Source organism: Lepidochelys olivacea (assembly GCF_965140295.1).
Source record: "Lepidochelys olivacea isolate rLepOli2 genome assembly, chromosome: 10".
NCBI lineage: Eukaryota > Metazoa > Chordata > Testudines > Cheloniidae > Lepidochelys > Lepidochelys olivacea.
Genome location: NC_140420.1, coordinates 33,122,543 through 33,236,537, shown reverse-complemented (window position 1 = coordinate 33,236,537; position 113,995 = coordinate 33,122,543). Strand labels below are relative to the sequence as shown.

Here is a 113,995-nt window from a genome sequence, read left to right as displayed (position 1 = left end):
CAATTTATTTGAGCATGAGCTTTCGTGAGCTACAGCTCACTTCATCGGATGCATCATGCTCAAATAAATTGGTTAGTCTCTAAGGTGCCACAAGTACTCCTTTTCTTCATGTTAAATAAGGTTGGTCCCAAGACTCATCCCTAAGGAACTCCACTAGTAACCTCCCTCTAGCCTGAGAGTTCACCTTTCAGCATGATCTCTTGTAGTCTCCTCCTTAACCAGTTCCTTATACACCTTTCCGGTCTCATATTAAACCCCATCTTCTCCAATTTAACAATGTCTCATGTGGAACTGTATCAAATGCCTTACTGACATCCAGGTAGATTAGATCTGCTGCCTTTCCTTTGGCTAAAAAAATCAGTTACCTTCTCAAAGAAAGGTATTAGTAACTTTGTTACAACCTCGTGAATATAACAGTTGAAACAATTGTAGAAAAATCTACAATTATTTTCTATCATTTAGGTTATGTCTACACTGTCGCTACAGCCCTGCCGCTAAAAGATGTGCAGTGTAGCCACTCTTTGTCGGCAGGCAAGAGCTCTCCCACCCACAAAATAAATCCACCCCCAACGAGCGGTGGTAGCCTTGTCAGAGGGAGAGCATCTCCCGCCAACAAAGCGCTGTCCACACTGGCACTTTTCATCGGTAAAACTTTTGTCATTTGGAGATATGTGCTTTTTTTCACACCCCTGAACCACAAAACTTTTACCAACGAAAGTGCAGTGTAGACAAAGCCTTAGGCTACTTACTTTTTACAGATTTCAGAGTGGCAGCCATGTTAGTCTGTATCCGCACAAAGAAAAGGAGTACTTGTGGCACTTTAGAGACTAACCAATTTATTTGAGCACAAGCTTTCGTGAGCTACAGCTCACGTTGAGCTGTAGCTCACGAAAGCTTATGCTCAAATAAATTGGTTAGTCTCTAAGGTGCCACAAGTCATCCTTTTCTTTTTACTTTTTACAGTTCACCAAGCTTGGAACAGATCATTTAACTTTAGGAAAAAACTTATCTTAATCACCTGTTAATCACTCTGTTTATAAACAATATTCTGAGTCCCTGCTTCAGGGTATGTCTACACTACGAAATTAGGTCGAATTTATAGAAGTCGGTTTTTTTGAAATCGGTTTTATATATTCGAGTGTGTGTGTCCCCACAGAAAATGCTCTAAGTGCATTAAGTGCATTAACTCGGCGGAGCGCTTCCACAGTACCGAGGCAAGCGTCGACTTCCGGAGCGTTGCACTGTGGGTAGCTATCCCACAGTTCCCGCAGTCTCCGCTGCCCATTGGAATTCTGGGTTGATATCCCAATGCCTGATGGGGCTAAAACATTGTCGCGGGTGGTTCTGGGTACATATCGTCAGGACCCCGTTCCCACCCTCCCTCCCCCCGTGAAAGCAAGGGCAGACAATCATTTCGCGCCTTTTTTGTCTGCTGCCAGCCAAAGATGTAAAGGATAGATGGAGTGGGTCAGAACAAGAAATAGACCAGATTTGTTTTGTACTCATTTTCCTCCTCCCCTCTCTAGATCACACTGCAGTCAGTCACAGAGAAGGCGCAGTGAGGTTAATCTAGCCATGTATCAATCAGAGGCCAGGCTAACCTCCTTGTTCCAATAACAACGATAACTTTGGTGCACCATTTCTTATTGGAACCCTCCGTGCAGTCCTGCCTGAAATACTCCTTGATGTACAGGCACACCCTTTGTTGATTTTAGCCAACCCTGTAAGCCGTGTCGTCAGTCGCCCCTCCCTCCGTCAGAGCAACGGCAGACAATCGTTCCGCGCCTTCTTTCTGTGCGGACGCCATACCAAGGCAAGCATGGAGGCCGCTGAGCTCATTTTGGCAATTAGGAGCACATCAACCACCACACGCATTATCCAGCAGTATATGCAGCACCAGAACATGGCAACGCGATACCGGGCGAGGAGGCGACGTCAGCGCGGTCCCGTGAGTGATCAGGACATGGACACAGATTTCTCTGAAAGCATGGGCCCTGCCAATGCATGCATCATGGTGCTAATGGGGCAGGTTCATGCTGTGGAACGCCGATTCTGCGCTCGGGAAACAAGCACAGACTGGTGGGACCGCATAGTGTTGCAGTTTTGGGATGATTCCCAGTGGCTCCGAAACTTTCGCATGCATAAGGGCACTTTCATGGAACTTTGTGACTTGCTTTCCCCTGCCCTGAAGCGCATGAATACCAGGATGAGAGCAGCCCTCACAGTTGAGAAGCGAGTGGCGATAGCCCTGTAGAAGCTTGCAACGCCAGACAGCTACCGGTCAGTTGGGAATCAATTTGGAGTGGGCAAATCTACTGTGGGGGCTGCTGTGATGCAAGTAGCTCACGCAATCAAAGATCTGCTGATATCAAGGATAGTGACCCTGGGAAATGTGCAGGTCATAGTGGATGGCTTTGCTGCAATGGGATTCCCTAACTGTGGTGGGGCCATAGACGGAACCCATATCCCTATCTTGGCACCAGAGCACCAAGCCGGCGAGTACATAAACCGCAAGGGGTACTTTTCGATAGTGCTGCAAGCTCTGGTGGATCACAAGGGACGTTTCACCAACATCAACGTGGGATGGCCGGGAAAGGTGCATGACGCTTGCATCTTCAGGAACTCTGGTCTGTTTCAAAAGCTGCAGGAAGGGACTTTCTTCCCAGACCAGAAAATAACTGTTGGGGATGTTGAAATGCCTATATGTATCCTTGGGGACCCAGCCTACCCCTTAATGCCATGGCTCATGAAGCCGTACACAGGCAGCCTGGACAGTGGTCAGGAGCTGTTCAACTACAGGCTGAGCAAGTGCAGAATGGTGGTAGAATGTGCATTTGGACGTTTAAAGGCGTGCTGGCGCAGTTTACTGACTCGCTTAGACCTCAGCGAAACCAATATTCCCACTGTTATTACTGCTTGCTGTGTGCTCCACAATATCTGTGAGAGTAAGGGGGAGACGTTTATGGCGGGGTGGGAGATTGAGGCAAATCGCCTGGTTGCTGGTTACGCGCAGCCAGACACCAGGGTGGTTAGAAGAGCTCAGGAGGGCGCGGTACGCATCAGAGAAGCTTTGAAAACCAGTTTCATGACTGGCCAGGCTACAGTGTGAAAGTTCTGTTTGTTTCTCCTTGATGAAACCCCCCGCCCCTTGGTTCACTCTACTTCCCTATAAGCTAACCACCCTCCCCTCCTCCCTTTAATCACCACTTGCAGAGGCAATAAAGTCATTGCTGCTTCACAGTCATGCATTCGTTATTCATTCATCACACAAATAGGGAGATGACTACCAAGGTATCCCAGGAGGGGTGGTGGAGGAGGGAAGGAAAATGCCACACAGCACTTTAAGCACAGCACTTTAAAAGTTTACAACTTTAAAATTTATTGAATGACAGCCTTCTTTTTTTTGGGCAATCCTCTGTGGTGGAGTGGCTGGTTGGCCGGAGGCCCCCCCACCGCGTTCTTGGGCGTCTGGGTGTGGAGGCTATGGAACTTGGGGAGGAGGGCGGTTGGTTACAGAGGGGCAGCAAGCAGCAGTGGCAGTCTGTGCTCCAGCTGCCTTTGCTGCAGCTCAACCATACACTTGAGCATTCTGGTTTGGTCCTGCAGCAGCCTCAGCATTGAATCCTGCCTCCTCTCATCACGCTGCCGCCACATTTGAGCTTCAGCCCTGTCTTCAGCCCGCCACTTACTCTCTTCAGCCCGCCACTTACTCTCTTCAGCCCTCCACCTCTCCTCCCGGTCATTTTGTGCTTTCCTGCACTCTGACATTATTTGCCTCCACGCATTCGTCTGTGCTCTGTCAGTGTGGGAGGACAGCATTAGCTCGGAGAACATTTCATCTCGAGTGCGTTTTTTTTTCTTTCTAAGCTTCACTAGCCTCTGGGAAGGAGAAGATCCTGTGATCATTGAAACACATCCAGCTGGTGGAGAAAAAAAAAGGGACAGCGGTATTTAAAAAGACACATTTTATAAAACAGTCGCTACACTCTTTCAGGGTAAACCTTGCTGTTAACATTACATACATAGCACATGTGCTTTCGTTACAAGGTCGCATTTTGCCTCCTCCCACCGCGTGACTACCCCCTCAACCTTCCCCCCTCCCTGTGGCTAACAGCGGGGAACATTTCTGTTCAGCCACAGGCAAACAGCCCAGCAGGAATGGGCTATACTGAGTGTCCCTGAAGAAAAGCACCCTATTTCAACCAGGTGACCATGAATTATATCTCACTCTCCTGAGGATAACACAGAGAGAGAAAGAACGGATTTTGGTTGAATGCCAGCAAACATACACTGCAATGCTTTGTTCTACAATGATTCCCGAGTATGTGTTACTGGCCTGGAGTGATAAAGTGTCCTACCATGAAGGACGAAATAAGGCTGCCCTCCCCAGAAACCTTTTGCAAAGGCTTTAGGACTAAATCTAGGAGAACCGCAAATGCCAGGGCAAAGTAATCCTTTCACATGCTTGCTTTTAAACCATGTATAGCATTTTAAAAGGTACACTCACCAGAGGTCCCTTCTCCGCCTGCTGGGTCCAGGAGGCAGCCTTGGGTGGGTTCGGGGGGTACTGGCTCCAGGTCTAGGGTGAGAAACAGTTCCTGGCTGTCGGGAAAACCGGTTTCTCCGCTTGCTTGCTGTGAGCTATCTACAACCTCCTCCTCCTCATCTTCTTCGTCCCCAAAACCTGCTTCCGTATTGCCTCCATCTCCATTGAAGGAGTCAAACAACACGGCTGGGGTAGTGGTGGCTGAACCCCCTAAAATGGCATGCAGCTCATCATAGAAGCGGCATGTTTGGGGCTCTGACCCAGAGCGGCTGTTCGCCTCTCTGGTTTTCTGGTAGGCTTGCCTCAGCTCCTTCAGTTTCACGCGGCACTGCTTCGGGTCCCTGTTATGGCCTCTGTCCTTCATGCCCTGGGAGATTTTCACAAAGGTTTTGGCATTTCGAAAACTGGAACGGAGTTCTGATAGCACGGATTCCTCTCCCCAAACAGCGATCAGATCCCGTACCTCCCGTTCGGTCCATGCTGGAGCTCTTTTGCGATTCTGGGACTCCATCATGGTCACCTGTGCTGATGAGCTCTGCATGGTCACCTGCAGCTTGCCACGCTGGCCAAACAGGAAATGAGATTCAAAAGTTCGCGGTTCTTTTCCTGTCTACCTGGCCAGTGCATCTGAGTTGAGAGTGCTGTCCAGAGCGGTCAGAATGGAGCACTCTGGGATAGCTCCCGGAGGCCAATACCATCGAATTGTGTCCACAGTACCCCAAATTCGAGCTGGGAACGTCGATTTAAGCGCTAATCCACTTGTCAGGGGTGGAGTAAGGAAATCGATTTTAAGAGCCCTTTAAGTCGAAATAAAGGGCTTCACTGTGTGGACGGGTGCAGGTTTAAATCGATTTAACGTTGCTAAATTCGACCTAAAGTCCTAGTGTAGACCAGGGCTCAGAAGCACAAGCTGGGAGCAGCTCGTCGCCTTCTCTGCAGAACTCATTACATTGTACATTAGGCTGCCTGCCCCTGAGGCTTGCAGTTTGGGGGGACAATGCCTCCCATGTGCCCCCCCAAATGCTGCCTATACTATTAACTTGGCGGTGAGGTCCGAAGAATGCTAAAATTTTATTATTTTTAGAAAAGATGCATCTGTAAATTAAACAATTGTCAAAACTCTGACAATCTTTTTTTATTATGCTGCTTCATAAGCTGCACTGATTTGCAATGAGCCTTCCTGCTCTGAGTGAGAATTAGTGAGGCTCTGATGCAATCAAATTCCAGATGAACCCAGAGAATTGTTTACAGATGTCAGTCATATGTACAGGGGGCAATTAACCCCGATACCTGTTTGTAACATTACATCATTGTACAGCCAACACAATTTGAAAATGTTTCAGAGTTGTAGCCGTGTTAGTCTGTATCAGCAAAAAGAATGAGGAGTCCTTGTGGCACCTTAGAGACTAACAAATTTATTTGGGCTTAGGCTCAGAAGTTTGAGCGCAAATAAATTTGTTAGTCTCTCAGGTGCCACAAGAACGCCTCGTTCTTTTTAGAGTTTGAAAAGTAGATCATCTACATCTATCATCTTGTCATCTGAAAGTCCCTGGTCCATACCAGTGTTCCTCTTGTTCTAATGCTGTGGCAGCATGGCACAACGTTTTCAATAGAGAACTACTTTTAGTGGGGAACAAATACCATGATCTACCCAAGAAACAGCAATGCGGCCTTTCTGTTCCTGGTGTACACATACGGATGTGTAGCATTCTGCATTTCCCCATCTGATAGGCAGTCTTGGCAGAATTTGTTTTTGTTTTTTTAAAATAATTTTTACTGAAGTTGTTTCTTTTTAAGCATTTTTCTATTTTTATCAATTTAAATTTTCACAGTTGTGCAAAATTATGTTAAGCATTTTAAAAACTTTTATCTATTTAAATATTCCCAGTTGTGGGAAATTATGGGGGAGAGTCAGACAACAGTGGGGGGGGGTCTGACTAATTATTTAATGACAGTAAATGTTGAGATTCAAAGAGTTAAAGCTTTATTACCATTAAAACACAAATGATCAACATCATATGCAAAATATATACAGTACCGATCCTTAACTCAAACTCTAAGTTCTCGAGCAGCATTTTTCTTATTTTGCCTATCTGTAAATATTGTTTATCAATGGAAATATTTTTGGTGGGTTTGTGTGTACATGATTAAATTGACATTTACCAACAAAAATCTAATCCATCCAAGTCTACTCATAGGTTATGTATAGAAGGGCTTTTCTGTTGCACGATCTTGAGTGGCTCTCTAAACTTAAAAAGAAAAGGAGTACTTGTGGCACCTTAGAGATTAACAAATTTATATGAGCATAAGCTTTCGTGAGCTACATGCATCCAATGAAGTGAGCTGTAGCTCAAAAAGCTTATGCTCAAATAAATTTGTTCGTCTCTAAGGTGCCACAAGTCCTCCTTTTCTTTTTGCGAATACAGACTAACACGGCTGCTGCTCTGAAACCTCTCTAAACTTAGATTGTCCTTGTTATACAAATTGTCTTTGTTATGCAAAGCTTGGGAAGGCTGAGAAGAGCCACACGGGAGTTCGGATGCTTAGCATCTGTGTACTGTTCCCTTTCATCTGCTTTTGGATTAGCTGTGTCTTGTACATTGTGTTGCGCTGCATTGTGCTGTGACCTTGGTTGCTGTTGTCCTCAAAACCAGCACCAAACCAGTTTCCCTTGCTTGGGTGTCACATGCCTTCCTGAACAAATACAGTTGCATGGCCCAGTGTGTTGGCCCCATTGCAGACGTGACAGTACAGACAGGTTAAATAGTTAAGCAGCTGTGAGGATATGTATGCTGTGGCTTTAAATCTGTAACAGGAAGCTAGGCAAGGGAGCAGGGCTGGGTAAGATTCTAAGTAGAAATTCAGCAGGGAAGCAGAGAGAGAGAATGGCTTTAGGGATAATACTGTTTTCCTTGTTCTAATAAAGTTCCTTGTTCAGCGTTGGGAGAAATCAACTCTCTCTCTGATTGGTTACCACTGTCACATGCCAGTTCCTTGTTCAGTGTTGGAAGAAAGGACTCTCTCTCTCTCTCTCTCCTTTACCACTGTCACATGATGAGGGTTGCTGCTGCAGCTGCCTGTTTTCTTCCCAGGAGCCTAGACTGAGCAACTGCTGCTTCCCTCCTCTCCTCTCTACACTATCTGCCTTATTTAAAGAACCTTCTGTTACTAGCCATGCTGGGGACTGTCTCTGACTGTAACTAGCCTCCTAGGGGAAGCTCCGGACTCTGCAAACACTAACTCCTGAGATGGAAATTCCAGGTAATTGAGAGAACTTGGGGAAAGTGATTCTGTAAAAATGCTTCACCTCCCCCATCTCTGCTCCATGTGTGTCTGTGAGTCACAGATCTGCTGCTTTATTGGCACACACAGGCTCTTAGCTGATCCCGATATTGGAGCGAGCATGTATGCAGAAATGGAACAATAACCAACTCTCCCAGCTGGAGGGGGAGGAGAGAGAAAGGAAGGAGATTGAAGGGGATAGGAAAAATAAAAAAAGAGCTGACGAGGTCCAAGAATAGTGCTGCCCAGACCCGTTACTGCCTCATCCCTGGGCAGATTTAGTCTAACAGGAGTGAGACTAAAAGGCAGTGCCCTGTATGCCTAATAATGATGCTGCTCCGGGGACACTCCCCACAGTGTAGCTGTTTATTCTTCTCTTTGACAGTGTTTAGTTCAGGCTCTGTTAAAGGGACATGATACACATGTCTGTGCATTTAGTGCTGGTGGAAGGTGCTGGGTCTGCACCATAGTAAAGGCACCAAGCAATTCCCAGCGGCAAAGTGTAGATTTTTGTACCCAAGCTGGTAAAGCAGAGCTCAGAAGTTTGACTCCGCCACTGCCTGAAAGTTAATGGACCTGTGCCATGAGCTCAAGCAGTAGAGGCTCATGCCCTTAGCTTAAGAGGTCTTGGGCTTGATCTCCCAGCTGTGGTGTTGTTACGAGCAGCAGCCTCATAAATCCTGTTGTGGGGGACAAAGACCCACATGGGGTTACTATGGGTCACACATGGACACACAGTGGGCACAGGATGGAGCTATGAAGTGTGTTTTCTGTAGGCTGCTTCCTTCTGAGTCGTTATTGACAGGGAGAGAGCAGCAGTCTGTATGGGGCGAGGGAAGTGGGTCTGGAGTGTGGGCACCCTGGGTATAAAGGCCCAGCTGGGAGTGATGAGTCTAAGCCAGGATTCATGGGAGCTATTATTGTTCCAGGGTGCATAAGGTAAGGGAATCTGGGCCAAACCTGGGAGCCCCTTCCCTGCCCAGTGGGGTTGAAGCAGGCAGGGAGCTGGGGATACTTGTTCCAGCTGCCAGCATTTGAGGAAGTGGTCATGTCTTTCTCCTAGGCAGAAAGGGGCCCTGAGGGTGACTCTGCGGGGACACTGCAGGAGAGTGATGGGTTTCCTCATGAGTGTTAGGAGCTTTGTGGTCTCTGAAGCTCCCAAGGTTGCTTCTCTGGCCCCTGGCCCTGGCTGGTGGAAATATCCTATGCATTCTACTTCAAGCAACCCATAAATGCTCAAGTAATTTCTGGGCTGGGAGGGGTGTCAGCCCCTCTGTGGGGGGCTGGGGTAGTTGGGCTCAGAGGAATTCCCACTGCTGCCCCATTCTAGGCAGATGTTCTCCGTATTCTTGCTGTGCTCTGGTAAATACTGTGTTCACCAGGGAACTCCCTTTTGCTCCTTAGTGCTCTCCTACCATCCTTCCCTTTTCCCTTATTTTGCTCTTTCCCCTCTCTCATGCTGCTGTCTCTCTCCCTCTCCCTTTTCTTTCCTTCTCTTTCCATCCTCCCTTCCTTCCCTGACCCAAGCTCTCTCCCCCCTCCATTCTTTACTATCATCCTCAGCCCTGGCCAAGATTTTCTCCACCTCTTCCCCAGCCCAGTCTCTCACTCAGCCTCCCAAAATCACCACTCTCCACTCACACCCCCCCATGACGGTCACACACACACCCCTCCCCGCAACTCCTATACCAGGCACCCTGTCACTACAGACCAAACCACTCACACACTCGTCATCTGAGCACTCTGCCCTACATCTCCCACACAACATTCACCTCCCCATTCACACCCCCAAGTCACACTCCAGCCCAATTCCCTTCCTGCCCAGCAGCAGCTTCCATTGAGGTTGTTCCCAGCCCTCCCCACCACATGGAAGAACTGGAGTAGCCGAGAGAGTCTTCCCTGACCCCCATGTGGGGAGCAGGAGCTGGCCTCTCTCCCCCTCCCCATGTTGAAGGGGAACTCTGAGTCCCAGATCATTGTCTTTCTCCCTGTGGTGGGGTAAGGGTGGAGGCAGTCCTTCTAGACAGATAAGTGGGAGCAGGCAGTGCTAGTAGAGAGCAATCACTGCTCCTGCACTGCTGCAGCCCCAGCCAAGGGGCCACCTGTTGGGGCCCATTCCAACCATGCTTTCTGCCCTGATGGCCCCAATGCCTTTGTCACCTCCCATACCGTCCCTCTGGGAAGGAGGTTGAGAGACATTGCACTGCTGCTGATCTCCCTCTGCTCAGGGCTTCCAAGGGGGACAGAACTAGGACATTGTCCTGCCTGGGGTCCCTCCGCCCCAAGGGCTGGTTCTGGTCTCTAATAGGCCTGGTTAGAGATGTGCAAGTGGCTTGTTTTTCTTTTTGTCAAGTCCCTCAGTGTGTGGAGATCCCTGAATTTTGTATACGGCACAACACACTTCCCAGGAGGTATTTCCTTTCTGTGCAGGTGAAATGTTCCCTCAGCAAAGAGAGGGGCTGGGTTTTAAACCCCAGAGGGATCTGTGTAGCAAATCTTTGGTGAAGAGGTGACAAGCCCTGATCTTGCCCATTTCTCCTCCCCTGAGCAGGATTTCCCATTCCCAAACAAGACATGATCTCCAGCCGGGAATGAGAGGAAGAGCTGCGGGTCCCCACTCTCCAGAGCTAGGATGAAAAGGAGATGCTGAGTGGCACCTGCGCAGGTGAGGAATAAACTAAACCGTTTGGGAACTGTCAGTGAATGAGGTGAAAATCTGGGTTTGCCGAAGTGCTGCCATGAGCTCCCAGCATCCCAGGTGAACAGGAATAGCAAACGGGCGATTCAGAGGGTGTAGCTGTGGAGTCTGTGCTTGTGTGTAGAGGGACTAGATGAATGGTGCATTAAGTCTGCCTATTTCTGTTCTCTGCAAGGGTTGTGTGGCTGGGCCTTGAGGCCATGAATAGGCCAGATGAGACTGGGATGCTTGTGCCTCAGTGAGAGCTATGTGGCTTGGACTTTTGGGTCTGTGATCAGCCTCAGTGGTTGAAGTCTCTGTGGGGTGAATATGTCACTGGTACTGAGAGCTGGCCAGTGAGGCTTAGGTGATAAGTCAGATGCCCAGGGGAGAAGGAGGGGGAGGATGGGGTGGGACTTTTGAACTGATGAACTGGAGCAGCAAACAGGGGTGTTTTGGAGGCACAAAACTAAAATAGTTAGGCAGCCTTCAGTTAGTTGTGGCCCCTTCTCCACAGGGCCTTCTTTAGGGTGTCCAAACAGAACAAAACCTGCTATAGCGAAACAAAGATGGAAACTGCAACCAATGGTCTCCCCATGTAGACCTCAGGGTGGGACTCCAGCTCAGACCCAGCTGTTCCCCCATCTCCCAGGTGGCCCTTTATATGTCCCTTGCTCCCGCTAAGCAGCAGGGTTAATTGGCTGCTGCATTAACCTGTTAGGGTCTGGGCTAGGGAGTGCCTTTTTACCCTGTCATGCACTCCTGCAAGTGTGGCAAAGGGCACGCTCTGTGAAAACGTCACCTGCCCCTTATGGGGAAAAAAATTGGTGTTTCCATGTGCTGTGGTGCACCAAGAAGCAAATGGCTGCAGGGCGTGAGTCTGGGGTTGTCATCTTTCATAGCCTGCAGCTATTTAAGGGGGGCCTGGTCCGTGACCAGGGTGAAGGGTGCTTCCAGGAGGTAGTATCATAATGTCTTCACTGCCCACTTCGCTGCAAGACTTTCCTTTCCTATATTGGAATAGTTCTTCTTCTGTGGGAGAAGCTTCCTACTGAGATTTAGGATGGGGTGTTCTCCATCCTCCGTCACCTGCAATACAACCATCCCAAGTCCCACCTCAGAGGCATCACTTTGTAGTATGACTCCTTTTGTAAAGTCTGGACTCAGCAGGTCCAGTTTACTACACAAGATGCGCTTGGCTGCGCCAAATGTACCTGCACAAGCCGGTGTCCGTTGGACATTTTGAGGGGCTTGTCCTTTAGGGGTCTGGGAGGGGCGCTGTTAGGGGAAAACCTGGAGCCAAAGCATCTGTGATACCCTGATAACCCCAGGAATGTCTTCGCCTGCCTTTTGGTGGGCAGGGATTGGGAACTCTAGCGGGACTTTCACTTAGCTGGCCAAGGGTCAGATTCACCCATTCTCCAAGGTCTAAGTGTTAAATTTTGGTACTACTCACCTTGCACTTAGGCCTGCTTCCCTTAGAAACTTCAGCAATCCTCCGGAGATGCTCTCCCCATGGACTAGAATAGATTACAGCATTGTTGAGCTAGGCAGCAGCGTACTGCCGAGAGGGCCATAATGCCCTGTCCATTAGTCACTGGAAGGTGGCAGGCACCCCACAGAATCTAAATGGGAGGGTTCAGAACTGACATAGGCCAAAAGGGGTAGCAAATTTTCTACGGATTCTGGTGCCAGAGGAATTTGCCAGTAGCTTTAGTATGGTCGAATGTGGTCATGAACTGGGCCCTATCCAGCAACTCATCTACATCAGCATGGGATTTGAGCTGAACTTTGACATGGCATTAGAACATAAGAATGTAGGAACAGCCATACTGGTCAGACCAATGGTCCATCTAGCTCAATATCCTGTCTTCTGACTGTGGCCAATGCCAGGTGCTTCAGAGGGAATGAACACAACAGACAATCATCAAGTGATCCATCCCCTGTCACCCATTCCCAGCTACTGGCAAAGAGGCTAGGGACACCATTCCGTCTTGGCTAATAGCCTATCCTCCATGAATTTATCTAGTTCTTTTTTGAACCTTGTTATAGTCTTGGCCTTCTCAACATCCTCTGGCAAGGAGTTCCACAGGTTGACTCTGCATTGGGTGAAGAAATACTTCTTTTTGTTTGTGTTAAACCTGCTGCCTATTAATTTCATTTGGTGACTCCTAGTTCTTGTGTTATGAGAAGGAGTAAATAACACTTCCTTATTTACTTTCTCCAAACCAGTCATGATTTTATAGACCTCTATCATATCCCCCTTAGTCGTCTCTTTTCCCAGCTGAAAAGTCCAGTCTTCTTAATATTTGCTCAAACAGAAGCTGTTCAATACCCCTAATAATTTTTGTTGCCCTTTTCTGAACCTTTTCCAATTCCAATATATCTTTTTTGAGATGGGACTACCACATCTGCACGCAGTTTTCAAGATGTGGCCATACCATAGATTTATATGGAGGTAATATGATATTCTCTGTCTTATTATCTATCCCTTCCCTAATGATTCCCAGCATTCTGTTCGCTTTTTTGATTGCTGCTGTACATTGAGTGAACGTTTTCAGAGAACCATCCACAATGACTCCAAGATCTCTTGAGTGGTAACACATAATTTAGACCTCATCATTATATATTAACTGTTCTAACATCAACACAAAACATGAACGCTATTGTCTGACTTGGGAACTAGAACAATTGGGCTGCACCATTCACTTTGCAACTCCTCGACTACCCCTCGTTCTAACCTATTTTCTATCTCCCTCTTGAAAATCTCCCATGTTCATTCAGGGATTTAGAAGCCTCTCTTCTATGCACTGATTCCTGGGATAATTTGTATGTGGTGCTCTAGGAGGTGAATGTTCACAGGCCTGGTGGTGAAGACATCATTAAAGTTCTGGACTAGCTTTCAGGTTTACTCTCTCTGCTAGCTGCAGGTTAGTCTCCCAGAGTTAGACTTTAAGGTCAGAAGGGACCATTATGATCATCTAGTCTGACCTCCTGCACAACGCAGGCCACAGAATCTCACCCACCCACTCCTGTAATAAACCCCTAACCAATGTCTGAGCTGTTGAAGTCCTCAAACCATGGTTTAAAGACTTCAAGGTGCAGAGAATCCTCCAGCAAGTGACCTGTGACCCACGCTGCAGAGGTAGGTGAAAAACCCCCAGGGCCTCTGCCAATCTGCGCTGGAGGAAAATTCCTTCCCGACCCCAAATATGGCGATCAGCTAAATCCTGAGTATGTGGGCAAGACTCACCAGCCAGATGCCCAAGAAAGAATTCTCTGTAGTAACTCGGATCACACCTCATCTAACATCCCATCATAGGCCATTGAGCATATTTACTGCTAATTGTCAAAGATCAATTAATTGCCAAATTTAGGCTATCCCATCATACCATCCCCTCCATAAACTTATCAAGCTTAGTCTTGAAGCCAGATATGTCTTTTGCCCCCACTGCTTCCCTTGGAAGGCTGTTCCAGAACTTCACTCCTCTGATGGTTAGAAACCTTCGCCTAATTTCAAGTCTAAACTTCCTGATGGCCAGTTTATATCCATTTGTTCTTGTGTCCACATTGGTACTGAGCTTAACTAATTCCTCTCCCTCCCTGGTATTTATCCCTCTGATATATTTATAGAGAGCAATCATATCTCCCCTCAGCCTTCTTTTGGTTAGGCTAAACAAGCCAAGCTCCTTGAGTCTCCTTGCAAAAGACAGGTTTTCCATTCCTCAGATCATCCTAGTAGCCCTTCTCTCTACCTGTTCCAGTTTGAATTCATCCTTCTTAAACATGAGAGACCAGAACTGCACACAGTATTCCAGATGAGGTCTCACCAGTGCCTTGTATAACAGTACTAACACCTCCTTATCTCTACTGAAAATACCTCACCTGATGCATCCCAAGACCGCATTAGCTTTTTTCACGGCCATATCACATTGGCGGCTCATAGTCATCCTGTGATCAACCAATACTCCGAGGTCCTTCTCCTCCTCTGTTACTTCCAACTGATGAGTCCCCAGCTTATAACAAAAATTCTTGTTATTAATCCCTAAATGCATGACCTTGTATTTTTCACAGTTACATTTCATCCTATTGCTATTACTCCAGTTTACGAGGTCATCCAGATCTTCCTGTATGATATCCCGGTCCTTCTCTGTATTGGCAATACCTCCCAGCTTTGTGTCATCCACAGACTTTATTAGCACACTCCCACTTTTTGTGCCAAGGTCAGTAATAAAAAGATTAATTAAGATTGGTCCCAAAACTGATCCCTGAGGAACTCCACTGGTAACCTCCCTCCAGCCTGACAGTTCACCTTTCACCCATCGTAGTCTCCCCTTTAACCAGTTCTAGTTTAACCAGTCCACCTTTCAATTTTCATATTGATCCCCATCTTTTCCAGTTTAACTAATAATTCTCCATGTGGAACCGTATCAAATGCCTTACTGAAATCGAGGTAAATTAGATTCACTGCATTTCCTTTGCCTAAAAAATCTGTTACCTTCTCAAAGACGGAGATCAGGTTGGTTTGGCATGATCTACCTTTTGTAAAACCACGTTGTATTTTGTCCCAATTACCACTGACCTCAATGTCCTTAACTACTTTCTCCTTCAAAACTTTTTCCAAGACCTTGCATACTACAGATGTCAAACTAACAGGCCTGTAGTTGCCAGAATCACGTTTTTTCCCTTTCTTAAAAATAGGAACTACGTTAGCAATTCTCCACTCATACGGTACAACCCCTGAGTTTACAGATTCATTAAAAATTCTTGCTGATGGGCTTGCAATTTCATGTGCCAGTTCCTTTAATATTCTTGGATGAAGATTATCTGGGGCCCCCCGATTTAGTCCCACTAAGCTGTTCGAGTTTGGCTTCTACCTTGGATGTGGTAAAATCTACCTCTATATCCTCAGTCCCATTTGTCATCCTACAGTTATCCCTAAGCTCCTCATTAAAGACTGAGGCAAAGTATTTGTTTAGATATTGGGCTATGCCTAGATTATCCTTAACCTCCACTCCATCCTCAGTGTTTAGCAGTCCCACTTCTTTCTATGTTTTCTTCTTAATTATATGGCTATAGAACCTTTTACTATTGGTTTTAATTCCCTTTGCAAGGTCCAACTCTACATGGCTTTTGGCCTTTCTCACTGTATTCCTACATGTTCTGACCTCAATAAAGTAGCTTTCCTTGCTGATCTCTCCCATCTTCCATTCCTTGTAGACTTTCTCCCTTTTCTTAATCACCTCTCTGAGATGCTTGTTCATCCAGCTTGGTCTACAACTCCTGCCTATGAATTTTTTTCCCCTTTCTTGGGATGCAGGGTTCTGATAGTTTCTGCAACTTTGACTTGAAGTAATTCCAGGCCTCCTCTGCCTTTAGATCCACAAGTTCTTCAGTCCAATCCACTTCCCTAACTAATTTCCTTAATTTTTTAAAGTTAGCCCTTTTGAAATAAAAAATCCTAATCACAGATCTATTTTTGTTTACCCTTCCATTTAGTTTGAACTGAATTATCTCATGATCACTCGAACCAAGGTCGTCCCCTACAACCATTTCTTAGAATTTCATAGATTTCATAGAATATCAGGGTTGGAAGGGACCTCGGGAGGTCATCTAGTCCAACCCCCTGCTCAAAGCAGGACCAATCCCCAATTTTTGCCCCAGATCCCTAAATGGCCCCCTCAAGGATTGAACTCACAACCCTGGGTTTAGCAGGCCAATGCTCAAACCACTGAGCTATCCCTCCTTCTATAAGGTCTTCACTACTCACCAAAGCCAAATCTAAAATGGCATCCCCTCTTGTTGGTTCAGCAACTACTTGGTGAAGGAATCCATCAGCTATCGCATCCAGGAAAATCTGAGCCCTTTTATTATTACTAGCACTCGTCCTCCAGTCTATATCTGGGAAGTTAAAGTCTCCCGTGATCACGCAGTTTTCCATTAGTATTTACTTCATTAAAAACATTAAAGCGGTCTCTATCCATATCCAAATCGGATCCCGGCGGTCGATAGCACACCCCAGGCGCTATCCCAGGGGAGACTCTAGTAGCTTTCTTCCCCAATGTGATTTTTGCTCAGACAGACTCTGTCTTATCCATTCCATCACTTCTTATTTCTTTACATTCTATCTCATCATTGATATACAATGCTAGTCCCCCACCTTTTGCCTTTATTTCTGTCTTTCCTAAACAGCACATACCCTTCAATACCTGTAGACCAGTCATGACGACTATTCCACCATGTTTCTGTTACCCCTAGAATATCTGGATTCACTTCCTGTACCAGTAGCTCTAGTTCCTCCATTTTGTTACCTAGGCTCCTCGCATTAGTGTACAAACATCTTAATTTTTGCTGTTTGGCTTCGCTCACATTCTGTACCCGATTAGGCACAGACATTCTACCGCCAGTATCACCTATTAGACTGGTATCTACACTACCCTTCCTCCTTATGTCCATTCCTCTACTCACGGCTGTATCCTTTCTTACTTCGTTTTCTTCCCTTTCAATGCTAAAATCCGGCGTGGAGATTACCTGGACATCTCCCAGCCATCTCCCCCAAATTCCTAGTTTAAAGCTCTCTTGATCAGTTGTGCCAGCCTCCATCCTAGAAGTCCATTTCCCTCCCTACTCAGGTGAAGTCCATCCCAAGAAAACAATCCTCTGTCCATGAATACCTCCCAGTGGCCATACATCCCAAAGCCCTCCTTATAGCACCACTGCCTGAGCCATCTGCTGATCATCATAATCTTGTCACATCTTTTCTTGCCATTCTCTAAGAACAGGCAGAATCCCACTGAAGATCACCTGAGCCTCGATTTCCTTAAGCGTTTTCCCCAGCCTGGCATAGTCTCCCTTGATATATTACAGCTAGATTCTCGCTGGATCATTTGTTCCCACATGAAGGACAATCTGTGGATTCTTTTCCACTCCCGTTAGGATCCTCTTCAGCCTCAGGTCCACATCCCATATCTTAGCACCCGGCAGAACACCCTTCTGTTCTCTGGATCAGCTTTAAAGGCCTGTCTATTTTTCTCAGTAAGGAGTCTCCAATCATGTAGATCTGCCTTTTCCTGGTCATGGTGCGATTCTCGGGTCTATCCCCTGTTCCCTCTGGCTGCAAGTCCTCTCGATTCCTATTCTCCCTTGCAATCCTCTGCAACCCATCCTGTATCCTCCCGGGGCTCATATTTGGTGGTGTTATCTCCATTGACTCTTCCCCTCTTCCTATAGAACTAGCTGCTCTTCTCTTCTTCCTTGTCTTCCCACCTTCAGTGACCACCTGCTGTGCCCCTTCTTCATTTTTCAACTCTGCAAACCTGTTCCTGAGCTCTATTTCTCCTTCACTAGCCCGTCTTTTCCTCTGCCTGGTTCTCTTAGTCACGTGCTTCCACTGTCCACTTTTCCTCACCCAGCAGTCTCCCCTCAGAGTTCTTTGATCCTACTTCCATCTGCAAGTCTGAGCTTTTCCCTTCAGCCTGCTCATGTCTTTGCTCCATCATCCACTTGAAACCCCTTCTAAACTCAACCAGAGTTTCCACCTGCATCTCCAATCCTCGGATCTTTTCTTCCATCAGCTCTATCAGGCAGCACTTCATGCAGACAAAACTCTTACCAGGTACCCTCTTCAGGATCATGTACATGCCGCAGCTTCCACATCCAGTCATCTTCATTGTGTCTTCCACTGCTTGGGTCACTACCACTGCTGCCTCTGTATCTGTCATAGCCTTCTCACCTAAGTCCTGTTAGTCCGGGAAATACAAACCAAAACAAAACAAACCCCCAACAAGCACCACAATACTCCCAGAACACCACACACTCCCTTCACTAGCCTGTCTGTTCCTCTGCCTGGTTCTCCTAGTCTTCCCCTCAAACTCCCACTCAAACTCCCCTGCAGACCCCTGCCTCTGGTACCTGAGGGCCCAAGTCTAATTCTTGTTGAACAGGGTGGATAAACATGGCCTCACAGTTCTTTCAGGGCTTTAGTACATTCACTCAGTAGATCTACTAACCAAATCTCACAAGCTAACTCCCCTACTCAGCGCACTGTCTTACAGGGCCTCTGCCCTTTAGCTAGTAGTTTGCTCTCAGAGCTAGGTAGTAATAACATCATTCTCTGTTGATACACCATCAGCGCCACATTTCTATTATAATATAGCTCCTGTGAGTTTTGCAAAGCCTGAAAATTCTGCCGGACAAAGGCGGCCCTATCAAGTCCATCCATTCCTGCAGATTTGGGACATACTGCACAACATTCTCAGCTTTGGTCCCAACAAGCTTCCTACACAAGGTCCAGAATTCCACAGGGCTCCCTTCCATGCACCATCTTAAAAGGAGAGAACCCCATGGAAGACTGAGGCACTTCCCTGATGGCAAACAGTAGATACAGCCGGAGTTTGTTCTAGTTGTGGGATTTGGCTCTTATGAACTTGAGCAGCATTTCTTGGAGGATCCGATTAAAACATTCCACCAACTCATATGTTTGGGGGTGGTAGGCCGATGTTCTTATGGACTTTATTTCAAGTAGAAAGCAAACTTCTCATGATAACCTTGACATGAAGGTGCTGTCTTGATTGGTTAATATCACCCTGGGAATACCTACCCAAGAGATGATTTTAGCAACTCATTGGTGACTAATTAGGCTGACATTGATTGCAAAAGAATGGCTTTGGGGTACCGGATGGTGTAATCTACAATGACTAAAATATAGCAGCACCCACTAATCCTCAGGTCAGGGGGGTTCAGCTAAATCTACCCCAATGCGCTCAAATGGAGCATCTATCAAGGGGAAAGAGGAACCAAGGGGGTCCTTTGGGTAGATTTGGAACTCATTAGCTGGCATTTGGAACAGGAGTTGCAATAGTTCTTGATCTTTTGGTATTCCCCAGGCCAGAAGAAATAAGAAATAAGCCCATATCCATTCCTGGTTTTTTTCCATCCCCTAAGTGGCCAGACCATGGTATTTCATGGCCCAGCCTGTGTACTTTGTTCCTAAAGGCCCTGGAGACCAAATGTATCCCCATTTGGGGCTGTTTGGCCACCTGAATCAGGAAATATCCCTCTATCTCGAAGTGAGAATATTTTGCATCCCGTATCGCATCCACAGGGCTCTGTTCCCCCGTGGCTAATGGTCCGTACAGCTGGTTAACACCCTATGATTTTTCTGCTCTTACACAAAGTCACTGGAACAGGCAAGAGACTGATCATCCAGCAGTGGGAGGTGCTGGAAGAAGCAACACTTGTGTGGACTTCTTAGGGGTGTTCAAACTGCACTGGGTGATTGTGTCCTTGCACGATTATTTCACTGGTTCTAGCTTGGGGGACTGTAGGGCCCCTAGGACCTTGGATTTCTGCAGTTGTTGATGCCAGGGAATTTGACCCTGCAGAGGTATTTCCAGGCAGGTCAGAGTCGTATTAGTTGGCAGCAGATTTTTTTTGGCCCATCTCCCTGGGCCCTAACATGTCACTAGAGCTTGTTCCAGGCAAGGTGACGCTCTTCACTTGTTTTCTGGGTCAGATTCGTAGGGCCTCAGAGCTCAGGGTCAGCAAAGGGAAGATCTTTCCCAGCAGTACATCCACTCTGTCCCTCTTCCCCAGGCAAGTTAGCATCTGAGCATGACTGGTTTGCCTCTTGTAGCAGGCCAGTTACCAGGCCCCAGTAGCAGCCCAGCACCACTGGGTATGACCGTTCTTTTGCCATGGTCACCACCAACTCTGTAGACCTCCTATTTACAGACAGCTTAAGCCCAGTAATGGGGGAGGGTGGGAAATCTCTATGGGTACACCCTATAAAAAACATTCCCTCAATCAGTGGGAAATTCGGGCCCAGCAGCTGCTCACGTATGAATGTCTGGAGTCAGCCAGTCCCTGGAAACTCCACCCCTTTGACTATATCGGGGACAACAAGAGCACTGGGATTCCCAAGGAGTGCTGAGGGCTTGGGGAAGCAGGCTATGGCATAGTCACGTCCACATTGATGCAAGAGTGGTGGCTATGGCCTTCCTGCTCACAGGTGAAGCTCATCCGGCCCCTTCCTGCCCCTAGGGGTGGGCAAACTATGGCCTGAGGGCTGCACCCAGCCCTCCAGACATTTTAATCCGGCCCTCAAGATCCCACTGGGGAGCAGGGTCCAGGGCTTGTCCTGCTCCAGTGCTCCAACCAGGGAGTGGGGTCTGGGGCTTGCCCCGCTCTGGTGCTTCAGCCGGGGAGCAGGATCAGGGGCTTGCCCCACTCCGTGCAGCTCCTGGAAGAAGCAGCATGTCCTCCCTCCAGCTCCTATGCATAGGGGCAGCCAGGGGGCTCCACACGCTGCCCCCACCCCTAGCGCTGCCCCTGCAGCTCCCATTGGCCAGGAACCATAGCCAATGGGAGCTGCAGGGGCAGCACCTGTGGAAGGGGCAGTGCGCATCGCTGCCTGGCCACGCCTCCCCATAGGAGCAGGAGAGGGGACATGTCGCTGCTTCTGGGAGCTGTTTGAGGTAAGCCCTGCCCAGAACCTGCACTCCTGACGCCCCACGCCCCAACCCCTTGCCCCAGCCCTGATCCCCCTCCCTCCCTCTGAACCCCTCGGTTCCACCCTCCTGCACCCCCAACCCCTCATCTCCAGCCCCACCCCAGAGTCCGCACCCCCAGCCAGAGCCCTCACCTCCTCCCGCACCCCAACCCCCAATTTCATGAGCATTCATGGCCCGCCATACAATTTCCATACCCAGATGTGGCCCTTGGGCCAAAAAGTTTGCCCACCCTGTACTAGCCTCTGCTAGTAAGATTTCTGCATCTCCCATCAGCCTCCCTTCCAATCTGTTCACAGCAAGACAAAACCAAAAATGTCACTGTTTTTGTGCCAGGGCAAGTCTGAGTCCAGACTTAGTCAGGGATGTGTTTCTGCTTCCTTGGGGATTGGAGCCTCTCTATGCATTCCCTCCAGTCCTACTGCTACACAGTTTCTTCAAGAAGCTGAGGAAGGCACATGCCAGGCTGATACCTATAGTCCCAGCATGCTTGAGACACCACTGGTTGTCAGACCTCCAGATTCTCTCGATACAGCCTCCAATGGCACTACCATTGTTCAGGCCTTACTATCACTGAACCATGACCAAAGTTCTCCACCCCAACCCTCACGATCACCACCTCACAGCAAGGGAGTTGAGTGGTTGAACCCAGGGGAAAGAGCCTGCTCTCAAGGAGTTCAAAACATTCTTATCAGTAGCAGAAAGGTTTCCACCAGGACAACTAATCTTGCAAACTGGAAGAGATTTTCCATCTGGCCACTAGATACTCTCTCTCCCCATCTAAAATGCAGGAATATCCACTGCAATTTGAAGGAGTTGGGCATCTTCATGAGCTCAATAAAAGTTCATTTATCATCCAACTCAGCAATCCACTCTCCCATTTAAGAACATTTGGTTTTCTCACATTCCATGGTCGGGAGATTTCTGAAGGAACTAATGAGGATTTATCCTCCCATTCATGAACCCATCCCTCCCTTGGATCTTGTCATGGTATTTTTGCCACTGGTCTCCCCCTCTTTTTCTCTTATGTCTAAAAAGACAGCCTTCTTGGTAGTGACCATGTCAGGGTGGAAGAGCTACAGTATCTGATGGTGGGGCCTCCATACATGGTGTTTGGATAAAGATAAAATTTCTTTAAGACTTTACCTCCAAATTCCTAAGTAAAGTGGTATCTGACTTTCACCTTCTGATATTCTTTCCAAAGCCTCATAGCCATAAAGATGAAGAGAGACTCCACACATTAGATGTGCTATGAGCTCTCTCTTTCTATATTGACAGTACCAAACAAATTAGATCCTCACTGAGACTGATGTGCAGAAAGGATGGGAGATCAGCGTCTTCTGCACAGAGAATTTCAAACTGGATAGCTTTCTGCATCAGGACTTAGACTCAGACTTTAAGACCAGAAGGGCCATCATGATCATCTAGTCTGACCTTCTGCACGTCACAGACTGCAGAACCTCATGCCCCACTCTTGTAATAGCCCATAACCTCTGGCTGAGTTACTGAAGTCCTCAAGATACAGAGACTCTGCCATTTACTTTAGTTCAAACCAACAAGTGACCCAGGCCCCACACTGCAAACAAAGGCAAAAATCCTCAGGTCTCTGCCAATCTGACCTGGGGGGAGAAATTCCTTTTCAACCCCAAATATGGTGATTAGTTAAACCCTGAGCATGTGGGCAAGACCCACCAGCCAGATATTTGGTAAAGAATTCACTGTAGTAACTCAAAACCCTCCCCATCTAGTGTCCCATCTCCACTGGTTTGAAATATTTACTAATTGCAGTTGCAGATTGGCCATATGCCATTGTAGGCAACCTCCTCATACCATCCCCTGCATAAATGTATCAAGCTCAGTCTTGAAACAAATTGGGTTTTTTTGGTCCCCACTACTTCCTTTGGAAGGCTGTTCCAGAACTTCATTCCTCTGAGGGTTAGATACATTTGTCTAATATCAAGCCTAAACTTGTTGATGGCCAAAAACATCTGCTCAATGTATAGCAGAAGTAAAAAAGTGCATAGAATGTTAGGAACCATTAGAGAGACACGGTGGGTAAGGTGATATATTTCACTGGATTTCAAAGGACAGAATCAACTTGATTATTTTTATTGACTAATATAAATAAATCAGTCTCTGTCAGGGCTCCCTTTAAATAGTCTGCTGTGATTTTTTAAAATGTCCTGTAAAATTTGTTGCTGGCAAGTTTTTGCTCTATTGTTTGTTTAGAAGGCTATTTTCGGTGGGTCTGAGAGCAGCAACAGCAGCAATTAGGGGTCACCTGTAATGATGGTAGGTATCTCATGTTCATACGGAAATATGATTTTCAAGTTGTATCCCTTTCAGTGCCCCTTCCTAAGATGTCCTTTCTCTCCAATGACTCATCTCTGGATTCTCATTTCAATGCACCAGGTGATATGATTATGAGTGAAAATGAGGAGCATGCCCACCAGGAAGGTCCTGAGTTCATGGAACCATGTGGCACATTATCTGGACTATCTCAAAAGAATATTTCCCAGAGTCCTGAGCAGACCAAAGCCTGTGAGGGTCAGCACAAATCAGAAAGGCATCAGACAACTGCTCCAGAGAAGAGGCAAGGTAAATCAACTGCATGTGAAATAGGTTTCAGGAAACTGCCAGACATTGACCAGCTGGGAAACCCCACTATGGGGAGATCAACAGTATGTGGTGACTGTGGGAAAAGCTTCAGGGTGAGCTCAAACTTCAGACAGCATCAGAGAATCCACACTGGAGAGAAACCCTTTGGATGTGCCGAGTGTGGGGAAAGCTTCCGGCAGCGGTCACACCTTATTCAGCATCAGACAAAGCACACGGGGGAGAGACCTTATGAATGTACCGAGTGTGGGAAAAGTTTCACTGTGAGCTCAAACCTTATTCGGCATCAGATAATCCACACTGGAGAGAAACCCTATAAATGTGCCGAATGCAGGAAGAGCTTTAGTGGGAACTCACAGCTTATCCAGCACCAGAGAATCCACACAGGTGAGAAACCCTATGAATGCGGTGACTGTGGGAAGAGCTTCAGTGTGAGCTCAGCCCTTACTCGTCATCAGCGAACCCACACTGGAGAGAAACCTTATGAATGCACCATGTGTGGGAAAAGCTTCAGTCAGAGCTCAGACCTTATGAAACATCAGAGAATTCACACAGGAGAGAGGCCCTACGAATGCACTGACTGTGGAAAGAGCTTCTGTGTGAGCTCTCATCTTATTCAGCATCAGAGAATCCACACAGGAGAGCGACCCTATGAGTGTGCCAATTGTGGAAAAAGCTTCAGTCAGAGCTCAGACCTTATGAAACATCAGAGGATCCATACAGGAGAGAGACCGTATGAATGTGCTGAGTGTGGAAAGAGCTTTAGTTGGAGCTCAGCACTTATCAAACATAGCAGAATCCACACAGGGGAGAGACCCTATGAATGCGAAGGGTGTGGGAAAAGCTTCAGTCAGAGCTCGCACCTTGTTCAGCATCAGAGAATCCACATGGGAGGGAATCCCTGAGAATGGGCTAAGGGTGGGGAAGGCTTCGTGTCAGATATCCTTCCCAACGGATAGAAGCCAAATGTGTTTCTTTGGGCCTGTAGGGCTCTGACCTGTTCATAGAGAATGAAAAGTGGATTGTTGAGGATGGAGTGTAGGTGGTTGAGTTAGACAAAGAGGAATGGTTAGTGCAGGGAGATGAGTCGTTTAGAGGAATGTGTGGTGGGAGCCAGAGGAGGAACCAGGAAATGCTGGAGGGGATGGATCATTTGGGAGGGAGGGAGACCTGTTAGTGTAATTAGGCAGAAGTCACTTTCATGGGGTATTAATAAATACATTTAGGAGAAAAGGTAAACTTGCCCATTTCTCTGTGCACGGGGTGGGCTTCAGACAAGTTATAGAAGGAATTTCACAGTCAAGTGGAGGCTTTATAGGGACTGCACGGCTTATTGCTGTGGGATGGAATGACACCTACTCCTGGCTCCTGTAGGGAGGGTCTTCTGCAGGTCAGAGTGGGGTGCAAAGATTCTTTCCCAGCTCTGCCACTTACTTGTTTTACAACCTCAGGTAACTCACTCCACTTCTCTGTGCCTTTGTTTCCCCATTTGTAAAACTGGGATAAGAATCACCCACCTCACATACTATTTAAAGTAGACTCACAGAGTCATAAGAATTGGGGCCACATTAAATTCTGCACAGAGAGGAATAGAATGGTCCCTGCCCAGAAGAATTTATATAGTCTAAGAAACTAGATTATTTTTCTAGGATTCTCTTCTCTTCGTTTATAGGTGTTGGGGGGTTTTGAGACCTTTTTCATTTGTTATTTTAAAAACTTAGTTTGACCTCAGTCTTGTTACTTAGGTTTTCATATTTGGCGTACAGCAAAGCTACGCTAAGGACTCAAGCATAGGGAGTGACTGTAGAATGTACCACACATTTAAAGTTACACATCAAACCTCTTTTATATACAATTACACATTACATTACATTTACTATATGTTGCGTTACATGTTTTGAGATTGGCTTGGTTACTTTGTAGGAACCAATCCCTGTACAGCAGGGGTGGGCAAACTTTTTGGCCCGAGGGCCACATCTGGGTATAGAAATTGTATGGCGGGCCATGAATGCTCATGAAATTGGGGTTGGGATTTGGGAGGGGGTGAGGGCTCCAGGGTGGGGCCAGCAATGAAGAGTTCAAGATGAGGGAAGGAGCTCTGGGCTGGGGCAGAGGGGTTTGGAGGGTGAGAGGGGGATCAGGGCTGGGGCAGGGGGTGGTGCACGAGGGCTCTGGCTGGAGTGCAGGCTCTGGGGTGGGGCTCAGGATAAGGGGTTTGGGATGCAGGAGGGTGCTCCAGACTCAGATCAAGGGTTTTGGAGGGTGGTATGGGAATCAGGGCTGGGACAGGGAGGTTGGGGCCTGGGGAGGCGGCTCAGAGATGCAGGCTTGGGACATCGCTTACCTCAAGCAGCTCCCTGAAGCAGCAGCGTGTCCCTCTCTGGCTCCTATGCTGAAGCGCAGCCAGGAGGTTTTACTGCGCACTGCCCTGTCCACAGGCGCTGCCCCTGCAGCTTCCATTGGCCATGGTTTCTGGCCAATGGGAGCTGTGGGGGCAGCGCTAGGGGTGGGGGCAGCATGCAGAACAGAGCCCCCTGGCTGCCCCTACGCATAGGAGCTGGAGAGATGACATGCCGTGGCCCCTGACCCTGCTCCCTGGCTGGAGTGGGGCAAGCCCCCGACCTTGCTCCCCAGCGGGAGCTCGAGGGCTGGATTAAAATGGCTGGTGGGACAGATGCGGCCCATGGGCCGTAGTTTGCCCACCCCTGCTGATCAGCATGCTTTGTGCATGCACTGTCTGTGTATGATTTACTCTTTACCTCATCTTACGTTTCAGGTTTATTTTATTCATTGTTATTTTGTCCATTGTAAATAGTTCTTTGAGTGTTCCTCCTTATTTCAGTTAGTATAGACATTTTGTTTCCAGCCTGCTAATCCACTTACCTCCTTAATCCTGTCTCCCAAGAAATGAGGCCTCACCCATGTCCAATTACTCATGTCAAGCCAGGTGTACATTCCTCTGCTTTTGTTTGTGTTTTATATATATTTTATTTTTTTGTATTTTGGGGAGGGGGGTTGTGCTTTCAAAAAAAAAGTTTATTAATTAGCAATATATTTTAAGATTATAGTAGTTGTAATTATTTGAATTATTATTAATATTAGTCTTAAAGTATAAACCAGGGAGTGCAAGCTTACTTTTTATATATAGCCTACCAGGGTGTAATTTTATATTATAAATTACTTGTTTTTCTTTCAAAGTATATTTTTGTAATGTTAACTTTTTGCTTTTATTTTAATTACACTTTAAAAAACTGGTAGGGGACATAATGTTTTTATTTATTACTACAGGAAATTTAGGTGTGAAGTAGCACATAAGTTAATGAATATAACATTTTGGGGGGGTTATATTGGAAGTGGTTTTCTTTAGCTATTACACAGGACTTTCCATTTTTAGTATAGATAGGTTTATTTTACTAATGTTTTAACATTTTTAACTGTACTGTGCATTTTGGAGGTAGATTTCTTTTTTAAAGTGAACCCACATGCTAGCAGTTTTGTGTGTGTGACATTACACTTGCATGTGTAAGTGTTTTTAGGGTCAAACAGCAGTACAATTTGGGGTGGAGGTTAGACTTTGCATTGTTTGAGGAGGGAAAACAAACTTTTTTTTTACACTGTACGGATTGCAATGCTTTTACATTTAATTTTATGATATTGGACTCTTGTTGTTTGTTTTTATTTTGCACTAACTTGTTACTTTTGTACAAAATTTTTAATTTTTTTGTGGTGATAAAAGAGGGCAAGTTTTTTGTTTTTTGTTTTGCTTTATATTACTTACGGCTGTTTTTACTTTGTATAGCATCTATTTTTTAAATACTACAAGTGTTGTTATTAGAACATATTGACTTAATTTTATATTTTTAAAGTAATTATAACATTATTGAATGGTTCCCATGGGTGTTCCCCCTTATTTTAGCTAGTATAGACATTCTGTTTCCAGCCTGCTAATTCATTACCTCCCTAATCCTGTCTCCCAAAAAACAAGGCCTCACTAATGTCCAATTACCCATGTTAAGCCAGGCCTACTGTAAGGTAGGTCTCAGCTTCCTTATTACTAAGATTTTTCTTGGAGCTTTGAGATTGGGACTAGACTTCTTTTCCTTTTTCTCTAGGCTGAGGTGAACTTTCTGAAAATGTGGGCTTTAGAGAGCATCAGAGTTTAATTCTAGTTTCATAAAACAGTCTTTATCCTTTATTAAAATTCCTAATAAAAACTTGTTTTAAAAACTCCTTTGTGTCCTCCAGTTTCCTGGAAATGTTTTCAGTATCTGAGATGTTTGTGACAAATTCCCAAGGAGACAAATTTCCCCCTTACTCACTTATCTCTCCACAATCAGGAATAAGGGATATGTGTGCACTAAACAGCTTGCTGAGACCCTGGCTACTTGAAGGAAATTTCCACCAATGTAATGAAGGTACACGGATGCTAACCCCTGAGGCAGACAAGCTGCATGGCACAAAGTGAGGCTTTGATTGGGTTGTTCAGTTTGGTAACACTAATGTAGGGATACATGTATGACTTTCCTTAATGTAGATAGGGCATTAGAGCTAGAATGGCTGCTTCCCAAGAGCCTGGACATATGAACTCTTCCAGCTGGGGCACAACTTGTCTCCTCCCTGGCAGCAGTATCTGCTCCTGTCTCCCCTCTGTTGATTCCATTTCTCTTTAGGAATTTAATTAACTGGTTTTATTTAAACAGAACAGCCAGAGCTCCTTTCAGAGGTTCTGGCCAGACTCCCTCCCAGGCTTCTGGTATTAATCAGCTGACCACCTCCTTTCCCAATTTTCTGGTACTTTTTGGAATACTCAGTTCCCTGGTGTGTTTCCCTGTTACTCCACTGGCCCATCTTCTGTGTCAAAGTTGCATCTTAGAGGTTCTGGCTATATAGATGGGACCACTGAATTTCAACAGCTGGTCTCTGATTGCATATCAGTCTACTTGTCTTTGTGCAGGACAGCAAACAACTAACATCACTGGACAAAATATCTGACTCTTGTTTACAATCTAAAATTATTAGTTAAATCATCTTAGTCTGGTATTTTAGAATAGACTCATATATGTCATCTAAATAGGAGAGAAACAAAACCATTCTGACGAGGGAATTTCTCCAGGATCTCTTGAAGAGAAAGTGAGATTTCATTCCTGAACTAGATAAATGGGGTTGGAAGGACTGATGATGACAGAAAAATAATCCAAAGGAGCCTAGACAGAATGGACATTTGAGCAGGAAATTACAAAATGGGAATGAATTTCAGGGGAAATTTGAAATCTTAATGATGAATTGGAAGCACAGATAGTGGGAGGATGAAAACCAGAAAGCAGCAATGGGAGAAAGGGAGAGGATGGAGGGGGCAGCAATCTTGCTATATTTGTGTTATGATACAAGGATCATGTACACAAAGGCCTCATAGCATGAAACAAGGAAGGGAAACGAGGTACCCCTTTCTTCACCCTCATCAAGAGACAGGGAGGGGGCAGACAATAGCAATGGGAGAGCTGGGGGTTGGGGAAGGAACTCACCGCAGGAGGAATGGCCTTTCTTCTTCTTCCTGAAATCAGTGCATGAGGGGAGGAGTTCCTTAGGCAGTCAGAGGTGGAAATTGTGGGGTAAGCAGGGTCTCTCCAGATGCTTAGCAGAGGGCCTATCTTTAACTGCTTGCCTTAATGGCATAGGAGGAGGAATGTTGCCCTGAATAAAGCACCATAGTCCTTGACATCCCCAGCACACATTATTTGCAGTGAGTGAGGAGAGGGATGGTCTGGAGGAGGTAAATGTAGCTTGAACCCATGCGGAAAGCCAGTGCCCAAGCTGGTACATTAATAAAATCACCTAGTGGTGAAGCAAGATGTGTGTGTGCTTCTCTGTGCTCATCTGACTCCAGCATGTTATCTTACCAGCAGAGTCCGTAAAATGGGGTTAAGGCCTGGAGCAGGGCTAGAGGAAACAATGTGATGGGTCTGACCTTCCTGGAATGAAATGTCTCCCCAAACAATCTTGTCTGCAATGGTGTTGTAGCCATGTTGGTCCCAGAATATTAGCGAGACAGGGAGGGTGAGGTAGTATCTTTTATTGAACCATCTTCTGTTGGTGAGAGAGACAAGCTTTTGAGCCCCACACAGTTCTTCTTCAGGATCTGAAGTTGGTCCAATAACAGATAATACCTCACCTATCTTGGCTCCCCAGACAATAACAGTTTGGCAGCAGTAGCCTACAATAGTTAAGGTTGAAGTCTGATTTTTTGAACCCTCTTTACCCAAGATTTCCAAAAAAAGAACTGTATCCCCTGAAAATTTCATGTGCAGTATCTCATCTCTGAGCAGAGTTTGCTAGGCAGTTTGGTAAAATTCAGAAAAGGAGTTTTAAATAGTGGAGGTTCTCACAGGGTCCCTGTTCACTCTATAACTCCCCCCTCACTTGCTCTGGCTCAGCCTGACTCCAGACCAGATGCCTGGGAGAGAGGAGATAGATCCCCCCTCAAGGGTGTCAGTTGAAAGGAAAGAGAGGGGGGCAGAGAGAGCCAGAGGGGAAGGGAGCATCCAGCCCCCCTCACAGAGTGACTATTTTTTCAATTTTCCCAATCCTAAATTGGAAAACTCTGTCAAGTTAGGTTCCCACAGGGCCTACTGCAGCATTGTGAAGGGAATGACTGCCCTAGGGACAGCTCGGCTGGCTACCTCAGCCGCCATAGCCTACAGCCTGATTCCTGAAAGTTACTTCAGCCAGAAGGAAAAGCAGAAAGCTTATATCTAAGAGTGTTTTCCCGAGATTCAGACTATCTCTTGGAGCTGAAAAACTATTTTTGAGATCCAGACTGCTTTGCAGATCATCGGATCCCTCAGACAAGACAGACATAGGACCACAGTGCCTGCAACATCTATAAGTGCAGCACTGACAGGTACCTGGAGCTAGGAGGGGTCAGTACAATGGGAGTAAGGGCTGGAGCAGGGTTGGAGGATAGAATGTATTCAGTCTGATGCTCCCATTGTCCTTCCTAATAAGAAATATGTCACAACTACATTACAGTATCAAAATTATTCAAGGCTTTATGTCACAGCTTATTTTATATGCTTCTCTGTAACATTTTAGTTATCTGTACTAAAACATCCCTATCTAAAGCTTCTTTGCTCTTTTCTGAGTGCTGTATTCCTCGATTTGTAAATGTTGTGAATCCTGCAAATCTTGGTAATTGTATTTTTCCCCTCTCACTGAAATAATGTTTCATTTGGAATGTAAAAAGAAAAGGAGTACTTGTGGCACCTTAGAGACTAACCAATTTATTTGAGCATAAGCTTTCGTGAGCTACAGCTCACTTTATCGGATGAAGCTCACGAAAGCTTATGCTCAAATAAATTGGTTAGTCTCTAAGGTGCCACAAGTACTCCTTTTCTTTTTGCGAATACAGACTAACACGGCTGTTAGTCTGAAACCTGTCATTTGGAATGTGTCATTGAATATATAAATACCTGCTTTTCCCCAGTCTTCAAAGTCCCTTTTACTCTACAAACATAGATAGTCTCCTTTCTATATGTCGGTAATAGAGACTATTGAAAGGGCTTTAATTTCTTTGCAAGAGAATCCCATTTTTATAGTTAACGTAATAGTTTAAATATGGATATTAGCCTATATATTTTTCCCTGCTCAGTGACCACCCAGTGGTTCTCCTTTGTATGCTCCTTAGCTGCTCTTATGGGCTGGCTTGTTAGTTACAAATGATGTAAGTGTCACAAAAGGAAGTTAGGGGGTGTTTGTTCGATAATCGTTCCGATCCCCTTCTTCGTCACTGGGATCAATGTCCCTCTCTGTGATTTGTTAACACTGTCACATGACACTCCCTTGCTTAGCAGGGGAGAAACTGTGATTCCTTAGCAATGTCACATGATAAGGGCTAGCTACTGCTGCTGCCTGGTTTCTTCGCAGAGCCCCCAGCTGGTCCAGGCCGTCCGCTCTCCGCTCCTCGGCTGTGCGCCCGGGAGGAAGGCTTCAATTACTAGCCTAGCCAAGCTGGGGACTGTCTCAGGCTGTAACTAGCTCCCTAGGACTCTCCAAACGCCAACTCCTGAGCCGGAGACTCAAGGTAACTGAGAGATCTCGGGTAAAGTGCGTCAGTAAAAACACCCCCTCCCCCCCGCAGCTGCCCCATCTCCGCTTCCTATGTGTTTGCGAGTCCCAGACCGGCTGGCTTTATTGACATCCCCTTAGCGCCCATAGGCGCTGACCCAGTTATAGGACAGCAAGTACACCCGGAAATGGAGCAATAACCAAGTCCCCCAGCTGGAGAGGGAAGGGGTTAGAAGGAAAGAGAGGGGAAGGAAAAATAAGAAAAGGGGTGATAAACTCCAAGAGAAGTGCTGCCCAGAGCTGTCATTGTATCATCGAGAAGAGTTAATCTAAAAGGAGGCAGAGTAAAAGGCAGTGCCCTATCTCTGTTTAGTAACTATGCTGATGAAAGATTATGCTGCCCTCCCAGACCAGGGAAACCACCCACAGTGAAGCCAGTTATTCTGCTCTCTCCCAGTGTTTTGTTCAGGCTCTGTTAAAAGGAGGTTACACAAATGTCTTGGTTCATTTAGTCCTGTGGAAGACGCAGGGTCTGCACAGTAGCAGAGGGACAAGCAAGTGGTTCAAAAGAGCCTGTTCAAAAGAGCCTGAGGGGACTTCAGCTTCAAAATGGACTGAAACCCTTTATAAAATCTCCCCGGTTGCCCTGATCTGAACAACATCCATGTGTTACTCTGTCCATAGGCGCTGACTCTGTGGGTGCTCCGGGGCTCTGCAACCAGCGGCAGCTCGCCACCCTTCCCCCACCGCCACAGCTTGCCTTCGCCTTTGCCGCCTCCTCCTTCTCCCTGAGCGCGCCAGGTGCCCACTTCTTCCCCCCCCCCCAGCGCTTGCCGCAGCAAAACAGCTGGGGGGAGGCGGAAAGCAGCGCGCTCAAGGGAGGAGGCAGGGCCAGGGTGTGGATTTAGGGAGGGATCCAATAGGGGCAGGGAGGGGGTGGAGTTGGGGCAGGGACTTTGGGGGAAGGGGTTGGAATGGGGGCGGGGAGGGGGGCACGAGCACCCACTGGCGCCATGAGAAGTTGGCTCCTGTGACTCTGCCCGATTTCCCCTGGAGAGCCAGGGGAAGTGAAATGACTGCAGGGGAGCTGGCTTGGGGAACTGTTAATGGAGATATCAGGAAAAGGGTGAGGAAGCAATAAATTCAAGAAGGCAGGAGTGAGACATTATCCAGTGTTGCCAACTCTCATAACTGGTGTTTCTCTTAAAGCTCCAGCTTTGTGATTATGTGCGAATCTGTTGTCATTTAAAACATGACCTCTAAAGGCTCAAAAACCAGAAGGCAAATAAATTTGTTTTTAAAAATTACATGATATTTGAACACTTAGGTTAGCAATGCTTTAATTAAGGGGTAGAGGCAGCTTTTCAGGACAGGTGAGTGGGAGCGGGCAGTGCCAGCATAGAACAGGTGACCACTACACCGGGGTGGGCAAACTTTTGGCCTGAGCCACACTGGGTTTCCAAAACTGTATGGAGGGCTAGGGAGGGAAGGCTGTGCCTCTCCAAACAGCCTGGCCCCCACCCCCTGTTTTCCCCCTCCCACTTCCCACCCCCTGACTTCCCCCCTCACAACCCCTGACTCATCCAACGCTCCCTGTCCCCTGACTGCCCCAACCCCTATCCACACCCCTGCCCCCTGACAGGCCCCCCGGGCCTCCCATGCCTATCCAACCATTCCCTGTCCCCTGACCTCCACCCCATCCAACCGCACCCTGCTCCCTGTCCCCTGACTGCCCCCCGGGACCTCCTGCCCCCTTACCATGCCACTCAGAGCAGCAGGAGTGGCAGCCGTGCTGCCCAGCCCAGCCATGCCGCTGCGCTGCCCAGCAGGAGCTCGCAGCCCAGAGCACTGGCGTCACGGCGAGGTGATGCTGCAAGGGAGGGGCCGGGGGCTAGTCTCCCTGGCTGGGAGCTCAAGGGCCAGGCAGGATGTGGCCTGTGGACCATAGTTTGCTCATCTCTGCACTACACACAGCAAATGTCTTGTGCCTGTGGGGAAAGATTGTCACCTCCTATTTCTTCCCTTTGGGAAGGAGTGTCAGAGAGGCCACATCTCCTTCTGCCCAGGGCTTCCAGCGGGGAGAGAACTGACATTAACCTGTCTGGTTACTCACACACATAGAATCGCTGTCCCCTCCACTCCCCAGGCTTGTTGTGTTTTCTGATGGGCTCTGGTCTCTGCCAGTAAGATCTTTGCAAGTTGCTTAGTATTGTTCTCCTCCTAAATCCCCCAATTTATGAAGAGCCAACTCTCCTACTGGGGACACAACACACATCCTAGCACACATCTGACTTTAGCACAGGTATTTCCCTTCCATGCAACTAAAACGTCCCTCAGTAAAGAGAGTCCTGATCTTGCCCATTTCTCCTCCCTTGATCAGGATTTCCAGTTATCAAACCGGAGATGATCTGCCACATGGAACAAAAGGGAGAGCTGTTGATCCCCTCTTTCCAGGGCTATGAGGAAACAGTGAGACTAAATTGCACCTGCACAGGTGAGACATTAGATAAACTAGGGAATAGTCAAAAAGAAAAGGAGTACTTGTGGCACCTTAGAGACTAACAAATTTATTTGAGCATAAGCTTTCGTGAGCTACAGCTCACTTCATCGGATGCATGTGAGCATAATGAAAATCTGGAATTCCCTCAGACCTGTTGTGAGTTCTCACCACTTTGTCTTGTCTAACTCAGACCACTGTTGTAACCAGTCTTTTTTGAGTCTTTAAACATGTCCCTCATGCGTGTGAGATCAGAATCTTTCACCAGTCCATTGGGGCTGCCCCTGCATATCCTTGTGTCATCCATCTGAGTTCATAAAGAGCCGAGTGGCTACAACTGTTCCTGACTTCCCCCTTACTGCCCTTGGCAGCAAGATGGAACTCAGTGGTGTCCGCCTTCTACTGTGCATCATTTTTTCTCTCTAACTCTTAATAATTGGTGAGTTTGGGTTAGTCAACCAGTCATCTTTTTGTTAATTAAAAAAAGGTTTCTTTGTTATCTCCTTGTGTCTTTGTCACTATCACCTTGAATAGGGAATTCAAAGCCTTTGGGCTTTAAGCCTTGTCCATCTTGTAGTGGACTTATTCCCCTGGCTGACAGCCACTGCTGTTGCTTATTTTTTTTGTGTGAGAACCATGTGCCTGATAGGTGTTTGATCTGCTAGCCCTTCTCATCAAGAGCCTGTCAGTCGAGAGATACTCATCTGAAGCTGTTACTCCTGGAACAGTCAAGGAGAGGAACATCTCATCCAGAAGAATGCACCTCTGACACTAAAAGAGGACCCGCGGCCTTGAAATCATATCCAGCCAGTGCTCCAGTGAGTGGAAACCCAACACCTAAGACCAGTATCAGTACTAGTGTTAGGTAATCCCTGGATTCCTAATCCACACCTGGCACCATTGGGAGTGTCAAAGACCAACCCTGCCTCCTCCACACTATGGCAAGGCAGGTCAGCGCATCAGTCAGAAGACTCCTGGCACCTATCTGCCTCCCCATAAAAGGAAAAATCTAAGAGGCCTAAGAAGAATCATATCCCTTCTGCCTCCTCAGGAGCCAAACATTAAGCCATCTCCTACCGCGGGGCTAATGTGGCATGAATGCCTGCATGCTCAGTATCAAGCAAAGTCAAATCAACCCAGTGCCAGAGTCCAAAACCAGGCAGTTTTACTAGACACTGAAGCCCTTAGTACCAGAACAAGCACTGGTGGTTGAATCAATTGTGGTGCCAGCAGACAGCCTGTTGGCTTCAGTCACCATATCACTGGTAGCTTCTGTCATCATCAAGATCACTACTTACAGCATATTCCTTCTCCTCTCTTGACCATGCTTTTTCTCCCTCCTCTAGGTAGAAACCATCCCCAGTTTCTTCTCCCTGTGCAACTGGGTCAGATGATGGGTCACCTTCTCACCATATAACTCCTCATCCTAGGGCCCCATCTCACCCTTCACATTCTGCTTGGCCTTCACCTTGGTCTACTCAACCCTATCAGCCTTTTCCTTTTAATATTCCCTCTTGGCAACACTTTAGAGATTGAAGCCCTCCCTCCAAAGCTTGCCCCTCTCATTCATCTATGCAATGGTGAAGATCTAGCGCTGCTGCTGCTGCTTTTGACTTCTCATACTGAGATGTCCCTACCTAGACCTTCTTCAATAGCTAGGGAAGAGGTGGAAGAATACTTGATCAGCAGTTTCTAGATCCAGCCTCTCCAATGGACCTCTCATCTTCCTCTCCTGAGGCAGCAGTATCTTCAGCACGATTACTGGCCTCAGATGACTTTAAAGCCTTTCAGGATCTGCTATTCAGAATCACTGAGACACTGGAAATTGAGACTTCAGTGGTTCAACAGACAGGCCCACAGATTATTTGATACCCACTGTCTAGAAATGCCCATTAACAAAGGCATATTGAAACCAGACAAAGCCCTCTGGCAAACCCCAACTAGACAACCCAAACTGCTGAATATGCAGAGCAGGCTGGATTGAGTTAAATCATAGAAGATTAGGGTTGGAAGAGACCTCAGGAGGTTATCCAGTCCAACCCCTTGCTCACAGCAGGACCAACCCCAACTAAATCATCCCAGCCAGGGCTTTTCAAAGTCATTTAAATCTCTGATTTAAATCATGGTTTAAATTAGCAAGCAGGAAATCTTGATTTAAATAGTTAATTTTAATCTTGTTTTGCATTTGTACTTTTTAGTTACTTTCCTAAAGAAATGTTAAGTCTCATGGTTGGTATAACTATTAAAAATATAGTGCTTTTCAACCAAATATAGCCTTTACACGAAATTTGGTACTTTTTACTAACCAGGAGTATACACTATATCTATAGGCATTTATTTAAACAAAAAATAAAATGTAGCCATGGTAGGACAAGTAGCTGGAGGGAGCCACCTGGCATGCTTGTCTGTCCAAGACCATAAACATGTATTCAGGGTGGCTAGCCCATCCTGCTGCTGGGGCTGCATTCTGTTTTTAGCATGCTAACTTAGATGAGAACTAGCATGAATATGTCTCCACAAGCTGGGAACTACACCCCCAGGCTTGAAGTGTAGACATACCCTGTGGGGTCACATGTAACAAGTGCAGGTGTCATATGTTCATATGTAAATAAGATTTTCAAGATGAGTCCTTGTTCTAAGGTTTCGTTTCTCTCCTGTGACTTATCTCTGGATTCTCATTTTATTGACTAGGTGATGGGATTGTGAGTGAGAATGAGGAGGAGAATCCACACCAGGAAGGTCCTGAGTCAATGGAACCACAGGACAAGTTATCACGAATGCTCCAAAGGAATATTTCCCAGAGTCCTGAACAGGGCAAAGCCTGTGGCGGTCAACGCAGATCGGAACGGCATCTGCAAACTCTTCCAGGGAAGAGACAAAGTAAATCAACTGCATGTGAAAGAGCTTTCAGGAAACTGCCAGACATTGTCCAACAGGGAAATTCCATGAGGAGGAAATCAATAATGTGTGATGACTGTGGGAAAAGCTTCAGGGTGAGTTCAAACCTCAGACAGCACCAGAGAATCCACACTGGAGAGAAACCCTTTGGATGTGCCGAGTGTGGGGAAAATTTCCGACAACGATCACACCTTATTCAGCATCAAAGAATTCACACAGGGGAGAGACCCTATGAATGTTCTGAATGTGGGAAAAGCTTCAGTATGAGTTCAAAACTCATTCGGCATCAGATAATCCACACTGGAGAAAAACCCTATAAATGTGCCGAATGTGGCAAGAGCTTTAGTGGGAACTGGCAGCTAATCCAGCATCAGAGAATCCACACAGGAGAGAGACCCTACGAATGTGGTGACTGTGGGAAGACTTTCAGTGTGAGCTCAGCCCTTACTCGTCATCAGAGAACCCACACTGGAGAGAAGCCTTATGAATGTGCCGAGTGCAGGAAAACCTTCAGTCAGAGCTCAGAGCTTATGAAACATCAAAGAGTCCACACAGGCGAGAAGCCCTATGAGTGTGCTGAGTGTGGGAAGAGCTTCAGTGTGAGCTCTGCCCTCATTCAGCATCAGAGATTCCACATGGGGGAAAGACCTTATGAATGTGCTGAGTGTGGGAAAAGCTTCACAGTGAGCTCACACCTCATTCAGCACCGGCGATTCCACACGAGGGAAAGGCCCTATGAATGTGCTGACTGTGGGAAAAGCTTCCTTTGGAGATCAGCCCTTCTTCGACATCGGAGAATCCACACAGGAGAGAGACCCTATGAATGCACTGAATGTGGGGAAAGCTTCCGTCAGAGTGCGCATCTTATCCAGCATCGCCGAATCCACACTGGGGAGAAACCCTATGAATGTGCCAACTGTGGGAAAGGCTTCACTGTGAGCTCTGCCCTTATTCGACATCAGAGAATCCACATTGTGGGGGAGCCCTAAGAGCTGTCTGAAAATGGAGAAAACTTCATATCTGATATCCTTCCAGGGTCTCCCAGTGGATGGAAGCCAGTTGTGTTTCCACTTTGGGGCCACAGGGCTCTTCCCTTTTCATAGTGAATGAAAAATGCCTTGCTGAGGATGGAGTGTAGGTGGTTGAGTTAGACAAAGAGGCAGTGTTGGTGCTGGAAGAAGAGTCATGTAGGGCCCTAGGGTGTAGGGAGAAATGCATGGTAGGAGCCAGAGGAGGGACCAGGAGGTGCTGGGGGGGGTCATTTGGGTGATGGAAGGGGGAAGTATGTACTGTAATTAAGGGGAAGTCATTTTAGTCATTTTTAATAAATATATTTAAGAGGAATGAAAAAATGAGCACAGGGAGGGCACCAGACAATTTATAGTGGGAAATAAGTGGAGCATCTTCTAGCAGATTGAGCAGAAGGTGGAAAGTCAACACACTTGGGTCCTATTCCCAATTCTGTCACAGACTTGTTTGGTAATTCTGGGCAGCTCACTTCCTCACTGTGCCTTTGTTCTCCCCCCTCCACCCCCATCTGTAAAACGGAGACTATAATAATAATGATAATCACTCTCACAGGAGGATTTTATTATTTAATGTCTATATTAAAGTAGTGACCTGAGGCCTCATCAGGAATTGGGGCTATATTGTACTAGGTGGTGCACAATGAGGTTTGCACAGTTCCTGCCTGGAAGAGTTTACAATGTAAGAAACCAGCTTCCTTCTCTGGGATTCTGTAGCCCTTGTTACTGACAAGAATTTTTCTTGAAGTTATGAACTTTGAGGATTCTTTTTGTGAGTGCAGGGAGCATGGTTGTGTGTTTTTATTTGTGTGTGTGTTTTGAAATATGGATTTCACAGGGTATCTGAGTTTAATTTTAGTTTAAAAAAACATTATCTTTATTGTTTTTTTAAAGTTCTAATAAAAAGTTGTTTAAAATGATCCGTGTTTCCTGCTGTGTCAAGAGTCCCTACATCCTCTTTCCTTGATACTCAGCTAGCCCATTTTCTATCTCAAAGACTCCCTTGGAGGTTCTGGCTCTATAGATGGGGCTTATAGTTGCATCTCAATAGCTGGGCTCTGATTACATTCACCCACTTGTCTTTGTACAGGTCAGCAAACAACTGGGATTATTGGAGAAAACGTGTGACACGTGTTAAAATCTAAAATTATTAGACAAATCATTTTAGTTTGATGTTTTATACTAGCCTCACCCACTTAGTCTGAACAGGAGCAAAAGGCATTGCCACCTTCTTTTACCCCCCAAAATGCATTCAACCCCCTCCCTCACCTCCCTCTCATAAATATCAAAACAAAAACCTGAAACCAATCAACTTAAAATGTGTTAATTTAAAAAAAAACACTCTAAGCTGATTTTTTATACTGAAAAGGGAGTAGTGACAGACTCCATAAAGGCCATTAGGACTAATGCTATTGATTTCACATGGAAGGTGCTCAGATACTAGCATGATGGGTGGCAGTATAAACCCTTATGGGTGTGTCTAAATAGGAGGGGTTTAGTCCGCATTAACTCAAGTTAGTCCAGTGTGAAAATGTCTGCGTATACACAACACAGTTCGTCACAGCGCATGAATGCCACATTTATCACAAGCTCTGGAATTCTCTTTCAAAGTGTATTGTTTGATGCAAATCAAGTTAGGTCCCTTGTTTGTCTGCACTGTTTTGGCAGTCTTCCAACTTCTATCCCACACTGCTTTGTGGGTGTCCATTATTGACCTGTCTGTTTACCTGTGTGCCCTCCACTGCTCTGGGGTCAAGTTGATCAGATGTTCCTTCCTGCATTTAAAAACTGGCACAGGCCCAGAAGTTGCCCACTTGCTCCTGGATTTGGCTGTAGCAGTGTTGCTGTAATGCTATTTCAGAAACTTTGGAACATGCAATTTCTGTTATAAACTGGGGACGCATTACTTGGAAGTAACAGATGAGGACCTGGCACATGAAATTGCAAGTCCATTAGCAAGAATTTTTAATCAATCTGTAAACTCAGGGGTTGTATCGTATGAGTGGAGAATTGCTAACATAGTTCCTATTTTTAAGAAAGGTTAAAAAAGCAATCCGGGTAACTACAGGCCTGTTAGTTTGACATCTGTATGCAAGGTCTTGGAAAAAATTTTGAAGGAGAAAGTAGTTAAGCACATTGAGGTCAGTGGTAATTGGGACAAAATACAACATGGCTTTACAAAAGGTAGATCATGCCAAACCAACCTGATCTCCTTCTTTGAGAAGGTAACATTTTTTTAGACAAAAGGAAAGCAGTGGCTCTAATTTACCTCAATTTCAGTAAGGCATTTGATACCGTTCCACATGAAGAATTATTAGTTAAATTGGAAAAGATGGGGATCAATATGAAAATTGAAAGGTGGATAAGGCACTGGTTAAAGGGGAGACTACAGCGGGTCACACTGAAAGGTGAACTGTCAGACTGGAAGGAGGTTACTAGTGGAGTAACCTCTTTTTATTACTGACCTTGGCACAAAAAGTGGGAGTGTGCTAATAAAGTTTGTGGATGACACAAAGCTGAGAGGTATTGCCAATATAGAGAAGGACCGGGATATCATACAGGAAGATCTGGATGACCTCGTAAACTGAAGTAATAGCAATAGGATGAAATTTAATAGTGAAAAGTGCAAGGTCATGCATTTAGGGATTAATAACAAGAATTTCTGTTATAAGCTGGGGACGCATTACTTAGAAGTGACAGAGGAGGAGGAGAAGGACCTTGGAGTATTGGTTGATCACAGGATGACTATGAGCCGCCAATGTGATATGGCCGTGAAAAAAGCTAATGTGGTCTTGGGATGCATCAGGTGAGGTATTTCCAGTCGAGATAAGGAGGTGTTAGTACCGTTATACAAGGCACTGGTGAGACCTCATCTGGAATATTGTGTGTGCAGTTCTGGTCTCTCATGTTTAAGAAGGATGAATTCAAAATCAAACAGGTACAGAGAAGGGCTACTAGGATGATCCAAAGAATGGAAAACCTGTTTTATGAAAGGAGAATCAATAAGCTTGGCTTGTTTAGCGTAACTAAAAGAAGGCTGAGGGGAGATATGATTGCTCCCTATAAATATATCAGAGGGATAAATACCATGGAGGGAGAAGAATTATTTAAGCTCAGTACCAATGTGGACACAAGAACAAATGGATATAACCTGGCCATCAGGAAGTTTAGACTTGAAATTAGTCGAAGGTTTCTAACCATCAAAGGAGTGAAGTTCTGGGAAGCAGTAGGGGCAAAAGATATATCTGGCTTCGAGATTAAACTTGATAAATTTATGGAGGAGATGACATGATGGGATAGCCTAATTTTGGCAATTAATTGATATTCAACCACTAGCGGTAGATATGCCCAATGGCCTCTGATGGGATGTTAGATGTGGTGTGATCTGAGTTATTACAGAGAATTTTTTCATGGGTGTCTGGCTGGTGAGTCTTGCCCACATGCTCAGGGTTTAGCTGATCGCCATATTTGGGGTCGGGAAGGAATTTTCCCCCAGGGCAGATTGGCAGCAGCCCTGGGGGTTTTTCACCTTCCTCTGCAGCGTGGGGCACAGGTCACTTGCTGGAGGATTCTCTGCACCCTGAAGTCTTTAAACCACGGTTTGAGGACTTCAGTAACTCAGACATAAGTTAGGGGTTTGTTACAGGAGTTGGTGGGTGAGATTCCTTGGCCTGCGTTTTGCAGGAGGTCAGACTAGATGATCATAATGGTCCCTTCTGATCTTAAAGTCTATGATTCTATTATTCTATGCCTTTTGGAGTGTTGAGACCTCATAGCCATCTGGGGAGAAGTGTTGGTGCAACTATCTTATGTGGCAAGTCACTGTAATAAAGATCTTTTTGTGGATGTGGCTAAGGAGATGTCTGCAAGGGGTTACAACTGGGTGCCTACCAATGCTGAGCAAACAGCTCAGGGGTATTTACACTAAAACCAGGGTGTGACTTTCTATACCTTGGGGGAGCATCCTGGAACCCCCATATTCCTCATTTTTGTATTATTGTGATCTTACATCTAAAGCATGCCTTGAAAAGTATCGGAGAAAGGTTATGATCTGCTGAAAGTCTTTTCTCTATCTATATATGTGTATCATTAATGCATATGAAGTTATGAGAATTGTGTTGTATGATGGTCACTAAAACGTGCTGTAAATTAGGGACTCAGCCAGACATTAGCTCCCCAGAGGCAATCGTAAGGAAAGTAGCCAGCACCGAGGTGGGGGTGTCAATCAACCCTTCAATAACCATTGTCCAGCAAAGGAGCTACGATGCAATGACTCACCTGCATGAGGCCACACTAGGGGAATTGCTCAGCCTTGCCTGGAGACTCAGCAGTGCCCATCAGACATGCCTGGACTTGTATTTTCCACCACATGGACTGAGAGTATAAAACAGACACAGTGACCACGTGCTTGGCCTTTTCTCCTGCCCCCGCCTATGCTGCAAACAACAAAGACACCGAGAAGAAGGCTGAAAACTCCAACAAAGGAGACTGGCCCAGATTTAAGGGACAAATCTGTATATTAAGGACTGCAATATCCAATGGGGCGAGAAAAACTGCTTAATCTAGATGTTGCCCAGTCTAATAGAGTTGAGAGTTTAGACTGCGTGCTTATATTTTATTTCTTTTGGTAACTAACTCTGACCTTTTTGCTTATCACTTAATATCACTTAAAATCTATCTTTTGTAATCAATACACTTCTTTAATTGTTTATCTTTACCAGTGAGTTTGTCTTGAAATGTGTGGTAAATCCACTCAGGTTTTACAAAGGCTGATGTATATCCACTTTCCATTGATGAAGTGGTGAACCGATTAATAAATCTGCATTGCTCGTCTTCAGCAGTGCAAGATGATATATATCTAAGGTACAGTGCTGGGGGGATTTGGTTCTGGTGCCTTTCTCTGTGTGATTCATGAGTGGCTCTGGGAGCATTCATGCAATATAGCTGAGTGTGGGGTTCTACATGCTGCTGTGCTGCGTGATCACAGCACCTGGAGGGGTTTGCTGCTGGTCATTAGCAAGGCATTGTGAGAGACAGCCAAGGCTGGAGAGAGTTCAGGGGGCACAGCAGTCCCACAGTCCCAGGCTGCATCCTGGGGATCCCGTCACACAGGGATGGCAGGAAATAGTGTGGATGTGGACATATAGTGTGTCCATTTTGGGGGAGCTGGACAAGATTTTATGCAATTACATCACTACTGAACCCAAGGAGGTTGTAGACCGTGTGACCCAAAAGCCCCTCAATCCCCCAAGGATGAGCAGAAAGTCATTGGAGGAGGGACACAATGAAGATAAGGTGAAGAGATCTCCCTGGAAACCCAGGATTTCCTCAGATCAGGACCCTCAGGGCAGCCCTGTAGGCTGTGAGGCCAATTCCCAGTCAGAAACCCAGGCCGGGACTCTGGAGGCAGATCCTATAGAGGGAACCTCGGCAAGTAAGTGTCTATCTTCATCATATATTACTATACTATACTGCTGTGGTACCTTCTGTTCTGTTCCACAGCCACAGCCATTTTTCACAGATGTGAAGTAGAAGCCTTTCTGAGTCTCTAGCCCTCACCTCCCTCCCTCAGCCAACTCTCGCGCACGCCCGCTCCCTCCTGCGTATACATTTTCATAATGGTGGCTCTTCTTGCTGAACAGTTGGCTTCTGTCACATCCTAGAGTCCTGATCATCAAATGATTGCAAGACCATGCAACGGAGGGCACATACCGATTTACCTATTTTCCTTTCCCTTCCTGCCTTTGTCTGCCCAGTGAACCACCCCCACCCCACTCCCCAACCCTGTTTGTCTGCTCAAAATGTCAGCCAGCAGCATAGGGCAGCCACAACCTCTACCCCACCTCCCCTCTTCTCCCACAGCATAGTCTAACAATGAAAACATGCAATTCTGGGAAATTCAACTGTTTATTGAGACAGTGGTTACAGGGAAAGAAGTTCATTTATTATTCTCCGTTTACGTGAAGTAGACATGGGCATTGCATATCCATACAGGTACTAAGACTACAACTCCCTATAGCAACGCTTTTAATGGCTTTTCACACACTTGCATAAAGAAAGCCTGGGAACAGTGAATGCTTCAGTCAGTAAGTGCAAAACCCTCTCTATTTTTCTCTTCACTTTCACCATGTCTGCAGGAGAGATAAAGCAGAATCTGAGACTGAGAAATTGCTCAGTTTTGGTCTGAAAATTATGAGGGATAGCTGCATGAACATTCTTCCCAGTATAACTCGCAATTTCCTTCCACTCCTGCAGCACTTTGGGTAGAGGACTGTAATGGGGTGTACAGACGGGAAAGGAGAGTCTCTCCTGTTTATGAGCAAGCAGCTTGATCACAACCCATTATGATATGGGGCATTGCAGGTTGGTACACTCCCACTGCAGCTCTGGAGCTATTTCAACACATATTTCAAAAAAGATCACCTTTGTCATCCTGAAATTCTCTTGTCACTGTTGTTCATCCTAGGTCTGCAGTGCAATTCTTTCCCACCAATCAATGTTGTTTTCCCAAGTCCAGAAACAGCATTGTACCACGTGAAACCGCCCCAGGAACCACGCTTGTAGTAGTAGTTGCTTGGTGTTACCCTCCCCACCCCCCTTCATCATCCTTGTCCTACTTCCTCCACCACCACTGAAGCGGTCGCTGCTGTTTCTGGAGGAGCTGCTGCCACATCATCTGCTTGGTGGGCTAGCCGTAGATGGGTCAATAGTCCCAGGGGATCTGTCAGGGGGCGAGAAGCGGGCGGGGGGGGGGGGAAGGGGGATAGGAGGTGGAGGCTGGGCCTCGCCTGGCTTTTTTGGGGAGACACAGCCTCCCCTAACCAGCCCTCCATACAATTTTGGAAACCCGATGTGGCCCTCAGGCCAAAAAGTTTGCCCGCCCCTGCGCTATATGCATCCCATAATGTGCAGTGAGGAAAAATCCCAGTATGCACACAGCTCAGCGCAAAGCAAAGGATCATGGGATATCCCCTAAGACTCATGCTGTATGCTTATTACGCAGCAGACCCCCACCGTGTGCATGCCATAATGTAAACTGAAGTGGGTACACCCGTTCTGTAGGCATGCTATTAGTGTTGCTTCCTTATTGTGTGTTACCTAAAGCTTGCCAAATAGCTGCTGATTAAATCCCCTGTGTAGACAAACCCTAAAATAGAAACAGAACTGTCCTGTCCAGGAAATGGGAAATTTCTCTAAGATCTCTTTGGGAGCCGTGGTGACATAAGAATGGCCATACTGGGTCTTCCAATAGTGACCAATGCCAGGTGCTTCAGAGGGAATTAACAGAACAGGTCATCATCAAGTGATCCATTCCCCTGTCACCCATTCCCAGCTTCTGGAAAACAAAGGCTAGGGACACCATCCCTAATAGCCATTGATGGACCTATTCTCCATGAATTTATCTAGTTCTTTTTTGAATTGTTATAACTTGGCCTTCACAACATCCTCTGGCAAAGAGTTCCATAGGTTGACTGTGCGATGTGTGAAGAAATACTTCCTTTTGTTTGTTTTAAACGTGCTGCCTATTAATTTCATTTGGTGACCGCTAGTTCTTGTGTTGTGAGAAGGAATAAATAACACTTCCTTATTTACTTTCTCCAAACCAGTCATTATTCTATAGGTGACAGAGGATTAATCCAAAGGGGCCTAGGGAGACTGGAAATATGGTCAGAAGATTACAAAACAGGAATGCATTTCGGGGGAAATGTAAAATTTTAATGGTGAATCAGAAAAACAGCTATTCAGTGGGAGGTGAAATGTGCAGAAGAAGCAATGGGCAAAAGAGACCTAGAGTTGGGAATGAGCAGCAAACGTGCTATATTTATAATGAGATATAGGGTCAGCATATGCAAAAGGCATATAGCATGAAGGGGAAACCAGCTACTCCTTTCTCTGTGTTCCCTTCTGAAGTTTTGAGGAGAAGGGATGTGATGGGAGATTCAAGTGAGGATCACTGCTGGGACAGTGTTTCTTCTTCCTGAAAAGGTGTTTGTGTAGGTGGCAGGGGGGGCGTGCCTGGTGCACCTTTCCCTGCAAGGAGGTTAGAGGTGCAATTACGAGTAAGGAGAGAAAGGGCTCGCCATATACTTTGTACCAAGGCTGTGTTTGCGATGCTTCTTTTGATGGGATAGGAGACGGGTGTTGATCTGAATGTAGCATTGTGGTCCTTAGAGTTCCTATGCCAGATTAGTTGTGGTGGTGTGGAGAGGGTGGTCTGGAGGAAGTGGATGTAGTATGTATCACCAGGAGAACCAGTGAGCAAGCTGACATGTTAATGAAGTCAACTAGCAGTGAAGCAAGAAAGTAGGTCTCAGGAAGTGGGGGCTATCACTGTGCTCATCTGACACTAGTGTGTTATCTCCCCTAAAATGGCTGAAAGCACCAGAATGGGGGTGCCAGATCCTTCATTTCCCCTGTCCTCCCCAACTCTTTTTTTTTTCTTTTGGTAGCAGCAACAGGAATGAGAATTTGTCATTCCCTGTCCTGCTACAGGGAGGTCCCATCCCTCTGTCCTGAGCAGGAACATAGAGGTATCTGCTTACAGCTAGGAGGGGGTCAGTAAAATGGGGGAAAGTGCTGGCACAGGGTTAGAGGGTAGAATGTATTGGCTGTAGTGTTCCCTCTGACAAGAAATGTCGCCCCAAACAGTCTGACAGCAGTAGTCTTTCCATAGTCAACGTTGAATCCTGATTTTTAAACCCTCTTCACCACAACTTCCCCCTCACAAAAAATGGGATCCCATTGAAATGTCACACGCCCTATCTCATCCCGGAGCAGAGTTTGCTGTGAAGTTTGGTAAAAGTCAGAAATGGTGTTTCAAATAGCAGAGGTTCTCACAACGTCCCTGTTTACCCTGCAACAACCCCTTGGCTTTCTCAGGCTCATCTGAACTCCAGCCCATCCAACTTGAGTTGTTTGGAAGGCCTTTGAGGGAAAGGGGCCTCAGGCTGTGTTTCTGGGGTGCGTGGGATGGATTGCAGCATTACAACACTATAGGGAACTAGATATACATGTCTACAGCCTGACACCTACTGGCTTTGCTGAGCCATGGGGATGGGGGTGGGCTTTATGGATTTGTTGGAGGGAAATGCTACAGCACCTGAAGAGTAAACAAGCCAGTGGGATGAGCCATCTGACCCCTGCGGGAATGTCTCATCATGGAAAGATTGTCCTTGTCAGAATTTTACCTCAGTTTTTTTTAACTTAAGCCTCCAATCTCTCCTGTGCTCTCACCTCTGAGAATCCCTATGGCTAATTTCTGATTTTTATGTCAGAAAAAAAAGCACTGAATTATGTGAAATTCTCTAGAATTTATCCATGGACAGCCCCACAGGGAAATGGAACTTTCCACCTGTCTCTCACAATAGCATGTTCTGGCTGCTCAGGCAGTGGCTGAATCAGAGCAGGGGGGTAGCTGGGGTGGAACGTTTCTCTTGCTTTAAAGCAATTGAATTAATGCAAGCACCAATTTCTCCCTTTGATCCCAAATAGAAAGTGGCCTACCCTCCTTTCCTAGTATTGACTGTATAGTCGGAGCATAGAAACGGGATAGGCAGATATACAATGGAAAAACTGATATTCACAAGTGACAACGGCCTGTTTGAATGTAACTCAGGAATAAAAAAGTACACCAAATAGACACTACAGTGGTGGGGACACATAAAATCCTGGATTAATAAGAGGAGGTTGTTCTTGGGGCTGGAGGTGCATACTTAATTGCTGGAGTAGGGGGAAGGCTGAGCTGGGATGCAGAATTAATTAAGTAGAATATGAGTTTGGGGAGAAGCTGTGAATTCTCCGTGCCATCAGACAGTGTTTTAGACAACCTTTTATGATTTGATCTCAGCTGAGTCTTGTAGTGAGAGCTCCTGCAACAGGGGCCCAAATCCCCTTGTTCTATACCAGTGATAACTCAGACTGTGGCTCGCGAGCGGAAATTGGTTCTGTAATGTGTCTCCTTTGGCTCTTTGCAGCACATGATATTAAAACAGTGTGTGATTTAATTACAGTAGAACCTCTGCATTATGTACACCAGAGTTACAAACTGACCGGTCAACCACACACCTCCTTTGGAACCAGAAATACGCAGTCAGGCAGCAGAGATGAAATAAAAAAGCGAATACTGTACAGCACAGTACTGTGTTAAATGTAAACTACTAAAAAATAAATTGAAAGTCTAAAGAAAGAGTTGACAAAGTAAGGAGACTGTTTCTGTGCTTGTTTCATTTAAATTGAGATGGTTAAATCATCATTTTTATTCTGCATAGTAAAGTTTCAAAGCTGTAGTAAGTCAATGTTCAGTTGTAAACTTTTGAAAGAACCACCATAACATTTTGTTCAGAGTTACAAACATTTCAGAGCTACAAACAACCTCCATTCCCAAGGTATTTGTCCCTCTGAGGTTCTACAGTATTAACGAATCAAGTGCCCATCAAGTGCCCATCAGTATTAACGAATCAAGTGTCCATCAAAAAAGGAAAGAAGGAGAATCTGGGGAACTACAAACCGGTCAGCCTCACCTCAGTCCCTGGAAAAATCATGGAGCAGGTCCTCAAGGAATCCATTTTGAAGCACTTGGAGGAGAGGAAGGTGATCGGGAACAGTCAACATGGATTCATCAAGGGCAAGTCATGCCTGACCAACCTGATTGCCTTCTATGATGGGATAACTGGCTCTGTGGATATGGGGAAAGCGGTGGATGTGATATATCTTGACTTTAGCAAAGCTTTTGATACGGTCTCCCACAGTATTCTTGCCAGCAAGTTAAAAAAGTATGGACTGGATGAATGGACTATAAGGTGGATAGAAAGCTGGCTAGATTGTTGTGCTCAAAGGGTAGTGATCAATGGCTCGATGTCTACTTGGCAGCCAGTATCAAGTGGAATACACTAGGGGTCGGTCCTAGGGCCGGTTTTGTTCAACATCTTTATTAATGATCTGGATGATGGGATGGATTTCATCCTCAGCAAGTTCACAGATGACACTAAGCTGGGGGGAGAGATAGATATGCTGGACGGTAGGGGTAGGGTCCAGAGTGACCTAGACAAATTGGAGGATTGGGCCAAAAGAAATCTGATGAGGTTCAACAAGCACAAGTGCAGAGTCCTGCACTTAGGATGGAAGACTCCCATGCACCACTACAGGCTAGGGACCGACTGTCTAAGCGACAGTTCTGCAGAAAAGGACCTGGGGATTACAGTGGAGAAGCTGGATATGAGTCAGCAGTGTGCCCTTGTTGCCAAGAAGGCTAATGGCATATTGGGCTGTATTAGTAGGAGCATTGCCAGCAGATCGAGGGAAGTGATTATTCCCCTCTATTCCGCACTGGTGAGGCCACACCTGGAGTATTGCGTCCAGTTTTGGGCCCCCCACTACAGAAAGGATGTGGGACAAATTGGAGAGAGTCCAGTGTAGGGCAATGAAAATGATCAGGGGTCTGGGGCACATGACTTATGAGGAGAGGCTGAGGGAACTGGGCTTGTTTAGTTTGCAGAAGAGAAGAGTGAGGGGGGGATTTGATAGCAGCCTTCAACTATCTGAAGGGGGGTTCCAAAGAGGATGGAGCTAGGCTGTTCTCAGTGGTGGCAGATGACAGAACAAGGAGCAATGGTCTCAAGTTGAAGTGTGGGAGATCTAGGTGGAATAGGTGGAATAGGAAACACTATTTCACTAGGAGGGTGGTGAAGCACTGGAATGGGTTACCTAGGGAGGTGGTGGAATCTCCATCCTTAGAGGTTTTTAAGACCCAGCTTGACAAAGCCTTGGCTGGGATGATTTAGTTGGTGTTGGTCCTGCTTTGAGCAGGGGGTTGGACTAGATGACCTCCTGAGGTCTCTTCCAACCCTAATCTTCTATGATTCTATGCTCAAAGTTATTAACCAATCAGAATGCTTTTACTGTTATTAACCAATTAAGTTGTCAGCTTGCACTGTTATTAACTTAGTTGTTGTGAATATAATATATAAACTAAATATTTCCGGGGGCATACTGTTTTAAATATGAATAGTACTGTAACCCTGCTTCCCGTCAGAGTTGGCAGCAACAAGGGACGGGTTCAGTATTTAGGGGTTCCTTTTCAATAACACAATGCAAAACGGGCTCGAGCCCCCACCCAATGACCTTGGATAATTACGTACCACCCCCCTGGGTGCTTCTAAGAGGCAATACTTCCCCTCTTGCAAGCACAGAGTCTGAGTGTAGCAAAAGCCTTTTAATAAAGTAGGGAAACAATGCAGCATTAGGTTCGGGAAACGCAATAAACAGGATTCATAACACAAACCATGAGCAAAAGACCCACCGCCAAGTAAGTTGGGCAGTGTCCTTTTCCCCTCAGGGTCTTAAGTCCAGCAACCCAAAAGTTCCCCCACTCACAGTTGCTGTCCTTGGTCAGTGCAGCCCTAGAGTTCAGAAGTTCATTGGTAGAGTTCACCTCCCAGCCTGGGTGGAGGTATGGAGGCACCTTACACTCTCCGCTGCTCGGGCCCTCGACAGCTGATTGCCACATCTGTCTGTGGGATGCTGCTCCCGTCCTCTCCGCCAGCCGTCCCGCTAGCCGCGCCTCTCCACCAGCCGCCCAGCTGGCCATGCCTCTCCGCCAGCCATCCTGCTAGCTGCGCCTCTCCACCAGCTGCTCAGTTGGCTGTGTGTCTCCACTAGCCATCCAGCTGCCCATGCCTCTCCGCCAGCCATCCCGCTAGCTGTGCCCCTCCGCCAGGCGCCCAGCTGGCCATGCCTCTCTGCCAGCTGTCCTGCTAGCCGCGCCTCTCCACGAGCCACCCAGCTGGCTGCACTTCTCCACTAGCCGTCCTGCTATCAGCTCACCAATATGTCTTCAGGCCCCCGCTACTTAACACAGCTCTCTGTGATTTAAACTCTCAGTGATTTCAGCTGTTAGTAGGGGAGCCTCACTGCTGGTGCACCTGGATAGTCTTCTTGCATCAGAACCACTAGCCCAGAGTAGGTCTAATGCTTAGACCTAGGTATCAGTGATTTCAGCTCTGCAGCATGTAACAAGACTCTTACTTGAGTCTAAATTAGCTCTATTCTTACACAGTGGAGAGAGGAAGGATCAAGGTGGTGTTTAGAACCCTTAAAAGGGGCCCATACTACCAGGTACAAATACCTATCCCCAACCTCTCTCAATTCACTGGGCTTTGGAACCCATGCCCCTTGCCTAGTGAGTGCTGCTTAGTTGAGGGTGAGTCCCTTAGTCATAAAATGCCAAGTACAGTTCTACTGTCCTTGATTCACGTAACCGGGATAACAACCCTTTATTACTCCTGCCCCAATAAGGGTGCTAGGCAGGTTGGGTGTGCCCATGCAAAAGAAATCAGCCCCTGAAGTCCTTTTCCATAGCTCACCACCAGATGTCAAGGGAGACTCATTCTGACTGCTTACATTACTATAGTAAATGAAACAATGAATTCACACTACCGAGTACCATTCTATACATTTGGGAGAATGGGCAGCTCTGAAATTGTTGCACGCACTGGGGTGGGCAGGAGGAATTCAAACATCAAAAGATAACCAAAAACATGATATAATATTTTTTTAAGTCTCTTGATTTTTTGGGGTCTGACTCATGATTCTGAACTATTGAGGGTGTTAATACTGTGGTTACTCCCACTGCCCTGCTATGTTGGGCTCACTGCACAGCCAATGTTGTCTACTCAGTGAATGAAATAGTGGCTTCTGGTGACTAACAGGGTATCTGCTGGCACTTGAAAAATTTTGACTGTAGCTGATCATGTCACTAAGCTACATTTAGAAATGCCCCAAAATAGGAGTGCTTGGGATAATATAACAGGTACTGGCATAATAAAATCATAGGACTGGAAGGGACCTCGAGAGGTCATCTAGTCCAGTTCCCTGCACTCACGGCAGGACTAAGTATTATCTAGACCATTCTTGACAGATGTTAGTCTAACCTACTATTAAAAATCTCCAATGATGGGGATTCCACAACCTCCCTAGGCAATTTATTCCAGTGTTTAACTACCCTGACAGTTAGGAAGTTTCTCCTAATGTCCACCCAAACCTCCCTTGCTGCATTTAAGCCCATTGCTTCTTGTCCTATCCTCAGAGGTTAAGAAGAACAATTATTCTCCCTCCTCCTTGTAACAACCTTTTATGTATTTGAAAACTGTTATTATGTCCCCTCTCAGTCGTCTCTTTTCCAGACTAAACAAACCCAATTTTTTCAATCTTCCTTCACAGGTCATGTTGTCTAGACCTTTAATCATTTTTGTTGCTCTTCTCTGGGCTTTCTCCAATTTGTCCACATCTTTCCTGAAATGTGGCACCCAGAACTGGACACAATACTCCAGTTGAGGCCTAATCAGCATGGAGTAGAGCAGAAGAATTACTTCTCATTTCTTGCTTACAACACTCCTGTTAATACACCCCAGAATGATGTTTGCTTTTTTTGCAACAGTGTTACATTGTTGACTCATATTTAGCTTGTCTTCCACTGTGACCCCCAGATCCCTTTCTGCAGTACTCCTTCCTAGGCAGTCATTTCCCATTTACTGAAGTATTACCTTAAATCTTGTCTGTCTCTACCATTGCGTCGCTGGAGAGCTTTACCGAGAATGCTCCCCAGCTTCCTAAGACAGATTTAAAGAACAGAACCTATATTTAACAAATTACAACAGAAAAGATCCATCTGAGAAAGCAGTTTCAGCACTCATCCAGATCTGGTCATCATCTGGTTTTGAGAGGTGGGTTTTTGTTTGGTGGATTCGTCTACATCAGCAGTTGGCAACCTTTCAGAAGTGATGTGCTGAGTCTTCATTTATTCGCTCAGATTTAAGGTTTTGTGTGCCAGTAATAAGAATCCATGTGATCCATGCTGAACTGCGCCCCCTCTTGGCCCTGTCTGCACCCCTCACTGCCCCAGGCTGGGGCCAGAGGGCCATAGCTGGGGGAAGCTGCAGAGCCCCAGGCCGGCAGCCAGGACCCCAGGCCAGCAGCAAAGCTCCCCAGACAAGTGGCTGTGACCCAGGGCCAGCAGAGGGCTGAGCAAGGCCAGCGAATGGAACCCCGACTAGCAGGGGGCTGGTGGCTGGTATCCCAGGCCAGCAGCTGAGCCCCCTGGACTGGTGGCCGAGACTGGGGCCTGGCAGCGGGCTGAGGGGGCGCGTGGCCAGAACCCCAGCTGGCAGTGGGCCAGCGGCCGGTACCCCAGGCCGGCAGCAAAGCCCCTGGGACCAGTGCCGTGACCCAGGGCCGGCAGCGGGCTGAGTGGGGCTAGCAGATGGAACCCTGGCTGGTAGAGGACCGGTGGACAGTACCCCAGGCCAGCAGTGGAGCCCCCGGGACCGGTGGCCAGGACCCGGGCAGTGTGAGTGCCACTAAAAATCAGCTCGTGTGCCGCCTTTGGCACGTGTGCAATAGGTTGCCTACCCCTAGTCTAGATTATCCAACCGCAAAGGTGTAGCCTTCTCTTCAGTTAGTTCAGGATTTATTCACAACAGCATTTGCTCCTGTCACTAAAATTGTGATGGAAGTGCCATTGCTATCAGGGTCACACAGTAATTCAGCTGGGTTTGGAATGAGCTGAAGATGCTGCCATTTCTTTTGTGCTTAGTACCTTGATCCCTGTAGGATCTTAGAGTACACATCTTATGTCCACTAACAACAGCTGGTGATGTCAATATTTTTCCTTATTCCTTTTTTTCAGAACTGATCTCCTGGTTTAAGCTTGGACGAGCTTTGTTCTGCATTCTAAACATCCCTCCGTTTCTGGGTCTGGTTCTATCTTGTGTTATCTCTGCTATTTTAGATATGTACAAGTGGCATATTAAAGTCCCCATGTGAGGGTTCCCTCCCCACTCTGAACTCTGGGGTACAGATGTGGGGACCCGCATGAAAGACCCCCTAAGCTTATTTCTATCATCTTAGGTTAAAAACTTCCCCAAGGCACAAATTCTTCCTTGTCCTTGGACTGTATTGCTGTCACCACCAAGTGAGTTAGACAAAGATTTAGGAAAAGGACCACTTGGAGTTCCTGTTTCCCCAAAATATCCCCCCAAACCCCTTCACCGCCTGTCCTAGGGAGGCTTGAGAATAATATACCAACCAAATAGGTAAACAAGGTGAGCACAGACCAGACCCTTGAGTTTTTAGGATGCTAAAAACCAATTAGGTTCTTAAAAGCAGAACTTTATTATAAAGAAAAAAGTAAAAGCAGCGCCTTTGTAAAATCAGGATGGAAGGTAATTTTACAGGGTAATAAGATTTAAAACACAGAGCATTCTCCTCTTGGCAAAACTTCAAAGTTACAAAAAACAGGAATAAACCTCTTGCTTAGCATAGGGAAAATTCACAAGCTGAAACAAAAGACAATCTAACGCATTTCCTTGCTTTTACTTACAATTTTTGTAATCTTAATTCAGGTAGGCTTTTAGGAGAGGGTTTTTTTCCCCCCTGCCTCGTCCCTTTTTCTGTCCCGAGAGAGCACACAAAGAGAGCACAAACAAAACCTCCCCCACAGATTTGAAAGGATCTTCTTTCCTTATTGGTCCTTTTGGTTAGGTGCCAACCAGGTTATTTGAGCTTCTTAACCCCTTACAGGTAAAGGAGGGATTTTATGCTACAGGTGGCACAACATATTTCTAAGCACATCTGATTTTCCCAAGAGCTAGTTCCCTTACATGCACATGAAATGTCCCCCCAATATATAGGAGAGACAAGGTGGTTGAAGTAATACTTTTTATTGGAACAACTTCTGTTGGTGAAAGAGACAAGCTTTCAAGCTTCACAGACCCCTTCCTCAGGTCTGAGAACCTCCCAATATATAAAAAGAAAAGGAGGACTTGTGGCACCTTAGAGACTAACCAATTTATTAGAGCATCTAATGCTCTAATAAATTGGTTAGTCTCTAAGGTGATGCTCTAATAAATTGGTTAGTCTCTAAGGTGCCACAAGTCCTCCTTTTCTTTTTGCGAATACAGACTAACACGGCTGCTACTCTGAAACCTCCCAATATATAGACAGGAGTTGGGTTTAAAATTTGTTAGTCTCTAAGATGCCACAAGTACTCCTTTTCTTTTTACAGAACTCATTGATTCTGTGGCCAGTGCACTCCTTTGTCACTGTTTTGTTGAATGAACCCATCAAACCTAGCGGTTTCTCATTTCCATACAATAAAATCGTTCTCTTTGTTGGCACTAGTTTAGTCTTGTTCAGAGCAGAGAGTTGTTATGCTTTTGCCTATTATTTAACATTTAAAGAACAACAAAATGAGCCAGTGGTTGCATCTAGACAAATCCCTTGTTCAGCTCCGGGAAAAAGGGATTCTGTGAGTTGCTGCTATTGTCACATGACAATTCCTGGTTCCTTAGCATTACCACTGTCACGTGACAAGGGCTAGTGCTCCCGCTGCTGAGACTGCTGCTGCTGCCTTATTTTTTACCAGGAGCCCTAGCACGGTAGCTGCGGTTCACTTTCTTCTCTTCCTGTTTTGCATGGTAAGATTTTTCTGTTCCAAGCAAGGTGGGGGATAGTTTCAGACTGTAACTAGCTTCTTTCGGAGCGAAGACTCCAGGTAACCGAGAGAACTTGGGGAACGTGATTGTAAATCTGTGCCTTCCAGGGGTGGCAGGTTTATATAATTTTTGGTGGTGCCCAAAACCCGCCCCTGCCCAAACTCCACCCCCCACCTGCCTAAGGCTCTGGGAGGGAGTTTGGATGGGGGAGGAGGTCTGGGGTGCAGGCCCTATGCTGGGGCAGGGGATTGGGGTGCAGGGTGCAGACTCTGGGAGAGGGTGCAGAGGGAGGGGTGGTGGGGGGTGAGGGCTGTGGGGTATGGCTGCAGATGAGGAGTTTGGGGTGTGGGAGGGGCTCAGGGTGAGAGTAGGGGTGTAGGGGGTGAGGGCTCTGTCTGGGGCTGGGGGGTTGGGGTGTTAGAGAGGCTCAGGGCTGGGGCAGAGGGTTGGAGTGCAGGGGGATGAGGGCTCTGACTGGGACTGGAGATAAGGTGTCTGGGGTGCTGGAGGGGCTCAGGGCTCGGGCAGAGGGTTAGGGTGTGGGGGGATGAGGGTGCTGGCTGGGACTGGAGATGAGGGGTTTGTGGTGTTGGAGAGGCTCAGGGCTAAGTCAGGGGGTTGGAGTGCAGGGGGATGAGGGCTCTGGCTAGGACTGGGGATAAGGTGTTTGGGGTGGTGGAGGGGCTCAGGGCTAGGGTAGAGGGTTGAGGGTGTGTGTGGGGGGGTTAAAGCTCTGGCTGGGGGTGTGGGCTCTGGGGTGGGGCAGGGCTGGGGATGAGTTTAGGGTGCATGCAGGCTGCTCTGGGACAGGGCCCAGAGAGGAGGACTCCCCCAGCCCTTTCCCTGCTGGCAGCAGTGAACTCTGGGGGAGGAGCCCCCCTTTCCCGCCCCCTCAGCAGCACATTCATCCCCACCACTGTCACTGCATGTGCTCCTAGGGCCTCTCTCAGGTCCAGGAATCTCCCTCGCCTCCCCCATGGTGGGTGTGGGGGGGTGCTGCGTGCGCCTCCTCCCCTGCTGTTGCCCCTGATTGTAGCCTCACTGGAAGTGAGCAATGGGGCTGCCTCCTTGCTCAGCATGGGGCAGGAGCAATGACTGCGGGCGGGGGGGCCCCTGTGCTGGTGAAGGGTCCCGCCGGAAAAGGGAAGGGTCTGAGGTGGAAGGGCAGGCTCACAGTCAGTCTTCCCTGGCAGTCGAGAGGGGATGGGGGGCAGTAGGACCCTGCAGCAGCAGTTGCTGCAGGGAGGCAGCATGGAGCTGCACAGCAGAGGCAGGGACACTCTGCTCCGGTGGGTGGGGGCAGCAAGGGGAGGCCAGGGGACACTCGTAGGAGGCGAGGCGTGAGGTGGTGGCAGGTGGGCGGGGTCGGGGGACACCCAGCCCCAAATATTGGTGGAGCTGGGCCTCTGGGCTCTGAATATTGCTGATGCCAAGGCACCACGGGCCAATATAACTTGCCGCCTATGGCCCCTTCCACCCCCCATGTCTGCTCCATGTGTGACTGTACCGCTCAGATCTGCTGACTTTACTGACACTCACACACAGGTTCTTGGTCCTGTTAGCACATGCAGGAGCCAATCCAGGTAGGGGAGCGCCTATGCACCCGGAAATGGAAGTCACCAAATCTCCTAGCAGAGTGGGAGGAGATAGAAAGGAAGAGGGACTGAAAGAGACAGGAAAAATAATGAGAGGTGATGAGCTCCCAGTGCTACCCAGTCCTGTTACTGCATCATCACTGTGCAAATTGAGAGGAACAAGAATAAAAAGGCAGTGCCCTATCTCTGTCTAGTAACCATACAGCAGAGGAAATGCTCTGCTCTTAGGGACATTGTCAGGGAAGCTCCCCAAAGTGTAGCGTTTTATTCTGCTCCTCTACAGAAATTTGTTCAGTCTGTTAAAGGGAGGTTACACAAATGTCTTAGTTCATTTAGTTCTGGGGAAGATGCTGGGTCTGGACTGTAGTAAAGGGACCAAGTGGTTTTCAATATCAGAGTTTAGAATATCTGTGCCCAAGGAAAGCCTGAGGAGAATTTAGCTTTAAAATGGACCAAAACCCTTTATCACCCTGACACGTTGTAGAATAGCTTCCTGTTTGTCACTCCAGATTACCTGTTATATTAATTTAGATGGAATATACGGGCTAAGATAACCCAGTCACTAAACAGTAAGAAGATCTGAAGTTTGGTATACAGAGACCTCAGCCTGGTTAGTACCATGGCAAATGCACCATTTTAACCTTTTATTAAAGATATAGAAAAGGAAAAACAGTTAAAGTGTTGAAATGTAAAGTATTAAGTAAGGCTTTCATTTTAACAACATTTCTTCTTCCCTTTCTCTCTAGCTGGAGAGAGTTTTAAAGGCAAAACCCCCTTGTTTGACAATCTCTTAGATAGTATCAAAGATGGTAATAACTATCCTTTGGGGAAAAGACAGGAAGTTAGTTGAGGTGGGCTGGAGCTATTGTGTTAAAGACCCATCCCATTTCATCTCAGGTGGTATTTTGGATTCAGCTAGAGCTGGTAGGGAGGGTGATGTCATTTGTATCCCTCTTGCTACGGGAGGAAGCACAGGCAGGAATGTCTGTGAGGGGAGGGCTCCTGCCTCATACTGAGAATGAGGGGTGATCAGCAGGTTATCTCAAGTGCTTATATACGAATGCACAAAGCCTTGGAAACAAGCAGGGAGAACTGGAGTTCCTGGTGATGTCAAGGAATTATGACGTGATTGGAATAACAGAAACTTGGTGGGATAACTCACATGACTGGAGTACTGTCATGGATGGTTATAAACTGTTCAGGCAGGGCAGAAAAGGTGGGGAAGTAGCACTGTATGTAAGGGAGCAGTATGACTGCTCAGAGCTCCAGTACGAAACTGCAGAAAAACCTGAGTCTCTCTGGATTAAGTTTAAAAGTGTGAGCAACAAGAGTGATGTAGTGATGGGAGTCTGCTATAGACCACCGGACTAGGGGGATGAGGTGGATGAGGCTTTCTTCCAGCAGCTCGCAGAAACTATGAGATCGCACGCCCTGATTCTCATGGGTGACTTTAATTTTCCTGATATCTGCTGGGAGAGCAATACAGCGGTGCATAGACAATCCAGGAAGTTTTTGGAAAGCGTAAGGGACAATTTCCTGGCGCAAGTGCTAGAGGAGCCAACTGTGGGGGAGCTTTTCTTGACCTGCTGCTCACAAACCGGGAAGAATGAGGCAGTGACCATGAGTTGGTTGAGTTCAGGATCCTGACACAGGGAAGAAAGGTAAGCAGCAGGGTACGGACCCTGGACTTCAGGAAAGCAGACTTCGACTCCCTCAGGGAACGGATGGGTAGGATCCCCTGGGAGACTAACATGAAGGGGAAAGGAGTCCAGGAGAGCTGGCTGTATTTCAAGGAATCCCTGTTGAGGTTACAGGGACAAACCATCCCGATGTGTCGAAAGAATAGTAAATATGGCAGGCGACCAGCTTGGCTTAACGGTGAAATCCTAGCGGATTTTAAACATAAAAAAGAAGCTTACAAGAAGTGGAAGGTTGGACATATGACCAGGGAAGAGTATAAAAATATTGCTCGGGCATGTAGGAATGAAATCAGGAGGGCCAAATCGCACCTGGAGCTGCAGCTAGCGAGAGATGTTAAGAGTAACAAGAAGGGTTTCTTCAGGTATGTTGGCAACAAGAAGAAAGCCAAGGAAAGTGTGGGCCCCTTAATGAATGAGGGAGGCAACCTAGTGACAGAGGATGTGGAAAAAGCTAATGTACTCAATGCTTTTTTTGCCTCTGTCTTCACTAACAAGGTCAGCTCCCAGACTACTGCGCTGGGCATCACAACATGGGGAATAGATGGCCAGCCCTCTGTGGAGAAAGAGGTGGTTAGGGACTATTTAGAAAAGCTGAACGTGCACAAGTCCATGGGGCCGGATGAGTTGCATCCGAGAGTGCTAAAGGAACTGGCGGCTGTGATTGCAGAGCCATTGGCCATTATCTGTGAAAACTCGTGGCGAACGGGGGAAGTCCCGGATGACTGGAAAAAGGCTAATGTAGTGCCAATCTTTAAAAAAGGGAAGAAGGAGGATCCTGGGAACTACAGGCCAGTCAGCCTCACTTCAGTCCCCGGAAAAATCATGGAGCAGATCCTCAAAGAATCAATCCTGAAGCACTTACATGAGAGGAAAGTGATCAGGAACAGTCAGCATGGATTCACCAAGGGAAGGTCATGCCTGACTAATCTAATCACCTTCTGTGATGAGATTACTGGTTCTGTGGATGAAGGGAAAGCAGTGGATGTATTGTTTCTTGACTTTAGCAAAGCTTTTGACACGGTCTCCCACAGTATTCTTGTCAGCAAGTTAAAGAAGTACGGGCTGGATGAATGCACTATAAAGTGGGTAGAAAGTTGGCTAGATTTTCGGGCTCAACGGGTAGTGATCAATGGCTCCATGTCTAGTTGGCAGCCGGTGTCAAGTGGAGTACCCCAGGGGTCGGTCCTCAGGCCGGTTTTGTTCAATATCTTCATAAATGATCTGGAGGATGGTGTGGATTGCACGCTCAGCAAATTTGCGGATGATACTAAACTGGGAGGAGTGGTAGATACGCTGGAGGGCAGGGATAGGATACAGAGGGACCTAGACAAATTGGAGGATTGGGCCAAAAGAAATCTGATGAGGTTCAATAAGGATAAGTGCAGGGTCCTGCACTTAGGACGGAAGAACCCAATGCACAGCTACAGACTAGGGACCGAATGGCTAGGCAGCAGTTCTGCGGAAAAGGACCTAGGGGTGACAGTGGACGAGAAGCTGGATATGAGTCAGCAGTGTGCCCTTGTTGCCAAGAAGGCCAGTGGCATTTTGGGATGTATAAGTAGGGGCATAGCGAGCAGATCGAGGGACGTGATCGTCCCCCTCTATTCGACATTGGTGAGGCCTCATCTGGAGTACTGTGTCCAGTTTTGGGCCCCACACTACAAGAAGAATGTGGATAAATTGGAAAGAGTCCAGCGAAGGGCAACAAAAATGATTAGGGGTCTGGAACCCATGACTTATGAGGAGAGGCTGAGGGAACTGGGATTATTTAGTCTGCAGAAGAGAAGAATGAGGGGGGATTTGATAGGTGCTTTCAACTACCTGAGAGGTGGTTCCAAAGAGGTTGGTTCTAGACTATTCTCAGTGGTAGAAGAGGGCAGGACAAGGAGTAATGGTCTCAAGTTGCAGTGGGGGAGGTTTAGGTTGGATATTAGGAAAAACTTTTTCACTAGGAGGGTGGTGAAACACTGGAATGTGTTGCCTAGGGAGGTGGTGGAATCTCCTTCCTTAGAAGTTTTTAAGGTCAGGCTTGACAAAGCCCTGGCTGGGATGATTTAATTGGGTATGGGTCCTGCTTTTGAGCAGGGGGTTGAACTAGATGACCTCCTGAGGTCCCTTCCAACCCTGATATTCTATGATTCTGTGCTAGCCTGGTCTAGTCAGGAAATCTCTTGGGATGACAAAAACTCAGCATCCCAAGAGGTGGTGGGGGGTAGCAGCTGTGATGGTGAAGTTTGCTTCAGTAGTGTCTCTCTGTTCTTCTATCTATTCTAGTCCTCCCAAAGTCTCTTTCTTTCAGGACCAAAAAAAGGGAGTGATGCATGCCAGTGACGCTTGAGGAAGCAGCTATGTGTTTAACCTAGGCAGAGAGGGACCTTTAAGGTGGGAGGGGCCCTCTGCAAAGACTTTGAGCAGGAGAATGACCAGATTCTGCTATCAGTGGTGAAGGATTTATTTGTCCATGTTTAGTAGGAGCTTTGTGGTCTCTGGTGTGCCCAGGGTGACTTTAGCTCTGCGTTCTTCTCTGGTTCCTGGAAGGTAGAAACAGTCTACGCAATATCTTTCAAGCAGCCCAAAAATAACTGAATAATTTGTGTTTGTCTCTTCTTTGGAGTTTTTCTTTCTTTTTTCCCTTTCATTCATTCATTCATTCATTCATTCATTCATTCATTCATTCATTCATTCATTCATTCATTCATGTATGTATGTATGTTTATCTATCTATCTATCTATCTATCTATCTATCTATCTATCTATCTATCTATCTTCCTTCCTTCCCACTCTCATTTTATGCTCTATCCCTCTCCCTGCTTATTTCCTTCTCTCTCAGTCCCCCTTGCCTTTCCTGAATCATGCTTTCTCCTCCCTTTCCCCATCTTCTCTCTTAATATTTTACCCCACTCTTCATCCTTTAATACTCTCTTCACCTCCCCACCAACAGTTTCCTCACCTTCCTCACTCAGCCCAGTTTCTCATTCAGATGTCCCAAAATTGCCACTCTTAGGTCATGACCCCCCCCATTCCAGTCTACCCCACACAAATCATACATCATCCACGCTGTCACATACAGACCTAGCCACTTACACACCAGTCATCCTGCCATTCTACCCCTCAGGCCCATATCTCTCACACATTAGTCACCTTACTATTCAGACCCCCAGTCACACGCCAACCTACTTTCTTCTTTGGCTAGTGGAATGTCTCCCACAGAGACCCTGAGGTCGTTCCCAGCAGTCCCATCCACATGGAAGTGGCAGAGATAGTTTTCCCTGGTCTCCATGGAAGAGTAGAGTAAGAGTGGGGAGAACAGGAGTTGGCCTCTTTCCTTCAGGTCAGGGAAAGTTTGAGCCCCTTACTGAATGGGGGAGGCAACCTAGTGACAGAGGATGTGGAAAAAGCTAATGTACTCAATGCTTTTTTTGCCTCTGTCTTCACAAACAAGGTCAGCTCTCAGACTACTGCACTGGGCAGCACAGTATGGGGAGGAGGTGACCAGCCCTCTGTGGAGAAAGAAGTGGTTCAGGACTATTTAGAAAAGCTAGATGAGCACAAGTCCATGGGGCCAGATGCACTGCATCCAATGGTGCTAAAGGAGTTGGCGGATGTGATTGCAGAGCCATTGGTCATTATCTTTGAAAACTCATGACAATTGGGGGAGGTCCCGGATGACTGGAAAAAGGCTAATGTAGCACCCATCTTTAAAAAAGGGAAGAAGGAGGGTCCGGGGAACTACAGGCCAGTCAGCCTCAGCTCAGTCCCTAGAAAAATCATGGAGCAGGTCTTCAAGGAATCAATTTTGAAGCACTTTGAGGAGAGGAACGTGATCAGGAAAGTCAGCATGGATTCACGAAGGGCAAGTCATGCCTGGCTAACCTAATTGCCTTCTATGATGAGAACTGGCTCTGTGGATGAGGGGAAAGTAGTGGACCTGTTATTCCTTGACTTTAACAAAGCTTTTGATATGGTCTCTCACAGTATTCTTTCCAGCATGTGAAAGAAGTATGGGCTGGATGAATGGACTGTAAGGTGGATAGAAAGCTGGCTAGATCATCAGGCTCAGCAGGTAGTGATCAATGGTTCCGTGTCTAGTTGGCAGCCGGTATCAAGCGGAGTGCCCCAAGGGTTGGTCCTGGGGCCGGTTTTGTTCAATATCTTCATTAATGATCTGTAGAATCACCTGGATTGCACCCTCAGCAAGTTTGCAGATGACACTAAACTGGGAGGAGTGGTAGATATGCTGGAGGGTAGGAATAGGATACAGAGGGCCCTAGACAAATTGGAGGATTGGGCCAAAAGAAATCTGATGAGGTTCAACAAGGACAAGTGCAGAGTCCTGCACTTAGGATGGAAGAATCCCATGCACAGCTACAGACTAGGGACTGAGTGGCTAGGCAGCAGTTCTGCAGAAAATGACCTAGGGGATACAGTGGACGAAAAGCTGGATATGAGTCAACAGTGTGCTCTTGTCGCCAAGAAGGCTAATGGCATTTTGGGCTGTATAGGTAGGAGCATTGCCAGCAGATTGAGGGACATGATCATTCCTCTCTATTCGGCATTGGTGAGGCCTCCTCTGGAGTACTGGGTCCAATTTTGGGCCCCACACTACAAGGAGGATTTGGAAAGAGTCCAGTGGAGGGCAACAAAAATTATTAGGAGGCTGGAGCACATGACATATGAGGAGAGGCTGAGGGAACTGCGATTATTTAGTCTGCAGAAGAGAAGAATGAGGGGGGATTTGATAGCTGCTTTCAACTACCTGAAAGGGGGTTCCAAAGGGGATGGAGCTAGGCTGTTCTCAGTGCTAGCAGATGACAGAACAAGGAGTCATGGTCTCAAGTTGCAGTGGGGGGAGGTTTAGGTTGGATATTAGGAAAAACTTTTTCACTAGGAGGGTGGTGAAGCACTGGAATGCGTTACCTAGGGAGGTGGTGGAATCTCCTTCCTTAGAGGTTTTTAAGGTCAGGCTTGACAAGCCCTGGCTGGGATGATTTAGTTGGGGATCGGTCCTGCTTTGAGCAGGGGGGTGGACTAGATGACCTCCTGAGGTCCCTTCCAACCCTGATATTCTGTGATTCTATGGACAAGTGAGTGGGAGCAGGCAGTGCTAGCATAGAACAGGACATTGTTCCTTCTCTTCAGCAGCCCTGTGGTCTAGATAGGGGGTCACCACCATCAGCAAATGCCTGGTGGCATGCTCCCTGTTATGTATTCACTCCTGATAGCTCCAAAAGCTTGTGGGAAGAGACTGTATTCCCCTATCTCCTCCATTTGGGAAGGAGGATCAGAGATACCACACCACTGCCAATCTCCCTCTTCCCAGGGCTTCCAAGGGGGAAAAAACTGTGACATTAACCTGTCACTGGTCAGTCACACACATAGAATGGCTGTTCCTCCACTCTTGGGGCTGGTTCTGTTCTCTAGCAGGCCCTGGTCTCTAACCGGCTGGGTTAGAGATGTGCAAATGGCACAGTAATACTCTGCCATAGTCCCCCATGGTGTGGAGATCTCTGAATCTCCTACAAGTGGCACAACACACTTAACAGCACATCTAACTTTCCCAGGAGCTATTTCCTTTCCATGAAGATGAAATGTCCCCCCAGCAAAGAGAGGGCCAGGGTTTTTTGTAGCAAGATGTGACAAACCTTGATCTTGCTCATTTTTCCTACCCTGAGCAGAATTTCCAGTTAAAAAACCAGATATAATCTCCCTCATAGAACGAGAGGAAGAGCCGTGGGTTCCTGATCTTCTGGACTACGAGGAAAAGGAGATGCTGAGTGGCACCTGTGCAGGTGAGGAATAAGCTCAACTGTCTGGAGAACTGTCAGTGAGCAGAATAAAACTCTGGAATTCCTCCAGAAATGCTGTGAGCTGGCACCATTTTGTCCCATTATTGTAACCAATACTCATCATGTTCTCAAGACAGATATCTCTGAGGACTTCCCAGCCATACTGATTAATTTCAGGTGGGCGTCTGTGACCTCACTTGTTGTTCTGCTGAGAGTTCAGATGGAATGTGGAGGGAGAATAGGGCCTCTCCCCCTCTTTGGGGGAAGAATCTGCTCTCAGTTTATGATTTAGTCCTGTTTGAAACCTGGAACGCTTCTAGTCCTGAAACCATATTTCAAGCTAGACTGTGAGCACTCTGGGACAGGGACTCTACTTATTAGTTGTTTGTACAGTGTCTAGGGAGTGGGTCCCTGATTGGGTCTCCCAGGAGCTGTGGTCAACTTGATTTCTTTTAATTGACTAAATTTTAAAAAAATCAATTCTTCCTTTAAACAATATAACTTAATTTATAACATTTCCTCTAAAATTCGTTACTGGTGCTTTTCTGCTGTGCTGTTTATTCAGAAGGTTCTTTTCACCATTCTTTTACTATCTTATGGGTAACCTGTAAAAAAAACAGTAGGTACAATGTGTTCATATGGAAATATGATATTCCCTTTCCCAAGGTTTCCTTTTTCTCCAGTCACTCTTCTCTAGATTCTCATTTTATTCTAACAGGTGATGGGATTGTGAATGAGAATGAGGAGGAGAATCCACACCAGGACAGTCATGAGTCAATGGAACCACATGGCACGTTATCAGGAGCATCCCAAAGGAATATTTCCCAGTGTCCTGAGCAGGATAAAGCTTGTGAGGGTCAGCACAGATCAGAAAGGCACCAAAGAACTCCTCCAGGAAAGAGACGAGGTAAATCAACTGCATGTGAAATAGGTTTTAGGAAACTGCCAGACATTATCCACCTAGGAAATCCCAAAATGGGGAAATCAGTAATATGTGATGACTGTGGGAAAAGCTTCCGGCTGAGATCAAACCTCAGACAGCATCAAAGGATTCACACTGGAGAGAAACCCTTTGGATGTGCTGAGTGTGGGGAAAGCTTCCGGCAGCGCTCACATCTTATTCAGCATAAGACAAAGCACACGGGGGAGAGACCCTATGAATGTACCGAGTGTGGGAAAAGCTTCAGTATGAGCTCAAAACTCATTCGGCATCAGATAATCCACACAGGAGAAAAACCCTATAAATGTGGTGAGTGTGGCAAGAGCTTCATTGGGAACTCACAGCTTATCCTGCACCAGAGAGTCCACACGGGTGAGAGACCCTACAAATGTGGTGACTGTGGGAAGAGCTTCAGTGTGAGCTCAGCCCTTACTCAACATCAGAGAACCCATACTGGAGAGAAACCTTATGAATGCGCTGAGTGTGGGGAAAGCTTCCGGCAGCGCTCGCACCTCATTCAGCATCAGAGAATTCATACGGGTGAGAGACCCTATGAGTGTTCCGAGTGTGGGAAGAGCTTCAGTGTGAGCTCTGCCCTCATTCAGCATCAGAGATTTCACACGGGGGAAAGACCTTATGAGTGTGCTGAGTGTGGGAAAAGCTTCACAGTGAGCTCACACCTGATACAGCACCGGAGAGTTCATACAGGGGAAAAGCCCTATGAATGTGCTGACTGTGGGAAAGGCTTCCTTTGGAGATCAGCCCTTCTCCGACATCAGAGAATCCACACAGGACAGAAACCCTATGAGTGTACTGAGTGTGGTGAAAGCTTCCGTCAGAGCGCGCATCTTATTCAGCATCAGAGAATCCACACTGGGGAGAGACCCTATGAATGTGTCGACTGTGGAAAGGGCTTCACTGTGAGCTCTGCCCTCATTCGACATCAGAGAATCCACATGGGAGGGAAACCCTAAAAATGGGCTGAAAGCTTCATGTCAGATATCCCTCCAGAGTCTCCCAATGGATAGTAGCCAGGCATGTTTCTTGCTTTGAGTCCATAAGGCTCTTCTCTTTTCACAGAGAATGAAAAATGCCTTGCTGAGGATGGTCAAGTTAAACAAAGAGGAAATGTTGGTGTAGAGAGATGAGTCATATAGGGGCCTGAGGTGTGGAGAGGAATGTATGGTGGGAGCCAGAGCCAGAGACCAGGAGGTGCTGTGGGCAGCAGGAGGATGGAACATTTGGAGATAAAAGGGAAGCTGGTGGTATAATTGGAGAGAAGTCATGTTGTGAAGGTTATCAATAAACATACATTTAAGAGAAAAGATAAAATTGCCCTTTCCCCTATGCCCAGGATGGGCTTTAGACAATTTATAGTGAGATTTTCACAGTCAAATGGGGCTTTTGGTGTATTTCAGGACTCATTGCTATGTAATATCAAGATGAGTGGGATAGGAGTAGGGCTGTTTTATTTCTGGCTCTGCTAGGGATTGTTTTCTAGTGGTTTAGAGAAGGAGGTGGAGAGTCAGGGCTCTTGGGTTCTACTTCCAACTCTGTCATTGATTTTTTTTTTCTGTGACCTTAGCTCACTTCACCTTGCTGTACCTAAGTTTTCCTGTCTGTAAAACTGAGATAATATTAATCACCTACATCACAGGGAGATTGTACTAGTTAATATCTATATTACAGTAGTGCCCATAGGCCCCAATGACAGTCATGGCCTCATTGTATTAGGTGCTGCACGAACAGGATTACATGGTTCCTGTCTGGAAGAGTTTACAGTTTAAAAAAACAGCTTATTTTTTGGGATTCTCTTGTACCTGTTACTAACTTGGAATATTAACAGAGTTATGGGATTAAGGATTCTTTTAGTTTTTCCTCTGAGTGTGGTTACTGCTGCATCTGGAAATGCTACAGCCTATGAGTTTAATTCTCGTTTCAAAAAACATCATCTTCATTATTTTTTAAATTGCTTAAAAATCCATGTCTCCTCCAGTTGCCTGGAAATTTTCTCACTGTCAAGAAGTATGTCAAAAAGATCCCAAAATAGGGTTAGCATAAATCACTATATCCAGCCCATTTACAAATGCTTGTGAACACCAGGAATCGGGTACGTGGAAACACAAGGGATCATTCAGGTTCTGGCTGTATTAAAGAAATTGCATCAATATAATAACTGTAGATGTGCTGCACAGCACAAATTGGGGCTGTCATCAGAGCAGCTCAGTCTGGTAACATAGACATAGTGACACCGGTGCAAATTTCCTTATTGTATACAGGGTCTTAGAACTGGCATGGCTCCTTCCTGAGAGACTGGTTATGTGGACACTTCAGCTGGAGACAGCGTACCCTGTCTTCTTCTTTCTGGAGTGTCTTCAGCACTATTCTTCTCTCTGTGGCTTCCATTTATCTTTAAGAATTTAGCAAATTTTCTTTGTTTAAATGGAACAGCCAGAGCTTGTTTTCAGATGTTCTGGCCAGACTCCATCTCAGGCTTTTGGCTCCCATCAGATGTCCGGATTTTGTCTTGTAGTACATTTTGGAATCCCTCAATTTCCTGTTCTGTCCCTTTCTCTGGATTAACCCCCCTCCCCCCAAAGCATACTCCACTGGCCTATTTTCTCTCAAAGGCCCCCCCTTGGAGGTTCTGGGTCCATAAAACTCAAGCACCAATGACAGACCACTTGTGATCATCTGAATATTGTCTGCTAATTGAAGTTATAAGATTCCACTGTATGGTGTTATTAACACGTTCCAAACTGAGGCTGGCAAACAGGTCTGTCTCAAACAAAGGAATGTGTGCTCTGCTTAATTTGTATTTATATCTGTGTAGAGGTGTATGTACATTGTTTGTGAACTTCAAGTTGAACATGTAGTTAACAGTTCACTCCCCATCCAGGGTATGTGACTTGGCCAGAGAGCCAAACCACAGAAGACCCAGAGAGGGAGTCAGGAGAAAGCGCTGGCTTGCACTGGCCCTCGCAGAGCCAAGGAAGTGGCCACAAAGGTGGGTATGAGTGACAAGGATCCCTTGCAGCATCACACCCTGACTTCCTCTCTGGGTTTCCTTTGGGTTGGCCCTCTATGCAAATCACATTATGGTAATGATAGCTCTAGCATGCGTGGGCCGGGTCCTCTTTGGTAGAGCTGTCTTACAATGGTTGTTTCAATAGACTCCGAGCACCCATCTCTGGAATGGGAGGTCACTGCTTGTGAGTCACCAGAAGGGAATACATGTAGATGACATATCTTGAACAACCACAGTTGCTGTAGAGTAAGTTACCATTCTTTTCTCTTTGCCCTGGGCAGCCCTAATTTGCCATGTGGCCCCAAATCAGGGAGCTACAAATGGTTCCATGGTCCCCTCTTTTCATTCTGTCCAAGTGCAATTCAGGTAGAGTGAAGAATCTAGGTCCAAGTGTCTAGCTTATCTACTACAGCTACCCATTGCCCAAAAGTGCACCATAAATTCTGTCCTGATCCACTTACTGGCATAGTGATTTTCAGGCCTTTTTGACCATGCATGTGGAACACTTAAAAAAAATTACCTTTGAACAGAAATGGTATTTCAACCTTAATTCTGCTGCAGCTGTGAAGCTGCTCCATAACCTACAAACTGTATCCAGTGCTACTCTCCAACCAAACCATCTATGCAGATGAAGTGGTATCTAACCTGTAACACAGACATACCCAGGCAGGTATATTACCCCTGTGTCTCGCCATCTTCTTAATATTTCACCAAAGCGGGTTATGTCTGGTCTCTGCCAAAAGCTAAGAACTAGCTGATTGTTATGGTTATTGTGAGATGTTTGTACAGGAAAATAGTTTTAGAGTTATGTAACATGCAGAATATGATGTTCCAAAACTGTTGGAAGTGAAACTTGTCATCTGAGGCAGGGAGTCTGAGTGTTGACTCCGTCAACATTGAAAACAATTGACGTGGAGCCAGCCCGAGTCCCGTGTTTGCTGTCTGGTTCAGATGTAGGCTTGCGCATTTACAAAGACAAAAGAGCCGCAAGAAAAGTCTCTGACTAGGGAACCCCCTGCTGTAAGAGACAATAGTCTGTAACTGTGTAAGAGAAGAGGAAAGGGCACAAGATGGTATCCATCATAGAGGTGATATTCAGCCAGTGAGAGTGTCTCATGAAAAGTGAATCCCAGCTCTTTGGACTACACAAGTGCTGTAAGGACTGACCATTGGGTGAGAAATACCTTATTAGACAGGAAAATAACTTAATAGGTATAGGCTGTAGGTTCATAGAACAATAGGGTTAGAAGGAACTTCAAGGGTCATCTAGTCTAATCCCCTGCCAAGATGCAGGATTTGTTGTGTCTATACCATCCAAGACAGATGGCTGTCCAGCCTCCTTTTGAAAACCTCCAGTGAAGAAGCTTCCACAATCTCCCTAGGCAGGAAGTTTTATATTTTTTTAACCTGTAACCTTATGTTTCCAAATCCTTTAACTTGCCTTAGTTGAATCCTTACTCAACCTTTGTTAAATAAACGTCAGTTTGGTTTTACTGTAGCTATGTCTGAGTGCCTTGTGCCAATGAAAATGCTGAACTGAAGTGAAGCCACTAAACTGGAGTGCATGGCTTCCTCGGAGTCAGCAGATGTCCAGAAGACAATGGACAGGGCACTCAAGTATAGCAAGGTGGAGTGTGCTAATTGGTAGTCTCCAGAGGGAGAGAGTGGGGGCCGCAGAGCAGTTGTGTTTCCAGCACCCAGTGGTTAGGGAGAGTTTCCCCTGGTGGGCACAGACAAGGCTCCCTCCTGCTGTGAATGGGTGGTAGTGATTTACCCCAAAAGTGTCACATACACCTAATATGTCTCTTCACCTCTACCCAGCTCCTAGTCTTGGGGAGGTGTTTTATTTTTATTTTTTTATTTCAGTTTATAACAATAGTTTGAAAGCCATCTATGATGCAAATTATCATACTAGGAAATCACCTGTAAACTAATGGGTTAAATCTCTGCATGCTGGAAGCAAAGCTCCAAATGAGGCAGTCAGAGCCGACTGAGTGGATATTATAGCAACTGGCTTGTCTTGCCTCCTGGGTTGCACTGGCTTATTACTGGGCACTAGCCTCCTGGAGGTCTGAGTTGCCATGCTTGGAGACTCTGGCTGTCCTGCGAGTCATTACTTCCTGGAAGGACCTGGCCCTCTACAGCACATTTGTTTCTTGAGATGCACTATCATAATTGCTGCAAGAGTATAGAGCTGTCTGGCTGAAGAACTACTGCTGCACTGTAAAAGCCACAGAAACATTTTAGAGACTCATAAGTCACAAAGATTTGTGTATGGCAGATTCAATTTCAGGCATTAAATGCCTTGTAAAAAGAAGTAAATTGAAAATACAGGTCTGTAGTTGACATAAATGATTTCTTATAAACAAGCAGTAATCATAATTCATCCATTCACTGTAAACTCAATCCTGTCAGTAAAGCAGGAGTCAAAACTAAATGCATCAGGGATCTTGGTAGGATTTATCAAATGAAGATCTCAATCCCTTTTGTTTCAATGGCTTTGAATTCCCAGATTTTTGGTCATCTGTTATAAATTTCAACTTTGCCAGTATTCCAAGCCTATTTCTGAATTATTGATTGATTTTCAGTTTTGGTGGAAGCGGGTGCTATTCCTGTACACAGATGCTCAGATTTCCTCCCAATAAATGCTGCCATATTGTCAATGACAGACAGTATATAAGTATTGCCTTCAGAGGGGAAAGTAAGCCGGTCCGGTCTGGTGTACCGGCAAGAGCTGGTACACAGCCAACCGTACCAGCAGGCGGCAGCTTCCCCAGGTGGGCAATTTAAAAGGGCCCTGGGCTCCTGGCAGCAGCCGGAGCCCCTGGCCCTTTAAATTGCTGCCAGAGCCCTGGGGCTCCCACCCGCTTCCGCAGCTACAGCTACCATGGAGCTCCAGTGGTGATTTAAAGGTCCCCTTTGAGTTCTGCCGCGCCTGCCCACATCATGAATAAAATACCATATGAATGGGGGTGACTTTCTCCTATATGGAATGTGCTATAAGCTAGGAAACCATGAGTTCTAGTCCTAGCTGTTCTGTTAATATATCTGCATATTTCACAACTGTTTTGAGGATAGGCAACTATTATGTAACTTTAGGTTTCAGAGTAACAGCCGTGTTAGTCTGTATTCGCAAAAAGAAAAGGAGTACTTGTGGCACCTTAGAGACTAACCAGTTTCCACGGTATGCATCTGATGAAGTGAGCTGTAGCTCACGCTCAAATAAATTGGTTAGTCTCTAAGGTGCCACAAGTACTCCTTTTCTTATTATGTAACTGTTTCATTGTGATGATAACTGAGAGCTTGCACAACGTCACTTCAGGCAGAGCTGGGAATAAAAAACAGGTCTCTGTTATGACAGACCCAAATATTTCCACCTTGCCACACTGCCTCTCAGAATGAGCATGCCAAAACTGTGCTTGGCTATCTCTAACCATTAGACTGTAGTTTTCATATATTAATAAATCAAGGCCTGAAGGGGCATTATGATCATCTAAGTCTGACTTCTTGTATAACACAGGCCAAAGAACCTCACCTAGTAATCTTTGCATCAAACTTATAATTTGTGTTTGAACTAGAGCTGACGTTTTAGAAAGAATCCACCATGTCCCTAGGTATGTTATGCCAATAGCTAATTAACCTCTTTGTTAAAAATGTGCACCCTATTTCTAATCTGAATTTGTCTAGTTTCAGCTTCAGGATGGATCTCATTCAGCCTTTTTCTGACAGATTGTGTGGTGTATTGAAAATTGTCTTAAAATTATAACCTATCACTTTAAATTCTCAGGGATTTTCCTGGTTCTGCTTCCAGGTTAGTAGTGGCTGTGACGTTGCACTCCATATGTTTATGGAAATATGCTTATGAATGTGAATATACTGTAACTGGAGTATGCTTTATGCAAAAGGTCTCTTTTAAGGTATCATTACAAAGCTTATAATTTACTGAATGTGTTCATCCTATTTGTATGAATGTATCATTCTTGTGTCTGAAGCTAGAAATATGAAGTACTACTCTAAAGTCCTGTTGTAATTATGCAAAATGTGGTCCATTAATGGTGGTTTAGAATCTTGATGGCTCCCATTAACCAGGACAATTGGTTGTAAATGGCTCCGTTTATTTGTAAGACTTCCTGTGTTCATGTGAGTCAGGCTGGAAAGAATGGAGGCTTGGGGTCTCACAGGACATGTGCCCATGTCACTTGGTATTGGAATCCATCTTAAACCTGGTACTTTTCCATTTAGAAGGAGGGGTGGGGACCCAGAGAGACAAAATATTCCCTCCTTGTGCCAAAGCCATAAAAGGAGGTGGACCAGAACAAAGCGGGCTGCCAGTCATGAGAAATCCCCTAGTTACCACCTGAGATGGAACTAACAAGAACTGTACCAGGGGAAAGGATTGGGCCCAGACTAGGAAGGAATCTAGTCTGTGAAAGAAGCTTATTGGAACATCTCTGAGGGTGAGATTTACCTGTATTCAGTTTCTTAAATGTATTAGGCTTAGACTTGTGTGTTTTGTTTTATTTTTCTTGGTAACTTACTTTGTTCTGTCTGTTATTCCTTGAAACCACTTAAATTCTTTTTATACTTAATAAAATCACTTTTGTTTATTATTAAACCCAGAATAAGTGATTAATAGCTGGGGGAGCAAACAGCTGTGCGTATCTCTCTCTCTGTGTTATAGAGGGCGGACAATTCATGAGTTTCCCCTATATAAGCTTTATACAGAGTAAAACGGATTTATTTGGGGTTTGGATCCCACTGGGAATTGGGTGTCTGGGTAGAGGAGATAGGTAACCTGCTGAGTGGTTTTCAGTTAAAGCCTGCAGCTTTGGGGACGTGGTTCAGATCTGGGTCTGTGTTGCAGCAGACTAGCGTGTCTGGCTCAACAAGGCAGGGTTCTGGAGTCCCAAGCCATCAGGGAAAATGGGCTTGGAGGTAATTTCAGCACATCAGGTGGCAGTCCCAAGGGGGTCTCTGTGACCAAACCCATCACAGTGGCCCTCTAGGGAAGTATGCTATCTGGGTCTTTCAGCAGTGCGTCTGCAAAGAGCCAACCTAGAACAGGGTTTCTCAAACTTCATTGTACCTTGACACCCTTCTGACAACAAAAATTACTACATGACTCCAGGAAGGGAGACCAAAACCTGAGCCTTGCCACCCCAGGTCGGGGAGCCAAAGACGAAGCCCAGCAAGTCCAATGCCAGCCATGGCAACCCCATTAAAATGGGGTCATGACCCACTTTGGGGTCCCAACCCACAGTTTGAGAACTGCTGACCTAGAGCAAGGCGGTGGGAGTTGGGCCTCTTTGCCTTAGGGAGCAACCTGGTTTTAGTTCTGGTGTGTGAAAGTTCTGGATCTTAAGAAATAAAGTAGTGTTATGTTGCAACCTTCCAGAAGGATAAAAACATAAAATACTTCAGCTTCTCTATTTGTATATTGTGAACATAACAGATTAAAGAGCCATCTACTATCAGAAATCTCTTTCCCATGTAAGTATTTATAGACTGTGATTCAGTCAGCTCTTAACCCTGTCTTGGATAAACTAAATAGATTTATCTTCTTTAGTTTCTCACTATATGGCACGTTTTCCAGAGCTCAGATAACTCTTGTATACTTTTTCAACATCCTTTTTGAAATGTGAAAGGCCCCGCAACACCGCCCAACCTGACTTTTAACGGCCCAGTCAGTGGTGCTGACTGGAGCCGCCAGGGTTCCTTTTCGACCGAGCGTTCCGGTCAAAAACCAGACACCTGGTCACCTTAGTGCCTGCCCTGCTCTTTGAGAGTCTGCCCTGAGGTTGGTTCTCTCAGTCATGAGCCACTCCAGAGAGCATGACAATGAACTGGAGGAAAAGGCTTCAAGAGCAGCCTGTATTTCCATAGACACACCTACTTTCCCTAGGGGATCAGCAGACAGTCCTGCTTTTCCAAAGTGATCAATTTTGGCTGTTTTCAGTTAAAATTCACTTTAGTTTTCGATGTGGGATAATGAAATGTTGTTATCCTTACTGTATGACTAAAGAGCACCAGAACTGAACTTAACATGCCCTAATTAAGGGTTGACAGGCATCCGTTTTTTGACCAGAACACCTGGTCGAAAAGGGACCCTGGCGGCTCCAGTCAGCACCGCTGACTGGCCCATTAAAAGTCCGGTCAGCAGTGCAGTGGGGCTCAGGCAGGCCCTCTGCCTACCCTGGCTCTGTGCAGCTCCCAGAAGCAGCTGGCATGTCTGGCCCCTAGGTGCAGGGGCGATTAGGGAAGCTCTGCAGGCTGCCTCTGCCCCCAGCACTGGCTCTGCAGCTCCCATTGGCTGGGAACTGTGGCCAATGGGAGCTGCGGGGTTGGCACCTGTGGGTGCGGTCACCGGACAGAGCTGTTGGGGCACCTCTGCCTAGGGGCCAGACATGCCAGCTGCTTCTGGGAGCAGCACGGAGCCTGCCTTAGTCCTGCTGCACCGCCAGCTGGGAGCTGCCTGAGGTAAGTGCTGCCCTGCTGAAGTCCGTACCCTTTGCCCCAGGTCAGAACCCCCTCCCACACCCTAACTCCCACCTGCACCCTGCACCACCTCCCGCACTCCAACTCCCTGCCCCATCCTGGAGCCCCTTCCTGCACCCCAAACCCCTCATCCCTAGTCCCATCCCAGAGCCCACATCCCCAGCCAGAGCCTGTACCCCCTCCCACACTGCAACCTCCTGCCCCAGCGCTGAGCCCACTTCCACACTCCAAATCCCTTAGCCCCAGCCCAAAGCCCACTCCTACATCCCAAACTCCTCATCCCCAGCCACAACCCAGAGCCTGCACCCTCAGCTCACACTGAGACAAATGTAGCCTTAAAGACTTTTATTGAGATAAATGGAATAGTAATCAAATGGTAAAATAATCAGCGTTACAAAGACAATAATATTGTTTGAGATACATGTGATATTATATAGTATAAAGCTTTTGATTAATATACTCACACCCTTCCTTGATAACCTGGTGGTAAGAGACAAAAGACCAGCCTCGCCTCTGGCATGCCAAGAGAGTTCAGGTCCAGGTTCCTCAATTCTTGAGTGGGAGGTGCAGAGTTTAGGAGAAGCTAAAGAGCTAAGAGCTATAAAGAAGCTAACTTATTTTTACTTAACTCACTGACTTAAAATTTACAATTAAGACCTAACAGCTAATAGACAAAAGGATAATAAACAAAGAACTAAGAACAAAGAAGCCTCCTTGGCATGGTGGGTCACCCCTCTTACAGAGCTTGAACCTTCTATGTCCAAACTTAGTTTCTTCACCCACACAAATGTTGGGGTACACTTACTCCATAGGCTGGTCTGTTTGTAGATATTGATGACATAGGCATACATATTAATGCCATTAGCTCATTCTCACATCCGTTGTTTCTGGCCTAATTGGTTCTTTCGATTCTTTCCAAGTTCTTTGTGGTGTATCTCTTAAGTTTAAAGAGGGCATGAATTTAGGAAGTCCGCTTATACCAATCTGCTTCAACGCATCCTTTATCTATCTATGTTATAGGCTGCAGCCATATATGGACCTTAGGCTTTAGTTCATTGCCACCTATCTAGGTGAAAGGTCCCACACATATGTACACTAACTTTGCCTTAGCTCAACGTACAAGATGTGGCCTGTAGATCCCTTGCATTACAGCAAGGGTTCTCAAACTGGGGGTCGGGACCCTTCAGGGGGTTGTGAGCTGTCAGCCTCCACCCCAAACCCTGCTTTGCATCCAGCATTTATAATGGTATTAAATATATAAAAAAGTGTTTTTAATTTTTAAGGGGGGGTCACACTCAGAGGCTTGCTATGTGAAAGGGGTCACCCGTACAAAGGTTTGAGAATCACTGCATTACAACCAAAAATGCTCTAATATACACCTATAAATCTATTATAACAAAACAAATAAACCCATAAGAAAAGAGATATATATAGTAACCCCCCACTTAACATAGTCCCGGTTGTTTCATTGTTACGTTGCTGATCAGTTAGAGGAAATGCTTGTTTAAAGTTGTGCAATGCTCCCTTATAACGTTGTTTGGGCAGCCACCTGCTTTGTCCACTGCTTGCAGGAAGAGCAGCTCATTAGAGCTAGCTGGTGGGGGCTTGGCACGAGATAAGGGCAGCCCCCTTATTAGCTCCCCTAAGTTCCCTGTGTGGCAGCTGCCCAGCAGGCTATCAATTGCTGGGCAGTTCAGCTGTCATTCCTCGCATTGCCCTGTGCTGCTCTTGCCCTCTGCCTTGGAGCTGCTCCCAGGAGCCTCTTGCTTGCTGTGCAGGGGTGGAGGAAAAAGGGGTGCTAATGTTAGGTGTCCCTCTTCCTCCACTCCTGCCCCCCCCGCTCCTGTACCCCATCTCCATAGAACGGTGTGGGGGACGACACACGACAGGGCTCAGGACTGTGGGAGCTTACTGGCAGCAGCTGCTGTCTAAACTTGCTGATCTACTTAAAAAGGCAGTGTACTTAGAGTGGGATCAGCGTACGTAAAAGGGCAATGCGTCTCTCTCTCTCACACCTACCGTGTCTCTGTCTCTCTCTCCGCCATGCTGTGTGTCCTCCCTCCATTCATGCTGCCTTGTAGAGTGTGAGGCTACATTAACAGCAATGTGTTAACCCTTGAGGGCTCAGCCGAGTGCTAGTTCATCATTTAGCAATAAGGCATTCCCTGGGAAATATCCCACCCTCTTCCACCCTCTGACTCCACCACCTTAACCACGCTTCACAATCATCATTACTGTGTACAGTATTAAATTGTTTGTTTAAAACTCATACTGTGTATATAATAAAATATAGTCTTTTGTCTGGTGAAAAAAAATTCCCTGGAACCTAACCGTCCCCCGCTGCCCCGTTTACATTAATTCTTATGGAGAAATTGGATTTGCTTACATCATTTTGCTTAAAGTAGCATTTTTCAGGAACATAACTACAATGTTAAGCAAGGAGTTACTGTATAGGCAAGCAAGCAGGCCAGCCCTATAGGCCATATCAGAGAGGATGGGGATGTGGAATCCTCTGCCCTTAGTGAATTCCTATGTGGTGTGTGGCTGCTGTTTAAAGAGTCCTAGATATCTTTTGATCTTTTTTCTCCAGTGTTTAAAGACAGAGTTGATTGGACTCAATTTGTAGTCCTTGTTTCTGCTTACCAATCACTGGTGCTGAAATCAGTGATTTAGGGGGATGAAGCTTAAACTAGTGTTGTGATGAAAGGCAATATAGAGAGGGAAGCAGCGTGAGGTTCCCCATTACCCAGAGAAATCAATAAGAGCTGACCTCATTGGGGGTGAGTGAACCATGGGCTTGGGGAGGCTGGCCCCCAGCCTGGCCCACCCCTCCCGTCCCGTTGTGCACCTGAAGCCCAGAGGTTCCCCACCACCCACCTGGTGGCTGCCAGCCCCCTCCTCCCAGCCTCGGGTCACCCGAGTGCCTCCAGCCCCAGAGTGCCCGGTGGGCAGCGGGTGGTTCCCCCCCAGCCCCGGAGCGCCAAGTGGGCAGGTGGTGCAGTCTCCCCTCCTCCCAGCCCTGGAGCACTGGGCGGCATGGCCCCAGCCATCCCAAGAAGTCCCAGCCACCCTAGCTCCATGCCTAGCCCCAGCAGGCTTCCCAGAAGAGAAGCAGCCTGCCTGGGCTGGGGTCAACTAGTAGCAGGAGGGGGCCTTGGCACAGCCTTCCCCAGCCTATTATACATGCTGCCCATGGCTGAAATCATTAAGAAGTAGGTTATGTGATAGAACCTCAGAACACAATGAGCAGTGGAGGAATTGCCTGACCACTATCCCGCTTCAGGGGTTGGAGGTGAACCCATATGAATTCACCCTTGGATTCTGGGAATTTGCTGAACTTGCAACCACTGAGAGTTGGGGTACAGTGGAAGGAAAAGGGGAGTATTGTGTTAAAGGGATATTCATCTGTTGGACATTCACACTGCAAGGTGGAAAAGTGAGGCAAAGGACACTGCCCAAGATACTGTGGGGTGGATGTTTACTTATTGTTTGCGTGCTTTTGAATTGTTGTGGTGTTTTCCCAAATTAATGCTGAGTTCCCTCTTCCTTTTAATAAAAGTTTTTTTTTTGTTATACGCAGACTGTGTTTGCAAGAGGTGAAGTATTGCCTCTTAGAGGCACCCAAGGGTGGTGTTTAGTTTTCCCACATTCTGGGTGGGTGCTTGAGCTGTTTTGTAACATTAGGAGGAACCCCTAAATATTGAACCCAGTCTTCGTTGATGCCAGCATTAGCTGGTAGAAGAGTTGTGACCGGGACCGGGTTACTTAATTAGGGCAAACTGCAAAGAATGGGGCAGACAATCCCTAAAGCTAGTGCTCATTTCAGTACTTAGATCCACCAAGCTAGCCTCAAAACAGCTTCTATAATACCTTACTGGTTACCCAGAAGCCAAAACACAGTTCCCTCAAAGCAATCCAGCCTCAGGCCTCCACCCAGATACCCAAGTGAAATATGTTGAAGATTACTGAAAATCTTATTAATCAGATAAGAAAGTTGTACCAATCCCAAAGGATTGGACACATTACCTGCTAGGTTAATGAATATTTCAGATCTTACCCAAATACATGCTTACAGCCAATTCTTATTAACTAAACTAAAATTTATTAAAAAAGAAAAGAGAGTATTGGTTAAAAGATCAGTATACACACAGACATGAGTACAGTTCTCAGATCAGCTGCATGGTAGAGATGGTGAGCTTTGCAGTTGCAAAGAGTTCTTTCAGAATTATTGCATAGGTTGTAGTCCAATGTTCATATCTAGGGTGATCCAGATGGGACTGGAGATTTCAGTCTTATGACTCAAGCTTCCCCTGCATAAAGTATCAAGCAGATCTGAGATAAAAAGGATCAGGACCCAAGACATCTTTATACAGTTCCAGGCCTTCTCTTGACAACTCAGGAGTCCTTAGGCAAACCATAGGTAATCATGGAGACTTTGAAGTAGACCTATTTCCTAAGCATCACTGGTAGAATCTATCACGACCCTTGTAATTGTTAATTACCCTCACTGTTAAAAATGTATGCCTTATTTTTCAATCTGAATGTGTCTAGCTTCAACCCAAACCATGCCGCTTGCTGTTTGAATAGTGGCAGGGAGGCAGAACATCACTCCATGTGTTCCCATTACACACCGATTGTCAGTGCCTCCAGACTCAGCTGGAAAATGAGAACTGGCCTCTTGCTTCTGGTTCCTTATAAACACCAGGAGAAATAGATTTGCCCTGCCGAACGCACTGTTTGAGTAATTCCTCCTCTGAGTCTCCTTGGCCAGCTGGACTCTGCACTTGGGGAAGGAACAGGGACGGTGCTGCATTCTGGGGTTGTCTGCCATTTGGTGGCATTTACAGGGAAACTAAGTTAGGAATCAGTGTTTCTTCTCAGGCTCAGGTTAGGTGCCCCAGTTAGTCTATGCAGCCAGAATTTATATAGTGCAGCTCAGATCAGAGCAACAGCTTGTCCATGAGAGAGGGACATGTAACCTGGATACAGAACAAAGGATGGCTGGTGTCACTGAGTAACTGAGCATCAGGGAGAGTAAAACGGCAAATGCTTGTCTGTATCTAATTCAGGTGTTTGCAACCTTCACCATAGTGGGCACCACCCCTTAATAAAGAGTGTCTTGTGGGCCTTTACCCCCAGTCACAATTGCCCACCTCCCATGCATGATTGTCTGCCCCACTCCTTTCACTCATCCCCCTATATTTGCTAGCAAACAGACTGATTTCCTTATCGTACAAAATCATATATAATCTCCATGGCAACTGACACAATTTCTTACAAATCACCTTCAGTATTTGTTTATTTTTAGTTTTCTTTAATGGAATATAAGAGCTGAAAAAAAAGAACCAGCAGCATGTGACCAGCCAATTCTGTGTGGGTGCCCTGCAAGGACCACAGTTGGTGAACTACTGTTTTAATATGTTTAAAATCAGCGGGGGAGGGGAAAGGATTTTCCCTGGGAGGCTGACGAGGAGCTTGAGAGAGGAAGTATTCTTCTAGGGGGGCAGAGAAGCATGGGGCCAAGGAATACACTAAGGGCAGAGGATTCCAGAAATATCCAAAACACAAACCTAGTAATAATGGGGGATTTTAACTACCCTGAAATCTGCTGGAAATGTAATATGGGAAAACACAAAATTTCCAGTAAGTTCTTGGAACATATTGTGGACAATGTTTTGTTCCAGAAAGTGGAGGAAGTAACCAGGGGGACAGTCATTTTAGATTTGATTCTGATGAACAAGGAGAAATTGGTAGCGAATCTGAAGGTGGAAGGCAATTTGAGTGAAAGTGACTCTGAAGTGATAGATTTCATGATTCTAAGGAAAGGAAGGAGTGAGAGCAGCAGAATAAGAATGCTGGATTTCAAAAAAGCTTACTTTAGCAAACTCACTCAAAGAACTGGTAGATAAAGTCCCATGGGGAGGAAATCTAAGGGAAAAAGGAGTGCAGGACAGCTAGTTGGTTCTCAAGGAGGCAACATTAAAGGCATAACTGCAAACTATCTTGCTGCAAAGGAAAGACAGGAAGACTATTAAGAGGCCAATATGGTTCCATCAGGAGCTCTTTAATGACCTGAAAATCAAAGGGAATCTACAAAAAATGGAAACATGGACAAATTGCTAAGGAGGTATACAAAAGAACAGCACGAGCCTGTAGGAACAAAATCAGAAAGGCTAAGGCACAAAATGAGTTAACTTAGCAAGGGCCATAAAAGGCAATAAGAAGTTCTTTAATTAGGAGCAAGAGAAAGACAAAGGAAAGTGTAGGTTCCTCTACTTAAAAGGGAAGGTGCGCTACAATGAATGACATCAAGAAAGCTGAGGTGTTTAATGCCTATCTTGCTTCAGTCTTCACTAAAATGGTTAATGGTGACCAGACAATACAATTAATATTAACAAGAGGAAGGCCCATGAGCCAAAATAGGGAAAAAAAACAGGATAAAGAATATTTAGATAAGTTAGATGTACTTAAGGCAGCAGGTCCTGATGACATTCATCCTAGGGTACTTAAGGAACCAGCTGAAGCAATCTCAGAATTGTTTGAGAACTCCTGGAAGCAGACATGCCAAACCCGCAAAACAAACAAACAAACAAACAAAAAAACCACACAGAAATTGGGCTTGTTTTTGGCTTAATTGGCTTGTGAGTTGCTTGTTGGCTAGTTTTTGGCTTGTAGCTTCTTTTTTTTTTATCAACTTCCAGCAAGCAGGGACTCGGGGCAAGTAGGAGGAAGGGGGGGAGAGAGTCAGGGGTGCCAGGCCCACCACGGTCCCAGACATAGAGTGTTGTGGTTCTTAGGGATTGGCTTGTTTTGGCCTTGTTTTGAAATGGGATTTTCTTGATTTTTGGCTTATTGTGAAAGTTGGGGTGCTTATTTACCATGTGAAAGTTGGCAACTGTGCCTGGAGGACATGTGAGGTCCCAGAAGAGATAGTATCTATCTTCAAAAAGGGGGAAAAAGAGAACCCAGGGAATTATAAAGTAGTCAGCATAACTTTGATACCTGGAAAGATACTGGAAAAAATTATTAAACAATCAATTTGTAAGCACCTGGAAAATAATAGGCTTATAAGGACTAGTCATCATGGATTTGTGAGAACAAATCATTCCAAACCAACATAATTTCCTTCTTTGACAGGGTTACTGGCCTAGTGGATGAGGAAAAGCAGTATACGTCGTATATCTTCATTTTAGTAAGGCTTTTGGCACAATCCACCATGACATTCTCATAAGCAAACTAGGGAAATGTGGTCTAGATGAAATTCCTATAAGGTGGGTGCACAATGTGTTGAAAGGCCATACCCAAAAAGTAGTTATCAATGGCTCACTGTTCAATTGGGAGAGTGCAAAAAGAAAAGGAGTACTTGTGGCACCTTAGAGACTAACCAATTTATTTGAGCATGAGCTTTCGTGAGCTATGAAGTGAGCTGTAGCTCACGAAAGCTCATGCTCAAATAAATTGGTTAGTCTCTAAGGTGCCACAAGTAATCCTTTTCTTTTTGCGAATACAGACTAACACGGCTGTTACTCTGAAAATTGGGAGAGTGTATCTAGTGGGATCCCTCTGGGGTCAGTCCTGTGTCTGGTACTATTCAATATTTTCATTAATGACTTGGATAACGAAGTGGCAAGTAAACTTATAAAATTTGCAGGTGACACCAAGCTGGGATGGGCTGCAAGCACTTTGAAGGGGAGGATTAGAATTCAGAATGAACTTGACAAATTGGAGAAGTGGTCTGAAATCAACAAGTTGAAATTCAATCAAGACAAATGCAAAGTACTTCACGAAGGAAGGACAAATCCAATGCACAACTACAAAATGGGGAATAACTGGCTGGGTGGTAGTACTGCTGAAAAGGATCTGGGGGGCATAGTGGATTGCAAATTGAGAATGAGTCAACAGTGTGATGTAGTTACATTGCTAAGGTTGAGATGATTTTATCACAGTTATTTTTAGTAAATGTCAGAGACAGGTCTGGGGCAATAAATAAAAATCATGGAAGCCCAGGACCTGCCTGTGATTTTTACTACGAACTAGGGGGGGGGTGGACCGAAAAGGGCAGAGACTTTATTCTAGGCTATGTATATAGTACCTACTGCAGTGAAGCCCCAGCCCTGACAGGGAACTCTGGGCACTCATTAATGATGGACAATCAGGGACAACTTGTTGGCTGGGGCAAGGGAGCACGTGGGAGTGCAGAGTGCCATCCACGAGCTGCAAAGCCAGGGAGGAGGGCACGTGGACGCTCCCGATCCACGGGCTATGGCGGGGGCAAATGAGGGGCGGGGCCTCTGCACAGGGGTGGGGACTGTTACGTCACGGCTCCAGTCACGTCAGCCTGGGCTGAATTACAGAGAAACTCGCCGGTGCCCCGCCTTCTCGTGAATAATTAATCAGCCCGACAGTCCTTTGTCCCACCTTTTCCGGCAGGCCGAGGCGGCTGCGGCGCTGAGAGGAGCTGGGCTGGAGCTGGCTGCGGGTGAGTGCCGCTCGGAGCGTCTCTCGGCCGGGTGGGCGCCGCGGGGCGAGGCTGGTGCGCTGCCCGCCGGTCGTGCGGCCCCGGCCCCGGCCCCAGCCCCAGCCCCAACGTGCGCCCCGCCAAGTGGGCGGGCCGGCGGTGCGGCAGCGGCTCGGGGTCCCTGACAGGTGGTGGCGGGGCGAGCAGTGTTCAGACCGCCCGCCACGGAGCCGTGTCCGCGGGTGGCTGCCGCTCGCTGCCCGGAGCCGCCTCTGGCTGGGGCGGGATCGAGGGCGGGCGGGCGGGCGGTCGCCCCTCGGAGCCCGGCTGGGACAGGCGGGGGCGCGGGGCGCTGGCTCCGCGGAGCAGCGCCCTTGGCAACGGGCGTGCAGCCTGGAGAGCGCGCGGTGGCAGGCGGAGCGGCCTGGGCCCGTTGCTGGGGGCGGGAACCGCCTCGCCTCAGCCCCAGGAGGGCAGGTGGAGCCAGTGACGGGCTTGCCGAGACGTGCCGGTGTGAGATCATCCCGCCTGTCTGTCCCGGGGGGTCCCCGGGCACGTGCCTGGGGCCGCACAGCGCTGTCTGCCTGCGCTCTACCGCCCTCCGTCCTCTTGCCACTGCCCAGGGGCGGGCGCCTCTCCTGCCTCCCGGGGCGAGGCGCAGCTTTTCCTGCCCGTGCCTCAATGGAAAGGGCGGTGCCATTCCTCGGAGGAAACGCTTCTCTTGCACCCCTCTTTTAGGATGCTTCAGCTTCTATGTCCATCACCTGTCACACTGGCTGCCCAGCTGTTGGTCTCTGGGGGTAGAGTGTTTTTTTTCCTCTTCCTCCTCTGTTTTTTGGTCACTGACTCTATATGATGACAGGTTTCAGAGTAACAGCCGTGTTAGTCTGTATTCACAAAAAGAAAAGGAGGACTTGTGGCACCTTAGAGACTAACCAATTTATTAGAGCATAAGCTTTCGTGAGCTACAGCTCACTTCCTCAGATCTATATGATGAGTCTCCCTGGGTCACTGGCTGTCAAAAAGTGCCCCCCTCCTTATCATTATTGCTTAAATCATTTCCATAAAACACACAATAGGGCATATGCATACTCTGAAATTAAAAACAGAAAATATTTAATTTTACTTGTGTCACTAAAAGTCTGGGACTAATCTCACTGTTACATGTTTGGATCTGGGTGCAAGAGGAGCTGATATACTCTTTGCTGCTGCTGTGTGTAATAAAGTTTTGATGCCATTCAGTTTCCTGGGAACTACAGCATTAATGTAAAAGTTGAAGGGGGGAGGGCAATCTCTGACTTTGACTTTTTCTTCAGTAAAATGAAATGGCTAGTGTGTACGTTTCTATGTGCATGTCACATCTTAACTTAAAAGTCCAAACACCCAACACCTTTGGACCTCACAATTTAGCACTGAGTTAAATGGATTTTATTGAATATTAAGCTTGCGTTACTACATGACATACTGGTTTTGGACTGCAAAACTAACAAGTTAGGGGAGGATGGAGATTTTTTTAAAATGTAAATATGGAAAATACCAAGTCCTTGTACTGTCATTTCTCTTCATGTCCATGGGGGTGAAGGAAGGTGATACTGTTTTGCTCTCTTCCAGCTGAGCTCATTAAGGCTTTGAAAGCAGGGTTGCATGTTTGTGGCTTTTCCCCTCCCAAACCTTCACTGGAGCACTTGTACTGAGGTTCATGTCTGTTTTATAAAGTCAGGCTAAAATCTCTTCAGGGTAATGGGAGAGCATTGCTTGCTCTGAATGAGCAAACATTTGACAAGTACAATGCATGGAAGAGAGGGTGCACTTATAGAAGCATAGAATTGTAAGACTGGAAGGGACCTCAAGAGGTCATCTAGTCCTGTCCCCTGCACTCATGGCAGGACTAAGTATTATCTAGACCATCCCTGATAGGTGTTTGTCGAATCTGCTCTTAAAAATCTTCAACGATTGAGACTTCACAACCTCCCTAGGCAATTTAATCCAGTGCTTAACCACCCTGACAACGGGTTTTTCCTAAGGTCCAACCTAAACAGCCCTTGCTACAGTTTAAGCCCAAAGCTTCTTGTCCTATCCTCAGAGGTCAAGGAGAACAATATTTCTCCCTCCTTCTTGTAGCAACCTTTTATGTACTTGAATACTGTGATCATGTCCCTCCATAGCCTTCTCTTCTCTAGAGTAAACAAAACCAATTTTTTCAGTCTCCGCTCAGAGGTTATTGTAGCAGAGTGTAGCAGGGCCCCCTTGACTTCTGCCAGGTACATAAAATCACGCTCAGACCCTCGGTTTAGTAACCACTGAGGCACTTTGTTCTCAGGCTTGTTCCCACCACCGTTTCACCATGTGCAAGTAACCTTTCACTGTCTATGGGGGGAGAGCTACCCCCTAGCTTCCATTCCCTCCATTTTTCCTTTCTCCTGCTCTCTCCGAGCTTTCTTCTCTGAAGGCTTTTATGCAGTCCCCGGCTAATTAGGTAGCAGCTGTCTCTGTCTCCCCAGTTAGGGCCAGGTTATCTCCAGCCTGCTCTAATTTGTTCCCCTAACAAGGAGTGGGTATGACAGAGGGCTGGATCTGCAACCCTTTGCCCAGCACCCTGTCGCAGTCATGTTTTCTAGACCTTCAGTCATTTTTGTTGCTCTTCTCTGCTTTCTCCAATTTGTCCACATCTTTCTTGAAATGTGGTGCCTGGGATTGGACACAGTGCTCCAGCTGAGGCCTAATCAGCGCAGAGTAGAGCATAAGAATTATTTCTTCTGTCTTGCTTACAACACTCCTGCTAATACATCCCAGAATGTTTGCGTTTTTTGGGGTGGTTTTTTTTTTTTGCGCAACAGTGTTACTCCGTTCACTCGATTTAGCTTGTGATCCCCAGATCCCTTTCTGCAGCACTCCTTCCTGGGCAGTTGTTTCCCATGTTGTATGTAGACAATGGATTGTTCCTTCCTAAATGGAGTACTTTGCATTTGTTCTTATTAAATTTCATCCCATTTCCCCAGTTTGTCCAAATCATTTTGAATTTTAATCCTGTCCGCCAAAGCACTTGCAACCTCTCCCAGCTTGGTATTGTCCACAAACTTTATAAATGTACTCTCCATGCCATTATCTAAATCATTGATGAAGTTATTGAACAGAACCAGACCCAGAACTGATCCCTGTGGGACCCCCATTCAGTATGCCCTTCCAGCTTCCTTTAAAAGCAAATCACTTTTAAAAAAAAAAAAAAGCCCACACCACCTTCTTTAAGTCATCAATAAGCGGACAGATCCCTTCTGTTGCCTTGACATCAGTACTAGATGACACCTTCTTTAAATTCTAAGCGCCTGGCTGAGATCTGCAGCTGGCTGAAGCTAATTCTTGGAAAGACTGAGCTGAAGCTAATGGATAGAAGAAAATATTTTGAAGAACTCTCCACTTCATAACATCACCTTCTTTTGAGGGTGTTTACCCTCTGATTGTTAATCTACAGCTGACAAGAACTCTACCCACTCCTGTTGGAATCAACTCAGTCACATGTCCAGGTCTGATATCATAGAGAAAATTGACAATTTCATTGCAATCTAAAAAATAAAACATGAAGACTTGACATAGGATGCAACAATGAGGCTTCTCAACAACGCAAGCAGCCAAGAGCATAAAAATCTTTGCTGTTCTCTGTATTTGGTTCCCTGTTAACTTAGATTTGACTCAGCATTTTTCAGTTCTCCTCTTAAGTCCGCCATGAGATTGATCCATATCTGTACGGGGACCACTTTCTGCTGCAAAATCAGGAACTCCCATGATAGCCAAGTTGCACTGGAACTGTCAGTTTCAAGAATTGAACTCTTGTATGTAGAAGGCTGAGCTTTCTCATTGAACAGCCTGAGAGTTTGGAATGAGCTCCGGGATGACTGTGATTGTCGGCATTTTCTGATCGAACTGCAAAACCCACTTCAACCAAGCCTTCCCATAATAACTTAACACACACGCCTGGTCCCAGTTGACTAAAGGAAAGAGTTAAATATGTTTGTATACTCTAATTTTTGTGAAACATTTGGATTCCACTGTAATGGGTGCCATGTAAGAACCGAGATTTGGGCAACTGTGGGCAATATAGTAAAGTCCAAGGATAACATTTTGCTATCCCTGTATTAAAATTCGTCACTTTCTATTAGAGCTGGTGTTTCCAGTGCTAGAGGACAGTGGAGAGTGCTTGGCTGACTCTGTTAATTCTGTTAATGTCTGCCATGATATGGTTCCAAACAGTAAATTGACCTTCAACGCGCATGTCCTGAAACACCGTTCATAGCTGTCCCTTTAGTTCTAAGCCTTTGTCTCTCAGTGAGAAGCAATAGCTGCTGGGCAGCTTATATTTTATTTTTAATTGGACTGCAGCTTTTTAAATAATGGCTTGAACAAAGGGCCAGGAATCAGCAGCTCCAGAGTTCCAATTCCTATGCTGACATAAACTTCCTATGTGCCCTTTGGCAGGTACTAATCTCCTCCTCCTATAAGATGAGGATAATTCTTGTTTACGTCATAGGGGTGTTGAGAAGATAGATTAGTTGACTTTGTAAAGTGCCATATCACTGCAAGTAAAAATGCCCAGAAAACGCATTGCCTGATTTCTTACTGAATAAATGACTCAAATGATTTGATATTTTTATCTTTATCTGTAAATAGTTATAAAAATGTACTACTCAGGAAACAGAGCCAAGCAGAGGCAATGAGACACTAGAAATGTATTTAATCTGCTAACCATGGTAATCCATTAACAAGATACAAATAGTGCATTGCTCTTTTCTACATGCCTTATTTCTGGAAATCACTCAGGGCCTAGCAACAGCAATCTTCTCACTGCAATGAAATTGGTTGGTACAACTACAGTGCTAGGCCTGGTTAAATTTCTAATATGCCAGTACATTAATCATAATGAGGACTGTCCTCAACTAATCCAGAGTAAACCATAATTTGTGGCCTAGCAGCAACAGATATTTTCCTACAGTAAATAGCAAAAAACTGCTGCTGGGAATTTAGTTTCCTCAATGGGATTATCCTTCTGGTGTCTAGTCAAACCACAGGATGTACTTGGACAACTTCAAAATAAACCAATAATGACGACTGTGATTTTTAAAATGTTGCAGGATTTCCAACTTTCCCCTTTGTCAGCGTTTCAGTATGCAATCACAATTCATAGATGTGTTCCTCTTTGCACAATCACTGCTGGTCAGAGGAGACCTCTGCAGTTGAACTCCAGCTGACTCCTGGAGAAACTGGCTGCTGTACTAGAAATATATTTTTGGAATATCCTTATTCTGAAATCAGTTGTAGGCATACATCTCTGAATTTATCCATTTGGCCTGTTTTTGTTGTTTAGTGTTGGCCTTAATAAGTATCTAGTCCAACCAGATGATTAACAGCTTACTCCTCTACCATTTAGGAGTTAAAGATGGCCTCTTATTTGTACAGAGGCAAGGAAGAATTCATCCCAGATGTGGTCCTTCCCAGGATCTTGAACAGAGGATGGGAAGGTCCACAAATATCTACCCTTAGTAATCACAGGAAACCTTCCACCTGTTGCCAACAAATTAGAACAACAAAAGGTTAGGTCACTGCCTCATCAGGTCCAGTTTCCTATTTCTGGCTATGGCTGTCTTATGTTTTTATGGAAAGTGTCATACCCCTATGGTGTATCTGGCCAACTGCAACAGTGTACATGTGGGCCTGGAGGAGACACAATCATGTGAGGAAGCAAAGTTCTAGCTGCCATACTGGAGTGACAATAACACCTTCCCATGATATCCTAGAAAGCCTTGTCACATCCCTTTTTTTGCCATTAAAAAGCTCTTCTGCCCATCTTGTATCCTATGCTTTCAAAAGAGATGGTGGAACTGATGTTCTATGGCAAGTCCGGTAACTGTGAACTATATTGTCAAATAGGTAATCATGTACCGGTTTCCATGGGTAACTGGACTCCCCACGCTAGTGGGTGCTTGTTTTGCTAGCTTTTTTCAGAGAACTGGGGTAGCTTCATTCAGAATGTTGCAGCCTCGCTACTTACGTGTATGTGCAAATTTTATCCTTTCACCTCTGTTGTGGAGAAACCTATTTTGGTTTCTTATCTTCAACAAAATTTCTATCTTCTTGGTCCTTTGTGGTCTCTTCCTGTTTCAGTTTTGCCACATCTGGCCTGCTTTCCACTGTCAGAGGTTAGTTCTAATCTGGCGTGGCATCAGCTAAATGAGGAAGAATCTTTCTTTCAAACCCAACACACAACCTTCTGTGCTGCCTGCAGCTACCTCACCTTGTGGTGCAACTGGCATATCTTGCACACTATTCAGGGTTGTGCTAGTCGGCCCTTGGAAGTAGTACATTGTTCCTCTGTGTGTGTCAGGAAGTGGTATTGGTGCTTTTCTTCCAGAGTCAGTACTGGACCAATGCCCCTGTATTATACTTTGGGGCACTGTGTTGCTGGAAATGCTGTCCTTTGGATAAGATGTAAATCAAGGTGCTGACTGGTGAAAAGTTTCGTAGAATTCTTTATCAAAGAGTAATATGGCTATTAGTGCAGTGTTCTGACTGAATTGCAACGTTGATAATCATTCTGTCTTCCTAAATTTACCCTTCAGTTTCCTTTGGATAGCATTCCCCATCATCCTACACTATTGTGTAGTGTGGTTAGATGATTGCATGTTCCATCTCAGAGAGGGCTGCAGTTAATGGGTAGATGGAAGATATCCTTGTGTTTACTGTAATTGTTAGTAAAGGACTTTTAAGGTCCTTCAGTATGGAAATATTTATAGTATTTTGGAACTATTACAATCCGTGTGCTGTTAACAGTACACACAAGTGTAAAGAACTGGCATCAGCCACTTGTACCTCTAACTCTGTCCAAATTTAGTTCTGTAAAGAGCTTTGAAAATGGCATTTCTCCGAGACCTCTTACTGTCCCCACCTCACTGGTAATGCTTCCATTGTGAGATACATGAATAACACATTTGTCATAACTGCTATGTATTGAGGCTTGTTACCAACATAGTTGAATTGTTTAATGCATTGTAACTGTCTGTTACTGACCCCACTTGATATCTCTTGGGCACATCTGGCTTGATGGAAGCTTCCTGTTAGAACAATAGAGGATTTAATTTGATGTAATATGTATCAAAAGCATTAGAAAGCTGGCCAAATAGTACAGTTGCACAAGGCCTTGCCTCAACACTCATTGGTACCTCCCATGTGATTTTTATGAACAGGACAGCAAAATTAACCTTAACTGTGCTTTGTTTTTTGTGGTCACTGAATCACTAGGCAAAATTGACTAAGGAAAAATATATAGAATCTTGTTACAGTGCTCGTGACTGAAACACTGCAACGTAAGTAAATTTGTTAGTCTCTAAGGTGCCACAAGTACTCCTTTTCTTACTGCAAAGTAAGGCCATTCTTAGCCTAGCAGCCTCATCTCTGACCTGGCTGGAGAACCTGTAACACGGGCTGCCTCACTTCACTCAATAGGCAACTTGGCAGGGGACTTTGCTATTGCACTCTGAAGAAAATACTGCTCGGTCCTGTCTGGCCAGCGGCACATGGCTGAGACTTAGAGTTAGAAACACGTCCCTGAAGTACAATACCTTTTTCTTTCTTTTTTTTTTTTTTTTTAAATGGGGGTGGCAGAGGTTGGTGTGTGGAAACACCCATTCTTTATTCTGCACGTTACCTAAAACTACTTTGGGTTAGAAGCTGTAATTTGGGGTTGGAAGTGCTGCCATTTTATGCCTCTGTGCAAAATTATCCTATACTGGTTCCCATAGGAACTTGCACACTGGTGCAGGCCAAAGATCTGCCTAGGCAGGTATCCCAGTTGAGCATCCTGTCTGTGACCAGATCCATACTAGAAAGGAAGGTGTAAAGTCCTCATAATCCTCTTCTGCATCAGGGATTTTCTTTCCTGACTTGCTGTTGATTAGACTGTACCCAGAAGCACGTGGATTGACAAGCCTGGCTGGTAGCTTCTGCCCTAGCTGGAGATGCAGATGTTCTTGTTCAGAAGTGTCTAACCTTTCTCTAGTCTTGCTCTAATACTTGTTCCTGCTGAAAATCTTGAGGTATTAAATGGCTTTTGTTGTTGTTTTTTTTGTTTTGTTAAGAGTATTATACCCATTTAGTATTAATTCGAACATCTATAGCACTATACAGAGATCACTACACCAGACTGCTCAGTTTCTGCTCTGCTCATACCAGACAATACCTGGACAAACTTGGGGTTTGGCTCTTGCAGTCTTAGTCCCCTCACTACTAGATCAGTTTCTGAGCAGTTAATCTCTAGCCTCTCTGGAATGAGGCATTATGGTAATATTATCTTTAATAAATTCCATAGAATGAATGGGATATGACACAAATGCTCATGGTTCTTTAGGACTCAGTAAAGTAGGACAGTTATTACCTTAGCACAAAACAGAAATGATAGAGAGAAGACTGTACGAATATTGGGCACAAGCATTCTTAATCAATGGATCTCAAAGAGCTTTACAAGCCTCAAATTCATGAGTTGGGTATCGTTTGCTTTTTATGGACGGGGAAACTGAGGCACAGTCCATAAATGACTGCCCAAGTCACATGGCATCAGAGGTCAAGCCAGGAACAGACTTTGTAGATCCATACTCTAACAACTAAACCTACATATTTGTTTTAGTAACTTCATTGGGAATTCGTAGAGTAAACCTGATGAGTACTGAAATTGGAGTGAAATTAGAGAGATGTCTGTAATTTTGGATGGATTGTTCAGAATGGGTTTACGCTTATTCCAGATGTGTACAGCTTTTGCCCTGGAAAAGGATGTTTTCAGAAGGATAGAATTTTCAACTTCATTTTGCCACAGGATTTCTATTTTGATTATCAAGCCCCACTGTGTGAATGGTACAGAGGTGTATTCTAATGATGTAGTGCAGGGAAGCATTAGATGTGGTATATTTTTGACTGTAGTAAGGCTTTTGATATTGTCTCGCATGACCTTCTCATAAACAAACTAGGGAAATATAGCCTAGATGGAGCTACTATAAGGTGGGTACATAACTACTCTCTGGGAATGGTTTTCCAACAAGTTATCAATGGTTCACAGTCAAGCTGGAAGGGCATATCAAATGGGGTCCCACAAGGTTCAGTTCTGGGTTCTGTTCTGTTCAATATCTTCATAAATGATTTTAGATAATGGCATAGAGAATACACTTATAAAGTTTGCAGATGATACCAAGGCAGGAGGGGTTGCAAGTGCTTTGGAGGACAGGATTAAAATTAAAAATGATCTGGAGAAATGATCTGAAGTAAATGGGATGAAATTCAGTGAGGACAAATGCAATATTCGACTTAGGAAGGAACAATCAGTTGCACACAAGCAAAATGGGAAATGACTTGCCTACGAAGGAGTACTGCAGAAAGGGATCTGGGGGTCCAAGTGAATAACAAGCTAAATATGAGTCAACAGTGTAATACTGATGCAAAAAAAGCGAACATCATTCTGGGATGTATTAGTAGGAGTGTTGTAAGCAAGACACGAGAAGTAATGCTTCCATTCTATTCTGTGCCCATAAGACCTCAACTGGAGTGTTGTATTCAGTTCTGGGTGCCACATTTCAGGAAGGATGTGGATAAATTGGAGACAGTCCAGAAGAGAGCAACAAGAATAATTAACAGGTTTCAGAGTGATAGCTGTGTTAGTCTGTATCAGCAAAAACAGCAAGGAGTACTTGTGGCACCTTTATAGACTAACAAATTTATGTGGGCATAAGCTTTCGTGGGCTAAAACCCACTTCATCAGATGCATGGAGTGGAAAATACACTAGGAAGATGTATATCAGTACATGAAAAGATGGGAGTTGCCTTACCAAGTAGGGGGTCACAACAATTCAATTAAAGTGGACTATTATCAACAGGATGAAAAATCACTTTTGTAGTGGTAATCAGGGTGGCTCATTTCAAACAGTTAACAAAAAGGTGTGAGTAACAGTAGGGGCAAATTAGCATGGGGGAATTAGTGGGTTTTTTTTAGTTCTTGTAGTGACTCATCCACTTCCAGTCTTTCTTCAGGCCTAATTTTGATGGTGTCCAGTTTGCAAATTAATTCCAGTTCTGTAGTTTCTCGTTGGAGTCTGGTTTTGAAGGTTTTTTTGTTGAATTGTCACTTTTAAGTCTGTTATTGAGTGTTCAGAGAGGTTGACGTGTTCTTCGGCTGGTTTTTGAATGTTCTAATTCTTGATGTCTGATTTGTATCCATTTATTCTTTTGCATAGAGACTGTCCGGTTTGGCCAATTAAAGGTCTAGAAAACATGACTTATGAGGGAAGATTTGGGGTGGGGAAGGAAATGGGTTTGTTTAGTCTGGAGAAGAGAAAGTATATAAAACGTTGTTACAAGGAGGAGGGTGAAAAATTGTTCTCCTTAACCTCTGAGGATAGGACAAGAAGCAATGGGCTTAAATTGCAGCAAGGGAGGTTTAGGTTGGACATTAGGAAAAACTTCCTAGCAGTCAAGATAGTTAAGCACTGGAACAGATTGTATAGGGAGGCTGTGGAATATCTGTCATTGGAGGTTTTTAAGAACAAATCAAACACCTGTCAGGAATGGTCAAGTTATTACTTAGTCCTGCCTTGAGTGCTGGTGACTGGACTAGATGACCTATTGAGGTCCCTTCCAGTTCTGATTCTATGTTTACAGCCATGAGTGGCTATGCCGCTCAGGGGTCTGAAAAATCCACACCCCTGAGCAACATAGTTAAGCCAACCTAAACCTCTGTGTAGACAACACTAGATCGATGGAAGAATTCTTCCATCAACCTAGCTGTTGCCTCAAGGAGGGGGACTGTCAAGGTTCCTTCCCCACTCTGAACTCTAGGGTACAGATGTGGGGACCTGCATGAAAGACCCCCTAAGCTTATTTTTACCAGCTTAGGTTAAAACTTCCCCAAGGTACAAACTATTTTACCTTTTGTCCCTGGACTTTTTTGCTGCCACCACCAAGCATCTAACAAATATAACAGGGAAAGAGCCCACTTGGAAACGTCTTTCCCCCAAGCCCTACACTCCCTTTCCTGGGGAAGGCTTGATAAAAATCCTCACCAATTTGCATAGGTGAACACAGACCCAAACTCTTGGATCTTAAGAACAATGAAAAAGCAATTGGGTTCTTAGAAGAAGAATTTTAATTAAAGAAAAAGTAAAAGAATCACCTCTGTAAAATCAGGATGGTAAATACCTTAGAGAATCCCTCTAGGCTAAATCTTAAGTTACAAAAAGACACAAAAATAGGAATATACATTCCATTCAGCACAGCTTATTTTATCAGCTGTTTAAACAAAACAGAATCTAACGCATATCTAGCTTGATTGCTTACTGACTTTTTACAGGAGTTCTGACCTGCATTCCTGCTCTGGTCCCGGCAAAAGCATCACACAGACAGAGAGAACCCTCCCCCCCCCCCCCAAAGCTTTGAAAGCATCTTGTCTCCTCATTGGTCATTTTGGTCAGGTGCCAGCGCGGTTGTCTTAGCGTCTTAACCCTTTACAGGTGAAAGGGTTTTTCCTCTGGCCAGGAGGGATTTAAAGGTGTTTACCCTTCCCTTTATATTTATGACAGGGACTACATACACCATCAGTGTGGGTATTGACCACATTGAAGCATTGCAGCACTTCAGCTGTGCCGTTGTCGCATTTTCAGTATAGAGTACCTGAAGTAGTAAGTGGGAGAGAGTGAAACTCCATTCAGCTCATCAGGAGCTGCAGGCTGGCAGCTAAATAACTTACCTTTGCTTATCTAGGAGGCATATCTCTTAAAGACAGGCAGAGCTGTTCCGAGAGCCTACTAATACCGTGACTGTAGGGCAATGGTTTTCAAACTGCGGGTCACGACCCAGTACTAGGTTGTGGAATGGAAGGCAGTGGGTTGTGGCGGCTCTAGTCAGCACTGCCGACCGGGCCGTTAGAAGTGCCGGTGGTGGTGCTGCCCACCTAAGGCAGGCTAGCTCCTACCTGTTCTGACCCTGCGCTGTGCCCCAGAAGCGGTCAGCAGCAGGTACAGCTCCTAGGTGGGGGGGGCCACGGGGCTCTGCACGCTGCCCCCATCCCGAGCACCGGCTCCGTATTCCCATTGGCTCGGAACTGGCCAATGGGAGCCTGGGGGAGGCGGGGTGGTGCCTGTGGGCGAGAGCTGTGCGGAGCTGCTTGTGTGCCTCCGCCTTGGAGCCCGCCCTGCTGCTGGCTGCTTCCAGGGTGCAGCATGGTCCGCAGTGCCAGGACAGGCACCTGCCTTAGCACCCCAGTGACCAGGAGCCATCTGAGGTAAGCCCACACCCCAATACCCTGCTCTCGCACTGAGCCCCACCCCCACAAACCTGGAGCCCCTTCCTGCACCCCAAACCCGTCATCCCCAGCCCAACCCCAGAGCCTACACCCCCAGCCCTGAGTCCCTTCCACATCCCAAACCTCTCATCCCCAGCTCTGTTGGGTCACAGGCATCAACAATTTTCTCCAACTGGGTAGCCAGGGAAGAAGTTTGAAAACCACTGCTCTAGGGAAGGGGACTCTAGTCTGTTCCTTTCACTCAACAGTCAGAGTCTAGAACAGATGGTATGAAGGTAAATATGCCAAGTTAGTATGACTCCTTATTTTCAAGTTCCCATGCCCCATGAATGAATTCAAATCTTGGAGAGGGTTGGCCTCCTAGACTTTGCTGGCCCGGAACTTCCACAAACACTGTGGAGGTATTTTCAGTCTTTTAAAATTATCAGTTTACCCTTTAGAAGCTTAGTGTTTTTAAAAGAGGTTTTCTCCAGCATATGGCCCTACATTGTATGTAGGTCTACGGGAACTGGTGCCCTTTTTAAAGGATAAATTACATGAAAATGGAGCTAGAAGAACTCTGTTGTAATCAGTTACAAGAAAATGTAAAACGAAGGTGCTTTTTTGGGACTTGTCAATCTTTCAAGGTCTGTTTGCCTCTAAAACAGTATCTCCTGCACATGCCATATGCTTCATAACTAGCAGTGTTATGCTATACCATTTTTCTCTCTGGCACAAAAGCTGTAGGAAAGTGCTTGTGTTAATTAAAGAAAATCTGATACGTGTGTGGAGAGGAGACCGTTGCTTTCAAGTACTTGCTGCTACTGAAACTTTATAAACTGTATTATGAATTTGGAAATTCAAGGAAAATGCTGGTCTTAAAAAATCTGTGGGAGAAGAGTCCAAAGGCCACTTGGGTCTATTTTGTAAACAAATAATCCTACCAAAGAGTCAGTGTTATATAAAACCTGGTTGCTAAGAACCTTTATCAAACCATGTTACTGTGGCTTATCTCATGCAGTTCCTCTTGCCTGTCTTTTTTTTTTTTAATATATTCTTGTTCAGTTTGCTTCCCTTTACACGAAGGATTTTGCTGGGGAGGGCGGTGTTTGTTTTTTGTTTTTAACCTCTGTTGTATCATTGAGTGAGTGGAAGTGGTCTCAGAGCAGCTCTCTGCTCTCTGAACACTGTCTCTGCCTTTTTGAAGAGTACTGTGCAATCTCTTCCCTCCCAGATGTGCTGCATTGCATGGGGAAAAGCTTTACTCTACCCTGCCAAGCTTCCTGCTGAAATGGCTTAATTGGTGTAACTTGCTGCAGTACCAGAGATGCTCTGCTTCCATATCAGTAGTGGTTCTAGATCTGTATACCATTTCTCCAAAAGTTTGGTTTATTTTCTGGGGAACATAAGACTGAACTTTCAGAATGATTGGGCTTGGATGCAAATTTATGACTTTAAAACCTGAATTTTGAAATATTGGAGCAGGGACTAAATCAAATGCTCACTGAGAGCTCAGCTGTAAGGAAGTGGTGTGCAGACAAGATTGACCTACTGCTGTTTCTATGCATGCAGGAGACATTCTATTTCCATCCCCATCTTGGCCAGACTTCCTTGTGTGAGCTTGGGCAAGTCGCTTAACCTCTCTGCCTCAGTTCCTCCTTGTAAAATGAGATTAATACCATCTCAGAGGGGCATTAAGCAAAACTGAGTATCTGTGTAGCACTTGGAGAACACGTACTGTTCATTTAACAGGTAGCTGTTAGAGCATGCATGTTTGCTGTTGGAACTGGGGCGGTAATCAAAGAAAGGGAATGAGGAAAATAGGACATGGTTGCAGAGACAAAGCTTGGAAAGCTTTGTAACTCTGACAGGCTTACCGTGTCCAACAGAAAACACGTAAAGTAGGCTTTGACTGGTTTTCCAGGAGGAGTGAAGATTGTGGGCACTGCCTGGCTTGTGGGGGGATTGATAATAGAGTTACAAGGCTGTGACCTCTAAGTCAGAAATTTGAATCTGGCTCAGTTTTACATTGACAAACTTACCATACAAAGAGTGTTGGTAACTTGTATGAAATGAGATGCTGGGTCTTAGGCCAGTTCCCAGTAGGCAAGTGTCTTTAGCATAATGGCTATCACAATTTGGGGCAGTTGGTATTCTTAGTAGAAGCCAAAGATTAACTGTGGTCACTGTAGGTATGTCTACACTGTGATTAGACACCTGCAGTTGGCCTGCACCAGCTGACTTGGCCTCTTGTGGCGTGGGCTAGACCTTCCCATCTCACAGGGTCCTGGAGCCCAAACACCTATACTGCAGTTTAAACAGCCCCTTAGTGCAAGCCCTTTGAGCCCGAGTCAGCTGGCACAGGCCAGCCATGGGTTTTTAATTGCAGGGTAGACATACCCTGTGAGTGATAATGCCTTCAGGTTTGAGCAAGGCACATTGTGCAGGGCTGGCTTATCTGGCTATTGTTTGTGCTGTTTGTGTATCACTGAAGGCTTCAGTCTTCAGAACATTCCAGCTGGAACCTTTTGTTTGAAAATTTTTAGTAAAACTTAGAGAAAGTGGTGGGGAAGGTAGGGCAGTTACTGGAAGGCAGAAGGAGAGGGTTAGGAAACCAGAGGTCATTAACTGGAAGGGCAGTTAATTTATAATTGATGCATCCTTTTTGTGTGTTTGTTCTTCAGACTGGGAGCTGGGGACTGAGCTGCCAATTCTGGCTTCACATTAACTAGCTTGGCCTGTTCTAAACAGTCTTATCTCATTTACTGTTTTCCCAGCCTCCAAACATAGACATGGAGGTCTAAAACAAGCTTTCTTAAGGTGAGTGGTGATGTACATATCTGGCTCATAGTGAGGTGATTGGGAGACACTGTATAAGAGGATGAAATGTGTTTGGTCAGACAGCGTTTAGCACACATGCTTTCTAAATAATAAGCAGTGGGCTTGGTCTGTGCCCAGCTGCCTTCTGGCATTATCTGTCAGCTCTGCCATCTTCTACTCTTAACTTAGTGGTGATTAGTGTCTATCAGCTAATTGTCTTATTTCCCATTTTACAGATTCGGAGTGGGGGGTAGGGAGAGGGAAACAGAGGCAGAGTAGTTTACCTAAAGTGTCAGTGAGTCAGAGTTGGTAATAAAAGCCAGATGTTTGGCTCCTAGTCTTTAAAGTAGTGTGCAGTGCAACAGATTCAATATTATCTCAAGCTTTTTCAAGTAGTCCTTTTTAAAGCCTATTGAATAATTGGGATCTATTATTTGGGAGAGTCCATGCTGGAACAGAGTAATGTAAGGGGAACAAAAGAAAAATGCTTCAGCCACACAGAAGTTTTGCTTTGTCAAACTCTTTGGACAGGTGTGGAGCCTGTCCCGGAAAGCCAGGCTAGTGAACTCTGCCTTGCCTTTTTGAAAAGAACTGTGCAATCTGGAGGCCTGTTTTGCTAGCATTGTTTTGCAATCCCATGACCCATTTCTCTTCCCTTCCAGATGTGCTACGTTGCAGAGAGAGAGGCTTTGTTAATTCCCTGCCAAGCTGTCTGCCTTTGTTGCTTAGCTGGTATAACTTACTGCAGTGCTAATAGGAGAGAGGAGAGGCTGCACGTTGCTGATGTAAGCGAGTCAGTTGCAGCTCAAATCCCAGAAACTAAAGATGAAAAAGATCTAGGGGGGAGGGTTGTTTCCCTTCCTTCCCCAGGTCAGTCACTCTGCTCTAAATCTTGCTTTTCTGCAGACGGTCTAGGGATATTTTTGCAGTCCTGGTGGAAGAGAGTTGTTTTGCTCAGAAGTATCATCATGCAGGCTGGTGAAATACAGGTCTTCTAGTCTGCTCAGTTGATTCACCAAACCCGAGTGGGAAGCCTAACTTGGATTGCTTGCTGAGTTACAGGTGTCTTTCTTGCACAAGGTTACGGTTTATTAGTATGTGAGCTGCTTTGTTATGCACTGTATGTAACTCTGAGCTGAGGCTATCAGTGCCTTTGCTTAGAGCTGCAAGAGGGGACACAAGGTTCTTTGTTTTCTAAGGCAGTGTTGGACCATAAACAGGTAAGCTTGTATTATGCCCTATATCCTTGAGCCCACCAAGGGAGGACGTCAAGTGCACAGCTCTGTCGACTGACAATGCATGTGTTTGAGTGAGTTAAGACTTTCTTAGCTCAAGGAGTTGCAGCTTTTGGTGCTTCCCCCCACTCCTCATTCAGGAATCTTCTGCTTTATTAAAGTCAAGTTTTTGCTCTTCAGTCACTTAAAGTGTTGCTGAAATAACTGGATGATGAACTCTGGCTGTTTCCAAACAGGACTGAGAAGTGAAGAGAACATTAGGAAGATCAGGTCTGTGGAGAGATGCCGTCTGATGTAACAGAAACCTCTGAGGGGGTAGATGAGGCAGAGAATGTCCGCTATGAGGAAACAGAAGAGGACGACAATGTCAGGTGAGTCCTGTCAGGCCCTCCTGGCTAGTGAGTGTGGGGCTTTACTTGGTTAGAACAACTTGTCTCCTAGAGGGGTATCTCTGCATGTGGGTTGCAGGCAGGAATGTGGTGTTTGCTGTCCCCATTCTTTTTCTCTTCCCCCCCACCCCTGCTTTCAGTAATGTGGGAACACTTTTTTTCATATATATTCCACCCCCATTCAGGAGAGAAGGATATCTGTAAATGGCTGAAGTGAAAGACTAGTGATGAGGATGTATTGGGATGTGACTAGTTAATCCAGCTCATCTCCCTGGGGCCAGCAAATTTATTTCCTACAGTGTTATCCCATCCAGTTTCAAATGACAAGAGTTAATAGGGTTTCTTCCACAACCTAATTGCTTTCTGCCAAGAAATAATTCCTTATATTCTGATTGAGATTTTCCCTTTCTTGTATATTTTGGAGTGCAATAATCTATCCCTCCTGAATCACTGGACGGTTCAAAAGTCTTGTCTTGTGCATTTCTGGGGTGAAGCAGCTGCAAAGATGAACCCTTTCATTAAGGATCCACCGGGAGATGCTGTGACTTGATAAAGTGCATCTATTCACTTTACTAAAAATCAAAAACCCTCTAGTGAGATGAAAATGCAGCGCACGTCTATAACCAGGAGTATATTGACTCTTTTTGTTATGCACCAAGAGTGTTCTCAGTAGCTACAATACCCACAGTCCCTGCCCTAGAGAGTTTAATCTAAAAGATGTAGATAAAATCAGATGCACTAGGAAACCCAGAAAGAGCCTTTCATGGTCTCTCCTGTACTGAAGGTTGGGGTGGAGAGTGCATTTGAGTAATATTTGTGGGGCTACATGGAGATGATGGACCTTAAAGTGGGATTTGAATGAGAGGCTGAGGGCATGGCATGGCACACTGGGATCGGGAGGCTGGTCCATTCATTGCAAGCATGGAAGACCTAGAAGGAAGTGAATGTGGTGATGAGGCTGGAATCATTGCTGGATTGAAGGGTGAGAGTGTTTTATCATCTCCTATAGAGCAGTTTATTAGAGTGGATCAAAACTGACTTTAAAAATCAGATTTTGTTGTCTTACTTTAAATTCAGTTTTCATTTGAAAAGTAAACCCATTTAACATTGGCAACCAGTGTTAAGGCTTAAATAGACTATAGTCTAATTTAAATTATTTTAATAAATATAAAAACAATATTCAAGCAGTATATGTTTGCTGCTGAGCTTTTAAAGAAAGTCAAGCTAAAGAACTGGTGGAAGTCACTGGCTAAGCATCTGGAACCAGGTTTCTGCAGTGTGGTTGTAGCCATGTTGATCCCAGGATATTAGAGAGACAAGATGGATGAGGTAATAACTTTTATTGGACCAGCTTCTGTTGGTGAAAGAGAGAAGCTCTCAAGTTGGCAGAGCTCGGTTTACTTTCATCAACAGAAGTTGGTCCAATAAAAGATACTACCTCACCCACCTTGTCTCTCTAAATGAGCTTTTGATGGCAGTAGGCTATTCTGCAGATGCAAAGAATATTTTCTTAATTTCAGTTTATCCTGCTAATTCATTCGTTTTCAGAAAGCCTTTGACAAGGCCCCTCACCAAAGCTCTTAAGCAAAGTAAGCTGTCATGGGATGGTAACTGGTTAAAAGATAGGAAACAAAGGGTAGGAATAAATGGTCAGTTTTCAGAATGAAGAGAGGTAAATGATGGTGTCCCCCAGGGGTCTGTACTGGGACAAGGCCTATTCAACATATTCATAAATGATCTGGAAAAAGTGAGATGGCAAAATTTGCAGACGATACAAAACTACTCAAGATAGTTAAGTCTGAGACTGCAAAGAGCTACAAAAGGATCTCTCAAAATTGGATGATGGGGCAACAAAAAGGCAGATGAAATTCAATGTTAATAAATGCAAAATAATGCATGTTAGCAAACATAATCCCAGCTCTACATATAAAATGGTGGGGTCTAAATTAGCTGTTACCGCTCAAAAAAGAGATCTTGGCGTCATTGTGGATGGTTCTCTGAAAACATCCACTCAATGTGCAGCAGCAGTTAAAGCGAACCGAACGTTGGGAATCATTAATACGGGGATAGAAAAGAAGACAGAAAATATCCTATTGCCTCTGGTATAAATCCATGGTATGCACACAGTTTGAATACTGTGTGCAAATGTGATTGCCCCATCTCAAAAAGATATACTGGAATTGGAAAAGATACAGAAAAGGGCAACAAAAATGATTAGGACGTTGGAGCAGCTTCTGTGTGAGGAAAGATTAATAAGCCTGGGACTTTTCAGCTTGGAAAAGAGATGACTAAGGGGGGATATGATAGAGGTCTATAAAATTATGACTGGTGTGGAGAAAGTAAATAAGGAAGTGTTATTTACTCCTCCTCATAACATAAGAATTAGGGGTCACCAAATGAAATTACTTCCTTGTGTTTTAGACCTGCTGTCTATTATTTTTTCATACAATGCACAGTCAACCTGTGGAATCATAGAATCATATAATATCAGGGTTGGAAGGGACCTCAGGAGGTCATCTAGTCCAACCCCCTGCTCAAAAGCAGGACCCATCCCCAATTCATCCCAGCCAGGGCTTTGTCAAGCCTGACCTTAAAAACTTCTAAGGAAGGAGATTCCACCACCTCCCTAGGCAACGCATTCCAGTGTTTCACCACCCTCCTAGTGAAAAAGTTTTTCCTAATATCCAACCTAAACTTCCCCCATTGCAACTTGAGACCATTACTCCTTGTTCTGTCATCTGCTACCACTGAGAACAGTCTAGATCCATCCTCTTTTGAACCCCCTTTCAGGTAGTTGAAAGCACCTATGAAATCCCCCCTCATTCTTCTCTTCCACAGACTAAATAATCCCAGTTCCCTCAGCCTCTCCTCATAAATCATGTGTTCCAGACCCCTAATCATTTTTGTTACCCTTCTCTGGACTCTCTCCAATTTATCCACATTCTTCTTGTAGTGTGGGGCCCAAAACTGGACACAGTACTCCAGATGAGGCCTCACCAATGTCGAATAGAGGGGGACGATCACGTCCCTCGATCTGCTCGCTATGCCCCTACTTATACATCCCAAAATGCCATTGGCCTTCTTGGCAACAAGGGCACACTGCTGACTCATATCCAGCTTCTCGTCCACTGTCACCCCTAGGTCCTTTTCCGCAGAACTGCTGCCTAGCCATTCGGTCCCTAGTCTGTAGCTGTGCATTGGGTTCTTCCGTCTTAAGTGCAGGACCCTGCACTTATCCTTATTGAACCTCATCAGATTTCTTTTGGCCCAATCCTCCAATTTGTCTAGGTCCCTCTGTATCCTATCCCTGCCCTCCAGCGTATCTACCACTCCTCCCAGTTTAGTATCATCCGCAAATTTGCTGAGCGTGCAATCCACACCATCCTCCAAATCATTTATGAAGATATTGAACAAAACCGGCCTGAGGACCGACCCCTGGGGTACTCCACTTGACACCGGCTGCCAACTAGACATGGAGGATCGGTCCATCAATGGCTATTAGCCAGGATGGGCAGGGATGGTGTCCCTAGCCTCTGTTTGCCAGAAGCTGGGAATGGGTGACGGGATGGATCACTTGATTACCTGTTCTGTTCATTCCCTCTGAAGTATCTGGCATTGGCCATTGTCGGAAGACAGGAACTAAGGCTATCTGTTGTAGTAAATTATTAAAATCTGCCATCTCAAGGCACTAGTACCAGAAACAAGAAAGTCCTGTGTCATTGGGAAGGAAGAGTTACTGTTTCCTACCTGTGATGGGTCACAAGCTGAGCGATCTTCGAGTTGGCACTAGTTCAGGACTGACTATGGGACAATTCCACAACTGGGAGTAGGGAAAACATTGAGGTCAGGTTGTTTTTTAACTGAAGCAGCTCGGAGGTTTGGAATGTTAATAGACATGAGTGAGATTGGGTTAATGGGCAGAGTGCAGTTGAGGCTGTCAAAGGTGCACAGCTAATACAGTGATCACAGGGAGATCACCAGCCATGTGGTGAAGGGCTTGGTTACTATTCTGAGATTACATTAGAAGCTCAGTTACGAACACCTTGGAAATGGAGATTGTTTGTAACTCTGAACTGTTGGTAACTCTGATCAAAACATTGTGGTTCTTTCAAAAGTTTACAGCTGAACATTGACTTAATACAGCTTTGAGACTTTACTATGCAGAAGAAAAATGCTGCTTTTAACCATCTTAATTTAAATGAAACCAGCTCAGAAACAGTTTCCTTACCAGGTCAAATCTTTTTTTTTTTTTTTTAACTTTCTCTCTTTTTTTTTTTAGTGGTTTATGTTTAACACAGTACTGTACTGTATTTTCTTTTTCCCCCTCCCCCTCTCTGCTGCTGCCTGATTGCATACTTCCAGTTCCAAATGAGGTGTGCGTTTGACTGGTCAGTTTGTAACTCTGGGGTTCTACTATATTCTCAGAATTCACGGTAGGAGAATTTGTGCAAAAAAGTCAGTTTTAATGACTTGGTATTTGGGTGTCTGAATGGACCATACCTGTTAGCCTCTCTCTCCTGCCGGTATTGCTACCTGTCACACCTCAAGGCACATCCAGACTGTGCTGGAATGTGGATTCACACTACTATAGCTCAGTAGTATATTCAACATCTCTTATGAGCTGCTGTCACCTTTGTGCTTGATCTTATTCTCTGAGCATTGTCAGTTGGATTTCTGTTGCATCTGGGGTAATCACTGATGATGACTTTGTGGGACAGTCCTGGGTTTGATGAGACTGCCTGTTTCAGAGGCTAACATATTGGGACTGGATGTTCAAAACAACCCCAAATGTCAAGAGGACAAGTGTAATGTCGTCATGCTGTGGTGATTGTTCTTCAGCATGTTTTGTATGGTGGTGTTTGTACTTCCATGCTGACAGTGTGATGATGTGATGGCACAGTCCTATCCAAACGACAACATTTTAAGAGACCATGATGGTGGTGTCCAAAACCTCACTTGGGGGACCTTACAACACAGGTTTATGTAATATATTTCATGTAAACTGTATCCCTGAAGCTTAGGGATGTGCACAGGAATAAAAAACAGGCTGATTTTTGGAGCGGCACTTTTTGTGTCCCCTGTGGCCAGAGAAGCAGGATTTCCCCTCCACATTTTGAGCCAGAGAATAACTGTCTTGAGCTGGATGTCAGTTAGCACTAATTGACAAAAAGACACAGGTGGCATCTTCCTGGAGCTTGCCATCAGCAAATAGGAATTCATTTTCCACCAGGTCTAATGCAGGACTGGCCTGAAGCACAAATAGCTGCCTTGGTCCAAAGTATGGGCCTGGCCCTGGCCCTGTGTAACTTAAAAGTTGCTCTTAAGACCTACAGAATCTTCCTGGGATCCTTTGGGCATGTTCTCCATCTCATGCCCTTTGTGAATTTCTGTTCTTCACAGTCCCACTGACCTCTCAGAGATGCTCAAGGAGGGGACGAAAGAGTCTCATGATCGTGCAGAGAACACTCAGTTTGTCAAAGACTTCCTGAAAGGACGGATCAAGAAGGAGCTCTTTAAGGTTTGTACTTTCTAACTCTGCTTCCTTAACAGCATGTGTGATGAGCTCTTGAGCTGTAGAGTTGAAAGCTCTATCCCAAATTGGAGACATGACACACTGTTACAATGAGAGGAAGGATGGTCCAGTGGTTAGGGCACTAACCTGGGACTCTGGAGACTTGGGTTCAGTTCCCTGCTTTTTTAGAAACTTCCTGTGTGAACTTGAGCAATTTGCTTAGCCTCTCTCCCTCAGTTCCCAGTCTCTAAAATGGGGATAATACTTCCCTACATCAGACTGAAGCCCTTTGAAATCTACTGATGACAAGGGCTATATAAGAGCCAGGTAATATTATTTTTATGTTCTGGGTGTGGATTTTTACTTGTCATGGGCAAACTAAATCAAACTAATCTGCTGGAAACCTGACTTGCCTAGAAGTGACACTGTGTGTAACATGTCAGGGAATCCAGCATGGTGTCTCACTCCCAGAATTAGCAGTACCTTGTAGTGCTACAGAATTGGCATAGTAAGCTGACTCCCAACCCAAATTGCTAAAAGTTGCTCCACAGCACCTTGTGCTGGCTGGTCTGCAAAACCAATTAATGGAGAGCTAAAGCAGTGTTTCCAAAACAGTGGGTCCCCACAGACAAGTGGTTTGCAAGAAGGTTCTAGATGGGTGGTAGGCTTGGTGTGGAAGGGAGGCCCTGGGGAGAGGTTGTAAAGTGAGCTTACCTCACATGTGTCCAGCAGCAGCAGCTCATGTCCTGTGGGGCTGGGCCTGCCTCCCTGCTCTTGGTGTTTGTGACCTGGTGCAGAGCGTTGTAACTCCACTTGTGTTTGGCTCAGCCACCGCTCCATTGTCATGACTGCTTCTGGAAGCCCCTTAACGTCATGCCTCAGGTCTATAAATGCCAGTGCAGTTGAAATTTTCAGAAAGTATTGGGAATTATGTTAGCTATTTATACTAAGGTGTTTTCTCTATGGTTTTAATTGCCAGTCCCTTTTGGGCAGATCAGAGCATTCAGCATAGACATATGAACATCATCTTTTGATCATAACAGTCTGCACATCCAAATAGTGCCTTCCCTTAGAGGGGCTTAAAGCAGTAATGAATTAAGCTTCTCTACGCCCTTTTGAAGTAGGATGTGGTGTTCCCATTTTACAGATAGGTATTGAGGCATAGGGGTTCAGTGACTTGCTGCATCACCTTAGACAAGTCCATAGCAGAACTGGCAATAGAACCTAGAACTCTGGGCTCCCAGTCCAATGCCTTGAGGGGAAGTCTGTTCTCCAGTACAGAAATCTGAGGGAGAGAAGATTTCTCAGGACATCTCATCTGTGTTCTGTCAGTTCCTGCAGGATTGTCCCTGCAGTCTCATGTCTGGATGTGTCCCAAGCAAAGGGACTTCACCATTTCCTTTTAAGATTCCTTCCTAGCCTAATAGATAATATGGTGGGGCAAGTGTGGTCTGTATGGAGTGTGGTTTATTGGGAGGAACGCATGGGTCTGTACATAATCTGTCTAAATACATCATTCTTTCCAGCAAGTGGTCTCTCACATACATTGTGCTTTTGTTCCTAGTTGGCTACTGTGGCACTTTACTACACATACTCTGCCCTGGAAGAGGAAATGGACTGCAACAAGGACCACCCTGCATTTGCCCCTTTGTACTTCCCTCTAGAGCTTCATCGGAAAGAAGCATTGGCTAAAGACATGGAGTATTTCTATGGGGAAAATTGGAAAGAGAAGATTCAGTGTTCAGAGGCAACTAGGAGTTATGTAGACAGAATCCATCATGTTGGGCAGTATGAGCCAGAGCTGCTGGTAGCCCATGCCTACACACGGTACATGGGGGACCTGTCTGGGGGCCAGGTACTCAAGAAGGTAGCCCAGAGGGCCTTGAAGCTGCCCAGTACTGGGGAAGGGATCCAGTTCTATGTGTTTGACAACATTTCCAATGCACAGCAGTTCAAACAGTTCTACAGGGCCAGGATAAATGCCCTGGACTTGGACAAGAAAGCCAAGGAGAGGATTGTGGAGGAAGCCAATAAGGCATTTGAATTCAACATGCAGGTACCATGCATCCCCAAACTCTTGTAACTGCCTGTACCTAAGTAAGCTACACTGCTTTAATCTTCTACCTGGTTTAGACGGAACGTTAATGTTCCTGACAGTGCAGGACTGATGGCGTTGGCTAAATCCAGGTGTAATGTAAACAGGGGAAGGAGGAAAGAGTAGAGCTATAAGCCTTTTAAACAAGAAATGCAAACTGCATCTGATGTCTCTACTAAGGACACGTAGAGAGAGCACTACCATGCTTGGGCTCAAATCTTTGTTGGGGCCTCCAGGAGTTATTGTAATGCCAATAATTAATACATGCTTAAGTATTCAGTAAGATAAGGGGAAGAAACCAGGCTTCCTCCAATGGGGAAAACCCCACAAACTTATCTGAACCTACTTCCAACCTTTTGGAGTGCCAAGGAAGCACTTAATTAGCCAAATGCATCATACACTCAGGGGCTTCCACATTCTGGCCATCTAAAGGCTGACTTGATGATTTAGCAGGATCCTGAGGGCTGCTTTGTATTTATATAAAATGGAGCAGACTGTAGGTATTTTACCTCTTTAATCTGAAGGTGTAACCTAGAGACTAAACATTCCAGCATGCAGTGGGTCATCAGGACCACACAACCTGTTTTGACTCCCTATCAGTCAGATGGGAGAGTACAAGTTTTGATGTACAGGTTCTACCTGTTTTGGCCTCTATGCACTTAAGTATTGTTGCATTAATTTAGATGGGGTTAACATGACCCAGTCACTGTCCAGCATTAAATAGTATTAAATTAGGTTCCTCTCTGGCCTCGTCTGGTCAGAACATCTCGGGATTGAGATGACAAAGGCCCAGGGTCCCAGGAGATAGTGGGGGGTGGCACCATGATGGTGAAGCTTGCTCAAGTAGCCAATATTTTTCTTCCCCCAAATCTTTCTTTAAAGACCCACAAAGGGCCTATCCCCTAATTATTCCACCGATTAGGCCGAGTCTTTGACACCTCTATTTTGTTTCATTGATTTTCTGATTCCGTGCTTGTTTACCAGGCATGATCTTAATACAGTCTTTGAATTACATCATTAGGCCTTTTCGTTTAGAGTAATTCAGTCTGCCCCCCCCTTTCCCCTGCCTTTCATATCTCTTCTCATCAACACTCGCTTCCTCCAGTTGAACTCACAATTAAGGTAAATTTTGTAGGCCCAATTATCCCAACAGCACCCATCTACCCTGTTGAGCATGCTGGGTTGTACCTTCTACACAAGTTAAATGCAAACTATTTGAGCCTCCTCTCCAAGCTTCGCACCAAGCAGTAGGATGCTTCTGTCATAGTCTTGCCCTATTTATTTGATGTGTTCTTCCATGTCATATTGAATCCCTACCTGACGCTTTCCCCTGTTGGCTGGAGTGTGAGAGCACAGAGGAGCACAAGTTATGATTTCTTACATTCCCAGTTCAGTTCTACCAAAAGTAGTTCTCTTCCTCCCCTTCTCCCCCCTGCCAAACCCTCCCCTCTCCCCCCCCCCCCCCAAAAAAAAAAACCCTGGAATAAAACTATCCAAGTACTCTCTTGCCTTGTTCAAGCTGTGATAGCTGGGTTCAGAACATAGGGGACACAGGTCCCAGCGAATGGTGCTGTAGTTCTCCTTAACTTTTGTTGACTAAAACTCCCTCACACTCCAAGTTGGGAGGGGCTCTCTGCCAGCAGACAGAATCAAGGGTAATGATGAAGCTCAGCACTCTGTTTGGGGGCGGGATGCAGGGCAGGGGGGAACCGAAAATGTGTTCACAGGGAGTAAAGGGAGCAGAGTGAAGCTCGCAGGAATGTCTGAGGAGAGAATGGATTGGGAAAGGGGTTTTTCAGGCCAGAGTCTAAAGGGAAAGGAACAGCAGCAGAGCCTGGTGGCCTCAACCCTTCTGCAATACTCAAGGCTCTTTTGAGTTGCTAATACACTTCACTGAGACCTCCCAACTTTTCCTCTAGGCACTTGGGAGAGGCCTGGGAACACTGCTGGTGAAAGCAGCATTCTCATCTGTGTGGAGTAGAATCCCACCCTGCCCTGTCTTACAGGAATAAAAAAGTCAGAGTCCCAGGTAACAGTAGCTCCCAGAATATGCTTGGTGCTGTGCAGGCATTTCACCTTCAGTGAAACCCTGTAAGATGAACAAGAAAGATCTCTTGAATCTCTCACTTGCAAACAGGGCAGAGTTCCAGGCTGTAACATTCCCATGGCCCGGCCAGCTCTGGAGAAATCAGTTTTAAATAGGGCTGTAAATGGAGCTGACCCCTCCAAACTGACATTTGCCCTCCTTAGGAGTAAACAGGAGTAGAGAGACTGTGGATTTCATGTGATGCACTAGAGAACAATTAGTGCTATTTATGACAGTCAGATGTTGGCACTTCTCCGATGTTTGTTTTTCAGGGGCCTGTAGGCACAGATAGTCCCCAGTAGGCATTTCAAGATCTTTGTTTTTTAGGACTGCTCTGTATGTAAACATAATGGGGGGAAGAAGAGCCAAGGTCCCCATATAATAACTCTGTGGACTGACCGTGTGGGATGTGCCCTCTTGCTGGTGATCCCTCCTTGATGTATCTAGGGTTATTTCCCCTCCTTCATGACTGTCACGGAAGGGTGGAGGATGGGATTTCTTCACAACCTCTAGGATTTAAGGATCCACTCGTTCCAGTACAAGAGGGCCAGCACCCTGTCCCTCCAGTTTCACAGGGCTCACGGAAAGTTCTGCTACCTTTGTTGCTGGCTGGAGTGCTGTGTCCTGTAAAGTCCACACAAACCACAAGATTCACCTGCAACCTAGACACCTGTTTCAGGTGCCAGTATGTAAAGGGCTCATCCTGTTTTACAGTGCTGCATGAAATTGTTCTGTTTAATGAGTAACATTGCTGGAGCAAGCTGCACAGTAGCATTTCAACAGAGAAGTCATGTTGTTAGCCTCAGAGTATTTGGAGCTGCACACTTCATTTACTAAATATTGAACTAAAAATAAACCCTAGTACTCTGTTCAAGGGTTTAGTTCTAGTCTGAAAATGGCCCCGCTTGCCAAGTGCATCAGAACTAGAAGAGAGAATTTAATTCTCATTAGCCTTGCAGAGTAAGTCTGCCCTGGAGGAGTGAGCTAAAGCAGTGGTTCTCAACCAGGGGCCTGGGCCGCCACCAAGCAGGGCCAGCGTTAGACTTGCTGGGGCCCGGGGGCAGAAAGCTGAAGCCCTACTGCATGGGGCTGGGGCCCTGAGCCCCACCACCCAGGGCTGAATCTGAAGACTGAGCAACTTAGCTTTGTGGGCCCCTTGTGGCATGGGGCCCGGGCAGTTGTGCTGCTTGCTACCCCCTAGCCCTGGCCTTGGCTTTTATATGCAGAAAACCAGTTGTTGTGGCCCAGGTGAGCCATGGAATTTTTATAGCATGTTGAGAGGGTCTCAGCAAAAAGGTTGAGAACCCCTGAGCTCAAGTTCACTGGTTTGGTTCTTCACCAAAATTCCTAATTCAGCTGACGTATTAAAGGTAGGTGCCCAGTTTTAACACTCAAGCCTCAGACTGAGTTTGCAGGGCTGGCAGCTAGGAAAAGAAGCAACGACTTTCAAAAGTGACTGTGGGTTGTGGGGGGGGGGGGGGTCCAACTTTTGAGAAGATGGGTGATCAGCATGTTCTGAAGACCCAGACCCCTTTAAAATGTCAAGTTGGGCACCCAAATTACCAGTCCCTTCTGAAGACCTTGGCCAGCAGCTCTTGTTAGCTGAGCTAATTTGATCTGGAAACTGAGACTAAATGTGAGATGACACTTCAGCTTCAAACTGCACTTAAGTGAAATTTACAAGAATGGCTGTGAAGTGCTGTATGCTCTTGGTGACTCTCATTGAATCTTCATTTTCCCTGGCAGGTATTTGATGAATTGGACAAAATTGGTGCATTGTTAACGGAAGAAGCCCAGGATGGAGGGCTCCCAGTGCATGATGGAAAAGGAGACCTGCGCAAGTGCCCATACTATGCCACAAAACTAGGTAGGTTTTCTTTTATTACAAGTACCCCAGAAATGCAGTTTAATGTAATATCGCTAACAGTGCTTTCTGCCCTTCCCTGCAGGCAAGGGGGACTCTGGCTGCCCTTATCACGTTGCCATGGCCATGCTGAAGCAGCCCACCATACAGTTTGTCCTTGCAGCTTGCATTGCCTTGGCTGCAGGTGTTGCAGCCTGGTATGTGATGTGATGGATGGATACTAGATGGAGTTACCTCATGGTGACACAAGCAGATGAACACACACTTTTTGGGACTGCTCCTCTGTTGTTGGTGGAGTTTTTAAATGCAAGATTTAAGTAAACAATAAACCAGAATCTGCAGTGAATGCCTAGGACTGTTTGTATACCAATAATCCAAATACTGCATGGTACCACACCTAGTAATCGATATAATTACCCAGCAGGGTTCTGAGCTAGTAACTTAATGCAGGAATTGTAGTCTAGCTCCACAACTGCCACTTGAAGCCAAAATCTGTAGTGACCAGATGCGGGTCTTAAATCAGGGGATGGCTTTAGCCACCTATTGTCAAATGATCAGCTCTTCATATCCCTGAGCAGGCTAGGGTTTGCTAGTTTGCCCCTTCCAATGTAGTATAGCTCCTCACATGCTGATCAAGCACATAGTTTGTGACACTGGGACAGAGCATTCAGAGCTGGCTCAATCAGGAATTGCACTTTGTCCTTCCCAAGGAGAAGGTGGTGGTGGGGGGGGGGGGGGGATTCAAACTGCTCCAAAAACAGCTCAGTTGCCCTAAAGGCAGAATAACTTGCTGCTCATGCTGCAAGCACCCTAGGCTCAAAACCAATTTTATAAATTAGGGTCCTTTTTTTGCCCTGGCATGTAGCAATTGCTGAGCAAATAACTTCCCATGGGCTGGGGGAGCAAGTCCTTGTATATATTAAAGTTAACGGTTAACTTTTTCATGTAACTTAATTGTGATAAAGCCTTTGACCCAATAAAGTTTATACTCTGATGTCTTCGTAAGGGAGTTTTTCTTCATGCAGAGAGGTGGAAGAGGAGAGGTGCAGTCCCTGAGAACTTCATTGCAAACTGGCCTTTACAGTCAATTCATCTCTGCAGGGATGGATGCAAGGTTGCACAGGGAGCATGGAATTCATTCAGGAGGCTTAATTTGGCACTGGTAATTACTCTGTGTAGTGTTGTGAAACCTTGACTTTCCACTCCTTTCAACTGGATCTCCAACTGGCATTCTTCTGGGCACTCTGGACAGACTAGCTTTGGTTTTTGCCTCCAAAATTATTCAGTTTATTAGCACAACCTCAACAGGTGGAATTGCTTACCTATACCATAGCTGCATGTAAAACCTTGTGACATTCTTTCCTAACCTGAGACTCTCAAAGGAAGTAGTTTGCCTTCTGCTCCTTATGTCCAACAGACACTTGATTGCTCAAAAGTGAGGGCCGCTTTTGTCACAAAGGAACAGATCTTCCCCCTCAGACTGTCTAATCATCATGGAAACCAGATTCTAGTGTGTGACAGTGAATTGAATTGCACTGTAGATATTATTGCAGGAGCCCTGTCCAAGGGCTGGGGAGGGTTTTGGAGGGATCTTCTAGCATGTGAATTGTATCTGGTTAACTAAAGAAACCAAGCTTTCCTCATGCTGCACAGGATGCAGATGAATATAATTTTTTCTTTCCCCAGTAGCTTTCATATGCAATTTTCTGTCTTTGTTAGAGAGCTGGGATTGCTTGATGTATTATCTTCTGAAACCATGGGCCACAGCAGGGGTTTGTGCTATTGGAAAGGGTATACCACTGTACCTTTACACCAAGCCCACAGTGGGCAACCTGAATGCCTTTGGAGGAGTGGTGTCCCACTACAGCCAGGTCAGTGCTGTGAGGCAGAGGTCTGATTCCAGAGGAGCTCTTCCCACCCCTGTTGAGAGGGGAGAGAGTGGTGAGCAGAACACAGATAGCCTATGCCCAGGGGAAGCAGTACTCTCCCCTGCTGACAAAGCACTATTAATCAGTAACAGCACAAAGCCTTGCCTCCTAGTATGTGGGGTGTGCTGGGAGATGGTATGCTGTAGGCAAGCAGCTAGGGG

At 45.8% G+C, this 113,995-nt stretch overlaps 4 protein-coding genes across 7 annotated transcripts; all 4 read left to right on the top strand.

Annotated features, from left to right (window-relative positions):
• The first annotated feature begins 7,624 nt into the window (after positions 1-7,624).
• Positions 7,625-25,648, top strand: LOC311527191 (uncharacterized protein). The gene is made up of 3 exons (XM_084640888.1): positions 7,625-7,807; positions 10,380-10,493; positions 23,426-25,648. Exons 2-3 carry the CDS (start codon positions 10,472-10,474, stop codon positions 24,532-24,534), a joined length of 1,131 nt encoding a protein of 376 aa, XP_084497014.1. The 5' UTR covers positions 7,625-7,807; positions 10,380-10,471; the 3' UTR covers positions 24,535-25,648.
• Positions 25,649-31,520: 5,872 nt separating this feature from the next.
• LOC311527923 (uncharacterized protein) lies at positions 31,521-38,943 on the top strand. 2 transcript variants are annotated; one of them, XM_084642380.1, is made up of 3 exons: positions 31,521-31,706; positions 34,071-34,184; positions 36,879-38,943. In XM_084642380.1, the coding sequence occupies exons 2-3, from the start codon at positions 34,094-34,096 to the stop codon at positions 38,072-38,074; spliced, it is 1,287 nt and encodes a 428-aa protein (XP_084498506.1). In that variant the 5' UTR covers positions 31,521-31,706; positions 34,071-34,093; the 3' UTR covers positions 38,075-38,943. The 2 variants fall into 2 exon arrangements, with proteins under 2 accessions (XP_084498506.1, XP_084498507.1); XM_084642381.1 differs by lacking the exon at positions 34,071-34,184.
• Positions 38,944-55,495: 16,552 nt separating this feature from the next.
• LOC311527190 (uncharacterized protein) lies at positions 55,496-67,504 on the top strand. 3 transcript variants are annotated; one of them, XM_084640885.1, is made up of 3 exons: positions 55,496-55,581; positions 64,609-64,683; positions 65,399-67,504. In XM_084640885.1, exons 2-3 carry the CDS (start codon positions 64,662-64,664, stop codon positions 66,592-66,594), a joined length of 1,218 nt encoding a protein of 405 aa, XP_084497011.1. In that variant the 5' UTR covers positions 55,496-55,581; positions 64,609-64,661; the 3' UTR covers positions 66,595-67,504. The 3 variants fall into 3 exon arrangements, with proteins under 3 accessions (XP_084497011.1, XP_084497012.1, XP_084497013.1); XM_084640886.1 differs by having other exon boundaries at positions 55,502-55,581; positions 64,570-64,683; XM_084640887.1 differs by lacking the exon at positions 55,496-55,581 and adding an exon at positions 58,802-58,855.
• Positions 67,505-83,527: 16,023 nt separating this feature from the next.
• On the top strand, positions 83,528-112,900 carry HMOX2 (heme oxygenase 2). Its single transcript, XM_084640889.1, has 6 exons — positions 83,528-83,622; positions 100,197-100,331; positions 105,750-105,867; positions 107,426-107,917; positions 111,789-111,909; positions 111,992-112,900. Exons 2-6 carry the CDS (start codon positions 100,243-100,245, stop codon positions 112,114-112,116), a joined length of 945 nt encoding a protein of 314 aa, XP_084497015.1. The 5' UTR covers positions 83,528-83,622; positions 100,197-100,242; the 3' UTR covers positions 112,117-112,900.
• Positions 112,901-113,995: the final 1,095 nt, after the last annotated feature.

Coding starts and splice junctions, on each gene's coding strand:
- LOC311527191 (XM_084640888.1), top strand. CDS start 10,472: ATGCTGAGTGGCACCTGCGCAG. Junction 10,494..23,425: donor GCTGAGTGGCACCTGCGCAG/GTGAGGAATAAA, acceptor TCAATGCACCAG/GTGATATGATTATGAGTGAA.
- LOC311527923 (XM_084642380.1), top strand. CDS start 34,094: ATGATCTGCCACATGGAACAAAAGGGAGAGCTGTTGATCCCCTCTTTC. Junction 34,185..36,878: donor ACTAAATTGCACCTGCACAG/GTGAGACATTAG, acceptor TTTATTGACTAG/GTGATGGGATTGTGAGTGAG.
- LOC311527190 (XM_084640885.1), top strand. CDS start 64,662: ATGCTGAGTGGCACCTGTGCAG. Junction 64,684..65,398: donor GCTGAGTGGCACCTGTGCAG/GTGAGGAATAAG, acceptor TTATTCTAACAG/GTGATGGGATTGTGAATGAG.
- HMOX2 (XM_084640889.1), top strand. CDS start 100,243: ATGCCGTCTGATGTAACAGAAACCTCTGAGGGGGTAGATGAGGCAGAG. Junction 105,868..107,425: donor TCAAGAAGGAGCTCTTTAAG/GTTTGTACTTTC, acceptor TTTTGTTCCTAG/TTGGCTACTGTGGCACTTTA. Junction 107,918..111,788: donor CATTTGAATTCAACATGCAG/GTACCATGCATC, acceptor TTTCCCTGGCAG/GTATTTGATGAATTGGACAA.